A 128,828-nucleotide genomic window follows, 5' to 3' on the forward strand; every position below is an offset into this window, starting at 1 on the left:
TATCGAATTCAATTTTCCAAAATATTGTTGAGGGTTTTTACATATATATACAACATGAGCGATACTGGTCTGTAGCTTTATTTTTATTTTTGTTTTCTTTTTAATACCTTTGTCTGGTTTTGCTATTAAAGTAATGCTTGGTAATGCTCATAGAATGAATTGGAAAGTGTGCCATCTCTTCTGTTTTCTAGAACAGTTTGTGTAGAATTAGTATCGTTTCTTTCTCTTTGGTAGAATTCTCCAATGAAGACTTCTAGGAGTTTCCTTCATGACTACAAATTCAGTTTCTTTAATAGATATAGGTGATTTCGGGTTAGCTCCAACACGTAAAGAGCTTGGAAGCTGTCACTCCCATCCTTACAAGAAAACGCTAAACAAACTAAAAATCAATAATGTCTTTGTACCTGTTAAAGAACTGATGTCTCAGGATGAGCCATCACCCTGAAATCTGAAGACAAAGGTGAATTCAAAGATTGCTGGAGTCTGAGTATGGAATAGTAGAACAGTGAGAAATTCCTAAGACTAACACACAATCTTAGGAGGCTCACGTTTTTGTAGGTTTTATCTCCAGGAACACTACCAGAATCTCATGGTCGGTCTTCCATGGCTCTGGCAGGGAAAGGGTAAGAGCAATCATTGTAAAATATGTCCAGTATTCTCCATAACAAAGACCTAAAAAGACCTTAAAACAGACTTATCCTTAGGGAAAAGGGCATTTCTCCTACTCTAACCCACTTTGTTTTTCATGTCTTACCTATGGGGACAAAAAAGCTAAGAGACACTTAGTCGAAGGATGCAGGCCCACTAAAAAAAAATGAAAAAAATTTTTTTATAGTGAGCAAGCATCAGAGTGCAGGGACCAGAGAAGGGAATGGGGCACAGAGGGAGAGGGAGAGAGAGAATCCCAAGCAGGCTTCACGCTCAGCACAGAGCCCAACATGGGGCTCGATCTCATGACCCTAAGATCATGACCTGAGCTAAAATCAAGATTTGGACTCCCAAAGTAATGAGCCACCTAGGTATCCCTAAAAAATTAAAATTTAATCTTGAGATTATAGGCCACATTCTTTCTCATCCATCTTACTGCCACACCAAAAGGTTTCCAATATAATAGCAGTGGATTATAGCTGAGAGAGCTGTAAGACGTAGACTTTCTTCAATGAAGAGCATACAGGGAAGCTCAATGTCAAGGGGACAGACAAAAACAAGAACACAAGGAAATTTGAAGCCTCTGCAACAAACCCCAATTACAGTCCAACTCTTGCCCAGATCAACATAAAACACTAGATCCTATTACTCAATATATGATGCCCAGTTTCTAGTAAGTAATTATAAAGCATGTTAACAAGAAAAAACACAGTCTGAAGCGATAGAGTTTCAATTTCTTCTTGAGTGAGCTTTGTTTTTTAAAGGGATTTGTCCATTTCATCTAAGTTTTAAATTTATTGGCATTGTTTATAATATTCCATTTTTATTTAATAAGTATAGGATCTATAATACTATTCAAAATTTATGCATTTTTTCCTTATCTGGCCAGAGCTTTATCAATTTTATTGATTTTTCTTAAAAAAAAACCCAGATTTTTGTTTTACTAAAATTCTCCAATTGTTCTTCTGCTTTTTGATTTTTGCTATTCTCTTCCTTACTTCCTTTCTTCTACTTATTTTAGCTTCAGTTTGCTCTTTTTCTAATTTCTTAAGTAGAAGCTTAGAAGTCATTGATTTTAAACATTTTGTCTTATATAAGCATTTAATGCTAAAAATTTCATTCTATTCCTTCTTCAGGTACTTTGCTTTGGCAACTATCTCCCCATCTCCTGCATCATCAATTTTTCCCTTGCCACTGAATGAGTCCCATCTTCATACAAACATGCTGTTATGATTGATTATTGGGGGGCAGTGTGGAGAAAAAACTCTGTTTCTCCCTCATCTTCCTCGGGTTATCATCCCATTTCCCTACTGTAATTATAATGGTTATCTGTACTTGATATACTGTGTCAATGTCCTTAACACCCAATATCTATAATCCACCTCACTTAGGTATTCATCCCTACATTGAAATTCCATCTCTCCATATGTAATGATTAATTCTTACTCCTCATTTTACTCATTATTCAACAGCATTGACATACCTTCCCCTCTCAGGCCATCACACTCTCCTGATTTTCCTTCTTTCCTCAGTGGACAACTCCATTTCCTCTTTCCAACCTCTCAACTGGAGTGCCCCAGGGTTCAGTCCTCAGTCCTACCTTTTCCTCTGGATCTACATACATTACCCATTGCCCTTCATCTACTGCTATCCATCCATTGCCTTTTATCTACTACTAAAATTTCAAGTATCATGCACTCAACCTATTCTATGTTATTTCATAATTGGTAGTACACATTTTTTAGTTGCTGTAAAGTAATATTTGTGTGTTTTAATCTAGGCAGTTAGGTTATATGTTCCCAGAGGACAAAAATCTGCACCATTTTGTTCTTTTCCATCCTTTTAAAGTATTTAATACAGTGTTTTGTACATGGAAGGCCCTGATTAAACACTACAAACCCCACCTCTGATTTTGCTCAAGCACTGAAAAATGAATGGTTTTACTACTAGGTAGAAGGATTTACAGTGATCTACATGTATACAAGTACTTCCTATTATTGAGTCTTAAAGCCAAGACCTGCTCAGGGATCATCATCTATTACGGTCACCTTAGAATGTGTCAAATCCTTAAAAATTCTTTTACTGAGACTGAATCCATAAGCCAGTTGAGTGGTTCCATCTATTCAGTATTTTCAATGAGGTGAAGATAAAATAGATACTTCTTTCCATTGGAGATTTCTCATGTGTTGAGGCTGGTCACAGGGAAGTCCTTATTCCAGCTAAATACCAAACAAACAACAATTAAACTAGAGCCACAGTTTCAGTGGGGAAGGGCCAAAAAAATTGTATACAAATCTGGGCTATTACCTAAGAAACGCACACCTCTTCCACTGGCTTACAAGTGAGGACTAAAAAGCTCTTGGTCTCTGAGGATATTTCATCTAATAACACAACATAAACCTGGAGGAGCCTCATTTCCAACCAGAGTGAACAAGCATCACATGGTTTGAGTTTCAGGCCATAATGATTTTCTATATAGTCTGCCTGATGTGTGAAAGCCAAGCTCCTCCCCTTAGCTGTACTGTCTCCATACCAAGGGGAGAAAAAAACAAAAGGACTCTATAGGCTGCTCAGGGTTACTGGATAAAAAGCAAACTCTACTCTCCTTGTCAACCAATTGCCATCTTTAGCCAATATTATTTGATGTTTTATAAATTCACTATTTTACAATTACTTAGAACAGAGTTTTCAAGGTGAGTTTCCAAGATCTTTGAAACAATCTTTCACTTGGTTTGATACACCTCAAAGAATACCTCTGCACTAAACTGTTTCTAAACACACAGAAATGAAATAGGCCTTATGAATTTTAAGATAACAAAGATTTTTCTTTAAAAAGTGTCAGAGTTGACCAGTCACAAACAGAATATACAGCCAAGTTTTATAAAAGACAAAAACTGTAACACAGATACTGAAGAATATACTGCTCCAAAGAAGAGGACACAGGAAATGAGTAGTGCCAAACAATATTTTTATTGTTCACAGAAAAATACAGGTCTGGAAAGAGTCTATTGCATTGTGTATTGAATGCAAGGCCTGATATTACAAGTATATACACATAACAGCATAACTGATATAAAATGATACATATTGTATACTTATATAAAATGATACAGCAGCTACCTCTCTAAATGCTAGAATTTAATAGAAGTAACACCTTTTATTAAATCACAACTGTAAACAATGCAATCATAAACAAAAAGCTCTAAGCAATGCACTTTAAAATTGTTTTGTTGTGATATCTACTTTGTCCACCTGGAGTTAGGAACAGTAGGACCCAAGAAAAACTAATGAAAGCTAGCACTTTCAAGGAGCTCTTCTCAGGGTGCAAGCTGCTGCTGGCCAAGACAGGCGGCCACCCTGGCCTCCCTGAGGCCCTCAGGCCCACAATAACTGCCAATCCCTGCCTTGGGGTTAGTCTGAGGTGACTGCAAAGTGGAAGGAGCACAGGTAGTAGGAAGCTTCTGTCACAACTGCTTGTCCTGACCCTACTCTATGGATAAGAACACCCAGTATGTTTTATGTGGATCTGCCACTCTCAGCAAACACTGAAATGTGCTTTAAGAAAAAAAAAATTAACAATGAGAACAAAAGCTATTTTCTATGCAATCTGCAGTTATCATTTCTTCTTTTCAGCCACTTTTTCATTAGATGCTCTAAAGAGGCTGCTACTACAATATTACCAGCCAGGCTGGCCAGGATTGAGGTAACAAAACTTCTCCAGTTACAACTACTAACTTAGACAAATAAAACATAAATATAAACTCATTAGAGAGCAACAAAATCAAACTGTATTAATCACATGGCAAAATAGTCAAGCACTGCAACAATATTCACATTCCAAGTTCAACTTTATAACCACATTTCCTTCCAAACTGAGAAAACTTTGTGGGGAGGAGAACATAAAATATCAACACCACCTCCTCCTCTCCAAATACTGTCAGGGATCAGAAGGCTCATCATTAATAACAAATGCAGGGAGGAAAAAAAAAAAGGCATCTCAATATATACACAGCCACAGAGGAAAACTGTACTCTCCCTCTGGGCGCCCTTGGCATTAGGCAAAGCAGAGTTTTGTAAAAATAGTGCCTAAGCTGACTATGGCAATGCTAACATTTTAAGACAAATCAGGATTACAAAGTTCCTTTATTCACAGCAAATCAAATATTATTAATTTCCTCAGACAAGAGTCTCACCATCAAAGATTTTCCTCTTGCCTGACAAGTTTTTATAAATGAGATTTTACAATAGCCAACTTCTTTACTTAATATTAAACTATTAATGCACAGAGGACATCCTCAGGGTGCAATGAGTAATATTAATATTCTCATATTTTTCAATACTTTACAGATCAAACATTTTATCAGACTACCCATTTAGGAGATTTGTAGGTCAACAGTGATAACCAACTATGTATGTTTCTTATTCTGTTCATCAAAGAATGCCACGTTCCAGTAGGAATAAAGCCCAGTTCAATGAGTATTTCATTCCCTTCAACTCTGCACAGTAAATTTCATTGTTCTGTCTCTATGTCCATGACTCTTCCTATGACTCTTCTAGTCTAAGGAAAATCTTGTATAATGGTGGAAAACTGCAAACTCTAGTGGAAGTATTGGTATTAATTAGTGTTTCAAAGTACACTTTAGGGGAATAACTGTAACTGCTATGGGACTGTTTACAGCCTTGCTGGAAATCCTATTTCTTCTGAATCCCTAGATTGACAAATTCTAGTTATTTAGCCATGAGAGGGGATTTCACTGATAAAGGTCTAGTTCACGTGAGAAGTTCTGGCCCCAGAAATGATGTGTGGCTAGCCCAAAATACTGGCCACATTTTCATTTAAAACATGTCCATTATTCTCCCCCCCCCCACAGTACTGTCAAATTCTTCCATCTGTCATGGAACACTCTCATTGCTTCACCCATTTCTTTTGGATGTTTTACTGTATATGTGGGATCCACTGAGCTTATTACTTTAATGTATAGGGAATTTTCATTGCACACCATCCACTCTCTGAAAGCCATCAAATGGGAACACTTTTTAGTTAAAGGCACAATTCACTGGCATTTCCTCTTTATAAAGGAAATCAAAAGGGTTGCTAGAAGCTGAACAAATACCTTGGGTATTCCTATAAAGGCAAGGTTATGTCTGCTACTAAAACCCAGAGACATTCGCTAGATCCAAAGATTATATGGATTTTATAAAAGCATGAATTTGGCAGTTTAAGACATTTCCAATTTTACACTATATCACTTGGTGGGGAAGTGCTGGTTAGTATCACAGGAGCAAATTTAAAGTGTCAACATCACACTATTGGCTTTTATTAACTTTCACCAGCTCTAGTGAAGCCTGTCCAAGGTACATCACTCAGCAACCAGCAGAATTGCTCAGAGCTAGAAAAATGGGTTTCACCCCAGCCAGCCCAGGTACCAGCACTCAGCTGGTAAACACTGCCTTGGGGGTAGAACTCATAAAAAGCCTTAAGCCCAGAAAAGACAGAAGTTGCACAAAAATTCTTGGTTTATTAATACCTTCCCAGAAATCAGAAAATAATTAGTTTTAAAGAAACTGAATCTATGCTCACAAACAATGTAAGGCCTCAAAAAGCAAAAAGAATGTAAAAACTACAGGAAAAAATACAGCTTGTTAATAAATAGCTTACTTTGGCTAAAGTATCATAGTAAGTCGTGCAATTTACTATTGCGTGTAGGAGCACAACCTACCATGTCCTCATAAAATAGGGTATGAGTAAGGAGCATGAAAACAGTTCTTAGGGATGAGAGCCCTTTAGCCTTTTGTGACCTAACTTTAAAAGACAAAGGCCGAGCAGGATTGGACATTCACAGATCTACCTGCTCAGCACTAGCTGAGTTGAGAGACAGCTAAACATCTGACATTTATTCATTTATGGTGTTCTCAGGAAGTTCCCATTTGGACACCAATGAGTCTCAACCTGGCTGCATATCAGAGTCATCTGGGAAGCTTTTAAAAATTACCAAATGCCCAGAGGCACCTGGGTGGCTCAGTCGGCTGGGCATCTTGATGCTTGGTTTTGGCTCAGGTCATGATCTCAGGGTACTGAGACTGAGCCTCAAATCAGGCTCCAGGCTCAGCACAGTCTGCTTGTCCCTCTTCCTTGGCTCCTCCCCAACTCACATAAATAAGTAAAATCCTAAAAGTTACCAAATGCCCGGGCCAATTAAATGTGGAGGGTGGAACCCAGGGAACATTCTTTCTGCTTCTTCAGGTGACATTCTAATGTGCAGCCAGGACATATACATCCACTAATGTATCCCTTTCAGAGAGCCGTTGCATGAAAGTCATATTTTACCTAGATGGTTTTGTTTTTTTCTAGATTCCACCAGGAAAAGGAATTTTTAGAAAAAGGCACAGTTGTGCTTCCTCTAAAGATGCAGCTTACTGTTTGGCAGGTGCTGGTTCTTGGGGGTTATCTGGAGCGCTGGTTGAAAAGGAGGAAGTCCTTGTCTTGACATAGTAGGCAGAGCTTCAGATTTCGGCAGCTGCCTCCAGCAACAAAGAACGCCCAGATGCCCATGAGTAGCATGATCATATATGTTGACACCAGATTTATTCCATAATGAGGACTTATGAAGGTCTGCAAAAGAAAAATAAATCAGCTTGCATAATGACAGCAGGCTTATTAAACATGTAGAGTCACTAAAGATAAAGGAAAACATAAGACACTTTCTTTTTTTAATATATAAATTTATTTTTTATTGGTGTTCAATTTGCCAACATATAGAATAACACCCAGTGCTCATCCCGTCAAGTGCCCCCCCTCAGTGCCCGTCACTCAGTCACCCCCACCCCCCGCCCACCTCCCCTTCCACCACCCCTAGTTCGTTTCCCAGAGTTAGGAGTCTTTCATGTTCTGCATAAGACACTTTCAACAGCTGGGGTGCTTCACCAAACATATATGATGTATGTCACATACTGAGTACCACAAAGACACACAGAGCTAACTGAGTCAACAGACACTAGCCCATAGATGTGTGCTTTACTATATTCAAATGGCAAACCTAGAGGGTAATTACAAGTCAGAATACCCAATAGGAGATACATGCTATACAACCGTTTAAAATAATTTGTGTTAATCAGCTCTTACAACGTGCCAAAAAGTAAGACAAGTCCAAGTTACATTAGGATGAATCCTTAGTATTCAAGGAACACGAGGGAACAGCATCTCTTTTTCAGTGGAACAATTGTTGAGGGTTTGAAAAGTTCACTTAAAAAATACTGATGAAATGCCAAGAGGTATGGTGTTACACAACACTGAACACTTCATTATGATCTCTCCTAATGAAGCTTATATGCTAGTAAGAGAGACAAGTAATGAATGAAGAAACAAATAAAGGAATCAAATAATTACATATTATGATGAATGCTAGGTAGAATAATCGTAATTGTGATGATGCTAGCTAAGTAAGAACAAGGTGGTCTATTTAGATTGCTCAGGGGAAGTCCTGAGGAAGTGGCATTGAAAATGACACATATAGTTGGAGGAGAAAACGAGTTTTGTGCAGACTGAGGGAGGGAACCATAGGACAGCAGAGAACTTGGTGCAGCTGAGAACCTGAGAAGAGTGATATTAATATGTGTGTAGGGATGGGGGGGGTGCATGAGATAAGGTCAGAGAGGAAGGTAGGAAACAGTTAATGCAGCAAGTTGATACGGAGAATGGACCTCATCCCCAGTGTAATGGAAGGCCACAGAAGGGGTCAAGGTAAGGGAGCTGAATAACTTGATTTCTATATTTAAAACTGCACAGAACGGATGAAAGGAGGCAATGATGAAAGCAAGGAGACCTGTTACAAGCACTGGCTGAGGAGTACAGGATGGTGACTGAGACCAGGGTGGCAGCAGTAGAGATGAGTGAGTGGGGAATATGAATGGAGAGGACTTGCTGATGGATGGAATATGAGGGAAAATGGGAGGCTAAAATGACTTCCATGTTTCTGGTTTTGGTAAATGGTGGTGCTTTTTATTTAGCTAGATGACAAAGACTTGGAGAAAGATTACGCTCAGAGTGATGGGTGAGAATCAAGTTCAATGAAGACAAGCTAAGTAAGAGTAGCGTGCCTGTGAGATTTCAAAGGACAGATGTCCTTTGGCATTAGGTATATGGCTATGGGGCTCAGAACAAAGGCTTGGACTAGAAAAAGGAATACAGAAGCACCGTTATAGACAGTATTTAAAGCCATGGCTCTGAATGCAGTTACCCAGGGAGCTATTGTAGAGCGAAGGTAAAGGAGAAGCCAAGACTAAGCCCCTAAATTTTTTGTGCTGTTTAGTATCACAGAAGCAAATTAAAAGTGTCAACACCATTCTATCAGCTTGACTCTTATTGAAAAAGAGTCAGTAAAGGGGTCTGAGAAGAGCAAACAGTGAAGTAAGAGGAAAATCAGGACAGTGTGACGTTGAAGTCAAAAGATGAAAATGTTTCACAGAGAGTGGTAGTCAATTCTTTTAAAAGTGCTGAGATGAAAACAAAAACACCAATGTCCATTCGATTTGGAGAAATGGTCTTTTTTTTTTTTTTTTTAATCTTGACAAGTGCAACTTTAGAAGGGTAGCTGAGTAGAAACCAGATTGGAACTACAACTATGAGAGGTGAATAAGTGCAAACAAAATTAGTGGAGATAACTGAAAAATTCTGCCATGATGAGGAACAGGAAAAAAAAAAGGAGTGATGGCTAGAAGGGGAAAAAGGCAAGAGTGGAAAGTTTTATTTAAGATATGTCTATATGCTGACAAAGAGAGGGAAAAGCTGGTGATGTGGGATGAAGGGCACAATCAGAGGAGTGAAGTCCTCATTGGAGAGAACTGGATCTAGAGCCCAGGTGGAGGGATTGGCCTTTGAGAGAAGGAGGGATACATCCTTTACCTAGAGTAAGGTGGGGAGATGGGTTCCCAACTAGCCCAGTCCTTATACTTAACAAAGAGGAGGATTCAATTGGGGCAACCTATCCACCATTCACCTCCATGGCTCCTCACTGTCCTTACTCTCATCCTATCTGCACATGCCCCTGGTTAAGACACCAATCCTGACTATTAGCTCTGGCCAGGAAAATGGGCTGATTCTGTAGTACAGTGGCACCTTCTGCAGAAAAATGCTTTTCTCAAGAGGCATCTGTGGGCATGGGAGGTATTGAGCATATTCTGGATTCTCCAGAAATCCACTGAATTTTAATATACTTCACAGAGTGCTAAGCTCTTTAAATTTTCTTCTCCTTTAAACAATTACAGAATCAATATGTGATTGTTGTAGAAAATTAAAATGTACAAATGAGTAAAATAAGCATTTTAACATCTGAAATTCAGATAAATTAATATTTATTGAACAGAAAATAAAAACTGCAAGTGATAAAGCAAAATTGATTAAACTACATTTAAATGAAGAACTTTTGCTCATATAAAAGACAACACAAAGAGGATGTCAAGATAAACCACAATATAGGAGAAACTATTTACTATATGTACATCTAACAAAGGCTTTTTTTTTTTAGAGAATACAGAAAGAATTCCTAAAAATAAAAAAGACAACCCAATAGGATTATAGGAAAAAGGTTTAAACAGGCACTTCACAAAAGAATTATCCAAATGGCCAATAAATATATGAAGATATGCTTAATCTCGTTAATCATTAGGGAAATGCAAACAAAAACCATAATGTGATACTACAATATACTTAGTGGGATGAGTAACAAGAGTGTGACATACTACCTGTTGGTGAAGAAATGGAGGAACTGCCACTCACAAATTAATGATGGGGATGTAAGCTGATACAACTACTCTAAAAACTGAGTAGTATACATAGTTGACATTTGTACACCACATGACCAGCAATTCCACTCCTAGGCATATATCCAAAAGAAATGTGTACATATTTCAAAAGAGGCATATACTAGAATGCTCAAAGCATTACTGTTCACAACAGAAGCTGGAGATACCATTTCTGCTGGATAATGGATAGATAAAACAAGGTATAGTCATAAAGTAGAATATTACACTGCAAAAAATGAACTAATAACTATACATACAAATGAATCTCACAAATATGCTGTTGAGTGAAACTGGAGTCAGACAAAAGAGCAAATACTATGTGGTTCTGTTTACATAAAATACCAAAAGGCAGGCAAGCTACAGTGTTAGAAGTCAGGACTAAGGTAGAAGGCTCATGGAAACTGATAATGTTTTAGTTTACATTTGGGTTCAAGTTACATAGGTTATATTCATCAGGATGTACACTTCTGATCAGTATGCTTTTCTGTATGTGTATTTTAATATGACAATCACTTAAACATTTCTGAAATCTACTATTCAGAGATAACTACTGTTAACATTTTGGCATATAATCTTTCAAATTTCCGGGTTCTTTTAAATTTATTTTCCTGGGTTCTTTTTTTTTTTTTTTATAAATTAATTTTTATTGGTGTTCAATTTACCAACATACAGAATAACACCCAGTGCTCATCCCGTCAAGTGTCCCCCTCCGTGCCCGTCACCCATTCACCCCCACCCCCCGCCCTCCTCCCCTTCCACCACCCCTAGTTCATTTCTCCTGGGTTCTTTTTAATCATTAAAGAGAATATCAACTATTCAATAATTAACATTTATTGGATTGAGGATACAAAGATTGATAAAATATAGTCCCATCTTGATGACCAAACTCTAGATAGATATAAGAACTATATTAAATAAAACAATGCTGGGATCCCTGGGTGGCGCAGCGGTTTGGCGCCTGCCTTTGGCCCAGGGCGCGATCCTGGAGACCCGGGATCGAATCCCACATCGGGCTTCCGGTGCATGGAGCCTGCTTCTCCCTCTGCCTGTGTCTCTGCCTCTCTCTCTCTCTGTGACTATCATAAATAAATAAAAAATTAAAAAAAAAAGAAAATCCTTTAAAAAAATAAATAAAACAATGCTTTCTGAGGATAAGTGTTATAACAGCTATGAATTAAGAGCTAGCCATTGTGCTGAGTCTGGAATATACACCTTTTCCAGGGATGTTTCACACTGAATCAGTACTTTTCCAAATTGACTTAGGTTAGAGAGAATGGAGTCACTGCAAATAAAACAGCATGGACAGGCATGCCTGTTGAGTAGCCATAATGGATCAATTTAGATGGAGTACATGATGTAAACTGTGGGAAGCAGCAAGAAGGTAAATTTTACACCCAGTAAGGTTGATAAAAGGCTTAGGTCAAAGAAGTCTGGGTATCTGCTACAGCTGATCATTTTCTCAAATACTTGGCTTCCAGAATACCTGTCTCTTGGTTTTTCTCCAATCTCAGTAGTGGCTCCTTCTCAATCTCCTTTGCTGTCTCCTCTTTCCCCAGCCTCAATGTGGGAGTATGCCAGGGCTCAGTCCCTGGGCCTCTTCTCTTGTCTGTTTAAACTTATTCCTTGTAATCACCATTTTCTGGCCTGGATTTCTCTCCCAAACTCCAGACTTCTTCATCCAACTGCCTAACAGACATTTTCACTTGGACATCCAACAGGTACCACTATTTACATTTATAATGTGCCCAGATAAACTCTTGATCTCCCTCACCAGCTTCCCTATCCCAGCTGATGGCAACTCCATCCTTCTAATTGTCCAGGCCAAAATCCTGGAAACATCCTTTGGCTCTTCTTCTTTCTCTCCAATGCCTTAGCCTGTCAGGAAATACTGTTTGCTCTACTTTCAAAAATATGTTCTCAATCTCATTTCTCATTTTATCCATTGCTATTTCATCCAAATTATCACCATCCTCCTCTTGATGACTATAATCTCTTTCCCTGACACAGATTACCCTTAAAACAGCAAAGTGATCCTTTTAAAATGTTAGATCATGTCCCTCTCTTTAACACCCTACAATGACTCCCCTTTCACCGAGAGTAAATGTCAAAGTTCTGCATTATCCAGATGTGGTTCTCACTTCCAACCTCTACTTCCCTCCCACCTTCAACTCTGTAACAGTTTCTCCTACTAACTTTCCCCCTAGCTCATTCTGTTTTGGCCACCCTCACTTCCAAAAAAATGCCAAACAAGTTCTTTGATCTTAGGACTTTGCCACTGGCTGTGCAGTCCAGGATGCTCTTTGTCCAGACAGCCACATGATCAATCTAATTCACTTCTTTGCTCAAGTATCACCTTCACAATGAAGCCTACACTGACCACCTAATTCAAAAATTTGACATCTCCTGCCTCCCTATATTCTGGATTCCTTTTACCCTGCTTTACTATCCACAGCACCTATCACTATAAAATTTATTATTTATTATATCTACTGTTTAATACTGAACTGTAAAAACAGATCTTTATTTTGTTCACTAAACTGTTTTGTTTACCTAGAGCAGTGTCTGGAACACAGAAGGCACTTAGTAAATATTTGAATAAATTAATAACCAATTGGATCCATAAAAAGGACATTTGCTTTTTCATGTAATTTCCTTTCTGATTATAAAAGTGTACATTGTAGGGACACCTGGGTGGCTTAGCAGTTGAGCATCTGCCTTTGGCTCAGGGCGTGATTCCAGAGTCCTGGGATCCAGTCCCACATCAGGCTCCCTGCATGGAACATGCTTCTCCCTCTGCCTGTGTCTCTGCCTCTGTCTCTCATGAATAAATAAATAAAATCTTAAAAAAAAAATAAAAGTGTGCATTGCAGAAAATCTGGAACATGCCAAAAACTATGAAGAAAAAAAGAAGCCACTCAGAATAAATGCTGTTAATATTTTAATGTAGTCTCTTTCCAGTCTTTTTTCCATGAAGATTTGGCTTCACATAGTTGCCATCATATTAAAGGTAACTTTAGTATCCTGCACCACTGAAAGGTTTAAGGTAGGGGAAACAATAAGATTGTATTTTTATCTATCTATCTATCTATCTATCTATCTATCTATCTATCTATCTATCTTTTAAGTAATCTCTATGCCCAGCCTGAGACTCAAACTCATGATCTTGAGATCAAGAGCCACATGGTCTACCAACTAAGCCAGCCAGGCACCCTTGTAAAACTGCATTTTAGATGGATCAAAGGTCAAGGAATCCAGTATGAGAACTTGATATAAATTTTAAATGACGGGGATCCCTGGGTGGCGCAGCGGTTTAGCGCCTGCCTTTGGCCCAGGGCGCGATCCTGGAGACCCGGGATCGAATCCCACGTCGGGCTCCCGGTGCATGGAGCCTGCTTCTCCCTCTGCCTGTGTCTCTGCCTCTCTCTCTCTCTCTCTCTCTCTCTCTCTGTGTGTGACTATCATAAATAAATAACAAAATTAAAAAAAAATAAATTTTAAATGATGGAGAAGAGAGAAGCGTGAGGAACCTTTTCAATACTTTGAAGTGAAAAATTACAAGGGTCTGGACAAGGTAGTGGTGGGGATAATTCCAATGTAAATATATGACAAATTAAAATGAAAGTCAGACCCAAAGCATTAAATAGTTCTTTAAAAATATATCTAGTCAAATTTTATTTTTAAATTTTATTTATTTTGAAAACTGGCATACTTATCATTTCAGTGTGGAAAGAGTAAACTGGGCACTCTTGTTATTGATCAGAATGAGCAAAAATGATACAACTTTTGTGGAGAGTATTAAAAATATTTATACTATTTAACTTCATATTTTCATTCCTTGGAATCTAAATATCATATTGAAAAACTTTCATGTACAAAGATGTTCAAGACAGCATTGTAAGAAGCAAAAGTAGAAAAAGATGTGATCAATCAGTTAAGCAAACGGTAATATAATTTTTATGTAATAAGATTATTAAAATTTATATATTAAAAGGATTTGTAATATCATGGAAATTGTTTAAAATATAGTACATAACATAAAAATAATACAAAACTACTTCAGATTTAACTCTACCCCGAAAAGAAAGATGGAGAAAAATCTTTAATGAAATCAACCAACAAATAGTTATTTTCTATAAGAAGACTTAGATGATTTATTTATCTACCATTCACTCAATAACTTTTCTAAATTTCTTCATTTTACTATGAGCATGTATTTCATTTATAGTGGAATTTACCATTTTAGATATGGGGACCTGAGTTCCAAAAAACAATGTGAGCATGGTGGCAATACTCACCAGGGCAGACACCAGCAGATGGGTCAAAAGAACTATAAGAAGGGCAGACCACTTTTTCTTCTCACAGCCATCAAAAAATATAATGCCCCAGAACACATGCAGCAATATGATAACCAGCGTCATGAAAGCTGAAAGACAGTCATCCATTAGCGTCCAGTCATACAGACAACAGATGCCAAAACCTACTGACCACCTGCTCATGACACAAGCTCTTGGGATACACCACACCACTGAGAGTAAACACCACCTGTCAGAACTAGGACATACATTTGCTCAACTGGTACCTTGGGAAGCAATATTTCTTAACAAGGGGTCAGCTCTGCAGCACCTTCTCATCTAAATGTGAACTTGTTAAATCTAAAGTCAGTTTGGACCTGGCTTTCAAAAAGTTTGAGGAAGGAAATACAACTAGTGTGGTATCTAATCAGATCTTTCCAAATTAGCCTTCTGCACTTTCCTCAATTAAATGGACTACCTTCAATTTAAACCAGTCTGCTCACTAAAGTGGAATTTCTCCTGTATTCTCTCCTTTTCTTAAAAAAAAATGCCAATGGAAGAATAAAAATATTAAGAATTGCAATAATTCTCTCAGATTCTTCTTAAGCAACTGAAACTGAATTTGATCAGCACACTCAGGTTTTTCTGTGGAATAGTGTGTGTGTGTGTGTGTGTGTGTGTGTGTGTCTGTCTGTCTCCTGTGCCCTGGAAACATTTAAAAAGGGCAAGTTCCACATATTCTGAAAGTTTTAAGGTGAAAAAAAAGGCAAATCACTTTTCCTTTTCAGCCACAAAATAAAATACAATTAACACCCACCAATCTGACAAAAATTCAAGTCTGATAATTCTCTTTCACATTGCAGATAGAAAATTCAGCATTACCTAGCAAGTTGAAAATATGTATTTCACTCCAACAATTCCACAGCTAGATCTATATTTTGAAGCAGTTAGTTCCTGGATTAATAGATCACTAGTACCTGAGAACTTGTTAGGAATGCAAATTCTTGGGACCCTCCCTAGACCTCTTGAATCAGAAAATGAGCCTAGCAACCTGTGTTTAAATAGCCCTGCAGGATGGGCAGCCCTGATGGCTCAGTGGTTTAGCGCCGCCTGGAGCCCAGGGTGTGATCCTGGAGACCCAGGATGGAGTCCCCACGTCACGCTCCCTGCATGGAGCCTGCTTCTCCCTCTGCCTGTGTCTCTGCCTCTCTCTCTCTCTCTCTCTCTCTCTCTCCTCTCTGTGTATTCTCATGAATAAATAAATAAAATCTAAAAAATATATAGCCCTGCAGGGGATTCTGATGTATGGTCAAATTTGAGAACCACTGCTGAAACAAATAATTTCCATCATTACCAGAATGGCTAACTTGTGGTGTATTCATACAATGGTACACTGTATGAACTTTAATATAAATGATCTCAAGAATATAATGCTGAGTAGGTAAGAAAGCATACTGTGGGAAAATCCCTATTTATACAAAATCCAAAAAATCTGAAAACAATATTAAAAGGACATAACTACTGTGGTTGGAGCAAAGCAAGTTTTTCTATCTAGTGACAGCGTGCCATCATTTCAGTAAATGATGGTAAATACCTTAAATAGAGGAGGAATTTTAAAATATATATTTGGGATGACAGTAGACTAAAACTCAAATGACGTAAGGTACTTTCCTGCTAAAAAAAAACATCTTTGAAGGACTGATATTGTATCCAAAGTCTAAATATCTGATTACCACACAAGGCCCTCTACATCCTAGACCCATATTATCATCCTTTACTAATCTTCAAATATAGCCTATACAGCAGAAAACCAGAACTCCTATATCCTATGTCTGTTTTTACTTTTTTAACTGATTGTCCCTTTTTCCTGAATACACAGCACTTCCCTGCCGTTTCACCACATCCAAATCTTACTTTAATATCTAGCTTAATGCCATCTCCTTGGTGAATTCTGACACCTACTCTTCATTTTTTAAAAACACTCAGCACACATTTACTGAGCACCTGGATAGACTGGCCTGAAGACTCTGTACAGGAGCTCAGGAGTCACACAGTCCCGAGATGGAATGCCAGCTCCACGGTGTGTCTGTGGTCAAACTATTTAACCTCCTTTGCCTTCTGTTTCCTTTATTTCTAAAATAGGGACAATAATATCTCATAGGGCTGTTGCAGTGAAGAACAGTGTTTTGTAAGCCACAGCTTTTCAATAAATGATACTATTATGTGCTATAGTCTCCTGATTCAAAGATGACTACAGCAAGGCCTTCAGTGACTTATACGGTCAGGCAGGAAAGCAAGGCAAAGCAGCAAGCAATATCACATTTATCCCAGCTTCCTGGGTAGTATGCTTTTTAAAATGCACTCTTCTTCACTCTTACAGATTATTTCTTCCTCTGACCTGTATTACCTTTTACATTTATTTTCTTCCTCCCCTCTTTCCTTAATCCATACAACAAGTACTTATTCGATGTCCTTCATGGGCAGGTACTGTTCCTGGCACTGGGGCTACCACAGTGGATAAAATACAATCTCAAGGAACTTCGCCTCATCCTTTCAGTTTACTGTTTTATTAACAGCATCCAAAAGGGATCTCTCAGACATTCGTTAAAACACTCTATGTGCGGGATCCCTGGGTGGCGCAGCGGTTTGGCGCCTGCCTTTGGCCCAGGGTGCGATTCTGGAGACCCGGGATCGAATCCTATGTCAGGCTCCAGGTGCATGGAGCCTGCTTCTCCCTCTGCCTATATCTCTGCCCCCCTCTCTCTCTCTCTCTCTCTCTCTCTGCCTATCATAAATAAATAAAATTAAAAAAATAAAAATAAAAAAACCACTCTACGTGCTTACTTGACTGCTTATTTATTCAGCTGGCATTAGTTTCTGGCTGCCTTCCATGTCATCATAAGCCTTTATTATTACAATGTGCTATTTAGGATACTGGAATTCATTGTTTATTCCGTCTGCAACTGGTCAGAGGTCCAAGAGAAACTGAGACCAGAATATCTATTGGGCCACATACAGGTAGCTAGAGATACATGCATACTATTTTGATACTTTTCTCTAGTAAATAGAATTAATTTCCACTAGAAATGAAGATTCGCTAATAGTACCTCTAGGATACTATCTTTTAATGACTAAAACTTTCTCATTTCGTGTTCCTAACTATAAAATTCTAAAAGTCCTTCAGTAAATCTAACTCTGAAATTTGCTTTGTTCTAATATTTATAAAAGTAGAAAAATCTCTCTGAACTAATAAAAATATCATGATTCATTTATAATCCAGATTTTTAAAGGAGCTTCCATAATTTTTAGTGATTTGGAACACTTATCAGAAATCTGAACAATTCAGATTGAGGACCTGGGTGGCTCAAACGTTTGACTCTTGATTTCAGCTCAGGTCATGATCTCAGGGTCATGGGATCAAGCCCCAAAACAGGCTTATGGAGCCTGCTCATGATTCTCTCTCTCTCCTTCTGCCCCCAGCCCCCATGTGTGCGCGCTTCTCTCTCTCTCTCCCTCCGGACAGGAAAGGGAAAAATAATTCTAACAAGTATTGTATATATGTTTATGAATTTGCAGCTGCCAGTTTGATAACTGATGTCCAACAATCTTTTAAGTCAAATTCTCTTGGTAAAGAACATTTTGTTTCAACCTATTTCTAAGCAAAATGTTTCAGAGTTATCTTTAAGAGGTTACATTTAGAGGCACCTGGGTGGCTCAGTCAGTTGAGCAAGCATCCAACTCTTGATTTTTGGCTCAGTTCATGATCCCCGAGTCCTGGGATGGAGCCCCACATTGGGCTCCACACTCAGCAGGGAGTCTGCAGTTGGGATTCTCTCTTTCTCTCTCTCTCCTGCCCCTCTTGCTATGCTCTCTCCCTCAAATCAATAAAAAAGTCTTAAAAAAAAAAAAAGAAGAGGCAATATTTACTATTTGGTTCTTTTCTCCTTCTTGAATATACTCCAAATGTTCTAGTACACAGATTCATAAACATCCTCAATTTCACACTCGTCCCTCTCTCCTTTATTCCTGATATTTACTTTTCTGTCAATGGCCTAAAATAGCAACTGATTCTAACACTGGATCCTACCAGTACAGAAACTGCTAACATCTGGCTTTTTCTGACAACTTCAAAGAATCTCTAACTATACCAGAGAGCGCCAGTGACTGCTGCCGGGTGGTAGTAGCGACAGGCAGAGGAGGACTTTGCAAAGCCAAGGGTTAGCCTCAACTGCCTAGAGACAGATGTGATTACTAATGAGCTTCTCGCCTTTTTCCAAGTAAGAAGATAGTCTGGGGTATCAAGGTTCTGTGAAGTAAGGGACTCTTCTCCGTCCCTCTTTGCTGCAGAAATTCTCTGGATTCTTAAGAGATCTCCAATGACCTAGTTCAAGTAGAAGTCAAGCAACAGAACTAAATATTTTTGAAAATTCCTTTCCTATAATAGGGATTTAACTTAAAAATCTTGCTTTAGGGATGCCTGGGTGGCTCAGTGGTTGAGCCTTGTGCCTTTGGTTCAGGTTGTGATGCTGAGGTCCTGGGATCAAGTCCTGTATCAGGCTCCCTATAGGGAGCCTGCTTCTCCCTCTGCCTATGTCTCTGCCTCTGTGTGTCTCTCATGAATAAATTAATAATTTTTTTTTTTAAAGAGACAGGCAGAGGGAGAAGCAGGTTCCATGCAGGGAGCCCGGGATCAATGCCCTAAACCAAAGGCAGATGCTCAACTACTGAGCCACCCAGGCATAAATAAAATCTTAAAAAAAAAAAATCTTGCCTTAAAAAACATGACAATTCTGTGACCTAGTTATTATAATACAGAAGTATATATATTCCTAATCAAATAACATTCTCCAAGATTTAAAAGAGGCATTTTGAAAACCATCTCATATACATACATACACGTACATAGCAATAAGAAAGATGTAGTACTGTCCTTTAATACCAGCCAGATCATAAAGGAGGTGTTCTGAAAGTAATCTGAATGACTACTGGTGTTTAAATAGCATTTATCACTTCATATTTATGGAAATGCTTCTAAAGTATGTTCAAGAGCCAGTATCCAAGATATGTAAATAATTTATCAAACTCAACACCCAAAAACAATCCAGTCAAGACATGGGCAGAAGACATAAACAGACATTTCTCCAAAGACAACCCACACATGGTCAACAAGCACATGAAAAAATGTTCCACATCACTCGTCATAGGGGAAATACAAATCAAAACCACAATGAGATACCATTTTACACTGGTGAGAATGGCTATTAACAAGACAGAAAATAACAAATATTGGCAAGGATGTGGAGAAAGGGGAACCTCTTACACTGTTGGTAGGAATGCAAACTGGTGCAGCCACTCTGGAAAACAGTGAGGAGGTTCCTCAAGAAGTTAAAAATAGAGCTACCCTATGACTCAGCAATTGAACTACTGGGTATCTGTCCCAAAGATATAGATGTAGTGAAATGATGGGACACCTGTACCCCAATGTTATAGCAGCAATGTCCATGATACCCAAACTGTAGAAAGAGTGGAGATGTCCTTTGACAAATGAATGGATAAAGAAAAAATACACAATGGAATATTACTCAGCCATCAGAAAGGATGAATATCTATCAATTACATTGATGTGGATGGAACTAGAGGATATTATGCTGAGTGAAATAAGTCATAAATAGGAGAAAGACCATTATCATAGGGTTTCACTCATATGTGGAATATAATAAATAGCGAAAGGGACCATAAGGGAAGGGGCGAAACTGAGTGGGGAAAATTTAGAGAGGAAGACAAACCATGAGAGACTTCTGATTCTGGGAAACAAAGGATTACAGAAGGGGAGGTGGCTGGGGGGATAGGGTAACGGGTGACAGGCATTAAGGAGGGCACATGATGTGATGAGTACTGGGTGTTATACTATATGTTGGCAAATTGAACTTAAAGAAAAATTAACATTAACATTAAAAAGAAGTATGTTATGATTTTGTTTAAAGTCTGCCGAAAATATGATTTTGTTTAAAGTCTCCCTAGCAAATGTTAAAGAATGATGAAATACCCTCTTCAGATTTTCATCATTCTGGAGAGTCAGCATTGGGAGGCCTCTTAGATGTTTTTTAATCTAATCCTTATGCAATGAAAAAGTATATTCCACAGGTTCCACTTCAAATTCAGATTAGAAGCTTGCTTCATTAAAACAGTCACTGTTGGGGGGGGGGGGGGTCCCTGGGTGGCTCAGTGGTTTAGTGCCTGCCTTTGGCCCTGAGCATGATCCTGGAGTCTCGGGATTGAGTCCCACATCAGGCTCCCTGCATGGAGCCTGCTTCTCCCTCTGCCTGTGTCTCTAGCTCTCACATGAATAAATACAAAAAAATCTTAAAAAGAAAAAAAAAAAAACAGTCACTGTGGGAAAGTTCCTTCTCAAACTCAACCAAAATCTTCCTTCTAACTCCGTGATTCACAAGTGAGGCAATTTTGCCCCCAGGGAGCATTTGTCAATATCTGTAGACATTTTTGGTTGCCATAACTGGGGGTAGGGTACTTCTGGCATCTAGGAGAAGCCAGAGATGCTTTCTAACACCCTACAATACATACAAGACATTCTTCTATCTCCTGCCAACAAAGAATTATCTGATCCCAAATGTCAACAGTGCCATTGAGAGACCCTATTCCAACTCCTGATTGTTGATCCTAGGAAGACTTTTGAAGAAGCACAAGTCAACTATTTTGTCCCCATATGTGGCACATTTTTTAAAAATGTAATTCTCGGGATCCCTGGGTGGCGCAGCGGTTTGGCGCCTGCCTTTGGCCCAGGGCGCGATCCTGGAGACCCGGGATCGAATCCCACGTCGGGCTCCCGGTGCATGGAGTCTGCTTCTCCCTCTGCCTGTGTCTCTGCCTCTCTCTCTCTCTCTGTGACTATCAGAAATAAATTTTAAAAAATGCAAAAAAAAAGAATACTTAAAAATGTAATTCTCTGTATTACTCAGATATTGCCACAAAAATGGTATGTAACAAATGACGCCAAAAGTTTTTTTTTTTTAGATTTTATTTATTCATGAGAGACAGAGACAGAGAGAGAGAGAGAGAGAGAGAGGCAGAGACACAGGCAGAGGGAGAAGCAGGCTCCATGCAGGGAGCCCGATGCAGGGCTCGATCCTGGGACCCCAGGATCAGGCCCTGGGCCGAAGGCGGTGCTAAGCCACTGAGCCACCTGAGCTGCCCTGCTCATCGTTATGAAAAATATCTCTGGGAGTTTTTCTAGGAAAAAAAAAAAAAGAAACACAAAAAACACCAAAAGTAGTTTTTTTTTAAGATTTTATTTATTTATTCATGAGAGAGAGACACACACACAGAGAGGCAGAGACACAGGAAGAGGGAGAAGCAGGCTCCATTCAGGAAGCCCGATGTGAGACTCAATCCCGGGTCTCTGGAATCATGCTCTGAGCCAAAGGCAGACGCTCAACCACTGAGCCACCCAGGCATCCCCAAAAATACCAAAAATTAAAGGCAGCAGTGGATTAAGAAAATAAGGACTGACTCATACGTGAAGAAGAAACAAGGCCTGAAGAGAAATGAGAAGCAGAAGGCATCAGCCTGCCTGAGCCATGCAGGGGTCAGCAGGCACTGGCCATTTGGCTGTGTGGCAAAGGAGATAGCAGGGTCTCAGAATGTGGCCTGGAACATATCGGAAGGAGCCACTAAGTCCTAGAGCCACAAACTGAATCATTCTTTCAGCCAAACTCAGTGAAGCAATCCACTGAGCTGCCTGTTTGCACGCTATGTGAAGATGGCTACCTGTGCTTTGCATAAGAGGTAACATATCCCAGGCTACTTAGTCTCTAACTGGCCAAGATTTAATGAAAGGACAATCCAACATAATTTTCCATTCTCAGTTACTTGAGCAGCTTGAAGGAAAGACCATTACACTACTGATATAATGAAAATACAAAATGGAAAAAATATTTGATGACAACACTGATGACATACTACAGCATATGGAATACCCCTGTGTCATAAGCAGTGGCAGTTATAATTTATTATAAGAAATTAAGATTCTAATACATTCAGAAAAGAATAAGAATTGCATATTAAGCTCTATTGTTAAAAGTTTTTTTGTATCATTAATAGATGTTATATTTTTTCTTTTTTTTTTTTAAAAAAGATTTTATTTATTTATTCATGAGAGACACAGAGAGAGAGGCAGAGACATAGGCAGAGAAAGAAGCAGGCTCCTCACAGGGAGCCTGATGTGGGACTCGATCCCCGGATTGGGATCACACCTTGAGCCAAAGGCAAATGCTCAACCACTGACCCCCCCAGGAATCCCGATGTTATATTTTTTCTACCACTTTGGAATTAGTAATGTAGTTAATCAAGATAATCCTGCCTACAAAGAGCTTTCATTTAGAAGTCTAAACATGTAACAGACTTGACATATTATAAAGATTATACTTAAAATATCGTGGCAAAAAAATGAATGAATGAAAAAAAACCTCACTGGGTTACAATACCAAGGATTTATTCTCATGCTCATTGGTCTAAAGGCTGACTGTGCTTTGGCTGATTAAGGCTGGGCTCAGCCTGGGCAGCACTGCTGTAGGCTACTGGTACAGGTGGGTTTGACTCCTCACTGCAGCTGCAACACAGGTGTGCTCTATACATGTTCATTCTGAGGTCGAGGTCAAGTGGGCATTAACTATGTAGGACATGTTCTCATGGCACATGACCAGAGTTCAAAAGCACAGACCCAACCATGCAAGTGGTATTTTAGCTTCTGATTTACCTTACATTCACCAATTAACCAACTGAAGCCACATAACTGAGTTCAATCTTGGGGCAGAGAAGTACATCCAGGCCACCATGAAGCCATATAAGAATGTGGATGTATAATTCTATAAAAGGGAATGACAAATTGGGACAAAAATGTAATATCCTATATTCCTCTTACTCCTATTTTCCTTCAAGTTCAACATTCCTTTTCCTTCAATCAGTCCTCTTAAGACATGGTTTCTAGATCTTTCATCATACTCACAAGTTCTTTTGTACCAATTTTAGTTCCACAGTATTCCTGTCAAATTACAATGCTCCGAACTGAACATGATACTCCACATGGGGTCTGACCGGTACTGATTTCTCCTAGTGAGTGGCTAAAAAGCTTACCATACCTAGACAGGAACACTGCCAAGAAAATGTAAATGAAATGATTTGGGGAAGTTTTTTTTAAGATTTGAGAAAGAGAAAGCGTGAGCACACATGCATACATGAACAGGGGGAGGGGCAAAAGGAGAGGGAGAGAGTCTCAAGCAGACTTCCTGCTCAGCAGGGAGTCCCACAACTACTACTATGATGGCAACAACATGATGCTTGAGCTCAGGACCCTAAGATCATGACCTGAGCTGAAATCAAGGGTCAGTCAATCCACTGAGCCACCCAGGTGCCCCTGATTTAGGGAAGTTTTAAAAATAAAATATTAGCTACCTTTCTAATTGAGTACTAAAGATATTTTTCTTCTAAAGCATAAGAGAGACAATTCAGAGTGATAAATCCAGATTCCACATAAAGAAATTATCCTCTAAATTCTGTTTTTTAATTTCAAGAACCGAATTCTCTACCCCGATAAGAACAAATTCTCTTTAGGCCATTTTACAGTTTATTAGATCACTTAAATATATACTCTCTAAATTAATTTCATTTAATTCATTACAACTCTGAGCTAGGCATTACTTTTGTTCTTCCTGAAAGATAAGGAAATTGAGGGGTAGACAGAAGTCCAGTACTTCCTTTGTTCAGGGAACAATGTCTTTCTTACCTCTAGGCCAGAAGGGAAACACCTCTTCCCTCCACCTGGAACATTCCTCCCTGACAACCTCCTTCTTTTGCCTGCCTTACTATTATTCATCCTTTCAGTTTCTACTCAAATAACACTTCCTCCACAAGCTGTGCAGAGTTTTCATTTTTTCAATCGATATTTGAGACCATGTAGTGTTAAAGGACTCCAAAAGGTGCTGGAGTGAACAAAACACAGTTCTTGCATTTAAAAGGCTTAGCATCCAGCTTGGAGAGACAGACATAAATAACTACACAGTTGACCAATTAATTACAAGTGCAGAAAGTACTACAAAAAGAGAAGCACCATATCATCTGAGTGTGAGTTAGAGCTTGACTTTTGTGAGCTCATGGCTCTTCCTCATCATAGCATTTATCACACTGTATAATAATTAGCTTTGTCTTTATTCCCCACTATGAGTGGAAAATACAGGCATTAACTAAACTGTATTGTCATAGCTTGGTATAACTTCTGTTTACTAAAAACACTAATACTCATGTGTAGAATGAGTGATTAAATGATCAAATGGACCTGCCCAAAATACTAAATTAATGAACCAGAATAAGACTTGAACTTAGGACTCCAATTTCCATATTTTGCCTTTATATAGCATTAATAATAAATGGGAATGATTCTAAGAAAAGGTAATGCCAGCCTGCTATGCAACTACAAATAATAATTAACTTATACATACATATTTATAAACTATGCCTACCTGTAACAAAAAAACCTATGTACACACAGGTATCACAGTGAATCTCTGATACTAACATAAATATACTAATTAGTGACCCCATAGGCCTATTTATTCTGATTACTATTTAGGCATTTGTAATGAAATATGTTAAACCAACATATAAACTTACAGATTTAACTGACAAATTAAAAATGAGCTCATGCCTAAATAAGTGGTAACAATAGCAGTTATAAATAATACATATAACAAACACATATATATATATATTTATATATATATAAATTTGGGGTTATTTTAAAATGCAATGAAAAGTAATTTCTTAAACTTAGAATTCAAAGTTTATGCTCCAAAGAATGATGCTACAACAAATAAGAAACTCTTGCATATGGTAAAGTAACTATTTTTTTAACTATAAAGTAACTGTATACATATATATTCACAGCATGGTCAGCCTGCCATCTTAACAGCTAAAGACATTAGAATACTTTATTTTCTTTTGAATAATGAATTTTCTCTTGAATTTAAAGAAACTGCAAACACAACCCTCAAACTGCTAGCACCCTGTCCTTTCACTTTCTTCCAAAAGAATCATTTTAAGCTAGTCTTATGAAAGGGAATTAGCACCATCTAGTGAAAGAAGCTAGCCAAAAAATAAATTCCATTAGGGGAATGCTACTTGAACCAAAAGAAAATTGCTCATGTAGCAGTATAATAGACCACTTCCAGAAAATATAGAAAACTATAGCAGTAGTACCCTTCTGATTATGTTTCGTTCATTTATATTGGACTCTCATAGATGTTAACTATTAACATTACATTTATTATAAAAACCTAATATTCAGGATGCCTGGGTAGTTTAGCAGTTGAGCATCTGCCTTCTGCTCAGGGTGTAATCCTGGGGTCCAGGGATCAAGTTCCGCAGAAGGCCCACTGCGGGGAGCCTGCTTCTCCCTCTGCCTATGTCTCTGCCTCTCTGTGTGTCTCTCATGAATAAATAAATACACTCTTTAAAAAAAAAACCCTAATACTTATTATAATCCATCTAAAAACTGTCAGAAATGTACTAATTATGGAATGCTTAAAATGAAAAAAATTTGCTTTGTTGGAGGAACCACTAAATAATTCCAATCTATGAACTTGTAGCCAGATGTAATGAGCCCTGACTTAGTTCTTAGAAAGGAGAAACCTTTAAAAGTCATTACACATTTTTGTACAGGGAAGATCATTTTGGAGACTCCATACAGGATAGACTCATACGAAAAGTGTGTTGAGGAAAGACTAACCAGTTGAGGGTTGGTGGAAGTCATCTAGACAGGAGATTCCAAGGCCTGGACTAAAATAAGGAGCAAGAGTCTACTGGGTTTAAGGATCACTATAATAAGAAGGATGATTAAACTATTATAGCAGTTTTTAAAATCTGACTTACCTTCCTATATCTGGTTCTATTATTACCTTAAACTGTAATAAAATACTCACTTTTTTTTGGTCTTATTTTCTCTACTAGAGGGTAAGCTCCTTGAGGACAGAAATTCCTTCAGTATATGTGTTAAATAAATAATATTTAATTAATAGAATATGCACATGGGGTGAATTAATTTAATAATATAGCTTGTGGAGATAAAAAATACAGTGGCATTTTCTTAATACTATTTTTAAAGATTCCTCTTGAAAATTTAAGAGAAATTTTACATTAATTATGTACACTACCAACTCTCATGATCACTGCATCATGATGACAATTTTTACTTGGTGAATGAAAAAGCAGTTTGAAATGAGTTGGTCCTTTTATACTGCATCTTTGTATAAAAAGGGCAACTCATCTATTTTATCATTTTTTCCTCTCAACTTCTTTCTTTGAAGAATATAGCATGATTTATTTTTAAATATTCAAAAGCAGGAAACCATTAATTTTTTTCAGATACATTCATGAGAATAAAAGTCTCGTGTTTTACCTTCAAAACAAAACATGTATACATGTTAAAAACTTAGTTTTCAAACCTGGTTAACCTAGGGAATTAATAACACAAGATCAGAGCATTAGTTACCTGTGGAGGAAAAACAAAGAAACAAGGGACTCTAAGTTCTCTGTTAATGTTCTAGTTTTTAAGAAAAAGAGAAGATGGGTTGTTATTATTTAAATGATATATTTAAATATACATTTTAGATGCATAACATTATATTAAACTAGAAAGCATTTTTTTCTCCTCTCAATTTCAAAATTCAGTTATACTGCCTATCCCAAAAAGGGGCCAAAATGACTAATTAAACACTAGGGCTCATACTGAAGATAAATACAAACTAATACAAATCAAAAAGCATACAGCCTATAAAAATTCACATATAACACATCAACTACACAACACTATTAATATAGTAAAATAAAAAATTATATATGCTAAATTCCACCCTAAAATTATAAAATACTGTCACCAAAATTTTTATTTTCCTATGCCCTTTACTTCTGATGTCTAATAGTATTTTGCCTTTAGAAGGTATCACATAAATTTATATTCACTCAAATTCCTAAGCCAGAGACCTCCTATACAGATGATCATCGAGACTAGAAGACTGAACCTTCACAACTAGTAGGCACATACCTGAATTTAGGAAGAACTGGGGAGAGTCTCCATGAATGCCTACTGTGCCTGGTCCCAAGGAGTCGGAAAGGGTATTTACAAAAGCAAATACTCCACTCATGATTCCAAAGCCCAAGCCAGAAACTAAAAAGGAAGAAACACATTGTTAGACCCTTTTCATGCTATGATTTCTCTTCAAATCAAGTTTCCAAGGACTAGAGAATACTATTTTGAAGGGGAAAAGGCACAGAGACTGTTGGAGAAGTAGTGGAAGGCTGGCTCAGGAAAGTTAAGTGCTTAGCTAAATGATAAACAGGGGATAGTGCAAAAGTAAGGGAAATGAACAGTGGAATATAGCAAAGAAATGAAAAAAGAAAATTATTAGAAAGGCACAGAAACAATATGTGAGACCGAGGACACAATGCTGAAGTTTTGGCTTTGGTTTATGATAACAGTCTGTAGAATTAAGTTTGAGGGCTTAAAAGTAGAACTGAAAGGGATGACTGTGTATCACAGAAAGTAATCCCTGGGTCAAACTAGGGTGATTCAATTTAGGGATCTAGATCTAATATTTAAAACATAATATTGAAAGAAAAACCTGCAGAGGTATTAACTGTATTAATATGAAAAGTTGTCCTACTACAGCCAAAGTTATGGTAACCACCCAGAGAATATAACAGTAACATCACTCAAAAACTATTAACTAGAGTATATGCATATTAAAAACTCAACTTTCAAACCTGGTTAATATTTAATGGACATACAGATCACCTATAATTACTTCCCTTTACATAATGGTCCTGGAAAGCTAGAAATAAACAACACACACCAAAAGGCAAAGGCAAAAATAAAATACTATTTAAAATCTACAAAGATGAGGCACCTAGGTGCCTCAGTCTGTTAAGTCTCTAACTTTTGATTTCAGCTCAGGTCATAATCTCAGGGTCCATGGGATCAAGCCCCATGTTGAGCTCAGTGCTCTGCCAAGGAGTCTGCTGGAGCTTCTCTTTCTCTTCCTATCCCTCTGCTCCTCCCCTCAACCTCCACTCCTGCCCACAGATGCATGTGTGCACCTGTACACTGTCTCTCTCTCTCTCTCTCTCTCTCTCTCTCTCAAATGGGTAAATCTATTTTTTAAAATAATCTACAAAGATATAAAAAATAAAAATGGTTTTTATGTCAAGTCTGGTTTTTTTCTCTTAATGACACCATGCAGTTCCAACTTACCATAGGCTAGCAATCGCATAGAAGGTGCTGTCTCATCTGGGTTTATACTCTTCAAACCCTCACTGGCTTTTCTAAAATAAAACCATAGAGGTTTTTTTAGAGAGAAAGCAGTATATCAGGAAAATATGCAAGATATTTCAAAATCTAGACACTTACTAAGGCTCCTGATCAGGTTATACTTTACATCTAAAATATATTTAAATACCTTTAACTATAGGGAGTGGATGGTTACCCCAGGAGAGCTGGCTGGGGAGATGGGTTAAATAGGTGATGGGGTGCACTTGTGATGAGAACTGGGTGATGTATGGAAGTGTTGAATCACTGTATTATAGAAATGAAACTAGTATTACCTTATATGATAACTGGAATAAAAGTAAAACCTAAAAGAATAAATCAAATTGAATCCATTTAAACAAAACCCAGCAATTTTTCAATTAACTAAAATCAACTAAAATTTTCACACAACTCTTGCCTTTTATCTGACTTTTGACATAGAAGAGAAAAAATAAGAAAAACATAAGTAAACAAGCCACCAGGGATTGAATTAGTAAGAAAAAAAGCAATGGTTCTGACTACTTTCTGAGCTCGATAAATATTTAATTCAATATCCTATGGCCTCTTATCACTTCAAATTTTTCTCTCCAGAGTACTATATCTTCAATCCCAGTTTGTTGGTACTTTGTATTACCTTCCACATAGGCTATAGCTATTTTGCTACTCTCTCTTTTACCTTCCACTGCATAGAACTTAAGTTATACTCATTCTCCAAAGTCTCATTGAGTCAGCAGCTTCTCAAAGAATTCACCTCTACCAATGATTGGTAATCGCTAATCTCTCCTTACTCTTAAATCCTAGAATGCCCATCGTCTGAGCCCTCATATGGGTAATCATATGGTCTTCAGATGATAAAATATTCTACAGATTTGTTTCATATTCCAATCAGGCTTCAGGGGAGAATTAATCAGAGGAGAATAAAATGCTACCCTCAGAAAAGGAGATAAATGAGTATCTATATTAAACGTTAAAATACTGCTCAATAAGAAATGATCTTCAGAGTGATATTTGTACTTCTGTTGTGAACAATTCATAAACTTGAGTCCATGCTCCCATGCAGATGTGTTAGGTAGGAATGCAAAGTGTGGCTGTCAGTTCTACTATTGTCACTATTTGTTGGTTAGAAACTCTGCAACAGTGATCCTGACTCAAAGGATATTTACATTTACAAGAGGGTATATTTGTTAAAGCAATAAAGAAACCAAATACTTTAGATTGAGTTTTCACTAAGTGCTGAAACAAAATGAGCTAGGTTAACTCTAACAGTAGAAAATTAACCAGAACATATTTACATTCTGAGTATTGTGTTAATTTAAATTTCAAGGTATGAATATTCAGTATAGTTGGTCTATTAATTACATAAATATATAAATATCATTGATTACTTTAAATAAAAGCAATGCAGAATTCACTCAAAATAATAAATATAATGAAAAAGGCCTTTTGCTTTTCTAGACTCGAAAGAAACAACCTGCCACTTCAGAGCTCTCCATTTAGAAGTATTATTTGGTAGGAAGGACATTAATCAAAACTTAAGTGGCTATATCATCTTTCTCTGGAGCAGTAACCAACTAAAATGTTTCATTTTCCTAAATAAAATAAAATAACCTGTCACAGGAATGCTGTTAAAGACTAAAGCTTAAAAAAAAATAAAAAAAAAAAAAGACTAAAGCTTAGAGACATATATGGCAGTAATAATCTCTATCAACAAATGGACATAATGGTACAACAAAATCAAATTTAGGGGGATTTGTTTTATATAAGCTGCTCAATAATGATTAAAAGCAAAGTACTGCTATCACAAATGTATGAAATACATAAATTCAAAAGTTTAATAAACTTCTTCATTCTGTGTTGCAAGTTTGTGAGAGCGAAGGTCTATAGCATTAACAGTTCTCAATGCTAACATTAGGATGAAAAAGTAGAAAACACCATTAGTTTCCATGTTCCTGATGGATAGAACACATGATTGATGATGACAGTGTTTTTAATTTGACCATTTTACTGAAGTGGAAAATTCTCTGTTTGCATTTGTTACTCTTTCCAAGAACAAAGAAGAAAAAGTCCAATTTTTAAAATATAAATTTTGTGGGGCACCTGGGTGACTTAATAGGTTAAGCATCTGCCTTTGGCTCAGTTTGTGATCTCAGGGTCCTGGGATGGAGCCCTGTGTCAGGCTCCCTGCTCAGCAGGGAGTCTGCTTCTCCCACCACCTCTGCACCCCACCCTTGCTCATGCTCTCTAATAAATAAATAAAATCTAAAAAAAAAAATTTGTAGTAATGATTACCTTAACACTTTTCTATAAATGGAAGATTTTCTAAAATAAGGAAACATGGTATCGGCATTATAAGACAAACCTGGATTAAATTACAAAAGTTTCAATTCAAGCCAAAAAAAATTTTTTTTAAAGATTATTTATTTATTCATGAGAGACACACAGAGAGAGAAAGGCAGAGACACAGGCAGAGGGAAAAGCAAGCTCCATGCAAGGAGCCTGATGTGGGACTGGATCTCAGGTCTCCGGAATCACGCCCTGGACTGAAGGCGGCGCTAAACCTTTGAGCCACCCAGGCTGCCCCAAAAAAGATTTTTTTAGAAGATTTTATTTATTTGAGACAGAGAGAGTGTAAGCACAAGCAGGGTGAGGGACAGAGAGAGAAGCAGACTCCCTGCTAAGCAGGGAGCCTGATATGGAGCTTGATCTTAGGACTCTGGGATCATGACCCGAGCTGAAAGCAGACGGTTAACCAACTGAGCCACCCAGGTGCCCCAAGGCAAAAAATGTTTAATGTATGTTTTAGGCAATGTATGCAACCATAATTTGGATTTTTAAAGAAATTACTATAGGAACGCCTATCGCTTATGGCTACATGCCAGTTTCTTACAGTACAACTCTTTGCTAGACAGAAAGTTACAATTTGTTTATTCGTTCTTCAAGATGAAGTACTGTTCCCAAGGCCTGACCCATGAAATAAATCTATATTAGATTGCAGTGATATTTTGATTAAATTCCATGTGTGTAAAAAAAGTGCTACAAATTGTCCACATTTAATCTTGGCACCAAATTCAGATAGCAAAAAATATGACTGCAGCAGTACTTTAAAGAAAACCTACTTTGGAAGTGGAGAGTTAAAATATTAATTAAACCAAAGTTTCTATATTTGAATGTAGTGCAGCATATGAGAGCAACTTAAACGTATTTATGTCATGAATAAGGTATCTTAATAATTCACAAACTTATTTTAACATATAACTACAGGACAGCCAACATGTCTGAAATCTGCTAGAAAAATACTGTACAATAATCCTAAGGCCTGGTGAAGATACATTTTGCAATGGCAAGTAGACACCTGTTAACAAAGGTTTGTCCTATTATCTGATTGCTAATTTCCAAAGGCCCGTTCAGAGGAATAAACATGGTTTCCCTAGAAGGCCAAAGAGGCTTCTTTGAACTTACTGGGCCTTGATTGACCTGTAATTCCCTCCCCATATGTCCCCAATCCCCCACTACCTTCATTAAAAATGGCAACCTATGTTCAGCTTGTAGTCCTTTAGAACTATAGGACAGTACCAATAAAAGGATCTATTCAAATTCTAGATAGAATACACACACACACGAAAAAAAACAGATGGTAAAGAACGGCAGATTTAGTCGTTCCACGTAAGTTGGATTTTAGAACCTAAAGTCCTAAGGGGTTATTTTTAAGATTTTATTTATTTGAGAGACAGAGATAGTGACAGAGAAGGCAAGAGAAAACATGAGCGGGGAGGAGGGGGAGAAGCAGACTCCCAGCTGAGCAAGGAGCCTGACACCAGGCTCAATCCCAGGACCCTGAAATCATGATCTGAGCAGAAGGCAGATGCTTAGCCGACTGAACCACCCACGTGCCCCCTAAGGGGTTATTAAACCCATGTCCCTAAACTGTAAAAATCTATTCAAAATTGGGCCTCTCAAAATTAGAACCAACATATGTGAAAATGCAAAAACAACATGAGCCAGAGATATTGCCGATAGGAAAAAACCAGTGCAACCTGAGCCTAAATAAGAGTACAGTGCCCAGGGGCACCTGGGTGGCTCAGTGGTTGAGCATCTGCCTTCAACTCAGGTAGTGATCCTGGGGTCCTGGGATCAAGTCCTGCATTGGGCTCCCCACAGGGAGCCTGCTTCGCCCTCCGCCTCTGTCTCTCATGAATAAATAAAATCTTAAAAAAAAAAAAAAGTACAGTGCCCAAGCAAGGGTGGGAAGGGCCACTGCTCTCTGTACTGCTTCGACCACAGCAGGTTACCGTGGGGCATCCTAAGCCCAGGGAAACTCCAGTTAATAACAAAAAGCGGCATGTTGACTGAGGAACAGAGAGGGAAAAAGTTTAGAAGCCACATCAATGTCTTCTGAGGGCCAGGTGAAGAAATGAGGTATGTGTAGCCTTGAAAGACACAAGATGACAACCACGTAATAGAGATTTCTTTTGGCTATGTGGGGCACAGGACAGAAAGAGGAAGATTTTGATTACCTTAATATCTTCTACAGTTAAAATTTTGGAATGAAAGTAACTGCTGCATACCAGAAACATTCAACCACAGCTGAGTAGATGGTCCATCTGTTAAGGATTGTATTCCTGTGGAAACTTAAATTAACTGTTCATATTTGGTTGTTGCTCTTTAACGTTTCCAGAAATTGATGGGAATTTCATTTTTAAACCTTTCCTAAGACTTTTGCTTCTAAGCACTGGCTTCCTGATTTGCTATTTGTAATTAAAATTACTTCATTATTAAATTTCAATGCCTGTTATTAAAAGCAACAAGTAAGGGGGTGCCTGGGTGGCTCAGTCAGTCAAACATCCAACTCTTGGTTTTGGCTCAGGTCATGATCTCAAGGTCATGAGATCTACACTCAGCATGGAGTCTGCTTGTGATTCTCTCCCCCTCTGCCCCTTACCCCCTCTCTCTAAAACAAATCTTTTAAAGAAGAAAAAAGCGCTAAGTAGGGGCATCTGGGTGGCCCAGTCGATTAAGCCTGACTCTTGATTTTGGCTCAGATCATGACCTCAGGGTACTGAGACGGAGCCCCAAGGTGGGATCCACTAACTGGGAGCCTGCTTAAGAATCCTTCTTTCTGCCCCTCCCTTCTTCGTGAAATAAGTAAATAAAATCTTTAAACACAGCAAGTAAATAATATAGAAGGCCCTGCATACTGGCAAGAACAAATTATCAGAAGCCTATTACAAGAGATGTTATTGAAGTTTTCTCTTGGCAAAATGTATGAAATTTGTGGTATGCCTTAATTATCTCATTTGCAGAATTACAAAAGGACACTTATCACTTTATTAAGCCTTACTACGTACTCAAAGCCAACCTCATGACTGCCTGAAAGAAAATAGTTCCAAGTTCAAACTGTGTTTCAAATCTGTGGTTTCATGTGAGGTCCTCAAGGATCCTACAGGTGACCTACTTCCTGGCCTGAAAAGGGAACCATGGTTTCTTTTTAAATATATTTTTCTATTGTAGATATGAAATATCACAAAATAAACTCCTGCTTTTCCCTAATGCAGTCAAAATAATGGCAGGCATAATCTCCATAAGAATTATTTATTTAGAGTGATGGCAAAGAGAAGCACACATAAATTCTAAGCTAGAATCGTTTTTTCTTGTTTCAGTGACTATTTCTCTAGCTTATTTTTCCGCAGGGCACATATTATCTTCTAGCATATAACGTATTTTTTTATTCATCCAGTGTTGTCTCTTTCCACTCTAATATAATCTCCATGAAGACAGATTATCTTTTAATCATCATGTATCCCCAGTGCCTAGGATAGTGCCTGACACTGAGTAAATTCTCAAGAATATTTTTTGAATGAGTAAAGAAATGTCCATAAGCTAAAATACTCAATATTTGCAAGGCACCTGGGTGGTTCAGTTGGTTGAGCCCCCAACTCTTGATTTCAGCTCAGGTTATGATCTCAGCATTGTGGGATCAAGTTCCATTCCCTTGGCAGGGAATCTGGTTCAGGTTCTCTCTCTCTCCCCCTGACCACCCTCCCCCATCACGCACACAGTCTCTCTAAAATAAATAAACTTAAGAAAAATACTTGTATTTTCAGGCTGGAAATATACAATCCCTTGACTTTCAACTCTGTATGAAGGCACAGACTCTCAAATGCCACACTATATTAATGTTTCAAACTACTAAATCTAAATCAAGTATAAATGGAAAAAAGGTAAAGCAAACGTTTAACTTACTTTAAAAGTTTATAATACACAAACCGAAACAGTTCTTGGATAAGGACTGAGACTAACACTCCCAAGATCAGCAGATATTTCTGTATTGGTCCATCTTTGTTGGCAGTAATGGTTCTTGCCACGAACCAAAAAAGGGAGGAAAACAGCAGAGACACCAACCAGAAAAAAGCTCTGAAAATTAGAGGGGGTAAAAAGCATAATGAATAGGATTAATAATGATTTAAAAGTGAAAAAAAAAAAAACAAATAAACCTTACTTGAGAAGGAAGAGATTTCCTGACTCTTTAATAAAGCAGAGGGGGTGGGGAGAGTCCTCATAAGTGATCCCCTGGATTAATTGTTCTTAATGGTTCATTTTCCCTGGTGAGATGAACATGCAGTCCAAAAGCAATGTGAGGTTTTTCCTATCATTTTTTTTTTTTTTTCCAGCGGCCCTGCTGCTTCTAAGTACACCTACAGACTATCTGCCAAGGACTGTCTGGCTAGAAACTTGGTTATTTGCTGCTACTCTCCCTATTTAATGCTTTGTCCATCCATATATAAATATCTCTCCCCCCCCCACAAACATCCACATCTCTATTAACACAGTGATTAGCATAAAATTCAGAGGTTGAACACCTGTTGAAATCTAAGCGAGCTTTCCAGGCCTGGCTTGTACAACATACCTGTGGATTTTAATGATTGTTAACAACAAGCTTTGCAAACCTTTTGCCCAAATCTCCATTTGTTTTCAAATGACACCTGTGATGCAGCACTTTCAGTACAGCAGCAGCTCAGAAAAGGTGGTTATCACCGGCCTACCACGGCTGGGCTGTTTCTCCTCGTACTAAGACTCAAAGGTGGAGGGGGCCGTGGGAAGCCCCGGAAACGCTGCCAGACGGGTGAAAACCGGGATTATGACCACAGTCGCCGCCAGAGTTCACTATTTACCAAGCTCCTGCAGAGATGCACTGACAGGTGCTTCCGTTTTCACGGGTTTCCACCCTCTGGGTGTACACCTGGATCACCTGGGGAGCTTTAAAAGAAAAAAATCCGTAGCCCGAATCCCACCCCCTGGCCGTGGCGATGCGGCTGGTCTCGGCAGGGCCGGGCAGGGGCGTTGTTACGGCCCCAAGCCCCAGGTGCTAACGTGCTCGCAACCCCTTTGGGACTGATTACAGATGCCTGCGACAGTCTGAGGGAAACTAGGGACCCCCTCCGTAAAATAAAACACGAATATTTAAGTTCACCCACGATTTTTGATACGATTTTAATGGCTTCACAACTCGGGCCCACCCGCAGACCCTCGGCGCACGGTCCGGCGCCCCGCAGCCCGCCCCGTGGGGTCCCGCCGACCTCGGAGGACCGGGGGCGCCGGGGGCGGGCTCGCGGCTCTCCCCGCCCGACCCTCCTCGCGTCCACAGCCGACAAGGTCGAGCCGCTGCGGGGGGGGGGGGGGGCCCGGGTCCGGGGTTTCCCGGAGCAACCGCCTCACCCGATGATGAGGAAGATGACGCGCAACGGCTCGGTGGCGATGGTGAAGATGTAAAGCGCCAGCGCGGGCCCGAAGGCAATGAAGGCGCAGCCGAAGAACACAGCCGCCGTCATGGCGACCGCGGGAGCCGGCCCGGAGGCCTGGCGAGGACGCGAGCTGCGCCGGGCGCCCACGGAGCCGAGCGGGGCGCGGGGCCGCCGGCGGGGAGCGGCGGAGGGGCGGGAGGAGGGGGCTGGGGGGGCTGGGGACGGCTGGGGGGCGAGGCGGGGCGCCGCGGAGACTGGGGGGACGGGGCGGAGCGCGGCGGAGGGAGCGGGAGGCGGTGGGGGCGCTGCGGGGCGGGGCGCCGCGGAGACGGCGGGAACGGGGCGGAGCGCGGCGGAGGGGGCTGGAGGGGGCAGGAGGAGGGGCTGGAGGAGGGGCTGGAGGAGGGGCTGGAGGAGGGGCTGGAGGAGGGGCTGGAGGAGGGGCTGGAGGAGGGGCTGGAGGAGGGGCTGGAGGAGGGGAGGGGGGCGCTGCGGGGCGGGGCGCCGCGGGGACGGCAGGAGCGGGGCGGAGCGCGCGGGGCGGAGCGCAGCGGGGAAGGCGGGGCTTTGAGGCGGGACGGACCGCGGGGAGGGCGCCGGAGCGGAAGGGGCGGAGCCTGCGGGGTGTGGAAGAGGAGTGGAGGGGCGCGGCGGAGGGGGCCGAGGTGCCCGGGCGGAGGAGGCTGGAGACGAGATTGGGCGGGGCGGGGCGGGGCGGGGTACGGCCGGGGGTGGGGGACTGGATGCTGGAGGCGGGGCTGAGCGGGCTGAGCGGGCGGGGCGGGGCGGAGGAGGCTGGAGGCAGGGGCCGGGGGCGAGGCGGGGGCGGGGGCGGGGGCGGGGGCGGGCGTGGCGGGGCCGAGGATGCTGGAGGCTGGAGGCGGGGGCGGAGACGGGTCGCGGCGGAGAACGCGGGGGCGGGAGGCGGGAGGCGGGAGGCGGGAGGCGGGGCGGGGCCGGCGGGGTGTGGAGAGAGAGGCGGGGCGGGGCCTCATCGCCAGGCTCTCCGCCCACTTGGCGCGTGGGGCGGCCCAGAGGCCGAGGCCGCGTTCGGCGGCGGCTCTGGGGGAGGCCCGGACCCTCTGCAACTAGCGTCGCCCCTCGCTGGTGCGCTTTGGTCAGGCCGGCGGTGCCTGCAGGGAGAGGACCTGGGAGAGGCGAGGTTCCTCAGCCCTCTTTGGAACCAGAACAGGTAAAAGAGTCCAGATCAACTAAAGAAAAACAGCTCTGGACAGAAGGACTACACATCTAAATAAAGTTGTCTTTTGTATTTTTAAATTTTTTTTCTAGATAAACTTGTCTTTTTTAGAGCACATTTTGCCATTTGCACAGTTGCAGGAACTTCGTGCTTTGTCATATACAGCACCCATATAGCGGTAACGCAGGCGACAACTCACAACAGTGCAAGTATGAAAGAGTAAAGGAGGAGGTTGTCCTTCTCTGGGTTGTTTTGTGTGTCCTCCCCACACCCCCAAGTCTTCAGAAAAGGGGTTTTGTTTTGTTTTGTTTTGTTTTGTTTAGGGAGGGGATAAGGGGTAGAGGAAGAGGCCTTAAGCAGGCTCCTGGGCCTGGTGTGAACCCCACAACTCAGATCCTGAGCTGAAATCAAGAGTCAAACCCCCTTAACTGACTGAACCACCCAGGCGCCTCCCGAAAAGTTAGTTTTGGAGGCATTCTCTGATCACCCATCCTATAGTAACAGTAAAATCTCCCTTTTGTTTTCACTTGTTCATCTATGTCGCCAATTAAAATCTAAGCTTTTGGAAGGCAGGAGTTTTGTTTTGTTTCTCTGTTTCCACAGCACCTAAAAGCTGCTCACTAAATATCTGTTCAGCTAAAAAAATTTAATTTAAAAAATGGAACTTACAAATATTTGCTATTCTATATTAATTTAACAATCTCTGAGAGGTTTAAAAATTAAAATCAAGAGATCCCTGGGTGGCTCAGCGGTTTAGCGCCTGCCTTTGGCCCAGGGTGTGATCCTGGGGTCCCTGGGATCAAGTCCCACCTTGGGCTCCCTGCATGGAGCCTGCTTCTCCCTCTGCCTGTGTCTCTGCCTCTCTGTTGCTCTCTGTGTCTCATGAATAAATAAATAATTTTTTTAAAAAAATAAATAAAAATTAAAATCAGAAAGTTACCCTGATCATTCACCTCTAAGACTTTTCTCCACCTTTAGCAGGAATGATGATAGTATCTCATGGGTTATTTTGAAGATTGTGCCTGCACAGTAAGTACTGTTTAAGTGTTAGCCATTCCTATTCATTCTTTAATGTCTATCATGAATAAAACTCTTGGAAGTCAACACTGAAAAGACAAACACCAGGAGACAAAAGTTGGGACCTGACTGAAGAGGTTTTTCATCTCATCTCTGAAAATGGGCCTTCAAATAATACAAGCATTTAATTCTTATGGTAAAATGTCATCTTCACCCATTGAAAACAGACATATATATTTTCTATTTACTTCACAAAATATTTCATTTTGAAATGTCTTATATAAGCACCTACTGAAACTTAGGTTGAGACAACAGTTCAAAATGATAGAGTGACTCACCCCTACATAGATTCTTTTGGTTCTGTCCTGAATCAAAGTTATCAAATGCAATTCCATTACTTCAGCTCCAAGCAGAAATGCCTTCACAGAAGCATAATGTACTCAGGTCCTTAGCATAAATTAAGATTTTATACAACAATGGCCATCTACATTTTTTCCTCCATATTTTATAAAACTTTAATTACCACTGTTCAATATCTTTCACAGATCCATGCTTTACTATTTGAGTTCAGGGCTAGAAAACATTTTTGTTTCTCCTGACAAATGCATATATTTAGCTCTGAGTGCCAACTCGTCGTATTCAGGCTTTATCTTGACTCCCAAGAAGCTCAGAGATAAATTTAATAGTCAATTGTAGCAACTATTCTTCTGGGTTTTTGTTATTATAATTACTGCCATGACTTCAGAAAATGACTTATTCTTTGATCCCTATTTATTTAAGTTTTTTTTTTTTTTTTAATTTATTCATGAGAGAGGCAGAGACACAGGCAGAGGGAGAAGCAGGCTCCATGCAGGGAGCCCGATGTGGGACTCAATCCCAGGACTCTGGGATCATGCCATGAGCCAAAGGCAGATGCTTGGCAGATGCTTAACTGTTGAGCCACGCAGGCGTCCCTTTGATCCCTATTTTAATGATTTGATTACCCTAATTGTAACTAGATCTATCTGTCTTGGTTAAAGTTGCCTCAAATATTTTGGAAGTAGGCAACTCAACATGCAAAACTAGAAGTTGGGAGAATTTGTATTCATAGTATCTTGACCATGTTTCAGTTCACTCTTAGTCTTCAAATCTAGTTAAAAAATGGAAAGGTAGTAAAAAAAATGTAATGAGTTTGTCTCCCATGTCAGTAAAGACATCTTTAACCGATATCTTTTGGAATAGAAAAGAAGAAAGCAGCTAGATCAAATGGACAAATTCACCAATAAAATAATCATCAGCATTCATGGTTATTTACCAAAAAACTAATTTCAAATTGCCTTACATTTATACAATGCATTGCATACAATGCATTTCCTTACATTTATACAATGCAGTGTTTAAAAAGCACTTTTAGGGCAGCCCTGGTGGTGCAGCGGTTTAGCACCGCCTGCAGCCAAGGGAGTGATCCTGGAGACCGGGGATCGAGTCCCACATCTGGCTCTCTGCATGGATTCTGTTTCTCCCTCTGCCTGTGTCTCTGCCTCTCTCTCTCTCTGCATCTCTATGAATAAATAAATAAGATCTTTAAAATAAAAAGCACTTTTACACAGACTTCAACAATTCTGTTTACAAGAGAGGAGTTTAAAGCTAAGTAGCAGTGCTATTGACTCCAAGTTTTTATGTACTTACTATTAGCTTCCCTCCAAGATTTGAAAACATAAGGTACTAAGTGATGAAGTTAAATCCCTAAGAGGTAGGGCACCTGGGTGGCTCAGTCGGTTAAGCATTGACTTGATTTTGGCTTAGGTCATGATCTCAGGGTCTTGAGATCAAGCCCCACATCGGGCTCCATGCTAAGCTTAAGATTCTCCCTCTCCCTCTGTCCCTCCCCCTGCTCATGTGCGCGCTCTCTCTCAAATAAATAAATAAATAAATAATCCCCAAGAGGTGAGGGGCAGAGGAGGCTGGCATATGCAATAGATCTGGATATAGATCTCTGAGAATTCCTCAGAATTGGGTGCATATGGGGAGCTGGGAGGAGGGGGGTCAGGAGGCGGGGTGTGTAGACAAAAGCAATATCATATTTTAGCAATTGATCAAATAAGGCTTTTTTTTTAATATTTTTTTTGAATTTTTATTTATTTACGATAGGCACACAGTGAGAGAGAGAGAGAGGTAGAGACACAGGCAGAGGGAGAAGCAGGCTCCACGCACCGGGAGCCCGACGTGGGACTCGATCCTGGGTCTCCAGGATCGCGCCCTGGGCCAAAGGCAGGCGCCAAACCGCTGCGCCACCCAGGGATCCCCTCAAATAAGGCTTTGACAGACCCCCAAGTAATTCACAAGACATGAATGAATTCACTTGAGCTTTGTATTCTGGTAGTGCTGATAGGTTTATTTTTTTTATTTTTTATTTTTTAAAAGATATTATTTATTTATTCATGAGAGACACAGAGAGCGAGAGTGAGAGAGGCAGAGACACAGGCAAAGGGAGGAGCAGGCTCCAAGCAGGGAGCCTGATGTGGGACTCAATCCCGGGTCTCTAGGATCACACCCTGGGCTGAAGGCGGCGCTAAACCACTGAGCCACCCAGGGATCCCCCTAGGTTTATATTTACTCAACCATTTATTCACTCATTCAAAATGCATGCTGAATGCTTACAAAATATCAGGCACAGTGCTAGGCACTGGGAATGCACAAGAAACAGATGTGCTCCTGTCTCCGTGGAGCTTATGGTCTAGCGGGAAGCCAGACAGGCGGATACAGGATGCCATGAGAATATACAGCAAGGGCGAAGGGCATCCAGTCCAGATATGTGAGAATTTGTTAAGGAGAATACTCATTCATTCAGGTCTCTGCTTAGGGGTTGGCAAAAATGGGACTCCTGGGTGGTTCAGCAGTTGAGCATCTGCCTTTGGCTCAGGGCCTGATCCCAGGGTCCAGGATTGAATCCCACATCGAATCCTACATCGAGTCCCACATCGGGCTCCCTGCAAGGACCCTGCTTCTCCCTTTGCCTCGGTCTCTGCCTTCTCTCTTGTCTCTAATAAATAAATAAATAAAATCTTAAAAAAAAAAAAAGGAGTTGGCAAAAATAAAATAGGGAAGAAATGGAGGAACAGTGGAAAGGCCTCAAAGTGAAAGAAAGCAAGGGATTTCTAAGGGACAGAAATTAACTTTATTTGCTATGGGGGCATCCTCATATATTCCTGCAACTAATATGGGAAAACCTAAATTTTGAGGGTAGGATGCATGAAGAAAAGGGAAAATAAAGGTTAACAATTTATCAATACGTAAGTAGCATTCTGGGTGATTTATTATAAGGAAATCCTTCTGTATTTAATAAAGTTTAAAATAATGTAAGGTAAGGGCCAGAATAAAAAACAAATAATGGGGGCACCGGGTGGCTCAGTGTGTTGAGCATCTGCCTTCCACTCAGGTCATGATCCCAGGGTCCTGGTCCTGGGATCGTCCTCAACATGGGTATCCCCAGCATCAGGAGCCTGCTTCTCCCTCTCCCTCTGCCTGCTTCCATACCTCGCAACCCCCCCCCCCACCCAGGTCTGTCCTCTTTCTCAAATAAATAAAAAAATCTTAACAAAAACAAACAGATATTGAGGCTCCTCTTTTTACTGCTGTACTTACTGAGGCATGGATGAATTTAAATTTTTATTTAAATTAAGAAGTAAATGGAAAACAGCTCCAAAGTTATCTTTCTTCAACATGTTCACTTTGATGATTCCTGAAGCTCACTGATTTTCTTCTGACCCTTAATAAACACCTACTATGTTCCAGGCTCCTTATTGGAGACCATGGATACAAAAGCTGAAGACCCGGTCCCCACGCTTACAGGAGCTTAGAGTCTGGTGGGAAGCGAATAAGGAGACAGTTCAAATCTGGTGCAGTGACACTGTGGGCATACACAAGAGGGGGCTCCTAACCTGGATGGGTTATGCCCTAAGTCTTCCCAGAGAAACCTTTCCTGAGTCTTGAAAGATAAGAAAGAGCCAGAAAGAGGATGTCAGTAAAAGGAGCAGCATAAGCAAAGGAATGACAAAGCATGGTGTGTTCGGGGAAACTGCTATTACTGGTGATTTCAAAATAGATATGAATTAAGGTATGACAAGATCCAAGGCTGGAGAGAAAGATGTAGAGCTAGCAAAGCTCTTTGTTTGCCAGGCTAAAGAGGTTAGTTTCTACCCCAAGGTTATGAGGTACCACTGAAGGATTAAATTTGGCAGTGATAGATTCCTGTTGGCACTGTGAAAACTGGCTTGGCGGAAAATAAGATTAGAGCTGGGCAGCTGGTTAGGAGAGGCAATAGAGATCTAGGCAAAAGATGAGGCCGGAACACAGGGGCAGAAATAATGGACAAGTGGATGGATTCGAAAGAGGTTAAGGGAAAAAAAAAAAAAGAAAAAAGAAAAGAAAGAGGTTTAGGTGGCTTGATCTTTAAGACTTGGAGGCTGGTAAACTGTGTGTGGATCTAGGCAGATGATCATGCTATCATGAGGGAGAAAAGAGGAGAGAGAACAACTTTCTCCTCCGGGTTTAAGGGTTGTTGGTGGGAAGTGCTGGGGAGGGGAAGGATGGAGAGTGGAGTTTGAGTTTAGACATGTTTGATGTACCTGTAGCAGATCCCAGGGGAGATGTCTAATAGGCAGATCAACTTGGAAGTCTGCCTGTCTGCAGAGGCTGGGGCTAGAGATACAAACTTGAAAGCCCTATTAGTTTCCTATTGTTGCTGTAACAAATAATCACAAATTTAGTGGCCTAAAGCAACACAAATTTAAGTTCTTAGAGTTCTGGAGGGCAGAATTATGAAATGAGTTTTACAGTCTAAAGCGAAGGTGTCAAAGTCAGGCTGGTTCCTTCTGGAGACTTTAGGAAAGAATTTCTTACCTTCCTTTCTCCAGATCCCAGAGGCTATCCACATTCCTTGGCTCACCCGCCTACATGATCACACCTTTTCTCCCTCTTTGTCACCACAGTTTCCTTCTGATTCCAATACGTCCTGTTTCTCTCCCATAAACCCTTGGGATTACATGTCCTCTGCTGGGATAATCCAGGACAATCCTCCACTTCAAGGGCCTTAATTATTAGACCAAATCTGTAAAGTCCCTTTTGCTATGCAGAGTAACATTCATGGCTTCCAGGGATTAGGGCATGAACATCCTTGGGGCCACTATTCAGCCGATCACAGAAGTTAAGAGCATTTCAGAGCCATTAAAAAGGATGAAATTATTTTTGGAAAAGTGGAGAATCAGGAGAATACTGTCACAGAAGCTAAGAGAACATTTCTGGGAAGAAGAGATACCCGGTCAAATGCCGCCAAGAGGTTAACCAAGAGATAAGAACTGAAAATTGCCACTTTAGCCACTAGGCCACAGTAAGGCCAATGTCAGTGAAGTGACCCAGGTGCAAATTAAACTGGATTAGGCTGAGGAATAAATGAAAAATGAAAAAGTGAAGATGGTAACTGTAGGCAACTCTTTGGAGAAGCTTAGCTACAACAAGAATAGGAAAAAGGGCAATGGGTGAGAGAGACACAAGGCCAACAGCTGGAGGGTTACTGCTGCTTAGATGCAGAGCGAACAGGAGTAACACATAACACATGGTAAGAGTGTGAAGGTGGAAGAGAAAGCTGCGAGTCCTCTGATGGGCAGAGGTGGGAGGATGAGTCCAGAGAAGAGGGAGTGGTGGGAAAGGCACAGAAGAGAAGGGATGCTTCTGCTCCAAAAGGAAGGAGTGAAGATGAATGAGGCATTGGGCGCCAACCCATGGTAGGCAGTAGGTGAGGGAGAAAGAGGTGGCTAAGGACCTTTGTTTTGACTGATGCTTTTCTCTGAGAGGCAGGAGGTGAAAGACCTGTCTACCAAGAGTAAAGGGAGAGAAGTGGGAAGCTTAAGAACAGTGAGGTTCAAAATGGCAGTGGGGATGAATGCAGAAGGCTAGGATTGGGAATGTGCATAGTGTTAGAACAGTGACAGGGCGAGAGGCAGAGACACAAGGAGACGGAGAAGCAGGCTCCTGCATGTGTCTCTAATAAATAAATAACATCTTCAAAAAAAAAAAAAAAAAAACAGTGACAGGGCTGGGGCCTCAGTCTGTGGCATCTGAAAGTCAAAACCAAGCAACAGAAACTAAACTTGCAAGGACTAAGAAGGGAAGGATGATTACTTTAAGGATGCAGCTCTGTAACAGAATCACCTCTGTGTATTTGCAGGAGATCTGGCCATTTTTCTGAGTCTTTAAACAACTCAGGTAAGTTTGCTAAAATATCTCAAGCCTACCAGGGTTTGAATCACACAGAGCAAATTTGAAGATACATTTTTAAAATGTGGAATCCATTTCAGAGTCATGAGTATTTTCATTACGTAGTTTTTATTTTAGACGAACATTATTGTAAAAAAAAGTTCACCTGGAATAAAATCCATTAAAAAAAAAAACAAAACCACAGCATCAGTATCAGTATACAGTTAATGAATTGGCTTAAACAAGATTAACCACATGACAGGTTCACTTTATCTGCAGGAGCTTTTCACATTAAGCTGTTGAAGCAAAAATAAAATATGCTGAAACATACACAGAAGGATAATCTATGGAAAAACTAGGTATTTCTCATTAGGGGCATGATTTTAGTCAAATAGTTTATGGCATGTTGCACTAAAGGAACTTCAGTGTCAGCTGCAAACAAACAAAATAAAACCCATCTGTAAGGCCATAGGAATGAATTATAATAAATTCACATTTTTAAAAAGGTAAGAAAATGAAACAAGAAGTTCTATTAGTTCTTGGCAATAAGAAATGTAACTGCATATGGCACAAGCATTTCAAAAAATGAAGTAAAATTTGAAAACACCCCTAAACTAATGGGGATGTTTAAACTAGTTTAAACTAATTTGCTAATTTTCACTTCTGTAAAGTTCAGTCATTTAGAATTTTTTCATCCTAAACAGGACTCCCATTAATTTTATTAGTCTAAAAAAAAGACTGATTCTCTGTAAAATTGTGCCGGGATTTAAAATTTTATTAGCATATCCTATCCCTCTAGGTCCCTCTAGGACAAGGAACTTCATTTTTAGACATTCCATTTCCCTCCCTTCTTTGGATATAACAAGAAGGGAAAAAGGAATGTCCTTTCTGTTAAAAGAAAAATTCTAAAAACCCTGACAGCAGAAATGAGTGCTTAAAATCTGAGATAAGTAAACCAACATAATGAAATGCTGTTTTAAAATTTGAAGCTTAGAAGCTCATCTTTAAAGATTAAGTACTAAATTTATAAAGAAATCTAAGTCATGAATTAGAAAAAAAAAGTCTGCTTAAATGCATCACTTACTGTTCACAGGAAAAAGTTTATAAGTCTTAATACAGATTCTCAGCATTCAGAATCTGTAAAATGGAGTTATAATCTCTTACTTAGAAATTTCTGCAAATGTTCATCTATATTGCACAGCTAAATTTCTTAATGGAGACAGGGAGATCATACCTTTTTTTGCACTAGTGGATATGACATGTATGTTCTATTCTAGAGTAAACTATCTCCTACCTTTTCCAATGATGTCTTTAGTCCAAAACAAAACATGTAATCTAAACGGTGTTGGATGCTTAAAGGCTGGCTCACCAGTTTTCTACCAGGTATTAGAATACTAGTTAGCTAAATGAGGTATAATTAAAAAATAGTCCTTCAAAGTAAAGAGTATAGTCTTCTGAACATTTATAACAAAGACTGCACAAAATGTTCATGTAAATAGTAAGAAACCCTGTGGCATCTCCTAACCAATGCACAGGTGGATTATTTTCTCATAATCTGTATGAAGTAAAACATAGCTAAAATAAATTCCCAGTGAAACGTTTTACAGTCAACTGGTTTACATGCTACTGAGTTACAGCACATTTTCAGTGTCTGATATCCTCAGACTCTATTTGAAAAGGTCTAGTCCAATCATTGTCAAAAATTAGCACACTGATAATAAAGTGCAGCCACCGAACCACTAATACTGCTGCAAAAGTCTTCATGTACCTTATCCATTAGACCACAAACATGTTCACACAAAACTAGATTTCTTCAGTTTCAGCAGGGAACAGACAGTTATCTGTCACTAAATTCATCTACCAATAGAAAAAATAATGCACTCTATGTACATTATTAAGCAAAGTGGAATATTTATTGGGTCATTTTACCATGCAGAAAGTGAATTTCCTATGGTCTTAGCTCAAATTATATACAATTTAGCAAAGCTAAATGTAAGAAAATAGCAAGGACGATTTATTTCTATATAACAGAGCTTATCCCCCCAAGTTGCTGCTACTTCAAAGAGCACTTTTAGACTCTTCTAACTTTTACAGGCTCTTTCAAAGGGAATTTCATGGAGACTAATTATTAACCCACGTAAGACAAAAGAAGAGAGAAGGAATGAAACAAAAGCAAAGCACTGTGTTTAACAAAAAAGAAAGAAAGAAAGAAAAAAAGCTAACCACAGAATATGTCAGTTTTGGTTTGCAGACAACCCCTGAGATATAAATCAAAGTGTTAAGACACCAAATAGTCAGAGGTAAATTACTAGGAGGATTACATTCATTCATGGTGTCCTAGCACTTGCCTTTTACAAAGTACTTCGTTACCGTTCAGAAAGCTCAACTGCTTGGATCTTTTTCAGAAAATTAGTAAATACAAGATGTTTCTAAGATTACTTTTCCTTTCTAAAAATGCATCTAATTTTAAAATGGTAGATGTACAATCAACTTCCAACCAAGCAACTACTGATTATACTGTGATACCAACAGGTGCCTTTAAGCCTATAGGTAAATAGAAAAAACAAAACAAAAGAATCAAGAAGGCTGAAATTTGTCAACATTAAGTTTAGTGTATCCATCAAAACTAGCTCTGGTCTATCTGCCGCCGCTAAGCTGTACAGAAGTTTTCAAACAAGTAGTAAAGGTTTGACTGGTCCAAGCATTCTAATGCTACGTCTTAATCTGAAGCACGATGCTCTGTGGTAACAAACAATCCATTTCCATTTTCATCTCCCCTCTAAACTATCAAGCATGATGGTATGATAGTAACCTTCATGAAACACAAAAGGCCTAGAGGAAGAGTAATTATTGACAGGATTCATTTCCCTAATCACCTATTCATCACTCCCTTCTGTATTAAGACGCTGAAAGGCTAGAATAACAACAACGACAAGATGATCTGAATTTGGCACACAAGTTAACACTAAATACCATTTTTTTCCTTATGTGAAGGTTTCATCTACAAAAGGTATACTAGTACCAGTGTCGGGCGAGAAAGGCAGCTAAGCTTTTGGTTGGCTTTGGCCCAAATGACTGGACCGAGTTCTATAACAATGAACCTGAACAGATGGAACTGGGTTCTACACATTCAAAAACAGCTGTTTTAAAATGGAAACCTTGCTCATATTTTCTCTAACGAAAAGGCAAGACTTTTCCTAGAGGCTGCACTAGGTCTAATTACCTTTGTTTAAAAAAAAAAAAAAAAGCCCAAATAAAAACAATAAAAAATCATTCTGTTCACCATTACTAAGAGTTATCTCTATTAAATTTATATCAACAAGTTAGTCTCTCTCTCCCTATAGGTTAAATTTTCTACAAAAAAAGTCTAAATCTAATACTTAACTTTTGCAGATAGGGATCACAGTAGGAATTGGGTATTACAAATGAAACCGGCAAGCTAAAGAGTGAACTTAAGAAAAAATATATTGCATATATTACGATGCCCATATAACAGAACCACAATAAGATGCTAAAATAAAACCTAAATAGTACATCTCTCTGCCTATGTAAAATATCAGCACAAGAAGTTCACAATCAGAAACGGACAACAATGTTCAAATACATTATGTTTTTGATAACTGAGTGGTTACAATTGGTCAAACAGAGGAAAAAATAGTAAATACCCCAGGAAAAGTGAGATTAAGGTAATTTCCAAATGTAGCTTCTATTGATTAGATAGAGGTAGCCAATGAAAAAGTGACTTAGTCAGCTACCCAAACTCTCTGGCAAAAAGGTCAGGAATGAAGCAAAACTCTAAACTACCTGAAGAAATAAAGGAATTGTGGCCTCTGATGAATAGATGGACATTTTTAAGATCAATTTGATCAGAATTCAATGATTCTTATTTAAGGAAATCACAAATTAGAGCCCTTAAAAAATTCTGTCAATGCAATAACATTTGGCCACATGAACCAGACCAAACATCTTTTAATTTTAGTAAATTAACCTCTGCTTTAAATGTTTTACTTTTTTCAAACATTCCCAAGTGCACAAATTTGTCTGGAACTTCAGGAGGCAAAAGTGTGCAAATCCAAGTCTGAGACTGTGCTGTAGCAGGGACAGACTAACACTGATGTGCAAAGTGAAAAAGAAAAGATAGCAGCTTTCTGGGACAAACCAAAGAAGAAACAAGTTAAGTCCTGCGCATGTCTCCACTTCATTGCTTCCATGTTTGAAAAAAGGAGCCTGTTATCTTGATAGACCTTCTAGAAGGCTGGAAACCATGTGGCATTCTGTGTCGGGAAGTCTAGGTTCAGTGGTGCTCTCAGCAGCAGCCAGGTGGTGTGATTCTGAGGCTGGCTGACCTGTGCTTTCAGAGAAGCAGGAAAGGGTCCTTTAGGTGTGCTGCAGTCTCTCAGAAAGAGTTCATCAAAGTAGTGAACAACGGAAGAAACTGGTCTTCTTTGATCGGTTCTCTGTTATTTTCACTGGTCCACCTGAACCTGATGAATTGCTGTCATTCTAAAAAAAGGGAACATAAAGTTACCAAGGAAATAAAAGTTTCGTGGTTTGATTTCAATTATTTAAAACATACAAGCATCAAACCACACCACAAATGTGTATTCCAGAGTATTTTATTAGAAAGGGAACTCATCAGGCTTTGATGTTGTCAGTATCTTTGGAAGTGGATTAAGATGAGAAAAATATTTTTAGGATAGCATCTTTTATATTAATAATACATTAGATGGGAAGCTCCTATTTCCAGTTCAGAGAAATTACAGCCAATGGAGTGTTAAGTTTCAAGGCTAATGATGGAAACAATGTTAAGATACAGATATAGGCAAAACTCTTGCCAGAGGTAAAAAGAGTTGCTAATGTAAGGTATACAATTATATTCAGGATTCTGATGAAAACAAACTTTCAAGGTGGTCCTAATGATTCGTCACTGACATCATTTCTAATTTAAGTGAACTTTAGCAACTTTAAGATCATATTCATATATAGATACAAATATCTGTCACATGAAAACCAAGCTAGATCATTTCATGTCATTATTAATTTAATTACTCTGCTCAAAATTCTATTAAAGACCACCTAAAGAGTCAGATGAAAAAACAGAAGCAGCTGCAGTTTAAAAGAAACTTGAAGAAATAGAAATAAGAATCAAGCTTCAACCAGGTGAATATGGGTCAGGAAAGAAATGAGTCAGTGTGAATATATTATCATCAGGCCTATCCTATTGATCAAATAAATAAACAGCAAAAATAAGAGAACAAATTTAACAAATAGCATAATGCAAATAAAAATTATAAGTGATACAAACCATTTTTCTGTTGAGTTTTGTCATTATATCTCGTGCAAGTGTAAAAAATGCCTAAAGGTAAACCAAAAATTGTATTAATAAATATTTATAATATAGTCTTAAGTAGAAATGTAGAATTTTTTCATTATTTCATTATAAGACATTTGATACCTTTTTTTAAAATTTTATTTATTTATTCATGAGAGACCCAGAGAGAAAGAGAGAGAGGCAGAGACACAGGCAGAGGGAGAAGCAGGCTCCATGAAGGAGCCCAACGCGGGACTCGATCCAGGGTCTCTAGGATCACCCCCTATGTCAAAGGCAGTGCAAAACCACTGAGCCACCCGGGCTGCCCACATTTGATACTTTTTAATTAAGAAAGAACAGAACATTAATCACAGTACACATGTGAATACTGTATCTTATTTTTCAATGATATCACAAAACTGTCAGTCATGGGGCGTCTGGGTGGCTCAGTCAGTTGAGCATCTGATCCTTGGTTTCAGATCAGGCCTTGATCTTGGGATTGTGGGACTGAGCCCAGAGTCAGGCTCTGGAGTCTGCTGGAGATTATCTCCCTCTCCCTCTCTTCCCTCTGCTCCTCCCCCTGCTCATACATCCGTGCTCTTTCTTTCTCTAAAATAAATAAACTAAAAATTAAAAAAAAAAAAACTGACATTCATTCAGTCATCAAATATTTTCTGCACATTATATATAGCACAGGTTCCTAATGTGATATTTGTTGAGTCATAGGTGGCTTCCTCAGTACACCAAAAGCACCAGGGTTGAGGGTAGGGGGGCAGAGGCTCTCAGTCACCCCAGGTCCTCAAAGCAGGGCACAGTGCCTTGTTTTCGAGATGCTGAATATCTCTGTTCAATAATTGAATGAATAATTATATACTACTCTAGAGTTTTAGAATCCATTTTCACAAAAATCTCTTTTATCCCCAATCTCCTCTCTTTCAAATTGTTTTCATTCTTGTATCTGAGAATTATATCATCTTCTGTCTTAGCTCAGCTAAATTCCTCACTGTGGAAATCAGTTCAAATAGGACAAATCTGATTAATCTCAGTGACATTTTGTGCCTAGTGCCTCTTGACCCAGACCAAACATTTTTTTAAACCTACCATCTCTACTTTGTTTCTACAGAGCCAAGACATTTTTAAAAAAGATTTTATTTTTAAGTAATCTCTACACCCAGTGTGGGGCTTGAACTCACAACCCCAAGATCAAGAGTTGCATGCTCCACTGAGTGTGCCAGGCAAGCGACCTCTACAGAGCCAAGACTCTTAAAGAATCTTCAGTTGTCCCCATGCTAAACCCATAACTGTCAGTCTCTTTGTCCCCAACCACTCCTGATGCCCCCAAAGATGTTCAGCAGAAAGATTATGTCCAATCAAGTCGAACAGAAACAATGATAACCACTATTATCACTTATTATCAATGTTCTACTGTCACACTGGTCACCTCTGATTCTAAATTTCTAAAGAAGCTGATCCCAGTTTTTATGAAAAGCTAACTACACTAAAATAAAGCTCTGGGAAAAGTCCTAATTTCTGTCGAATACCTGGTCAAAATAAGCAGCTTGGGCACCTCCCCGCTCTGTACTTCCATAACTCAAAGCTCTCTGTAAGCCACAGATTGTGATCAGGGTACAGCCACAGAGACTAAGCCTGCTCCATCAAGCCAGGGTATGGAGTTCACTTTGTGAGAACAACCTGATCTAGGCCATCTCAGTGAAAAAATTTTCTCCTACTTCTACTTAAGAGGCTCCCCTCTTTCTGACGGAAGGAAATCCTTTTGTGGTAAGCAGGAGGAAGTATTTTTCTGCTTATCTATGCTTGTGTAAATAAATCAACAGAAGCTTCCTGTTTCCTAACATCCATTAGCCAACCTGAAAAATTAGTATTAGTTACTGAAAACAAAGAAAAAGTTCGGATCAGTGTGCCCTAGCCAATAAAGTAATTTAAATCTCGATTTTTTAGCCATAATGTTATGGTAAATGGTGAGTAACCTAAGAAATTGAATGTCTACAAAACCATTAATATTACAGTTTATTGAATTATATGTATTAACACACATGTATCATTTTTACGACCAGTTTAAAATATATTTTTTAAGATTTTATTTGATAGAAAGAGAGCATGTGTGTGCACAAGCAGGGTGAGCAGCAGGCAGAGGGAGAGGGAGAAGCAGGCTCTCCCCTGAGCAGAGAGCCTGATACAGGGCTCGATCCCAGTATCCTGGGGTCATGACCTGAGCCAAAGGCAGACGCTTAACTGACTGAGCTACACAGGCACCCCTATAAAATGTTTTAAAGAAAGAAAATATTATCAACAATTCTGCCCTTTGTAAAGAAAATCTATTCTTAGAAGACTCTGTATGATTTGGTTGTCTTTAACAGTTCACTTACTGAAAATGTATTAAAACTAATCTCTGATAGGGATGCCTGAGTGGCTCAGCGGTTGAGCTCTTGCCTTCGGCTCAGGGATCCTAGTCCTGGGATCGAGTCCCACATCGGGCTCCCTGTGGGGAGCCTGCTTCTCCCTCTGCCTATGTTTCTGCCTCTCTCTCTGTCTTTCATGAATAAATGAATAAAATCTTTAAAAAAAAAAACTAATCTCTGATAAACATGCTTATTTCTACTAACGGCTGTTGTGTTACAATTTGTCATGCTTAATCTAAGGGAATCTGTTAAATAATCAGTTTCTCTCCTGAGAGAGTACAGACATGAAAGTAATTAAGATTCTCCTGCTATAGGTTACTAAAGGATGACATGAACCATGATAAATAAGCAGAACACAGTGCTTGGTCGGCAAGTACAGGATTTCTGGCTTCCCCAACAAAGGTCAAAGCTGAACTTGAAGGACCTTCTACCTTCTGTTCAGTGAATCTTAACTGAGCAAACTCCTATAGCCCATGTGGGAGCTGGGTGCTAGAAATTCAACAACCTGGGTCCACAATAAAAGTCAGAAGCATAAAAGTTCACAAAATGGAGGTGGAGCTCACAGAAGGCATTCACTAAGAAAATGACAAGTCTTGGAGAACCACTTGAACACAGAGACCTAAGCTCTAATGCTACCACATAATAAATCATGGAAAGTTTCCTTCTTACCTCTTCTACGTTTGTACTGGATTTTGCACTTGTCTCCAAGAATTTAATCCCATAGTCAATTGCTAACTGAAAGGCAAACAGACATTTAAATTCCATTCAAGTTACTTCAGTATATAAAAAGCATTTCCATCTTCTAGGTTGTTCAAAGTCTCAAAGGTAGAGGATCTAGTGTAGAACTCTTGTGGTCCACAATTTCTTTGCTTTCTATGTTTGAAATGTAGACATCTCACTTAATCATCATAAATAAAATGGCAGCACTTCAACTCAAAACATAACTTAAGTAATTCTTTTTTTCTATTATACTTTAGCTCTCTAATATATTTACAAGAAAAACCATGAGACACATACCCGCTCTTATCATTAATTGGGGATTTCACTGATCCCTTTTACCTGGACCCAAAGTACAACTCTCCAGTGGTTACTATACTGACTTATTATTTTTTAATAAATTGGTACATAAAAGAATGAAAGCTTTAAATACTGAGCACGCACTGCTTTTTGTTTTTATTTAGTTTCTATTTCTATCTACTCCAAAAAGCTCCCAGTTCATTTAAAATAACAAGATTAAATGAATGTTCTTAAAGGAAAAAACTTTGCAGACAGATTTAAAAACAAAATATATATTGCATGTATCACTAAAAAAAGGCTAAAGCAAAATTCCAAGATTTAAAAACTGAAGCCTCTAAGCTAATTTAGAAAAATGTCATGGAAGTAAATATGTACATGTAATACACTCTTGCTATTTTTCAGGATAACAAAATAGAGAAATGCCTATAAATGACACCCACAGTTTGGTAACTTAAAGTAGTTTATCCATAATGACCTAAATCTAATATGGAGTAAAATATTCTTAGGAAAAAAATAATGAATTGGAAATGATTACTGTTTAAATTTCTCCTATCTTATTACTTTTATTTGAAGAGAATGATTTACTTGATCTTTAAAACTGGACATTTTCACACAGATGTGGAAGAAAAGAGCCTGAACTCTAAAGCTGCAGGAATTTGAAAAAGGAGCAGTTTGTATCTCCCAGAAAACAGCAAATTCTTCAGGAATGAGTCATGACTACACAGTATATGGAGCTGGATCTTGAATACTAATTCATACCATTCAAGTATGGATTACATCTCTTTGTTGTTTTTTTAAAGGATTAAAATACAGATAATTTTCACACTGAAATCAATAATTAAGTAATACTAAGGAAATAAATGCTTCGTGTGAATAGATTCCAATCTTCATGCATTCGGTTCAAATTTACCTTCTCTCCTCTTTCTTTTGACACTTGTCTTTTGTCATTCATATCACATTTGTTACCCAGGATCATTCTTTCAACATCTGAAGAGGCATGCTGCAAGGAGAAAATCGTATGTTATAAAAACAGCCTGAGCAAAACACAGTTATTCAATAAACAAATCCTAACCTGTCAGAAACATCCATAAATTTAATAATAAGACAAATAATCTTTTGCTCAACACAAGGCCTGATGCAGAGAAAAATTTAAAAGATGGGAGGAGGGAAAAGCTACAGCAAAGAGCCTATGCAAACTTTTCCCCCAAAGGCTTGCAGCCATTTTCAGGCCTTTTTTTTGTACATGAACAAACAGAAATAAAATCTATGGTTATCCAACAACAAAACTTCCAAATATTAGTTTGGGACAAAGAAGAAAAGAAAATAGTACTGAGTGAGCCAATGGAGAAAGTATTCTGGATTCTGAACTACACAAAATATTAAATCATGTAAGTTAATATAAATGTGTACAAAATGACTTTAAAGTCAGATTTCTTTCTGTAATGTCAAAGACATAAAAAAAAAATCTTAATACCAATCAACCTGGAATTAAAACAAATTTCAAATATCTACGATGGAGAAAATTTTAGAAAGGAAAAATGATAAGTTGCTAGAATAAAGAGATATTTTTCTGGGAGTCAGATGCTAAAGCTATAGGAGCACAAGTCCCTTCTTTCTGGCCTCAGTTTTCTCATGTGTAACCTAGGGACTTGTATTAAAGTATTTTCAAGATCTGGCCCAAGTTTAAAATTCTGTGAAACTGCTCCTCTCTCTGTACCTCCCCGTCTGACAGTGGTCGGACTGGCAGCACCAGAGATCACTTTGTTTGTGGTGCTCCTCAGAACATGAGGGCCTGACCTGCCCATGCCCTACTTCTCAGCAGCTCAGCTGCCGCTTCCAGAGACAGAAGGAGCCCTTAGCAAGCACCCAGCAGGACTCCTCTCTACTATCATCATTCTCCTCCCATACATACCTCTTCAATGTTTCTTATCCAATTTTTAATATTGTCAAAGGACTTTTCATTTGTGATGTCATAGACCAGCATAATTCCCTGTAAGGAAAAAAAAATTTATTTACTATTTCATATATCTTAAAGTTATAGAATATAATGTCGGTGTACTCCTACCCTCCAGAAACCTTTTGTTTGTCCTTTATTTTATCTTTTTAATTAAAAGCGATTTGTAATAAAAATTTTAAAGTACAAAGAAGGAAAAATAAATAAATAAATTCTTCCACTATCACACCATGTAAATAAATAGTCTGTAAACATTTCTACTGTTAACCTTTAATGAATTAGTGATTATGGTAAAGGTGATACACCTTTTATATCTGACTGCATGTGATAAGAATCAGCACCAACTAGAGTTGAAGGAGTGTTTAAGTTAAAACAGAGATAGTGATGAGAGAAAGAGATAATCACTTCTGTTGTGTACCTGTTTATTGCAAGTAGAAATGTCTTGTTTCTTACTCCTGTACTAAGATCAGATCCATACTGCTTTAAAATTATTTCTTTTTTTACTTAAAAAAATTATTTCTTATATGGGCTGTTCAAAGTGTCACTGTCTACATAAATCATAGACACTTAAAATATAATACTTTTTTTATAATACATTTGTTATACAGGTTTAAGGAAAGGCATTGTCATCATATTTTTAAAGGCCATCATATCTTCTATTTCTAAAAGGTTTATCTTCTAAATATATCAACTGACACTTGTATGCTAACTATTCCAAAATCTGTTATCACTAGACCACACTCCTGTGTTAAGTACTAGATGTACCTGTCTATCCACTCAACAAGTATTTAGTGAGCACGTACTATGTGCCTTATACTATACGTTGTGCTACTCGCAGTGAAGAAGACAGACAAAGCCCCTTCCTCTCTCATAGACGGCTAGCAAAGAAAACAATAAACCAATAATTATTCAATTTGTTATAACATTGACAACTACTATAAAGAAGTATAGGGAGTTCTGAGTACAAATGCCGATCTAATCTGGTTGAGGGGATGGGGTGGTCAGGGAAGCCTTCCCTGAGAAAATGACAGTAAAGCCAAGACCTGAGGTCTGAGCAGACTTGAACTGGGCAATGGAATTGAGGCTGGGGTGAAAGGGAAAGCCACCGTACCAACACACAACAGAAATGTGAGTATCCTGCTGACCAGAATGGCCCAGAACTCACTGGACTGAGTGAAAGAAAGTCAGCTTGGTAAGAGTGCACAGATCCGACGGAGAAGGGCACATGATGAAATGAAAGAGATAGACAGGGTCAGATGTGCTTTGAAGACCAATGACCGGATAGCAGCCCCCAAATGTCCCGTGTGGTCACCAAAATTCAACTGAGTAAAACACAAGCTTGTCTTTGTCCCCTCTAAGTCTTGTCTTCCTCTTTGTATTCTTGTTTTGTTAAAGGGCAATAGAACCCTGCCAGCCAGACCAAGCAGACCCCTGGGAGTTACCTCCTCATAGCCAGGGAGTCACTAAGTCCTGTAGGCCTGACAACCACAATATCGCCCGATTCTGACCCTCCAACTCTCATGCATGGCCTTATTCATATTCTCATCTATTAGCCTTTACCTGAATTACTGTCATTGTCTTTAACTGGTCTCCCAGCTTTCGCAAAAATATACAATCGCTCAGAACATATGCAGGAGTTCCAAAACATCTACAAGTTAATTACCTGATTAATATTATGAAGACCAATGGCAAAACATGCAGTTACTAAACAAAGAACATTAAAAAAAAAAAAAAAAAGCCTTTAAATGTCTTGTTTCCATATCCCAAAACCTATCTCCCCCATTGTACCAGACTCTAGCTTGGATCATATGAACTTGACAAATGAATATTCATGTTTTACTTTCACTTGAAGAGTTATAAAACCCTTAAACACACTCACCATGGCTCCTCTATAGTATGCTGTTGTAATGGTTCGAAATCTTTCCTGACCTGCTGTGTCCCTAAAATTTGAAACAAAGGAGAGAGTGGTTTTAAAAGTTATCACCAGCATCACTGAAGAGAAATCTTAAGCTGTGGATAAAATTCTGGTCTGCTCACAAAAGCAGTGGTTTCAAGGGAAAGGGGAATGGGACACCAGGAGAGCCTGCTGTGTATCTGTGAGCTGGAGGCGGAGGTGGCCACAGGGGCCTGTCAGGAGCTCACAATGACTCTGGTGGGAAACCTGGACCTTCATGATAAAAGCAGCAACAGGAAAATACATGGCCCTGCTAGGAATTGGCATGTTCTATTAGTCAAACACACGTGGGAGAGAATAGAGAATAGTTCTAAATTCTTGGATCCCTGTAGGTAGTTATAATTCTTTTTATAAATGCCTAATGATTAAAGCATTTTGCTCTCTTGACTGAAAGTCTGATTTTTGTACAAAGCAAGCATTTGGGCTGGACTTACTACTGTGTAAATTCTGCTCAGCAGAGCACACTCAAATGGATCTCCTCAAGAACTTTTTCAGTTATAGAGCCTGGGATTAAATGGGAGCCTGGAGTTTCACACATAATGGTTGACAATGTTTCCAAAGATTTTAAAATATGAATACCACCTCAAAATTACATAAGCTTTCATGTATTCTTGCTTTTTGGCTGATGGCATTCTCTTAAAATACATTCGGAAAAATTCAGAAATTTCTCATTACGTTGATTGAAACAATCCCTCTAAAGGGAGTCAAATTTCTTTGGTATCTGGGAAAATCAGTATTTCTAAATTTGCCACGCACAACCACTCCCTGTGCTACTAAGGCAAACTAAATTGTACAATTTAATTGCAGGGGAGAGAGAGGCATTTGTGGAAATATACTATAATTCTGATGCATACCAACCCAAACAAGAGATGGAGGCCCAAGGGAAATATAACAAATCAAAAACATTAATAAATACCTTAACATTCATCTATACCTCACAAAATACTTTCATCTGTGCTCACGTGATGCCCATCACAGCCCAGTATAGTGGTAGGACCCCCATCCTCATTCTGCAGAAGAGGTAACAGGCTCAGGTGGGCTATGGCCTACCACTAAACCACTAAATAGCTCAGAACCTTGAATACCCTCAAGCATCTTAGGTCTCAGCTGCTTAGGACAGGGCCAGGCTTCCCACCACAGACAGTATTCATCTTATCTTGTCATTCTCTCACTGGTCAGGATTAGATACCCAGGGCACCGGAGTTTGGTATATGGCAAACAACATCATGGGGAAAACAGAAGCCAAGTAACTTTGAGCCAACCAACTATTTTGGTCTAACATACTACTTGATTTAGAACCAGCTCTGCAGTAAGGATGGAGGAAAAACCCTGCCATACTAAATGTAGGCCGTGAAAACTGAATGGAGTCTATTGCTGTTGAGAGTGTTGATAAATAGTGCTATGATGTTATATTAAGTTCTAATTAGCTGACTGCTAGCTGACTGCCCACAGGCTCCTAGAAATGCTTCTTGGTGCTATGCTCAGGACTGTTCAGCACAGTCAGAAATTCTCTTTGGTTCTCCTTAAAAAATTTTTTTAGTATCTTTAAAGTATCTGGCCTCTTACTGAATATCAATAGATGCAAAGGGAAACCTATGGTAACCTTCACCATGTTTTCCAACTAATATACTGGGAACCACTATACGAGGCTAATATATGAAGCTGACACAATGCTCCATATTTGGGTCATTATCCCAGCTTTATCATTGATCCAGACAGATGCTCTCCGATGGACTTAACCACTCTAAGTCCTAAGTTCTTCCTCTGTAAAAGAAGGACTAGTGGATTTCAATATCATGCTCTAGTTCTAGCCTAGTTCTGAGATTCAAAGAAGAAAGAGAGCCTAAGGAAAAAGCTGATATAAATTACTTTACTATTTTGCCCTGTCTGCTTCTTAATCTATGCTGCTCTAAATTTCTAAGCTTTGTCTATTGCTGTCATCATTACACACTGGATCAGTTCAGTGGTCCTCATTTTTTATTTTATTTTATTTATTTGTTCATGAGAGACAGACAGAGAGAGAGGCAGAGACACAGACAGAGGGAGAAGCAGGCTCCATACAGGGAGTCTGTTGTGGGACTCGATCCCAGGACCCCAGGATCACACCCCGGGCTGAAGGCAGGCGCTAAACCGCTGAGCTACTCAGGGACCCCCATTTTTTTATTTAAAGAGAAGAAACATGAAAATATAAAGTGTCAGATGTGGAGGGGAACTTAGATGTCTTCAGGCTAACCAACCAATTTACCAATGAGGAAAAACAGGCCCTAAGAAGGGAAGCAATTGGCCCAAGCCCTCAGTTCAGGGGTAGAACCTAGAACCTAGATTTGTACTTCCATAGAAGAACCCATTCAGGGTTCCTACCACTTGACTACTCTTGCCTTATCTGATTTCAAAGCTGCAACAACTACAATGAAAAAGTGCATGCACTCTTGAGATTTTGGTTTCCTTCCCTACAAAATTAGGGTTTGGGAAGAATGAGGTCTCAGATCTCTCTCAGCTGTAAGATCATTCCTTACCTTCCCGTTCTTGGTGGAGATACCTTTGAATAGTTACCCACTTCCCCTTGGTTCGGATAAGGAATAGATGTTTTATTTATCATAAGTTACCTCTAACTCACCACAATTCACATTTTAATTCCCACTTTCAATTCCTGATTAAGGTAGAAACTTTGTATATAATTTTTTATTTTTATTTTTTACTTACCATATCTGAAGCTTAATTTTCTTTCCATCTAGTTCTATCGTCCTGATTTTAAAATCAATTCCTGCCAGAAGAAGAAAGAAAGAAATACTAAATTTCTCCAAATATAATCCAAGTCTTATTAGGAAAAGGACAAAGATTTCTATTGAAAAAAAAAGCTCTCCAACGCACTGGAAAATGTGAACACAGAGAGGGTGTGAATGGTATGTTTCCTCTGAATACAGGCTGAAGAAAGGAATGCTAATTACTCTGCAAAGAATTCCCACACATGTTAAATGCAATGTATTATATGCTTCATTATTTTGATACAAATGGATCACATCCCTCAAAGTTACATAATTTAGATAGACTGAGAACATGCCATATTTTCTGCTTCCTGAAATACATATAAACAATGATTCCTACCCCCTTTCCTGCCCCATCCTTCCCTAAAAATCGCCGTGGGACCTCTTTACAATGTCTTCCTGCATCTCCTTCCATGTGTTCTTTAGGATCTGCAACTGGCTAAGGAAAAAAACAAACCTCAAGCCCCCAAACCTGCCTATTTCAGCTCAAGAATGGGAAAATCTACGTATTTATTTTATACAGCCAGCAAGTATCTTTTGTACATTTATTTTTTTAAACATATTTTTTAAGATTTTATTTATTTATTCATGAGAGACCCAGAGAGAGGCAAAGACAAAGGCAGAGGGAGAAGCAGACTCCTTGCAGGAGCCCGATGTGGGACTAAATCCCAGAACTCCAGGATCACGCCCTGGGCCTAAGGCAGACGCTCAACCACTGAGCCACCCAGGCGTCCCTCTTTTGTACATTTTAATAAACGTTTCTTGCATCTGACTGGCTGGAGCTGAAATAGCTAGAATAGTTTTTAGCCATGGCTGAACTTTAAAATTATCTGGAGAACTTTAAAAAACTACTTATGACTAGGTCTGCTCCTTTCCCCAATTTCGGAGATTCTAACTTAGTTGGTCAAGGGTGGGACCTGTGCACTGCTAATTTTAAAATAGGTGATTCTAACTTGTAAGTAGCACACAAGCAGGCCTGCCAGGAACCATGTGAAAGTCATTTGGGGGTCAAAAGTCCAACCCTCCCTCACTTGCTTTCCCCCAACTATGGTAGTTCAAAACTCGCTTAGCAATTTCAATACAAAGAATCACAAAATCCTTGACAAACATCAGAACGCTCTATCACTTATCAACAATAAGCTGCTACTCTCTGAAGAGACAAGTTAATGAATACAACTGGACGCAATTTGCTAAATCCTTATCATCTGGCTATTCAGCTTTTAGATTTTTTTTTTCTATTCTTTTGTATTCTGTCCAGAGCCCCTTAAAAGTGGTTTCCAGGACATTTCAAGAAAATATGTCAATTACATATCCGCTAAACTGACTTAAACAACACTAAATGCAGTTCTTGGGGGGCTGGGGTGGGGGAGAAAAGCCTTCAACAGCTATGTTACTACAAGGTTTCCACATATAAATATTGATATCACCCATAAAAGCTGCCACTTGGAGGCTCCCTAAAGTCTCAGACACTCTTCATTCATTTAAAAACATTTAGGAAATTTTCTACGGACCCAGCCTCTTGTTTTTTTGTATTTGTTAGAAGGGTTACCTTTCTGTAATTTGAGGAAGTTCTACCATTATCTGTGATACTTAACCATCTTTTCACTATTCAGAGGTTTTCAATGTTTAGAAGAGTTGGGAGCTGTGGTATTTAGCTTTTGTTTACACTGCTGTCAGGAGCCAGCTGATAGACAAAACAGTACAACCTAAATTTCATAAAAATGGAAAATGGGGGGATCCCTGGGTGGCCCAACGGTTTAGCGCCTGCCTTCAGTCCAGGGCGTGATCCTGGGGTCCCAGGATCGAGTCCTGCATCGGGCTCCCTGCATGGAGCCTACTTCTCCCTCTGCCTGTGTGTGTGTGTGTGTGTGTGTGTCTCTCATGAATAAATATATAAAATATTTTTAAAAAATAAAAAATAAAAATGAAAGATGCCATTTATATTATTATCAAAAAGCACTGGACCTGAAACTCAAAAGACCTAGACTGTAGATTGGGTTCTGTCATTGACAACTTTTGGGAGGTTGCTTAACTGCACTGAACCTCTGTATCCTCATCCATTAAAAAAAAAGGAGGGGGACCTAATTAGATAAATTAAATAACGTGTTTAAACGTGGTTTGGGAACTCTGAAATTCCACATAAATGTAAGATATTACATATTCAGATGCTATTATCCTGCAGCTCTTAATCACTTGATGCATGAATTGTGGTAACAGCTTCCCAGGACTCTGTGCCAACATCTTTCCCTGGTCTAACTTCCCTGCACGCCACTGCCAGAATAACTGTTCACAATCTCTGTGGTAATGGCACCGGGATACTTAAGAAGCTGTGGGTCCAACTTCCTTTGCCTGGCAATACAGCCTCTCAGAGGCACTGCTCTCCTGACAGTCACCCTCAGGGCCTCTCTCCAAGGGCCACCACACACCTCCCTGCTTGGCCCCACACCTCCTCCTCTCTGCATGTGCATGGCCTCCTGGCTCACCTGGCTCTGCCAGCTTCCCTGAGGACTTCACTCTACCCATGGGTCCTCCCCAGGCCTCTCTCTCAGCTCTCAACTTGGCTATGTCCATCCCTGACATGGCAAGTCCTGGTTTCTTCCTGTGCTATTTGGTTTTGTTAACATATTACTCTGAATTGCTCTCAAATTAAGTAAGGGGTCCGTCCATCCTCTCTTTGCTAGTTAGACTGCATAGAGAAACACGTATACGGTAGATAATAAAAAGTTAAATACTCTTAGGTAAGTAAGTAAAGGTTACATTCTACTAGGTGTGGGGAGAACTAAGAACACCTTTTAAGTTCAAAGTGTTTTTAGTATACTATAGTGACAATAGTAAGCCTGCTAAGAAATCTACTACAATACGAAAATCAAGATCTTTACATTAATTAGTTTAACAATAACATCAGTAGACCACATGGTGGATTAACATTCACTTAAAAAAAAACCAAAACTATTTATTTATTTGACAGAGAGAGCGAGTGAGCAAGCAGGGGGAGTGCCAGGTCAGGGATAGGGAGAAGCAGGCTCCCTGCTGAGCAAGGAGCCTGCTGCCCAATCAATGTGGGGCTCAATTCCAGGACCCCGGGATCATGACCTGAGAAGTAGACGCTTAACCGACTGAGCCACCCAGGCGCCTTGGATTAAAATTTACTTTAAAATTTAAAGAAAAGATAACTTCCTGAGACTACTCCAGAATTAGAACAACAGTTATAATATAGTAATGTAATTATATCAATTAGGATGCTTTCTGCTGCAAATAATAGAAACTTCAAATCAAACTAGCTTACGGTAATTTGTTGACTCATAGAATAGGCCCAGTGGTGAGCTGAGGTTCAGGGATGGCTCAATCCAGTAGTTCCGGCTCATTTCTCTGTACCTCCTTTGGCTCTGCCCTTTTGGGACTATCAAATTCATCCCCTGACCGATAACGGTTCCTGACCACAACAACAATACTGAGAAGAAAAGATATCATCTTCCTGCACCTCTCACTTCAAAGTGAGGAAATGTTTCCCCAGGGCCTCCAGCAACCTTTCCTTCATGTTTCATTTCTAGAATTGTAACTATGAGAATGTCATGTCCTAGGACCTAATGCTGAGTTTTGGAACCAATCACAGCCATGGGCAGTCACCAAGATTGGATTAATCTAAACTCATCCCTAAATTTAGATTAATCAAGACCCATCCCTTGAGCTGGGTCACTTCCCTGACCCATAGGACTGCTAAAAATAGGAGAGAGTAGAAAAGCTGTTGAATCAGTCATAGAGTCTGTTGGAAAAATACTCCAATCTATCAATTAGTAAAATTTTATATTCATAGCTATATGAAATGGACAAATCATAACAGCTATCACTACTACCCTAACATGTATGTTACTAGGTTGGTGATAACTCTACTACTTCATCTAGTGGTTAGCCACAAACAGAAAGTATGAAGTAAAAAATAAATAAATAAATAAATAAATAAATAAATAAATAAATAATAAAAATAATGAGCAACCCAGGTAGTTGCCACAATATCTTTGCACTAAACCACGAACTTCACTGCCTAAGAGTCCCTGAGACTATAGCTCCAAAGCTCTGGCCTGTGCCCTAGCCTCAGATGATCAGAGATTGCAAAGAAGGAGGGGGCTATCATATCAACAGCAACAAGAACCACAGCTCATTCTGGCAAGAAGGGAGGAACTTTTTTTTTTTTTAATTTAAAAGGACTAAACAATCTCAAAAACACAGCTTCTGAAGGGCATTATGCTTGGGGTTAAAAAAAAAAAAGCTCTTCATATTTCAATAGTCGTTTAGAAAGCATCATTTCTTGGCAGCACATAATACCTCATGTTCAAAATGACGACCCTGAGTCATCCCAACTCATGAGCAATCCATCAGCCACCAGGCTTCATGCAGCCTGCCCAGCTGGCAACACAGCCCAACATCTATGCTCAGGAGAGAAGACTCCATCACTGCTTCCATGTTTACTGGAATATGCCCCAATATTAACATTTTAAGGGCTTTAAAGTAGAGCCAGTTTTGTCATTAATATTTATCTAGTCAATAAAATAGGAAACCTACATTGTAAGAAAACATTCCCAAGGGACTCCAAGTCATTTTCATTTTGAATTTAAATACACACACACACACACACACACACACACACTCTTTTTCCGAACTGATTCTCACGCTAAACAGTAGCTCATAACCAATATACATTATGCACTATAAGGAGGCAGAGAAGCAAGCTGGAAAGCAATCACAGAATTCTACGCTTGGAAAGAACCTCAGAGAAGGTTTATTAGTTCGGTCCTCCCTGTGTGCCTAAGAAAACTGAGGCCCAGGCTGATACAGCAACTTAACCAGTTTCACAAAGACTCAAAGGGGGTCAAAAATCAAACCTGGCATTTAAAGATCAGGCCTTCCAAAGAGGCGTGTACAGATGTCCATGTCTCCCTGGGAGAGGCCTGCTCTTTAAGAGTCCACAGCAAATCACTAGCAACAAAGGGAACATCCCTGAGTCGGAGAGTACCTTGGTACACAGGGGATTCCAGGAGCAGTGAACAGGAGTCACATTTATCAACATGCGGGCATCTAAGAACATAATATGAACTGAAAAAAGCCAACTGCAGAAATTTCTCAGACTCAAACCATTCCTATAGAATTTCAAAAATACCAAAAACCATGGTATGTATCATTTACATATACATCCATGTGAAATTAAAGTATAAAAACATCCAGGAGGACTATTAACAAAATCAGTACAGGGACACCTGCGTGGCTCAATGGTTGAGCGTCTGTCTGCCTTTGGCCCAGGGCATGATCCTGGAGTTCCGGGATCGAGTCCCACATTGGGCTCCCCATGAGGGAGCCTGCTTCTCCCTCTGCCTGTGTCTCTGCCTTCTCTCTGTGTCTCTCATGAATAAATAAATAAAATCTTAAGAAAAAACAACAAACAACCCCCCCCCAAAAAAAAAAAAAAACAAAATCAGTATAGCTGCTACCTCTGAAAAGAAATAGAAGAGGTGATTAACGAGAGGTTCAGGGGGACTTCAATTCTATCATATATTATTTCTAAAACTGAGTGGTGGTACCTGGATGTGAGACTGTTTTATATTAGGTACACTTTTGTATGCCTGAAACTTTTCCTAATTTTTAAGAAGCAATAAGTAGTTATTTGAAAGAAATGACATCTGAAGACACTCATGACAGTAGAAAAACGAAACCAGATTTAGAGGAAAGGCAATTTAAAACATTTAGTGGGAGTGAGTCAAGGGCAGGGTGGGGGGAGAAAGCAGACACTACCTCACTCCCACGTAGTTCAATATACAGAGGGCCTGTGAGCCCCTGGTGACTGGGTGTGGGTGATAGCAAGATTAGATCAAGTTCAGAAAGTGAGGGCTTAGGGTAGCAAGGAGTGCCGGCCATTTAGATTTCAAGCAGGGAGTTCAGGGGGATTTCCTGGAGGAAAAAGAAGGTTCTATCTGGGCTAAGAATAATGAAAGAATACACATTTGGTCACTTGGGAGTGGCACTCTAGGAGAGGAACTAAGGAGTTCTGATTTTCCACTCCAGTGGGTGAAGGAAGAGGATATCCTCCCTCCCCCTCAGGATGGGGGTGGGGAACTGTGCCCTGCACCTTTCAGGAGAAGGTAAAGTTGTACTTGAGGCCTCTGCATTGTCTGGGGCGCCCCAAGTTAACAAGAACAGGCAAAGACCTGGCAGTGAGGCTCTGGGGAGGAACCTGGCGTGAGCAGTTGCCTAAAGCACTGCTTATCAGCTATTTCTCAGAAACCAGCAGTGTGGTTGGAAGCAGCTGAAGAGAGGGCCTGGCCAGTAGAACAGAGGGAAGGAATCTTTGAACTTGACCTAAGTCTATAGTTAACAGATCTTGGAGTGAGCAGTACTGGGCCACCTGTCATTCCACAAATTAGATATAATTTAACACAGAGAGGGAACAGATTGACAAAATTATTTTACACTGATGTCAAATTAGTCAGCCAACAGATGTTTATTTACTAACAATCTTTTCTGTTTCAAGAGCACAGGGAGGTTGCCCTGATTTTGTGCTGCAGTGTGGAAAAAGTATGAAGAAGGACCACTCCTGGCCTTCACAACTCTGGAACAAGCCAGTTGTCCCGACCTTCAGACTCGCTGTGATCTGGGTGCATTTTTGCCCTGTAGGTACTGTAGCTTAGAACACACAGAGCTCTCTCTTCTACCTTAGAACTATGCTGGGTTACTTGGGGAAGGAAGCTGACCCAGGAAAATTGAGGGGTGGGGAAACAATAGGGACCTTCAACTGACATGATCCATACCTGGTTCCCACTCAAGTGCTTTTATAAAAAGTCCACTTGGCTGCAGTCAAGAGATCCATGAAAAAAAATAATAACTCAAGTTTCTGGGACATTTAGCCTTTCGATGAATGAGAACAATGAAAGATTCTAATGCTGGGTTTACTCATGGTGCCATACATCAACAAGAAAAAAACACAGGGTATCTATCTATCCCCTCTGACCCACTTTAAGAAGGAGAAGTCCAAAAATGCACTTTCACAATTAAAAGGGGAAAAATGTACTTGGTTTCAAAAGTACATTTAGAAACATCTGTGATCCCAAGCTATCAGAATATGGGTTATGTGGCTGGTCTATTTACATTTCAGAGATACTCCAGAAATAGAAAAAAGTGTCCCAAATATTGAAATCCACTTTAAAGAAATGGCTACATTCACTTCCTTTCTTGAGATTTTTATTATTAATGATGAAGATGTAGGGTAGATGGATATTGCCAGTTTTGCAACTTTGACAGCCTCATTTTGCTTAGGCTTTTTTGGTGAACTTTTCAACATGGAGACTAATGAGATTTTAGAGTAGCTGACTTTAGGACAATTAGCTAAAATCTCTAATTACAAAAACAAATTACTGAAATGGAAAACATAAGAATCACAGTTTGAAGCTTTAAAATATTTTTTTTTTTCCAAAATAAAGGACTTGAGAAAATGTGTAAAAGTAGAAATAAAGAATGTTACTTAGATTGAGGCCCCTAGATGACTCAGCTGGTTAAGTGTCTGACTCTTGATTTCAGCTCTGGTCATGATCTCAGGGTTGTGAGATTAATTAAGCTCCACTGTGGCCTCAGTGCTCAGGGTGGAAAGTGCTTACTTAAGATTCTCTCTCCCTCTCTCTGCCCCTCCTCACTCTAAAAAAAAAAAAAAAAAGAATGTTACTTAGATTGAAAGAGAGGAGTTCAAGGCATTGTTCTTCTGTGAATACACATTCTGTAAGTTCATAAAAGCATGTTCACCAAGTACCAATTTTGTTGCATATATTTAGAACCACTCAATTTTTCAGTTTGCTTATTATTCAAGTTTACAATATGGTTTCCTTTTTGAAAACCAGAAAGTCTAAAGTTTAGCAGCAAAAAAAAAAAAAAAAAGTAAGCTTAGAAAGTATTTAACAACAGTTTATAATGATCACAGTGGTCTGTGAATATAGTCTGCCCTTAAAAAAGACATGTACCATACCAAAAAGACAGAGGTTTTCAGATTTCTTTGGTTCCTCTATTCTATGAATAGGAAGCATTAAATTAAACCTCATTTATGGTGTAAATCAATAGTGACACATATTACTCCTTCCTGCTGAAATAGCTGCACATCTTTACACTGTTTTAAAAGTCTGTACTTGTTACTGAATCAAATTCAAGTTTTGGCATTTTTGGTGAAGACATTTGTACCCATACAATCTAATCCTACCAACAAAAGATAAACTCATAAACTAATTCTAGAAATTAGGAAGAATTACATACATAAATATATGTATGACAGATATAAAAACAGTACAGATAAAAATAGTTTTAAGTAAGGTCTATATTTGAGAGTCTTAAAGGGCTTTATAGATTAAATTATGAAGATCTAATTAATCCTTAAAATGTCTTTGGGAAATAAAAGGGCAAAATAACAACTCACTATATACCAAATGATAATTTATGCTAAAATAATCTATGTGTTGAATGACAAACAAAAGGTTTTAATGCTAGAACTACAAAAATGTCAAGAGAAAACACACACACACACACACACCAGAAATAGCAAATGTGCAAGAACACAACTACAACTCAGATAAAGTATGCAGAAACACCTAGGAAGGATTGAAAAATTTAAATCTGATTAAGGGGCCAGCAGAGATTATCCAACATTCAGTTCACCATTTGAGAATGGCCACATGAATGCATGACAAGTTTCTTTTGCAAATCTTGCATTTTCAAAAGGAAATATGTTTTAAGTGTTACTCAATCTGGAAGTAGTAATATGCTTGAAGTTGTTAAAATGTGGATGTTAGAAGTTTTCAATGAACAGATGTATTACATTCAATAAAATCTCTTTTCATAAAGAGCCTAATATATGAATTAAGCTTTCCTGAAAAATAAAAGTTCAGAATGTCTGATATTTCTATCCCTTTCCCCATTATTAATTCATAACCATCTCAAGAACCAAACTGCTCCAAATGAAATCAGCTGCATCTCTTCTGCTCCAGCCACTGTTTCTGAGAAAGTGTACCTTTGTAGCAGGCAAACCTCTCCAGTATGAGTCACTATCAGTTTCCTAAACCTGGAATTTTGTTTGTCTTTGACAGCTCGGGGTCAGGTTGGTTTCATTTAAGGGTGAGGGAATACTGTGGTTATTCAAAAAATGAAAATAGAAAAGCAAATCTCTGATTTGACACACTGTTGCTGTGGGAAAACCATACTGCCAAATCACTGGAATTATCACTGGAAAAAATTACAACTACATTCCAATGATGTTGCACCAAAAATGCAGTAAAACTGATCCTTTAGATCTTTCCAAGTATTGACTATGTATCATATTTTCCATTCATTTGGAGGCAAAAGAAAGCTAAGAAGAAAAAAAATACATATAAAATAAGTAACAACATTACGTGATACAACTAACTAAAAACAAATTATGTATTTTTCCCTTCAAGAATGAGTTCTTAAAAGAGGAAAAACAAGATTTTATCGATGTAATATATCAGCACCAAGGCTGAAATAAACTTTAGCTACAATTTTATTATTTTTCAGGAAATTTTCCAAATCACTTGTTTAAGAAAGATTTCAGCTTATATTGGTACAAAATGCAAAATTTAGTAATTTTCCTCACCAAGTAAATACAAATCATTTTTTTTAAATGGCGGGGGGGGGGGGAAGCAAAGGGTAGTGTCCGTACCCAATTACCGCAGGCTAATGAACTATCAAGTCATAATCTCTTTCCTGCAACACCTACCTCATCCCCTCCCACCTTCTTTTCCCACTGATTTTTCTTTAGATAAAAGGAAAGTGATCAGAGAGTATAAAATGAACAAACATAACTGCAAACTCGCAGTGCTTGGAATCTAGTTAGCAAAAAAGCCTGTTCTTGATCAAAAGCAATATTAGTGCCACAAAAGTATAGTAAAATTAAGCAGCACTTACAGCTCACGGTAGCCAGGGTGACAGATGGGTAATTATAATAAGGTATTCCTAATGAATAAGGTTAAAACAAACAGATGGAGTATATGCAAGTAAAAGGATGATACAAAGATCAACAAAAATGGCACGAACAGAATATAGTTTTTCCCAATCAAAAATGAAAAACTTTTACAAATGATTATATCATCCTGATTTGTAAACGCACTCCCTCGTGATACAAAAGTTTAAAGTTAACAGCAGTATAACCTTACATGCATATGAAGTAAACACTTCCATGAACCCATTACATATAGTTTTTTATATATATATATATATATATATATATATATATATATATATATATATAGTTTGGCCTTTTGCCTATATATATAAACTATATATGGTATATATTATATATATACTCTATAGTATATATAGTGTGCGTATGTGTGTGTGTGTGTATATATATATATATACACACACACATATATAAAACTCTGCACTTCTATATACTTAAGACATTTTATTTACTTTAGAGGGTGACAGAGGCTGCTGCCACCCATTATTTCTTTGGCTTGGCTTTTAACTGAATACAATGATACCAAAACCCAGTACTAACTGGGTTGGTAAATCCAAGATCTTCTCTCACTCACATTTCAGATCTACAGGATGCAGTGTGGACTAATGAAGGGCTAGAATACATCATATTTCGTTTCCCTTTATTCCCAGCTAATTGCCACTTTAACCCTTCAAATACAAAGAATGAGGTATCTGGGTGGCTCAGTTGGTTAAGCATATGACTCTTGGTTTTGACTCAGGTCATCTCACAGCTGTGGGATCGAGCCCTACATTGGGGTCTGCACTCAGCACAGAGTCTGCTTCAGATTCTCTCTCTTGTTCACACAATCTCTTTCAAATAACTAAATAAATAATCTTTAAAAAATGAGTAATTCTATCAAAGCATAAAATGAGTGAGCTATCAAAAAATGCTACCCTCAGACTTCCCATTTGATCATTATGCTCCTTGTTTCCAAATCCTGTGTTTGGGGTTAGAAGGAAAGAAAATCTAAACAATATTAATAAGAGATCATTTCTAGAAAGATGTCCTGATTTGTGAATGGCTCAGAGAATCATCCAGTACCACATAAAATAATTTTTCTAAAATTGACAAAAGACATTTCTTTTTTTTTTTTTTTGAGATTTTATTTATTTATTCACGAGAGACACAGAGAAAGAAAGACAAAGACATAGGCACAGGAAGAAGCAGGCTCCATACAGGGAGTATATGCAAGTAAAAGGATGGGACCCCAGGATCACACCCTGAGCTGAAGGCAGGCGCTTAACCACTGAACCACCTAGGCGTCCTAACAAAAAACATTTCAAATTATATTTTATCAGCTTGTTTTTATTAAACCAACTTCAAAGCAGAACACCACTCAAGGCTTTCCATCCCCACACCCAATAACTATAGAAGAAGACCTGGGCATCAGAGCAAGAAAACTAACTGCAGTTTCCACTCTGGCCCTCAATCTTGGATAAAAGAAATTATTCACTTTACGTTTCCCTTTACCCATTTCTTTCAAAATAGACTATTCTTTCCAACCCCTGGAGAAATGCATTAAGGATCACTGAATGTTAGCACCTGTCTTTCTTCTCAGGCAAGTTTTTCAAAGTTACAAACACAAAATATGTTTTTTAAACAGGTCATAAGCAGGAGGTTGCTCCAAATGACATGCATGTAAGTAAGATACAGAAGACTCATTTGAAGGTCTCCAGTCTGACCTTGGGTCCTGGAGGACAATGTCCTTTATTGCCTACCACAAAATACCAAAGAGTGAGTGAGATCTTTTTTTTTTTTTTAATTAGGCTCCATACCCAGCATGGAGCCCAATGTGGGGCTAAAACACAACTGTGAGATCAAAACCCAAGCCCAGATCAAGAGTTGCATGGAGGCTCAACCCCCTGAGCCACCCAGGTACCCCTGAGTGACATCTTCTTTTAGGGAGGTAGAGACACACTTCTTTGTTTTGTTTTGTTTTTTAAGATTTTATTTATTTATTTATTCATGAAAGACACACAGAGAGAGAGAGAGGCAGAGACACAGGCAGAAGGAGAAGCAGGCCCCATGCAGGGAGCCCGATGTGGGACTCGATCCCAGGACTCCAGTATCATGCCCTGGGCCAAAGGCAGGGTGCTAAACCACTGAGCCACCCAGGGCTTCCCCCATACTTCTTTGAAAATAACACACACACCTCCCACATCCCCCCTTTTACTTCTCAATGCTGGAATAGCCACTGAAGACTTTGCGTCTTTTTCACCATGAAGGAATGTTTTTAAAGTATTATATTGTAATATATTAAAAGTATTCCTTGGTCATTATCAAGATTATACAGAAACTTGCAAGGCGTTTATATTATAATATTATAATAGGAACAAAATATAAATACGTATGTCTATAACATTAAGTGATTTTGGAAAAAAAGGTCACACATACTATAGCTGAAGTAGTACTCACTACAACTATACTTCAAATTCTAGATTAAAGTAAAATGAATATAATGCCATATCGTTGGGGGGAAAAGCTATTTTAAAAAAGCACACCAAAAAATAAAAATAAAAAATAAAAAAAATAAAAAAAATAAAAAAGCACACCAAATAACTAATTAATGTACTCCATTTAAAAGAGTCCTAACTGAAGACTGCAACCATTATCTCCCAAATAGACTGAACAAATTTGCCCCTCTTTCCCTAATTCCTCCAGTTCCAGTTTATTTGCTGTCACCTGAAAAAGAATGTATGGAAAAACAAAGAAAGGGATAAGGAAATGTGAGCTTGCTTTCACATGACGTGTCTTTGTGGCAACTGCAGAGACAAAGCCAAGAGGAGAGACAACATCTGACGATTTCATTTTTCCATGCTATTCCTGTCCCTAATTAACACAGATAATTCTGAGTTTGCCATACTATAATTTATTAATCATATTCAATTAATCTAATCAGCTTAAAACAGGAGAGGGCAAGAGAGCAAGCTTTCATAAAGTGAGTTCACTGGACTTTAAAAGCTGCTCAGCTGAGGCTCATGGGGAATCCCACCCCCCACACACACACACACAAACAACACGAGCAAAAGTGGTCTTCGTAAATAATCTGCTTTGTATATTTTTAACTCATCTTTCTACTCATAAGGCCCCATACTATGATACGATTTGGAAGAAAGAAACAGCAGGTGCGGGGATCCCTGGGTGGCGCAGCGGTTTGGCGCCTGCCTTTGGCCCAGGGCGCGATCCTGGAGACCAGGGATCGAATCCCATGTTGGGCTCCCGGTGCATGGAGCCTGCTTCTCCCTCTGCCTGTGTCTCTGCCTCTCTCTCTCTCTCTCTGTGACTATCATAAATAAATAAAAAAAAAGAAAAAAGAAAAAAAGAAACAGCAGGTGTAGACAGACTATTTCAAGGTAAATTCAGGGACACAGAGGGTAGAGAACTCTGGCCTTTGGGTGTGTAGCGGATGGCTTGAGCCGGAGTCTTGCCATATATATAGAATTGAGAAAAAGCTAAACAAAACACACTTGGCTGCTGAGGTGAAAATTGTACCTCTGTCACTGAAAAGGTGGCATTTCACAACATTAAATTCATCTACCCAGATTTTGACTGACCCAAAAGTGCCCCGGCAGCACCTTAACTGTAACCCTCAGTAATTAATATGAAAAACAAAAACAGAATTATTCACTCACATGATTACTTTACAGACACACTTGTCATTTTAAGGATGTCCTCAGGCAAGCCTGGGGCAGGATTTCCACATCTGGTGGTCACAACGATAGCACTCCCAGTTTGGGCAGTGTTGCCATTAGGTCAGGAAATGCATATGACAAAGGACTTAAGAAACGTGATCCACAATGACTGTGTATTTCTGACCCTAAATGGTCTGTCAGCAGAATGAGGTACATGAAGGAAGATGTCACTGGGCATTTTGGGGAAACAAAAGAGTTTAGCCATTGGATAGCAATTATTTGCGTGAATTTCTGAAAGTAACAGAAGAAAGCAAAAAAACTGTACATTCAGAAAAATGGATAGTCTACTTCAGGTAAGTCTTTGTGGGCCTCAAGGTTGAAGTCCACGTTCCCGAGATTACGATCTCTTCCGAGGCAGAGAAGTGTCAGATTTGGGCCTCTGTCAACTCTGCAATCAACTCCTCAGTCTCTGTGTGACTATAGTCTATTACTCAAATTATAAAACAGAAAACTGACTGCTTGGCTACACAAAGGATCCACTAAGGAGTGGCTGAGCACCTATAACAGATATAGTGAGGTGTAGCTTAGATGTAAATCAAGTCAAGTAATGAAAGGTCAAATTTCAATATGCATTTTTAAAAAGATTTTATCTATTTATTCATGAGACACACAGAGAGAGAGAGAGAGGTAGAGACACAGGCAGAGGGAGAAGCAGGCTCCATGTAGGAGCCCAATGTGGAAACTGATCCCGGGACTCCAGGATCACGCCCTGAGCCAAAGGCAGACACTCAACCGCTGAGCCACCCAGGTGCCCCAATATGTATTTTTTAAAAAATATTTTATTTATTTATTCATGACAGACACACAGAGAGAGGCAGAGATATAGGCAGAGGGAGAAGCAGGCTCCCGGTGGGAAGCCCGATGCGGTACTCGACCCCAGGACCCCAGGATCATGACCTGAGCAGAAGGCACTCAACTGCTGAGCCACCTGGGTGCCCCTCAATATGTAATTTGATAAGAAGTCTTGAGCCTGACATGAGCCTGACTCTATGCTAGGCACTAAGGAACACAGAGATGAAGGTATGGGCCTGAAAGAGCTCCTGGGCTATGATTGGTCATTACAATCTCCTACCATGAAAATCCTATGCCTCACTTGTGTCTATTATTAAAGGTAATATTCTAAGGTCTGCTCCTCAGAAGAAGGAACTAATGACAGATGAATGAACCAACAGAAAACATGATTTCCTAGGATATGAAACTGCCTGCTTTAGTTCTGGCATTTCCACAGGCAAGTGTAGAATTATCTCCCCAAAGGCTGAGAGTAAACAAGTGGCATTTGTCTATCACAAATAGCAAACACGGTAAGAGCAGTTTTTTTTTTTAATATTTTTTTTAATTTTTATTTATTTATGATAGTCACACACACACACAGAGAGAGAGAGAGAGAGAGGCAGAGACACAGGCAGAGGGAGAAGCAGGCTCCATGCACCAGGAGCCCGATGTGGGATTCGATCCCCGGTCTCCAGGATCGTGCCCTGGGCCAAAGGCAGGCGCCAAACCACTGCGCCACCCAGGGATCCCCAAGAGCAGTTTTTCACTGCTGTTTAGGAACCAATTTGAATTAAGGTTTAAGACAGTTTTAAAAAAAAAAAAAAAAAAGGAGGGGGGACACCTGGCTGGCTCAGTCAGAAGAACATGCAGCTCTTGATCTCAGGGTCATGAATTTGAGCCCCACCACGGATATAGAGATTAAATAAATGAATGAATGAATGAATGAATGAATGAATGAACAAACTCTAAAAGAAAAAAAAGGGCACTCACTATACTATCACTTTCACATTCCCTGCCAGCACTCCAGTATATAGACTATTGTCTTGGTCAAGTTTGAAATTTTCTCTGAACTCTAAGAACTTTAATGATTAACTGAAAATCAATATGAGCAAACGTAACATTCACAGGGAATAAGAATGTCAAAAACTCTGTCAATTTTAACTTATATTGGCGAAGGCCGGGGGCTCAGCAAACCTCTGCAGCTCAGCTGTAATCCTGAGTTCCTGACTCCAGGTCCTTTATCTGATAAGCACGATGAAATTATGTTAAAGAGCAACCATTTACTATGAACTTGCTATGTGCCAAGTGTAACTCTAGGAAATAGCTATCATTACCCTCCATTACATTCACCAAGAAAGAAGCTGAGGCTCAAAGAGGTGAAGTAACTTGTCTAAGATGACAAGCTAGTGAGTGGCAAAGAAGATGGGATATTTACCCAGGTCTGCCTATCTCCCTTTACTGGGCCATTCACTATGCTAAGGATGAGAATTCTGTGACTCAAAGGGTATGAACAAGGGGATGACGTTCCAGAGCCCCTCCCCGCCATGTACTACTAACTCAGATTACAAAGGACTGGGGAGGAACCAGTTTCCAACAGAGGACTGAAAGCTGAATCTAGTTCCAGGTCATCTCTATATCATGGAAGAAGAACAGGTCCACTCTTAGGGGACTTGAATGTTAGGTATTCCCTCTTTGAGTCCTTTTAGTATGCTTAGTATAGTCATTACATTAAGAATTCTTTTTCTGGGGGGCACTTGGGTGTCTCAGTCAGTTAAGCCTCTGCCTTCCTTCCGCTCAGGTCCTGGGGTCCTGGGATCCAGCCCCGCACAGGGCTCCCTGCTCAGTGGGGAGTTTGCTTCTCCTTCCTCCTCTGCCTCTTCCCCAGCTTGTCCACTTGCTTGTGTTATTCTCTCTCTCTCTCTCTCTCAAATAAATAAATAAATAAATAAATAAATAAATAAATAAATAAATAAATAAATAAATTTCTTTTAAAAAATTCTTATTCTGGATTAATCTGAAATAGATCTGATCATCCTGGCACCTTTCAAACTGGAAAAGACTCCATCATTGCAAGTCTATTTGAATCTTTCCCCCAAGGCAAGCCCCAAAATAAGGAGATTTCAGGAGAAGGAGAAGAAGCAATTGTTTGCTTTTATGACTGAAATCCATCCCATGTTAGTCTATAAGACAGGAACTATGACATTTATATGCTGCCCTAGGGAATCTGCTCTTGGTTCTGTAGGAAAGCTAGGAAGAATCGAAGAAGTATGGGATGCCTAGAGTATTATCACTGGTCAAATATGCTTCCTGGCCACTTGGAGGATAACTTACATGCACATTAACGTCTTCTGAAATGAGATAAATGCTTACATAACTTGTTTCTATCTAATGGTGGTTGCATCTTCCAATTCTGAGTTTATAATGAGAAAGAAACTATGTTGGAAATAAGAACAAATGCTCATAAAAATTTTTAAAGAGGACCAGCTGGTAGACTGTCCTGTGCTATCACTGAAGCTCCAAACCCAGTGCTCTTTTCACTACATCACACTGTTTCATTAGGAGACATTCAGTTAGATAAATGAAATAGGTTATTTTATACCTATTTCTGAGGCTGCAACCATAGGGGGAAAAAAAAAACAGCATAAAAGACAAAAGAAAAACTTCTTTTTTTTCTGGAGCAGTGTATCAGAGTCTAATCAGGAAAAAGAATCCACTTCAAGTGTTTACCACAGAAGGAACTTAATGCAGGGAATTGATTACATCAGCCATGACATTGCTGGGAGCCAAAGAGCAGAGAGAAGGTAAAAGGTTTAGCAAGAGCACGGAGCCACTACCACCCCTAAAGCTAGAGACAAAAGGAGATGGTGTTGCCCAATAAGGCGGTGGCCCTGTCCACTAAAACTTGGAGCCCCACAGCAACAGCTTCTGCTGAAGAAGCTCCCCAAGGCACAAAGGCAAAAGGAGAAATACCCTGGTGTCTCCTTTATCTCCTCTCCTCCCATCTCCTGCCAGTGTCTCTGTCTGAACCCAGTCTGAAGCCAGGAAACCCAGGAGCTTCGGCAGGACAAGAGGGAGGAATATAGCCGAGGGAAACCTAACCAAGCATATGGTTAACGCTTAGCAGCAAGAATGAAATGTGCGTTAGTATTACAAGCCAGAGATCGGACGTGTAACTGCGAAAGCTGAACACTAGTCAAACACGATTCTCCATTAACATGAAATATTAATAATGATTTTCAACAATCGCTTTAAAGAAAACATTTCCACCATTAATTTGTGAGCCTAGGGCAGAGGGCAGGTACCTGAGCAGATCTCTACCCATGCCCTGGTACCGAAGGAGAAGCTCCTGGGGAACCGGTCTAGGAATGCAGCAGGATCCCCATCCAGACATGGGAAGCAGCCCTGGCTATTTTGATCTTGCAGCTTCACAATCAACTGGGCAGTTTGGAACAGGATGACCTGGTGAACTGGGAGTGTCATATGCTGGCAAGTCAGGAGCCAGGCCTGTTCCAAAAAGGAAGTCTTTCACTGAGTCAGCGATGTTGCCAGTCCCCAAGCCCAAGCAGTCCCAATATAGCTCAAGGGTGGCCACCAACATGGTGACTCCAAGGTTTTGCTTATAATACTTCCATCACAGTACTGGCTTCTAGCACAGTACTTATAGGACAGCCTCATAGTTATTTATAATCCCTTCCTACTTCCGAAGTAGATTACAAGCACCCACAGGATGTGGGGTACCTTTTCAGCTTATGAAACTCCACAATTATCCCTCCACCTTAAAATACACGTCCCTAGGGATCCCTGGGTGGCTCAGTGGTTTAGTGCCTGCCTTCAGCCCAGGGTGTGATCTTGGAGTCCCGGAATCAAGTCCCGTATCAGGCTCCCTGCATGGAGCCTGCTTCTCCCTCTGCCTGTGTCTCTGCCTCTCTTTCTCTCTGTGTTTCTCATGAATAAATAAATAAAATCATAAAAAAAAGAAAATGTCCCCACCCACCAAACATACCCAGCCTTATTTTCCACAATTCCTCAGAACATACCCTCAGAAATGCCTCCTTCATGCTGTACTCTAATGTTCTCTGCCTCTAAACATTTGTCTAGATTCCCCCACTGTCTATAATATTCTCCATCCTTCCCATTGGAATGCTGACAATGGCTCAAGACTCAGTAACTCCACTTCCTCTGTCGTCCAGTTACCCTAGCCAATTCTGCTCACTCTCTACCCCAAAATCCTGGAGGATTTAGAATCGGTATCATTAGAGATGGCACTTCATTATTCTTTTTGTTTCATATAACAAGTTTTGGCTTCGCAATTAGATTTAGGCAGGCAACTGAGCATAGTGATGCACCTGAGCAGGTGCTCAATAGATGTTTACAGGGATGAATGAGAGGGAAGTCCTTAGGAGGCAGGAGCCTCATCTTTTACCTACCACAATTCTTTTAGGAAGAATTGCTCTTGTTTGCTAAGCACATCACAGGCACTCAAAAAATTACTACTTGACATTGATTAATTACTTCTGAATACAATCAGGTTCACATATCTCCAAACTGATCCTACTGGAATGCCATCTTAATGACTGACAAGTTATATAATATTTGGATAATTTTAAATGATCAAAAGAAAGACATAGACAGGGGGATCCCTCAGTGGCTCAGCAGTTTGGCGCCTGCCTTTGGCCCAGGGTGCGATCCTGGAGTCCCAGGATCGAGTCCCACGTTGGGCTCCCTGCATGGAGCCTGCTTCTCCCTCTTCCTGTGTCTCTGCCTCTCTCTCTCTCTTTCTATCATAAATAAATAAATCTTAAAATAAAAGACATACACATATACACACAAACACTAAAATTTTTAACTTACTGAGAAAATAACAAAACACAGTATTAAGCACACATAAAATAGATGTCTTTTCATTGTAGAATGGGGAAAAAAAACACAACAATGCAGTCTCTTCTAGAGATATGGATTGAAGTAAAGGTTGTTACCATTGTCTCAACTCTAATCCTTCAAGTAACATGTTAATTTAGACAGGCGTAGGAATGTAAGTGCTTTTTAAAAATCCACACACAAGTAAATAAAAACCAATTTTGTAATCACATCAGGAAGGATAATAATACGTGTGCTACCACCAGGGGGAAAGAAAGAATTAGATAGTTCATGTTGGTTAAAGAGTTTTACTTTCTCCCCAAACCACAATGTTCTTAAAACTCTGGCACAAAAAAAAAAAAAAAAAAAAAACAAAAAACTCTGGCACCAATCACAAAACCGTATGTTGCAGATGTCTCTGCTGTCTAAAAACTTCTGCCATTGCTCCAACAGCCAGAATGGCTTCCAGGGTCCACTTAGAGAAAAGAAAGCAGGAAACCAGAAAAGGAGAGAGACAAAACAGAGAAACAGAGCAAGTCAAACCAGCATCAAGCCCTCCATCAATAAAAAGCTTGAGAGTTAAAAGGCCCAGTTTTCTTTCATGGGAAAAAATGGGTTTTATCTGATTAAATACAGCCTCCAGATACTTGCTTTTTAAAAAAAAAAAAATTGTTTTTTAACTCTTCAGTGACAAATGCAACCATAGCAGGAGCTTCCTAGCTTTTTGGAGAGTGGGGGGAACAGAGGGAGAGAGCAAAGAGAGAATCTCAAGCCCATTCCATGCTGAGCCCAGAGCTGATATGGGGCTCGATGTCACAACCATGAGCTCACCACCTAAGGTGAAATCCAGAGTTGGATGCTCAACTGACTGTGCCACCCAGGCGCCCTGGATTCCTAGCTTTTTTGACCCACAGTTAAGAAATACTTTTTAATATCACAGCACATGTGATATATGTTTGTGTGCCTGTTTATACACTATATAACTGAAACAGAGGTTTCACAAAGTAGCAGTCGACTTATCCCTTGTTACTTTAGTACATGCTATGGACTCCTGTATTTTCTTTTCTGTTCTCTAATATTCTGGTCTATTCTCTTCCCAACATTAAAAAAAAAAAAAAAAGTTGATCTGGACACACTACACTGACTTCATGACCCAATATTAGGTTGCATCCCATACTGAAAAACGTTGGCCTAAGGAACATTCTGGAAGTCAACCAAGGGTCACATGTTTTCTTTCTTTTTAAAAAATCTATTGCTGATAAGGAGAGGCCACTCTAGCTTCACTTTTTAATGACAGAAAAAAACAAAGACATCTAACTACAGGACCTAGTAAAAACTAAAATATTTGTTAAATTTAAGAAGCCATTAAAAAGTGAGTGTATGTGTATTGTTACCATTGTTCTTTCTCTTTTGTGGTTAAAGAAACATAGAAAGGAGCAAGGAGCTAACCCTTAAAGGAGAGAAAGGAGAATTCTAATAAAGGAAATACTGACTGGGCAGCATGCCCAATTTTTTTAGCATAACATTACCAGAGGTTTTGCTTCCTTCATCACCTGAGATGCTTTGATCCACTGGCCTAAGGCCAAGAAGCAAAAGAGACAAAGGCCCATCACAAAAAGGCAGAAGAGTTCAACAGGGTTTGGTGATTGACCTCATTCTAAATGAATGAAATGGGATGTACCCTTTATTTTATTTTATTTATTTTTTTAAAGATTTTATTTATTCATGAGAGAGAGAGACAGAGACAGAGACACAGGCAGAGGGAGAAGCAGGCTCCATGCAGGGAGCCCGACATGGGACTCGATCCCAGGGTTCCAGGATCACATCCTGGGCTGAAGGCAGTGCTAAACCGCTGAGCCACCGGGGCTGCCTGGGACTATACCTTTTGAATGACGAAATTTGCCTGCAAAATCAAGGATTCCTGTTTAAATCAGCACAGAATGGCTACAGCATGAATTGTACCAAAGAACAAAATGTAGGGATCCCTGGGTGGCGCAGCGGTTTAGCGCCTGCCTTTGGCCCAGGGCGCGATCCTGGAGACCCGGGATCGAATCCCACATCAGGCTCCCGGTGGATGGAGCCTGCTTCTCCATCTGCCTATGTCTCTGCCTCTCTCTCTGTGACTATCATAAATAAATAAAAATTAAAAAAAAAGAAAAATAAATAAATAAAATCTTTAAAAAAAAAGAACAAAATGTAGTCAAGCAAAATGAGCATCAGATTAGATAACTCTGTATAACAGAATCAAATAATACCCCTCAAGATACTCTTCTAAGACCCCTCACCTCCTCAACAGATAATGATGTTGATAGCTATAATGATAGCTATAGGTCATTATTAATAAAAATAGCTATCACTTCTCAAGAGCCCACTTAGCACCAGGCACTGTGCTAGGTACTTAGTATACTTTATCACTACTCTCATCAACAAGCCTATATGGGGGTTAATACGCCCATTTTATACAAGAGGAAACAGGTCTGGGTGAAGGAAGGTAAATGTCCAAATCAAGGCATGGAGGAGGGCTGTGTACGCACAATGATGGAACCCTAGAACCAAATTATGCAGACACCAGACTTCAACTTCCAGATTCCCCAGGACCCAGCTGGTGGTTTGTGGCAAACATGGTATTTGGTCATAAACAGTAACAGTAGGTATCTGCCCTGTTTAGAATGGGGAAGCAGCTCCGAATCCTGTAGAGAATGCAGACACCTAACTCTGTGATAATGAGACACAAGTTATGAGGAGAGAAGAGCTTTAGATGCCCTGTTCAATTTGAAAGACCTTAATTATTAAACAAGAAAAATAAATATAAATACTATATATGTATTTTATAGAAAATATTTTTTCAGGCAGCCCCGCTGGCTCAGCGGTTTAGCGCCGCCTTCAGCCCAGGGTGTGATCCTGGAGACCCAGGATCAAGTCCCATGTCAGGCTCCCTGCACAGGGTCTGCTTCTCTCTCTCTCTCTCTGTCTCTCATGAATAAATAAATAAAATCTTTAAAAAAATATATTTTTTCGTTAGGAAAAAAAAAAACCCCAACAGCAACCCACCACTTAACAACATGCAGTTGTTAAGTTAGGAGGGGAAAACCCAGAAATGTGAACTCTCAAGAGCAGAAACTCGCATCACAAAGGTTATACAAGAAAAGAGAAATGAACTGCTGAACTGAAATTGGAGGCAGGAGATCCCGCCCTGGTCACATCCATTGTCAGATGCACAAGCTTTGGAAAGAGTTAGAAACTGAGCACACCCATTTCTAAGGAATTCAACACCACTGCAGAATTCTTTTTTTCAAACTGAAATTAAGCTCTTGGATAGTTACACTGGACAAACCCTTTATTTCCCAAGCCGTAATATCTTAAAAAGAATGACCAGTTTGAATTTTTAAGCACTGGAAATTTCTTAAAACAACATTTTACAAAGTTGGTGCAGAAAAGGAAGCCACTTTTATTTTGTTCTTAAGAGCAGATGTGACACAGAGATAAGAATAAATGACAAGTGTAGAAAGTTACTTGGAAGACAAAATTTACTCATTTTAACTTTTAATATTCATAAACAAAGCCGTTAAGAAGTCATGTAAGAACTGCCCTTAACCAGAGGAAGATTGTTCTATTTTTTCACAGTTTTTTTTTGTGTGTGTGTCCATTTTACAATTTAAATTTACAACTTAAGCTTTTTGTCATTATTTTTTAAATGAAAGCTGCATCATCTAAAGTCATAAATTCACAGCCCACTGGAATTTAAAAGAGGCATACATTACAATTTTAAGCATAAATTGAGTGACTAAATGAACAAGAAATTCCTTAGGCAGTACAGTGGCTTTTCTGGGCATTTGGCACTATTTAGTAAATGATGATTTACTAAACACCAATCCACTGAACTAAGTCATATTATGATAGCTCCCCTAACCTAACCTCTGCCTCCCTTCCCACGTGCTACCTCCCTACATATCCACTTATTTTAGGTAGTAAAATAGTGCCTAGAAGACATTTTATCCTCATCGGATTTTACTTGAAGAAAGAAGTCAGCAATTATCTAGAATAACTTAGTTACAATTGCTGGTACCAGCTAGGAAGCAGAAAAATGAAAATTATTTTAATCTGTGTCTTAAAGGTTAAATGATCCCTAATTTTGAAGAGATAATAGTGAGTTTCCTTTTGATTTCAAAGGGTTGAGAAAGGAAAGAAAAAGGAGGAAGGGAGGCGGGCAGGGTGGGGAGGGTGGGTGGAGGCAAGAGGGAAGACTCATACTAAAACATGCTTTAGGTTTCTGTCAGAGTCTTACAAAAACCTAACACAAACCTCATAGTTGACTACTGACAGTGGCATGTGCTTTTAATTATATTCTGAAAATGTGCAAGCAAGCAAGGCAAAATTATATCATGGTCCTCATTTACATTTATCATTCCCTCTCTACGGGAATATATAATCACATACAGACATCTGTGGATGATTATATGTGAAGATGGGCCTTTCAAGATCAAGTTTAAGAGTTCTAGTGTCTTTCTTCCTATTCATATACCAATCGGGAGGCAATTCACTAGAGTTGTGTTAGTGAATAGGGAAACGTGAGGAAGTCCAGAGGCTATCTCCCCACCACGCAGGAAAATTTTGTAGTAATTTCCCTGATCCCCACCCACCCCCTCCTTCCCACAGAAAAGCTCAGAGATGACATTTCTTTGCCCTATTTATGAAAATCACTCTGTACTTGACAACACTTCTCTTTGTAAGGATTCCCTATTTTTTTCTTGAGTCAAAAGTGAGGCCAAATCGTTGCCACAATATCCTGACTCTTCTGAGGCTCAAGCAGAATTTCCCCTCCCCTACTTGAAAGTAATATTTTCTAATACAAAAACTTTCCAAGCAAAGTGAGGTTAGACTGGAATAAATATGAGTCACGGGTGAACATGAACAGAAACAGAAAAGGTGCTGGTGAAATCCCTTCCTCCGAACCCGGAGGCCTAAAAATGACAAACACGGTGCCCCATCCAACATTAACCTGGGGATCAAGTTGTTCTTTTTTAATATTTTGGTTTATTTCTTTATTTTTTAAAAAATATTTTATTCATGAGAGACACACAGAGAGAGGCAGAGACACAGGCAGAGGGAGAAGCAGGCTCCAGGCAGGGAGCCCGACGTGGGACTCGATCACGGGTCTCCAAGATCACACCCTGGGCCGAAGGCAAACACTTAACCACTGAGCCACCCAAGGGTCCCTTGGGGATCAAGTTTTCGTTGCTGTTTTGTTTTCTGCTGTGAACTACTTCTGCACGCTCCGCTCGGTATGCACCAAGGCACCAACTCAGGCAGGACCACGATGCATTGTCCTGGGAAGACAGAGCTCCTAGTGATGCTGAACAGCTAAGTAGGGGCATTTCACCTTTAGAGAGGATATATATGAGGGCTATAGTCAGTCACTATGAGGCAATACAAGGAAAATGTGGCTCTTGGCAAAAAAAATCCACCAAAACTATAACTGGATTTAATTGGAGGTTAATTTTGAACTCTACCACACTCACTTTTACTTTTAACAGGATATATTTGGGACACCTGGGTGGCACAGTCTGTTGAGCATCTGACTCTTGGTTTCGGCTCAGGTCATGATCTCAGGGTGTTGGGATTGAGCCCCACATCAGACTCCATGCTCAGCGGGGGGTCTGCTTGAGATCCTCTCTCCCTCTCCCTCTGCCCCTCCCTGAGCACCCTCTTTCTCTCAAATAAATAAATCTTTTAAAAACAGATATACTTAAAGGAAATATTTGCTAAACACAGTACCAAAAAGTTTTACAAAGAAAATCTCAAATTAAGGCTCTCCCTAAGGTCTTATATATTCCTTTCTGTTCAAATGGCCAACACAGTTAAGATACAGCAGGGCAAAATAAGCCTGTCAATGAGAGATGGCGTGAGTGTATACAGCCTGGAACAGAGCACAGTTATAATATCCCAGTAAGTGAGACAATAATCTCCCAACACGTAACAGAGCAAGAATTTCACTGTAGTGACAGAAACATCTGTTCTTGAATTTCTCCCAAGATCTCAGCAATTGCTGTATTTCTAAAATACAAAGGATATTCTATTATTCATCCCCCTGTCAAAACAGAAAAGGTAGGCCAGAGAAGCCAAAGAGATTTTAATGCAAAACACTGAAACCAGTGAAAGCAGAGTTGATCATTCACTTTTACTTGGGCTTTTGCAGACAAGACACATATCTCAAAGAAACCCTAGAATCCTCTCCCAAACTTATCCTTGCTTTTGTCCTTTGATACTGCAAGGGCTCCAGGGGGGTCACCTGGAGTAGCAGTATCTTTTGGCAAAAGAACTTTCCTTAGATTGAGTTAAGGCCTGGCTCTTCGGAGTTAATTAGAACCATACCACATTGTATTGTTAGTATGCTGCTAGAAAATGCTTGTGGTATAATGTTAAGCTTTCATTTTCCCCAAGAGACAATTCAATTTCTCATCTTTTATTTACATACCAGTCGCTCATAAGAGAAAACCAGCCTACAGTTTAAAAAAAGAAGGCTACAAACTGGTCCACTGGTCAATGCCCACAAGCCGTGGCTGCCACCACTGCCAGCACCACTCACCACCCTCCCCCATCCTCTTTTCAGAAGAGGCAAGACTGAACAGGCAGTGGCACAATCTTCCTTCTCCTGCCAAGGTCTTCTATGTCAGAAACCCTGTCATTTTTCCCAGTCGAAAATGATCTCAGTACCTCAGTGGGAAATGATGAAACATGACCTACCACAGAAGGTCAAGAACCCAAAGGTATAAACTATTTTGCACTGAAGGTTGCCTCAAACTTACACTAGGAGACCCAGCTGTTATATTACCTATTTCTCATCCAGCTGTGCTTTTGCATTATTCAAACTCAGTAACCAAAGATTCTCGGTGGGTGGGGGCAGGGGTGGAAAGCAGGGCAGAAGTAGAAGAAGTGGAAAAAAAATTAATTCACTTATAAAAATGTTTCTTTTTTTTTTAAATTTTATTTATTCATTCATGAGATACACGGAGAGAGAAAGAGGCAGAGACACAGGCAGAGGGAGAAGCAGGCTCCATGCAGGGAGCCTGACGCGGGACTCAATCCCAGGTCTCGGGATCCCTGGGTGGCGCAGTGGTTTGGCGCCTGCCTTTGGCCCAGGGCACGATCCTGGGGACCCGGGATCGAATCCCACATTGGGCTCCCGGTGCATGGAGCCTGCCTCTCCCTCTGCCTATGTCTGCCTCTCTCTCTCTCTGTGTGTGACTATCATAAGTAAATAAAAATTAAAAAAAAAAAAAAGAAAGAAATCTCAATCCCAGGTCTCCAGGATCACACCCTGGGCCAAAGGCAGCGCAAAACTGCTGAGCCACCCGGGCTGCCCATAAAAATGTTTCTTAAAGAAAAATGAAAGTGACAGGCTTTTATATAGCTCATAGATGGCTTGCTCATACACATAGAGAAAGCCTCATTATCTAGATCAGGCCAAAGTTTACGGGGTGTTGACAATTCTAGAGAAAGCCAGAGGCACAGAAATGTTTGCCTATCACCTGGGTGAAAGAAAATTTGCAGGGCCCCTCTGTCAAAATGAAATCAAAATCAATGTTCCAACAAAGATTTCACAGGTTTCACAAAAGATGTTAAATGAGGTGTGTAATTTCTCCACCACCACAACCACTGCAGACCTTACCCCAGTGCTGAGATAGCTAGAGCTACAGTCTAAGATGATTTTGTATTTAAAAGATAACTGGGGGTGAGGGGGATCCCTGGGTGGCTCAGTGGTTTGGTGCCTGCCTTCGGCCCAGGGCATGATCCTGGGATCCCAGGATCAAGTCCCACATCAGGCTCCCTGCAAGGAGCCTGCTTCTCCCTCTGCCTGTCTCTGCCTGTTTCTGCCTGTCTCTCTTTCTCTCTCTCTCTGTCTCTCATAAATAAATAAATAAAATCTTAAAAAAAAAAAAAAGATAATTGGGCAGAGGTGCTGGGTGGCTCAGTCAGTTGAGCATCCAACTCTTGATCTCAGCTCAGGTCTTGATCTCAGGGTCGTGAGTTCAAGCCTCGTGTTGGTAAAGATAAATGGGCAATTATTCTCAACATGCTTTAGTAAGCAAATGTAATTTTAATTTCAGAATAATAAAAAAAAATCCTGAACTAACACTTTTAAAGACCTTTTCCCCAAAGATGTGAGCTTTACCGAATTACTTTATCAGTATCATCCTCAGAGTTCAGTTCCATGACAATTTTTTTGAGCACCAATTATGTGCCAACTACAATGTCTAGCAATGCAAAGAACACAAAGAAAGAACACAAAGAACACAAAGAAAAAACACAAAGAACACAAAGAAAGCTTCTGCCCTAAAGAAAGTTATCATGGGAGTGGGGAGATGGGGCTGCAGAGAAAGAAGCCAGTTCCACCTGAACACAGGAAGAACATGGGAGGTATGCAAAAGTCCAAAGTACTACAGCGTACAAAGTACCATTGAGGAAAGAGGATGTATCTTCCAGTGGTATGAGGGCAGGGAAAAAGCTCTGACATGGTACCACAAGAAAGGAACATCCTGAGGAGCATCAGGAAGGAAAGGCAGGATGTTAACAGGTAGATATGAAGTGTGTTCATGAAACATCCCATTCTGGGTAGAGTCATTCCTAGACTTTTTAACTTCGTGAATTGGTAAAATTTCAAGGGGGAAAAAAAAGATGGTGGTGGTAGGGAGAATGGAAGAAGCTGAAAGAAGGAATATACTAAGCTAGGAACTGTTATCCCATAAAATTTGCTTCGGGAGAAAACTGGGCTAGAAATTGCCTTTTCTCCCTTAGGGAGAAAATAGCAATAAAATAGCAAGAATTCTATTACAAATGATAGTGAGATAAATAATGACCATCTATTATCACCAGCATTTTATAAGTAACAGAGCATCTGAATTCTAAAAATGTAGGAAGCACATAATCTTGGGAACTTAAAAGTGGCATTCCTTCTCACAAAAGGGTAGCTAGAAACCTTACACTGGTCAGGTGAAAACTTGGCCACAACCTGCTGGGTACCAAGTCAGGAGGCCCTGGGTTTAAGTGTAGGATTCCTGTAAGAAACAGAAGGAAATACAACTGAAGCCTCACCGTATGGAAGGAGGGACTGAGAAAGACATATTCAATAGGCAAAGTGAAAAATAAGACCTTCAAGGATAGGAGTTAGGGATTAGTATGATTAATATTTAGAGCTGTGCTCTACGATGAATCTGATTAAAGTGTACAGGATAGAATGGGGAGCAGGGGTGTTGCCCAAGTAAAGCTGGAAGTGTCCAGGAAACCAAGGGGACACTGCAAAATCCAGGTGAGATGTGTGGAGGGGTATACAAGGGTGGTAGAAAAAAGAATGGAAAGGAGTTGACAACAAATTATATGCAGGGTTTGAGGAAAAGGAAAGAGCCAGAGAGGACTTCCAGGTCTTGAGCCTAGATAAATGAAAAACAAAACAAACAAAACTGATGGTAGTGTTAAAAGATACATGAAAATTCATGAAAGGGTACAAGATAAGAGGAGGAAATGAACTCATTTTGAGGTGGGATATACAGGGCAGGAGTTTGGGAAAGGCTGGGGATATAACGAAATAGAAGTTGTTGAGGGGGCACCTGGGTGGCTCAGTGGTTGAGCCTCTGCCTTTGGCTCAGGTCGTGATCCCGGGACCTGCATCACACCCCCTGCAGGACCCAAGTCCTGCATCACACTCCCTGCAGGGAGCCTGCTTCTCTCTCTGCCTGTGTCTCTACCTCTCTCTGTGTGTCTGTCATGAATAAATAAATAAAATCTTAAAAAAAAGAAGTTGGGGAGTCCTTCATGGAAGACTTGGAGGGGGCAAGCCTACCTCCTTTATCACTTGGAGATTATTTAACTGTACTAGGTGCTAGTGTACACATGAAGAACAGAGCTGGTACCTGCATTCACAGAGGGTCAATCTGGCAGGAAGACAGAACTTCATGCAGTAATCACACAGACGAGTGTGATGACAAATTGTATTAAAGTGCCTAATTTCCAAAAGAGGAAAAAAAAAAGGAAAAAAAAAACCCCAGGATACTTGGACAATGACTTCAATTAAAAGGCAAAATGAGGGACGCCTTGATGGCTCAGGGGTTGAGCATCTGCCTTCCACTCAGGGCGTTGTCCTGGAGTCCCAGGATTGAGTCTGGCATCGGGCTCCCAGCATGGAGCCTGCTTCTCCCTCTGCCTGTGTCTCTGTGTCTCTCCTGAATAAATAAAATCTTTAAAATAAGTAAGTAAGTAAGTAAATAAATAAATAAAATAAAATCTTTTTTTTTTTAAGATTTTATTTATTTATAAGAGAGACACAGAAACAGAGAGAGAGAGAGACAGAGAGACAGGCAAAGGGAGAAGCAGGCTCCATGCAGGGAACCTGACGTGGGACTCGATCCCAGGTCTCCAGGATCATGCCCCGGCTGAAGGTGGCGCTAAACTGCTGAGCCACCGGGGCTGCCCAATAAAATCTTTAAAAAAAAAAAAAAAAAAAAAAAAGGGATCCCTGGGTGGCGCAGCGGTTTGGCGCCTGCCTTTGGCCCAGGGCACGATCCTGGAGACCCGGGATCGAATCCCACATCAGGCTCCCGGTGCATGGAGCCTGCTTCTCCCTCTGCCTGTGTCTCTGCCTCTCTCTCTCTCTCTCTCTCTCTGTGACTATCATAAATAATAAAATAAAAATTAAAAAAAATTTAAAAAAAAAGGCGAAATCATGCTACCAATGGAAACAGAGGCACAGTTAGAAGAGTAGGAAGCAAATTGGAGCAGACAATTCTGGAAGCTGGTAGAAGAATGAGTTTCAAGGAGCAAGTAATAAAACAGTGCCAAAGGCTACTGAGAGGCCAAGAGGGACAAGCATAGAGAAAGGGCCACTGGCCTGGATATATGAAGAGGACAGGGTGACCTGGATGCAGTGTTGAAGCCTGTGAAGCAGGATTTCAAGGGGTTAATGCATGGGGACATACAGAAAAGTGTAGGTGACAAGACTTCTCTTTTACGGAGTCAAACAACAAAGGAAAAGGAGATGGGTAACTTGAGGAAGTAATGCATTTATCAGGTCTTCCTATTAAAATGGGGACAATTTCAACAGGATTGAAAGCATGGCAGAAAGGGCAAGCAGAGAAAGAGAAAGAAAAAAAACAGAAGATGTAAGAGAGAAGATGACAACTGCCAGGGCCTGGTCACAAGAGAGAAGGAAGGTATTTCATGAAATCAACAGATCACCACTGCCTCCTTGGAGAGAAGGGAAAAGGAAACGAGGGAAGGTGAAAGTACCCAGAAATTAGAGATGGCAAGAAAAAAGGTCGAGGAAGCTCCTGTTAGGGTGCAGTGGGGTCTTTTCCAAAAACTATGGGAAGAGACACGAGTGAGCCATGTACGGCTGGGACTTGAGGAGACGGCATCAGCCATCAACTGTACACTCACTCAACAAACATTCCGAGGTCCTCCCATGCGCCAGAAAGTGTGCATGTGTGCCTGAGCATAAATGAAGTTAGCAGGCATTGGTTCTCTGGGTAAAAGAGAAAACAGGCTGATTTTATCATTCTTGCATCTAGAAAAAGCCATAAGCAGTAGCAGGTGATAATTACACATCCTTTGAAGCTAACGTATGTGCTCATGGATGAGATGTCACTATTGCAGGAGCCCAAGATCCAGTCCTCAGAAGGAAATGGATGGTGTTAGTTTACTTTTTCTACAAACACTGTGTGCCTGAGCATCAGATAAACAAGCTCTGAAGAGGCAAGTCATGGTTCCCGTCCTCTAGAGGGCCAGAATCAGAAGTGATATTCTGAATGCTTCTGCTCTTTCCCCCATTTGGGCACATTTCATTGCTTGGAGCATTAACTGAACTCACCATCACAATCTTTATACTTTATTAGAAGGTAAGACTCTGACCATCTGAAGACTATTAGTAAGTATTAGTAAGGTAAGATACTCTCCTGGATACGTCATCACCTGACAGAATGAACTAGACCAGAGAGTTCCAGAATATGGTTTCTCAATACTATTAAGCCTCAAAATAAACTTATATATTTTTTAAAGATTTTTCTTTTTCTTTTTCTTTTTTAAGATTTTATTTATTCATGAGAGACAGAGAGAGAAAGAGGCAGAGACACAGGCAGAGGGAGAAGCAGGCTCCATGCAGGGAGCCCGATGCAGGACTCGATCCCGGGACTCCAGGATCACGCCCTGGGCCGAAGGGAGGTGCTCAACCGCTGAGCCACCCAGGCATCCCTTTAAAGAATTTTCTTTTTAAGTAATCTCTATACCCAATGAGGAGCTCGAACTTACAACCCCGAGATCAAGACTCACATGAGCTCCAATGAGTGAGCCAGCCAGGTGCCTTTAAAATGAACTTTCTTAAAACCACTGCAGCTTTTAAAATTACAAATCATAGGGGCGCCTGGGTGCCTCAGTCGGTTAAGCATCTGCCTTCGGCTCAGGTCATGATCCCAGGGTCCTGGGATTGAGCCCCATGTCAGGCTTCCTGCTTAGCAGGAAGGAGCCTGCTTTTTCCTCTCCCTGCCTGCTCTCTACTCATACTCTCTATCACTATCTCTCTCTCTCTCTAATAAATAAAATCTTAAAAAAATTAAATTACAAATTATATGCACATAACCCTGCATATGTTCTTTCAACTAGAGTCAAAATAAAATCTGTGCTCTTTATGATGGCCCTCGAGGCCCTTCAAGACATGGCCTCCGCCAACCTCTTATACCAGCTTTGTATATATGTTTTTAATATTTAAAAATACTTTTAAAAGCTAGGGAAGAGTATCTCACCTCACCTTCGTGGTCCAGAGCAAGTACTATACGAAACCAAACCCAATATCAGCTCTATGTCTACCATGTTCATGTAATCACTCATTAAGTACAAAATATCATGAGAGGGGGAAATCATGCTTTACACTCATACTGACACATTTATTCCCCTAATTCTCTTGATGAGACAGTTTAATGATTAAAAAGAAATTAATAGCATATATCGATATTGTAAGTTCATGATTAATGACTTTTTTTTTTTGAGAGTAAAGCATCATCATCTTGATTATTTGGTAAAGAAAAGCCTATCAACTAACTTTCAAGTTGGGTGATTTACTCCATTAAAATCAGCTACGGTGTTTCAAGATTTAATGTATTGTTCAAATTCATGTATGCAAACAAATTCATTAAAATTCAGGAGACTTCACTCAGAAAGTCGCTGCACTTAAAATTCAGGACCCTAACAGAGGACACTGAGCTGGAATATTTAAATTGAAACATTTGTCCCTCCTAGACAGGGTACTTTGCACTGTTTTTTGTTTTTGTTTTTGTTCTCAACCACAGGAAGAATTCAAGATGCCCCAGGCGTCTGCAGCAGCCAGAAGGCTGTGGAGAATTCCTTCCTTACATTATACTGACATGCTGGCCCTGAGGTCAAGGACTGCTCTTGGACACCTTCTTAAGGCCAGCCAAGGCCAGGGACAATCACCTTCACTCTGAGAATGAGGCTAAAGACAAATATTTCTAATTCTGGCTTTGTAAAATGCATATTGCCTTAACTTTCAGAACAAATTTTCTAGAAAACTGAAACATACCCCATTAAGTAATCAAAATGTTCCCATAGTTTTTATGGAACTCATTCTAACAAGGGCTTCTTAAATTACCTGGAAAAAACAAAACCCCTCACCAATTACTGAGCCTGGCTGCACACTAGCCCCTGTGCTAAATGCTTTAGTACAGTACCGTCATTAAAGCACCTCACAACAATCCTCTGCATAAAAGGAAAACTGATACCAAAGAGGTCAAAAGACTTGGTGACATCACCCAGCTGGTCAGGACACCTGGCACCACACTGCCTCCGTGAAGATAACTAATTTTCTTCTTCTTCTTCTTCTTCTTTTTTTTTTTTTTTTTTTTTAATATTTCTGAGTCCCTGATGGTGTAGAAAGGCACAGTGTAGTTAAAAGCAGACTCTGGAATGAGAATGCCTGAATTCAGATCTGGTTGGTTTCACTACTTATCAGCTATGTGCCCTTGAGAAGTTATTTTACCATTCTGTGCCTCCATTACCTCTTTTGGAAAATGGGAATAACAGCAGAATGCACCTAAGAGGTTATTTTGAGAATTACATGGATTGATCCCTGAGAAATGTTAGATCATGTAAAACGCCCAGACCTGTACCTAGCATATAGTAGGCACTCGATAAATGCTAGCTTTTACTAAAAGTAAGTGCTTGAACAGTGAAGGCCTGAGGATTGCCAAGGTCCTCCCTCACAGCCTTGGTAGGACTGGGACTGAGTTTGCTCACACACAGACCTTTCTTTTTTTCTTTCTTTTTTTTTTTTCCAGAGACCTTTCTTATGTGTGTCCCACGTATTGAAGATAATATACACACGATGATGCATTTCATTCTCAAAATAAAATGAAGCAAAAAGCCTGAAAGGGAGTTACTATCCTTTCTTTATTGATAAAGAAAATGCTTAAATCATTTGCCCAAGACTCTCGAACAATACTTGACCTTGAGTTTGTCTCAGCAGCCCAAGTTCTTTTATCTACACATTATTTTGTGTTCCTAAATCTATTTTTTTCCATTTTGTCAGTGAATCCTTTGGTGATCACTTAGGATGAGAGTTTTGGAAGGGTCTTTTTTTTTTTTAAGATTTTATTTATTGGGGATCCCTGGGTGGCGCAGCGGTTTGGCGCCTGCCTTTGGCCCAGGGCGCGATCCTGGAGACCCAGGATCGAATCCCACATCGGGCTCCCGGTGCATGGAGCCTGCTTCTCCCTCTGCCTATGTCTCTGCCTCTCTCTCTCTCTCTCTCTCTCTCTCTCTGTGACTATCATAAATAAATAATAAAACATTAAAAAAAAGATTTTATTTATTTATTCATGAGAGACACAGAGAGAGAGAGACAGAGACACAGGCAGAGGGAGAAGCAGGCTCCATGCAGGGAACCCAACGTGGGACTCGATCCTGGGACTCCAGGATCACACCCTGGGCTGAAGGCGGCGCTAAACCACAGAGTCACGGGGGCTGCCCCTGGAAGGGTCTTTAGAGTGTATCGCACAGGGACATTCCCTTTTGGCTTCTGAAGAAATGGAAGTCCTAGGAGCTTACTACTGAGCTGCCCACAGTCCTATGACAACTGCCCCTGCTGCAGTGGCACACTGCCACTTTTTCCTCTCAGAAGCCAGTGGCCTACCTCAGCTCTGCTCCTAATCCTCCAGGGGCTCAGAGAAACAAATGACCATTGCAAAACTCCAGAAGGCAGAGGCTAAATAAGAGACCCAGGGGCTCCCCTAGCAGGCAACATCCTGAGTTTTAGCAAATGGGACTTTGTTTTATCAAGTTTAGCTGCTCCGGCCTTTCTGCTTTTCTGGCTCACAGCAGCATTCTGGAGACTTGGGGCTAGCAAACAAGTCAGGTGTGAGTCTAGTCTACAATGTCCCTGTGATTCTGAGGTAAACTGTTAAACTGGACTTTCAAAGAAAACCTGAAATGGAGGCAGTTTCGCCCTGAAAAAAAGAATAGGACAGGCTAGTACAAAGTTGAAACTTAATTTGTCAAAGGAAAGCAGCTTACAATTAAAGCAGCTGTTCCTAACGCATTACAATCTCAGGCCCCAACAGTACAAGCCTAACAACCAAAAGGCCCTGGGCAAAGGCAGTCCCAAGATGCCATTATAATTAGGTCCCTTTTCACCAGAGAGTTGGGTTCATAATTAAACTCTGTCCCTTCCTGCCCCCGTATCTGACTGCTTCCAAAGGGACAGGGTTAGAGGCCAGGAGACAACCCCAAACCACAAGTTCACTGACCTCCCAGGGCCAAAGGGCAAGGCGACACATGTTTGCATTAGCTGTACAGGAGACTGTCTGGGGAGAGGTTGATTTCATCTTTCCGTGTGACACGCTTCTCAAGTCACTTTACACAGTTGTTACTGACCCCTGAGGGGGAACTGCTACCACAGCCTCGGGGCCAATACAGTCAGTCCCCGGAGAAGGCAGGGACCCGCTCTGAGAGAGGGGCCTGCTGTAGACAGAGTGTGGTTGGGGTTTCCTCTGGCTTGTACTTGATGGGTCAAGTCAATGACTCTCCCAGAATGGCAGCTTCCAGAACTGGGAGGTAGCAACCTCTATCCATAGACATGATGATGGAGGAGTTTAAATACACATATAAGTGAAAGCCCTTCGGAAACACAGGGGTCCAAATGAGGGAAGAGGCCACGGATACTGTCTGCTAACCTACCCGGCCCCAGCATAAAACCCTCAGTGACTCCCACTGTTCTCAGGACAAAGTCCAGACCCAGACCTTGAGCAGGTTAAAAGCCCATCACAGCCTGCCCGCTGATTTCTTTCAACTTCACCTCCCACCTCACTGAGACTTTGGCCAAGCAGGGTGACCTGAGTTCCTCCAGAGGGCTATGCTGACTGGTGCACCTGCCGCGGGGAGCCCTCCCTCCCTGTGCTCTCCCATTCTGCCCAACTGAGTCCTCCTTTGGGTTCTGATTTTAGCTTAGATGCCATTCCCTCCTAGAAACTTTCCTCTACCTCTCTTCCACGCTTTCACAACCTCTTCTGTTTACCCCTTTGGAGCCCTCTTGATCATCCTGTTAAATTGCTGGCAATCCTCCTCCTGTTACTCTTTCCTCTCTCAAAATTTTGTGAATGAAACAATGTTGCTGAATAAGTAAAGTTAGTGAAAAGAAGAATAACTTAGTGTCTGACATTAGTAAAGAACTTAGAAAATCTCTGCAGTTCCCACCCTAAACTTAAACTTCATAAGCAACCTCACCCCACTGCCAGCCTCTCCTTTTAACTGGTAAGAAAGCAAAGATCAAAAATAAATAAATAAATAAATTAATTAATTAATTAATTAATTTAAAAATAATTAAAACAAAAAGAAAGCAAGCAAGCAAGCAAGCAAAGATCACTGGAAGAAGCTAAAAGCCTTGACTAAAAGTAAATGGCTCATCAAGGGCAGAGATGGGTTTGGACTCTCCATCTCCTGGTTCAATCCCTGAATTTTCTCCAACAGAATGTTGGCTATGCCCAGATTGTTTGCTATACCACTACTGTCTTCTCATAGCAAGAGAAGTGAAGTCAGAGGAGGTGCAAGAGAAAAGAGACTTAAAATCCAAACACTGCTGCTCAAGGCCTAGCTCTGTGGGACCTGGAGCCATCTCCATGCCTCGGGCCCCTCATCTGTCAAAGGGAAGGTTAGCACTAGTAAACGTAAGCAGCAAAAAAACCTTCTTAATCTTTTAAGATTATTTTTCACCTACCTCACTCACCACGTTTTATGTAAAGAAAACAAGATAACTTTAAAATACTTTATGCTTTTCTTCTCAAAGAAATATTTTTCCAACTTTCATGTGGATATTTTTCTGGTGACATTTAGCTTTATTATTCGAACCAAAGCATTTTTTTAGGTGGGGGAGGAGCAGAGGAAGACAGAGACAGAATCTTTCTTTTTTTTTTTTTTTTTAAGATTTTGTTTATTTATTCATGAGGGACACACACACACACACAGAGAGAGAGAGAGAGAGAGAGAGAGAGAGAGGCAGAGACACAAGCGGAGGGAGAAGCAGGCTCCATGCAGGGAGCCCAACGTGGGACTCTATCCCAGGACCCCAGGATCACGCCCTAGGCAGGCGCCAAATCGTTGAGCCACCCAGGGATCTCCAGGAGACAGAATCTTAAGCAGGTTCCATGCCTAGCACAGAGCTGGACATGGGGCTTGATCTCACAACCCTGAGATCATGACCTGGGTTGAAACAAAGAGTTGGAAGCTTAACCAACTGAGCCACCCAGGCACCTTGAAGCAAAGCATTTTTTTAAGGACAGGTTTCAAATTCATTAAGCAATCTCTTTAGAACTACAAAAAATTTAACCAATTTACAAGATCAACACAGGCTTTGCTGAAATTAACTAGTGTTACTATTTCTTCCTTCTGTCTTCATGTCATCAAGACAGTAGTGTCCACCAGCAAAAAAGAACCCTTGCCCATAGCCATTAACTGAAGAACGGACAAACCCTTTTTTCTTTACAGACACTACTTGATTTCATAGAATGCCGCAGCCAGAAGAGACTATGAAAACCATCGAAGCCTGTATCTGCCTTTCACAATGAGAAAAGAGGCCCAATCTAACTGTCCTTGGGAGGGGCTTAAGCAGGGCTGATTGCAAACATGCACCAATTGTTTTTCAGGGTATTATATATTTTGCAATAATAGATGATTGCAACAAAAAATGTGCTAAATTGTATACTGAGATCACAACACAAATTTCAAATGTAATGTTATTTGTCAAGGTTGAAGGCTGAAGGGCCAAGAGAGAGACACATCTGATATTAAGTACGCATGTTTTAAAATTTGATTATAAGTGGAATTTTCTGGGCAGCCCCAGTGGCCCAGCAGTTTAGCGCCGCCTTCAGCCCAGAGTGTGATCCTGGAGACCTGGGATCAAGCCCCACGTCAGGCTCCCTGCATGGAGCCTGCTTCTCTCTCTGCCTGTGTTTCTGCTCCTCTCTGTGTGTGTCTGTCATGAATAAATAAATTAAATAAACAAACAAACAAATAAATAAATAAATGGAATTTTCTGGAAGTGAAAGGAATTATTTTGCTTGTCCCACCAATTTGTCATGCTTCTGTAGGACTGGAAATTTTCAAAATAATAGTAAATAGACAAAATGGGAAATGTACCCAGTCAAATTTTTTTTTCGACAACTTAACCTGTCACTGTTCATTGTTGGCTGTAACTGAGACAAGCACCAATTCTTTACCAACAAGTTCTAAACAATATAAGTCAGCAATGAATTCAAAGTCACCATTAATCCTCACACCCTTTTATGTATTCCTTTTCTTAACGATTTTATTTTTAAGTAATCTCTATACCCAATGTGGGGCTCCAACTCACAACTCCAAGATTAGGAGTCACACACTTTTCAGGCTGAGCCAGCTAGATGCCCCAATGCTCACACTCTTAAGAGGCAGAAGTTTCTAATTCCTTACCTAATAGTTTCTTCAGCGACTAACAAAAACAAAAGAGACTGAAAGAGTAGCCAAAGAAATGGACAGGGGCAAAGGGCAGAATGTTGTTCTCATTCTTTTCCTCTTCCCGATCCAACAACCCCTTTCCCCAAGCCCTGGTAGGGGTGAAGTGTTCGTGAACTGAAGTCTGAACTGAGACAGTGGTCTGAATCATTCCAAAACTGAATGAGTTAAGTCCCAACAAAAAATTGTTTCCCATGCTATCTCAAGATTTTATTCAGAGACCTTTAGAAAAGAAAAAGTGAAAAGTTCCTTGTTGAAAGCCATGAACAGTTACCCCATCCAAATTCAGAGGCAACAAACAAATTATAGTAGGGTTAGTCACTGCTCACAAAGCAAACTTTCATTTATTTACTCTTTGTTTTTTTTTTTTAATTTTTTTTTTATTTATTTATGATAGTCACAGAGAGAGGGGGGGGGCAGAGACATAGGCAGAGGGAGAAGCAGGCTCCATGCACCAGGAGCCCGACATGGGATTCGATCCCGGGTCTCCAGGATCGTGCCCTGGGCCAAAGGCAGGCGCTAAACCACTGCGCCACCCAGGGATCCCTTATTTACTCTTTGTGACGGACCTTGTGTATTTGTGTGTATGAGATTAGAATATTTTGTGATACCTATTCCAGATAAATTCTGCATAGGGCCATAAGAAACACACTCTTACAATTCAACTTTTAAATAGATCACCCTATGTTTCATGTCAAAACTCGACTGTATATTTTAGAGACTATCCCTCCACTTCCTGTAACAGGAAAACATCTATAAGTTATTAAAATAACCACCGCCAAGTTCTTTGCCAAAATATGCAAAATTACAATGTGATGTGGGGAAGTCATGCCAGTCCCAGCTCTGCCAGCAGAAAGCTATGCAACACTACACATAGCTTAGCCGCCTTGTGTTTGGTTTTTTATGATGAGGTGGGATTCCATACCTAACCTAGCTTTTGCAAAGTGCTCTGAAGTTCTGCAGTGCCGTCACAAGGCTGCCACTAGCACTGTCCCAGCCTCTCTCTTAGTGACAGCAAGCCTAAATTTGATGAACATGAGGGCACAGAGAGCTTTAGCATCTATTCCTAGGAACCAAGAATGAACATTCTGGGCTGAGGAATGTGAGAGCTTTGGAAAATGTCCAAAGGTTCAGCAACAGGTAAATGGTAAATACCAAAGCGCCCAATCAAACTGATGCAGAATGCTGCAGGTAAGACAGAGGAAAAAAAGGTATTTCACCACAGTCAAGTAACAGGTCTGCTGCAGAGAACAGCTTCCATCCAATTGCCTCCACCACTTTATGTGGCTTTCCAAAAGAAGTCCAGAGTTACTCACGCAGTAACTTAAAAAAAATAAAAATAAGAAAATAAAAAGGCAGACGTTTCTTCCTCTAAAGACAATCAGGTACCCAATTCCTTTAAGGTTCTCATTAATTTGACTCAAAATAAGAAAAATCTCTAAACACAAAACAAGCAGAGGAAAAGGACACATTTCCAGATAATACGTATCCAATTATCATTCCTGGATAATATTTGTAATACTAAAATTTAGCACGAAGATGATGTACAGCAAACCTATACACTTCAGGAAAGAGATGGCAAATGTGTAGGGCGATGCCACCCACCTTCTCCCTCCATCACCGAGGCAGAGGTCAGGAATTCGTCACAGCCCTTGGTCTCTCAGGATGCCACCAGGCAGCGCTGCGGGTGGCCGCCACCCAGCCGCCAGAGCTGGCACTCATGCTCAAGTCTACTGGATCCCAGCTTTGCATATTCCTCAACATACTATGCCAAAATATTGAAATGGGTCTCCAAAGAAAGCCACTTCATGACAGTAAAGCCCTTCATTTAAGCCATGAAATGGTAATTTTTTTCTACCTTAGGTAATTTTAGAGCAGTAAGAAGAGCAGAGAACATAACTGTAAACATTAGTTTTACTCTAGACACCATGCCATTCCAGTGAGATACACAAGAAGTTCTATACAATAAATGTTTATATTCATCTTTTTCAAAACAGAATTTGGCTTTATTCAACCCACATGCCCAGCCCAGTTCCAATCCACTCACTACCCTGTCACTCAAAGAAGCACTGGGCAGAGTACAGACACAAACAGAGCTCCATCTGCTAATTAAAACTGGGCACGAAACTGTTAACAGGCATCTGTTGCATTGTTTGAAGCTAATGGGCAGAGACAAAGCTGAAATGGCTCTTCTAAAGCAAACCCAGTGATTTCACTCATTTTCTATTTGGTATTTATGTCAGTGGGGGACTGGAAGCGGGGTGTTAAACAGCTTATTATGGAGACGGAAAGATATGTGATATCTTACCTAGTCTAAAACATCCCTTTAAAACCGGTAATAGAAAGATATGTAACAATTTTTTACTGGGGAAAATACCATTCTTGTGTTAAGGATTCCAATTAAGCACTTCTGATCTTATCTCAGACATAATATAATTATAATACTATGAAAGAGAATAATAACCAAAATTCAAGCAGTGCTTTATAGCTCATGCAGTGCTTTCACAATTCATCCATCCAGCCATTCATTCATCCAGTTGATGAGTCATTTAATACAGGCCTCGGAGATTTAGAAGGTGAATAAGGCTTGATTCCTGCTCTAGGGAATTTGCAGCAACCCTGAGAAGTTGGTTTAATATTATTAGAGCTCCATTCTAGATAAAGGAACTAAGGCCCTAGAAGGACAAGTAACTTACGAAGGCCAGAAAACTAGGAATGGCAGAGGTTAGGATGTGAACTGACTGCAGACCCACTGCTCCTCTACCTTCGCCATGCTCTCTAACACCCAACATGGAACAGTCCACTTCATCTGCTACTTAGATTTCAGAAGCTCCCTAATTATGTTATGTTCCATAATATTACTCACTAGCTAAAATCTACTTCTCCATCCCCACTCCAACCCTCTCTGCATCCTGTGTGAAATCTCTTCCCTGCAAAATATCCCCTAATTCTAATACACCCAAGAGAGCTGGTCCCCAGAAGGGCCCCGTTTGCAGGCAGGCAGACCTAAACCAGATCCAGCCTCCAGGCCATGCCAGCAGCTCTTCAGTCTTCCACTTCTGGTTCCATGGTTCTTTTCAGATTCAGTTATCAGATTTAATTCAAAAATCAACTGCTAAATTTTTCCTGGTCTTCAAAGGCTAGACTTTTTTCCCTCTAAGACAATATCCGAACCCATTTCCCTCCAGCTTTCTCAGGAGGTCCAAACAATCTTGGTGCTGTTGCCCAGAGAACCTCCTCCCTGATTTGCTGCCATGTAGAACAGCTGGCAAAACTTTTTTTTTTTTTAAGTACACTTAGTCTTTTTTTTTTTTTTAAGATTTTATTTATTTTATAGGGCTCGATCCCAGGACTGGGATCATGACCTGAGCTGACTGAGCCACCCAGGCGCCCCTCAAGTATGCTTAGTCTTAAAACACATCCATATTGTATCCAAGACTCAGTTTCCCCACACCCATTCTTAATTTGCTGAATGGTTTTCCCATTCACTAGAACATGAATTGAGAAGGTTACGTTCAACCCTTTATTATCAAGCATTAAGTTCTACTCTTCCTGAAAGAGTATTGTTATGAAAGCTATCAGAGGGAAGAATCTGACAGCTTCGAGAGAAGACAACTGACATTAAAGTAAGACTTTATGTACAAAATGTTCAATTTGAAGTTGCATGTTCCTTGCATATTTTTGCTTGAGAGGCTGAAACTAAGGAAAACAACTATGAAAATTAAAATCAACTTGCTCTACATATCTGGATTATGCTCAGCCAAATGTTGATAACATCTTGGATAAAAATGTAAATATGACAAAGTTTGTTTTTCAGTCAATAAGTCTTGATAAAAGCCTTGAATTGCTACCAACCAAAAACAGCTTTTAATTTTAAGCTGGGGTCGACAAACTTTTTCTATAAAGGAACAGTCAGTAAATATTTTAAGCTCTGTGGAACACAGATGGTCCCTGTTGCGTATTGGTCTTTGTTTTCTATTTTAATAACCCTTTAGAAACGTTACCAAGCATTCTTTGCTTGTCAATGACACAAAACCTGCAGGCCACATCTGGCCCCGTGGTCATAGTCTGCCAACCCCTGATTTTAGGAAAAGTGAATCCAAGAAAAAAAAAATGCAACATTACAAAATAAAACATCTAAAAGTGCTCTGATGAGACCAGGCTGCAACAATTAACCAGCATGCTGCTATTAACATGATTTCATTAGCGATTTTGCACGTGGAAGGAATTTTAATGACAGGATGCACTTTGATCTTCCAACTTGTAACTAGGGACAGAAAAGAAAGGGCAAAGGACAGCCATAATATGCTGAGTTATGCCTAGGAGAAATTCCTCACAGAAAAGCATATGTGCAAAATCTAATTCCTCCCTGGAAAAGGTGGTAACTTAGATTTATGGAGATGATGATCAGACTGATCAGAAATAGCAGCAGCTCAACTGTAGAAGTCACACAAACTTGAACCAGGGGGCTCATGAGAAGTTCTATGACAACCAGCTGTGTGATCTTGACTTTGTCAACTTAACCTTAGTTTTCCTACTGACACAATTGGGGCAGGGGCAGAAAGGCGATAATCTCCAACTCTTTCTGCTGTCAAACTATGACTATACTAAATAATGAAACCACTCAGGAAATACCCTAACAGGAAAGGGGATGCGGTGGGGAGGGGAGAGACAGCAAAGGGAAGACGCTCACATTGTCCAGCTAGAGGTGAAAGGACAGGGCTGGGTTTTCTCTTTCTGTTCTATCAGCAGCCCCTTGCTCAGGACAGGCCATTTCAAGGTGTTGGTACAGCCTCATATCAATAGTAAACTGCATCCACATCCCACAGGAAATATAATGCAGAGCTGACTGTATTACTATTTCCTACTTGTCTTAACATCACATCTTGCAGACATTTAAAACATTAGTTATGATTACGTGGGAGGTTTGGGGGAGCTCATTGAGAAACTTTTTTCAGGAGTATCTGGGTGGCTCAGTTGGTTGGGTGTCTGTCTGCCTTCAGCTCGGGTCATGATCCCGGGGTCCTAGGATCCAGCCCCACATCGGACTCTCTGATCTGCAGGGAGTCTGCTTCTCCCTCTGCCCCCTCCATGCTCTCTCTACTCTGTTGTCTCTCTCTCAAGTAAATAACTTTTTTTTTTTTTTTTAAAGATGAAGAAGAAGAAAAAAACTTTTTTTCAATTCTCAAACATTTGAACTGAAAGGCTGGCTGGTCCTAGGAACTGGGCCTATAATTTCAAATGGATAAAACATCCCTACTCAATAGTTAAGGAATATTATCTGACTGATACAGTGAAAGATTCTCCATGGGTCAGGTGAAAGATAATGCATCCTCCACCATCCCCAAGGGCAGAAAGGAAATGAGAGGAACTGGAATATCAGAGAAGGTAGCAGAATCTTAGAGAAATAAGAAGAGGGCAGCCCGGGTGGCTCAGTGGTTTAGTGCCACCTTCAGTTCAGGGCCTGATCCTGGAGACCTGGGATCGAGTCCCACGTCAGGTTCCCTGCATGGAGCCTGCTTCTCCCTCTGCCTGTGTCTCTGCCTCTCTCTCTCATGAATACATAAATAAAATCTTAAATTAAAAAAAAAAGAAATGAGAAGAAAGTACTCGAGAGACGGCCTTATCTGTAATCAAAATGACTGTTTCCTTCCTTTCATGACAGCAAAACCACTGTCAAACAGAGTCTAAAGATGGCAGATGCCTTTTTTAAAAATGACTTAGGGGCACTTGGGTAGCTCAGTGGTTGAGCGTCTGCCTTCGGCTCAGGTCATGATCCCCGGGGTCCTGGGATCGAATCCCACATCAGGCTCCCCAAGGGAAGCCTGCTTCTTCCTCTGCCTATATCTCTGCCTCTGTGAGTCTCCCATGAATAAATAAATAAATTCTTAAAAAAAAAAAAGACTTAAAACTTTGACAAAGCAACATTAAACTAAGTATGTATCTGCACGGAAGAAATGAGCACACATACACACCTACCAAAGCGCACACACAAACCTCAGCCGTTAAGAAATAGCTTTTTCCTGTGATGTTGACCTTATCAAGTTTCATCAGCAAGGCTGATGACAGGCAGACCCTGTCAAAACCCAGTCAGAAAAGCCCAAGAACTTACACACCCAGGTACCTCAAAAAATAATTAGGACTGGAAGGAGATGAACCACCAACTCCGCATCTTCAGATCACCAGCTGATGGGGGAGAGGTCGGGGGTGGGGGGGAGAGTGCTATTGCTGCTAGAGATGTGGACACCCCAAGCTGATGTTTGTGGTTAGGGAAGAATGCATGGAACCTTTTCCACTAGAATGGTGGTAATACTCACCTTCTTTTCCCAGCTTCATTTCAAATGCAAAGCATGAGGTTTCAGGTATATAAATTTTTCTACTGTTTGAAGGCAGTGCGATACCACTTCCTGTTGGGCTCTGGGGCTACATAAGAGGCATGGATTTCCCCTCCTCCAAGTCAACTGAAGACACAGATATAGCCTCTTTTAACCACATCCACCCCACAGAAAATATAAAGACCAAGATCACATATGAAACTCATCCCATTTAACGTCTACCTTCCGTTCCACACAGTTTCGGGACACTGGTTTTCCTGCCTTCATAGCTGCAACCTTTCACAGAACCAATTTCAATTAAAAAAAAAAAATCCATACAAGAAAGATTCTAAGTCATCAGCATAAAGAGTAATTTTTAAAAGCGACTATCACAAAAGGAAGCAGATACCCTTACAGGAAATGTGGGTCAAAAATTAAGGGGAAACTAACAAAGCTATTTCAAATGAGCAAAAGTCATGCAAGGAGCTTAACAGAAACAGCATCAGCAAGGCTCACTCACTTTCGACACAGGAGAATGCTTCTGGGAGGGTCACACAGAGAATGGACAAAAGGCTACCCACTCAACTTGTTAGAAACTGTCCTTTACCATCTGGATTGCACTATACAATCAACAATGCAAAAGGTTTATTCAGGGGTTTTGAAATTAGTACCAGCATCCAAAACTAACGTCCTTTAATTGCTGCGACAGCTCCCACCAAGTCTCTTAGGAATATACTTGAGACATGACATTTAAAATCTGCTTCCTCAGAAAAGAAAAAGTCCCACTCAATAATGACTGCCAAGAACTTGCAACTCAAACTTCCCTAAGCCCAGACATCATAACACCAGGGAGGTTTCAGAGCACTCAATCCATATGAAAGAGGCCAGAACAAACAAACAAACCATAGACTTTCCTAGTTCTCAATTTTAAGAGCACTCTACGCCCAAACATTCTTTAAAAAAAAAAAAAAGGCAAATTATCCTTAAAACATACAATATTCAAATGCGATTGGTACCATAGCACTAGCCCCATAATAATCCCAGAAATTCAGAGTGAAATATGCCAAAAGAACCATGTGAAAGGTGCTTAAGTGAGCTACTAGTAGAAACCACAAGCATCACCCAGACAACCAAACGCTAATATTCTTAAGGTACTTAATTAACTGCAGCTATTTATTTAACAAAGGGAATGATGTTAAGGTCACTTGTATAGGCAGCTTAAAACCAGCTTTGATTTGCTCTTCGGTTTATGGTAAGTTATAAATTTTGATACCTGAGCACAAAGGCCGCCAGTACAAAGGTAGAAAGGACAGCTCCCAGCCAAGACCAGGAAAAACAATTAATTCAAAGTAATTGGGGGGTACACTTGTGTGTTGTGATTCATTTAGCAAGTGATAATTAAAAACCAAGGCAAAATGCACAGGGAGGCAAGGCAGGCAGGATGTAAGATCAGTTCCTCCGCTGAGAAGTCCCTAAACATCCAGGCCCAAGAATTCAAAAAGTTGAGAAATGTTGTTTGTCAGGAGATGGTGGTGAAGGGGTGAACCCCGTCTTCCCTGACCACGCCATTCCCAAGAGCCACCAATTCTCCTAACACCGGTTAACGCGCACAGCACAACCCAACACTCTGTGTACTGTGCCACCATTAGTCACATTTCGCTCTTTCTCCTGCAGCTGAGCAGCAAAAGCAAAGGGAGACAGAAAATGGTAACCAGGGTTCCCAGTGGCTGGAGAAAGTCCTGCGCCCCAAGCTTTCCACTTGTTCTCCCTTTCCCATCCTCTCCCTCTTCTCTGCGCGACCTCTGGGCTGCACGCTCTGCTTCTCCTTTTCCTCTCCATCTCACACCCAGAGTTCCTCCACTTTCTCCACCACCTGTCCTCACTCCGCCCTCTGGTCCCCTGAACTCTTTCTTCTCCCCATCCTGCAATTTTGTAGAGTGACCTCCCCCCCCCCCGACCAGAGATCCAGCCCTCCCGTGGCCAGGGGCCCCCACCCCTCGCCTCCTGATCACTCGTTCCCCCGAATTTCCTACTGATGGTTGGGTTCTCACCTCTCCTGTCCCTCGTCTCCTCTGTTCTCTTACTTCAGGTCCCTCCCATTCCCCCAAAGCTTCATTTCCCCCTTTGCATTTCCTTCCTCTTTCCTGTCTTTTAATCCATTTCACACCCACTATCCCCTTCTCTTTCTCCATGAGATTTCGTGTCTCCCCCCCCACACACACACACACACTTTGTCCCGCTAAGACCCTTGTCTGTCACTCGCCCAACCCTCTCGTGCCCCCCATCACCCCAGGTCCCTCTCGCTCTGCTCCCCCTTCCCCTTCCTTTGCCCCCAAGTTCCCCGTTCGCCCCCCGGCCTCACGTCCCCGCCCGCCCCTCGCCCCCACTCCCGCACCCCCCCGCCCCTGCCGCCCTGCAGCCCCCGGGGTCCCCTCGCTGGGGCTCCCAGCCCTCCTGCAGCCTTCCCCTCGGGCCCCTGGCACCCGCCCCCCACCTCCCTCCCACTCCGCGTCCCGGCCGCGGCCCCTCCCTCACCGATGGTGGAGATGAAGGTGGTGTTGAAGGCGTCCTCGGAGAAGCGGAACAGGAGGCAAGTCTTGCCCACCCCCGAGTCGCCGATCAGCAGCAGCTTGAACAGATAATCGTACGTCTTCGCCATCTTCTCGCTCCGGCCCTCTGACCGGGGAGCGAGAGAAGCGGCGGAGAGAGGCGGGGAGGGGGCCGCGGGCGAGGGGGCGTGTCCGCCGAGCCGCCGCCGCTCGCCCCGCCCCGCAGCCCGCCCCTTCCCCTGGAGAAGCCCTGCGCGCCCCGCCCCGAGCGGCCAATCCGCGGGCGCTTCGTCATCACAGCCCGCGCGTCCCGGGGCTTGCTGGGACTTGTAGTTGCTTGCGGGAGCCTCGGGCGTGCCCGGCGCCCGCGGTCGGAGCGGCCCCGGGGATAAAGGAAGGTGCGCTGCGTGCGGGGCGAGCGGGTGGACGAGGCGTTCCCACCGCTGCTGGGAAAGAAGGCTCCGTGTCGAGCTCCGCGCGTCGTGCGGCCGGAACTCAACGTGACGGTTTCTTTGTGTGCGGGCGCCTTGCAAACCCAGACCTCGGAACCCGAGTCCCACGACTGGCCCGGACTGGCCTCTCTTCCGCCCGGACCCGGAGCGGGGATGCTTTCTTTGCTGCCCGCCGCGGGGGCGCAGCCTGTGGGTTATCTGCGGGGCGCCTCGGCTTCTCCGTCCGTTCCTGCCCTGCACCGCCTCGGTGCCCCCTCCCGCAGCCCCTCGGTTGCAGAGCTCCGCGAGAATGATTGCGGTTCTAACTTGAGCCCCAGTCATGTTCTCCTCGCACAGACCAGAGCCAGATGCCAGGGGTATTTCAGAGGATCTGCTCTGCAGACCACCCCCGCGCCCCCTACAAGGCGATGGGCTCAATCTGGGAACTGAAAATATTAAGGCTTGTGCTACAGGTCTGCGCCCTATAAAGTGGCAAAGCAGGAACTATGACCCTTGGAATCTAGGGAATAAGATTTGGATTTTACTGAGTGTTGGCTCAGCGGCTTAATTGCTCCGTCTCTGCGCCCCAGTTTTCTCGCCTGCAAAATGGGCATGAAACAAACTTTTTTCATAAGGTTGGAGAGAAAAATTAAGAGACAACTTAATATGAAAGCACTTTGAAATCCACAGGCGTTGTAGAAATGTTTGTGGTGATGGTTACTTTTTAAGCCCTCAGTAAGTTCTCAGTGGATGACAAATGAAGGGGGGGCAGCATTCTGTTATACTCACTTTAATCCTTTACTTACTAATTTAGACTATACTTTAAATGTTTTGTGGATATATTGTTCAGGCCTCTTCCATTTGCTAGTGGCAGAAATCCCACCAGCTCTCCTGGAAGGGAGGTTTCCTGGCTCAAGTAAAGCCAAAGGGCAAGGAAAGGCTAAGGAGGTCTAGGATGAGAAACTCTATCCAGTCTGGGCTCCCTCTCTCATCTCTGCTCCCTTCTTAGTTTTAATTTCTAATAGTCGGGGCGCCTGGGTGGCTCAGTGGTTGGGCGTCTGCCTTTGGCTCAGGTTGTGATCCCAGGTTCCTGGGATCCAGTCCCACATCAGGCTCCCCGCAGGGAGCCTGCTTCTCCCTCTGCCTGTGTCTCTGCCTCTCTCTCTGTGTCTCTCATGAATAAATAAATAAAATCTTAAAAAAAATAATTTCTAGTATGTCAAATACTGATTGATAAGACCCTCATGAACAAAAGCTCTTCAGAGAGGATCAAGAGGTCCTGAGGTCAAAATAATAGAGAACCATGGGCCTAGGCATTTACTTTAGATCTAAGGAAATACCTTCCAGAAGGTTGGAGGAGGTTATTAAGGGAGCCAATGGATTCAACCATTAGAGTAAGGAAAAAACTTGGGACAGTTAGTTAAACAAGACAGCAGGCTTTTCTAAAACACATCTCGAGTACCTTGTGACTTCACAAAAAGTGCCAGTGATTCGCTATTCCTAGTCTTGCTATGGCAAAAGATTCGCTTGGCCTTAGTGTTGACCTTCACCTTCTATGTGGAAAGAAGATGAAAGGAGTAACTCACACTTATTGATAACAGTACCCAGAGAGTTGTTACCAATCTGACGTCTAATTCCTAGAGCCCACTTGATGGGAACAAAGCTCTAAGGAGGTCAATGTCAGTTTCTGTCCCCTCAAGAGAAGGGCCCAGCCCTCTGGCACAGGCTAAGCCTCCCTGCCCCCCGCCAATACTTGGGCAAATCTGTGAATTTGAACTCAACTAGGACTGAACAAGCATGAACAGCTCAATTCTATATCCTCACCTTCATTCTGGAAAAGAAGGGGGGAAAAAAAACTTCAAAAACCAGTGAAATCTTTCTTTTATCAAATGTGTACTGATTAAAATAAACTTCAGCCCCACTGTCTGCATGCTACTGTTGGCATTCATTTTTCTGTATGAGTAAGAACATACTGATGTGGCACTGAACTTAAGTTCAGAAAAGAAGTCAGAGTTAGGAATTTTAAAGTCCCTAAATTTCCTTAGGGGAATTTTGTTAACTGATGGGAATTAAAAAAAAAAAAAAAAAACTTTGTCTTATTTTCACTTCCCTGGTTTTTCTCTACCACCACGTGTATATAATATTGGGACTTTCTAGGTGGTAGGTAAGCCTATGCATCACTGCTGAACTATTCAAGAATTTTGATATGTGGACACTATTTCAGGAAGACTCCAAATGTTTTCTTTATGCATTATTAACTTTTACATTTATACAATATGTTGCTTAGTAACATATTGTAGTAACAGTACTATTAAATCAAGGTACTTTGCTCAAAAGACTGGACAATGAGTATATTTGTAGAGCTGAGGGTACCATGTGGAACAGGATGCTCATTGCCACCTTCCTTTCTTTCTCCAGGTGGCATCAGTGGACCCCCTTCTAAAAATCCATGCTACTGTGCTCTGAGGAAACCACATCAATATTTTTTGCCAGTTGCCCAGACCCATCTTTGAAATACTACATCACTGTAGAGCACTAGCAAGACCAGCATCTGTAAATGCTGTAAATGTTTCTGATTCTGTAAATGTTTATCGAAGCCTGTGGTAAGGTTAATGTGTACACAGCAGCTTGACTTACAGAAATCTAGATGTCCAAGGAGTTTACTTCTGTGGTTTTTGTCAGGCCGGCACTCTTTCTGCCTGCTTTTGGGAAGCTGCTCTCCTCCCAGTCATGGCTGTGAGTCATGGTTCTTTACTCCTCCAGCCATAGAGGTGGACATGACCAGGCTGGGTCAATCTGAGCTTTTCCCTGCTAATTTCCTAATGAGGCGGGGTAATGATGCTGAAAGGAGGTCTGAATGGTGGGAGGTCTGGGTGAGCTTCAGGCTGGTTTGGATCAGAACTTTAGTTCATTTTCCTGTAATCTCTTTTGCTGCCCTCCTCTACATGTTTATTTTGTCCTCAAGCTGGCTTTCCTCTGCCATGTTGCACAATGCCAAGTGCAATATTCACTTCTTACAGTTTATTCATTTGGGGCTCAAAGACCCCCAAGAATCTACACATATTCTTGAGGGTCTGTGTGTTCTCTAGGCAAATCTTCAAACTCGTGCAAGCATTTTTCAGCTGTTTTAAATTGCTCTATAAAACTTGAGTGTAAGAAAAGTCACCTTTCTTAACTGCTTGAATGAAATTAAATTCAGTTGAGATCCCTACTTGTCAAAGGCTGGCAAACTGGTATCTACCATCAGTGGGGCTTTTCCTCCTCTTAACTGCACCCTAGAAGAATCCGGGAGCTTACGTGGTCCTGAAAAATTAGGGGGAAAAGCAGCTTCTTATCATTAGTCTGCACCCATCAGTGTTGACGCTTCTGTCCAAACACTCTTGGGTTCTGGTCCTCTGCCATCTGTTGAGCACAGCTGTCCCGGTGGGCTACAAAGATGTCCTTCATGGTGATTATTTTCACTGACTGATGACTCAGCCATCGAATAAGTTCTCTCTCTGTTATCTAATAGTTTCTGTACTTCTTTGTCTTCTCCCTTAAAACTTGAGCTCTTGGGAGGCTTGGGTGGCTCTGTGGTTGAGTGTCTGCCTTAGGCTCAGGTCATGATCCCAGGGTCCTGGGATCAAGTCCCACATCAGGCTCCCTCCGGGGAGCCTGCTGCTCCCTCTGCCTCTCTCTCTCTGTCTCTCTCTGTCATAAATAAATAAATAAATAAATAAATAAATAAATAAATAAATAAATTCTTTAAAATGAAAACAAGGGCAGCCCGGGTGGCTCAGCAGTTTAGCACCACCTTCAGCCCAGGGTGTGATCCTGGAGATCTGGGATCGAGTCCCACGTCAGGCTCCCTGCATGGAGCCTGCTTCTCCCTCTGCCTGTGTCTCTGCTTCTCTCTCTCTCTCTCTCTCTGTGTGTGTGTGTTTCTCATAAATAAATAAAATCTTTAAAAATAAATAAAAATAAAACAAAAACAAAACTTGAGGTCTTTGAGGAAAAGGACATTGCTAATTTCTCACCCCAGCATGCCTACCATGATGCCTTAAGTAGGTACTCAATTAAGTTATCAAATAAGTGAATGAACATCTGACTATCATGCCCGTTTTCTATTTTTTAATCAGCTGGGACCTTCAGTTTATTATTTGCTGTAAGACCTAGGTATTTTTGGCCTCACAAATACCTTTCTGGTTGTATACTATCTTGTATTTATAAGTCATTTATTCTGTAAGTATACTATTCATTGTTGTGTTTAAGAAACCAGTGTGATTATATCTTATTTCTCCATCATGTCAAGATCATATTGAATGATAAGCCCTCAAAAATACCAATTTCTCTTATCACTTGTGTGTCATCCAAAAACATGCTATTTGTTTAGTGATATTCCAGTGGGATAAATCTATAATTATCTTCATCCAAGAGGGACAAACTGTACTCTTTCCACCCACTGATGTTTCCTGAGTAATCATGGGATGAATAACGTCCATTCAAACAAATATCCATTAGGCTCACACTATGAAACCAGCTCAGCAAGGCCATTTGGAGAATACAAAGAGATCTATCACGAGGTCCCTGCCCTCAGTTTGCTTCCCAGTTAATTATGAGGAGAATCCACAAGTGAAAAGTTCAGTGCTAAATGGGAGACGGGTATTTGGCTGTACACACTTCATTTATTCTGATGGGTCAGGTGTTCATTCTGAGTGGTTGGCTTTTAATTCAGATTTGTCAGGCGTCCCTTTTGATTGGTTGGGTGTCCATTTTAATTATTTGGACATACATTCTTCTTGGTCAGGCTTCCAATCTGCTTGATCAAATGCTCATGCCAAACAGACTGTTAAATATTTTGCATATCAGGCAGGGTTTAACGCCGCCTTCAGCCCAGGGTGTGATCCTGGGGACCCAGGATCGAGTCCCACGTCAGGCTCCCTTCATGCCTGTGTCTCTGCCTCTCTCTGTCTCTGTCTCTGTCTCTCTCTCTCTCTCTGTCTCTCATGAATAAATAAATAAAATCTTAAAAAAAAAGTGTAGAGGGACATGTGGACATTCTGCATCCTTCAGGCCTGGGTTAAAGAACGTGACTGAATGGGAGCCTATCTATAGCATAGGCCCTTAGAATATGGGCAAGGACTATGGCCAATGCCCAGATGAAAGCAAAACTCTTTCTTGGTATCAGGAGGGAATACCTAATCATCTAGAATGCAAAGGAAGCCACCCAAGTTGCAACAATTCTGAGTGTTTCCTTTTCTGGGCAGAGTCTAGCCAGCAGAAAGAGGAGGTCAAGCTTAGCCTGCACAGAGAGTTGGGATCAATATTTTACTCTACTAGAGGGTGGACCGGAAGGAATCCATTCAAATACCTCATATTTCTTTCTCTGACATAAAATTTCTTTCTTTTCTTAACATAAAATTTCTGACAAAATATTTTATAAAAAATAATAAAAATATTTTAATAAAATCCACTCCTTTCATTAACCTAGACATTGCTATGTAGGATTTTGTTTCAAATAAGGCATATGTAGTAAATACTATGCATTTTGGGTAGAGTTTCTTATAAACTTGAAGGATTAAAGAAAGCCTTTTGGAACTATAAAATGGATTCCGATCCAATGGCAAAGTGAACATATCGGGGATCCCCAGGTGGCTCAGTGGTTTAGCGCCTGCCTTCGGCCCAGGGTGTGATCCTGGAGACCCAGGATTGAGTACCATGTCAGGCTCCCTGAATGGAGCCTGCTTCTCCCTCTGCCTGTGTCTCTGCCTCTCTCTCTCTCTCTCTCTCTGTATCTCATGAATAAATAAATAAAATCTTTAAAAAAAACACACAAAGTGAACATATCCTGAAAGTATCAGCATCATAACAGGTTTGAGATGCTTCTGACAGTAAATAATAGAACACTAGATGGCTTAAGTAATGAAAATATTTATTTAATCATGTACTAAAATAATCAGATATAAAACTAATGACAGGTGAGTAATCTAGCAGCTCAAATGACATGCCTGGGACCTGGGTTTTCTTTCTTTCATTTTCTTAGCAATGCTTCCTCAAAGCAACACTTATTTCAAAAGGCCAGCCCAATGTGGTCACAAAATGTCTTCCTGAAACTCCCCAAACTCCTTGCTTCCAGGTTCAGCAAAGCAGAATGTAGAGGATCCTCTTTCTCAAAAGTTTAAGTAAATACCCTAAAGTTGAGTTACACAGGGATTGACTGTCCAGCATGAAGCAATCCTAGGATCCAAGAGACTGGCCTAGACCAACTGGGGTAGAGCTGAGTAGAGAGTCAAGCTCAACCTAAACCATAGGGTTCATTAGAAACAGAGAAAAGAAGAGACAGGCTATAGAACCAACAAGTGAATACTACCACCTGTTTCAGTGTCACGTGCATATTGATATTTGTATGGAGTACTGCTAAGTGGTTGGTTCTTTTTTTTTTTTTTAGATTTTATTTATTTATTCATGTGAGACACAGAGAAAGAGGCAGAAACATAGGCAAGAGGCAGAAGCAGGCTCTCTTTGAGGAGCCCAGTGCGGGACTCAATCCCAGGACCCTGGGATCACAACCCAAGCCAAAGGCAGACGCTCAACCACTGAGCCATCCAGGTGCCCCTAAATGGTTGGTTCTGTTGGAATTTTTGAAGAAATCATGGAGCTGAATCCAGAAAAACTCTGACTTGTTCTCTTAAACAGATGGATTTATGTTGAATTGGGAAGAAGAGGCAAGGAAGGGATGGGTGGTCCAAAGCCAGAATTAACATCGGCACTTACACACTTGGCTACTTTCTACTCAGCTTCAGCAAGAAGCTAAGGTTAAACATTTTAGGGGATCCCTGGGTGGCTCAACGGTTTGGTGCCTACCTTCGTCCCAGGGCATGATCCTGGAGACCTGGGATCGAGCCCCACGTTGGGCTCCATGCCTGAGGCCTGCTTCTCCCTCTGCCTGTGTTTCTGCCTCTCTCTCTATGTCTCTCATGAATGAATAAATAAAATCTTTAAAAAAAACAAAAACAAAAACAACATTTCAGCAGCCTTGAACTTTTTCTTCTTTTTAAAAAAGATTTATTTATTTATTTGAGAGAGAGAATGGTGGCGGGGGGAGGCAGAGAGAATCTCAAGCAGACTCTCCAATAAGCAAGGAGCCCAATAGGAGTTCATCCTCAGGACCCTGAGGTCATGACATGAGCTGAAATCAAGAATCGGATGCTCAACCAACTGAGCCACCCAGGCATCCCAGACTTGAACTTTCTACATTTTGGGGTTTTATAATAGAAAGAGGATTGGACGGAACACCAGGTAACCTGGGTTCTGTTCCCAGCTCTGCCACTAACTATCTCTGTGACTTTAAACAAGGAGAACAACTTTTCTATGCCTCAGTTTCCTCATCTGTAAAATGAGGGGAGCCAGATTAGATAATCTCTTTCTGTCTAGAGAAGCCTTTGGATCTTGGGATGCCTGGGTGGCTCAGTGGTTGAGCATCTGTCTTTGGCTCAGGTCACAATCCTGGGGTCCTGGGATTGAGTCCTGCATCGAGGTCCTGACAAGGACCCTACTCCTCCCTCTGCCTATGCCTCTGCCTCTCTCTGTCTCTCATGAATAAATAAATAAAATCGTTAAAAAAAATCCTTTGGCTCTTGAATCCAAACCCCCATAACAGACCTGTCTTGGGGGTTCTGGTTTTACAGACATTGGTCTCCCAGGTGAACCAAACACCCTGGTGAACAGAAGGGATTTATCAACAGCCTCAAAGCCTAGTGGGTCTCTTGGAGGCCAGGCAGGGTGTGGTGTTGGGAACGGAGCCCAAGACACCTAGTTCCTTGTTTCAAACAGCACTCAATTCACCTTATGACTCAGTTATCTGTACTTCTCTCTTTCCAAGGAGTGCAAAGTTTCAGTCTTCCCTGGAGTGGCAACAACAATTTATTAGGTTGCCAATCTCGAAGGTTAAGAGAAAAACAAGACTTGGCTTTGTATTTTGAGCCATATCCAGTCATATCCCTGCCTCCAATTCCTACTTAACATGGATAATCATTTCCTGAATAACCTTAAATGCAGACTTTTTTTGGGTCTTGTTTAATAGCAGCAAGGCTTATTAAAATGGAGTTAATCAGGGAGCATGCTGAATGCTCCAGAACCTATGATAAAACACCCTATCTCTCTTGAAATTCCTTGCTCTGACTGTTCAGACAGAACTGAAACAGTTAATATGAAATCAAGCAGAACTCTTTGATTACTCATTTTTAAGATTTACAATTATAAGTGATGGTGACAACATAACAATGCTAAAAAAAATAAGACTCAGTAGGTGATTCTTTGGGGCCAGGATGAATATTCAGATTAAGAAAAACTGCTAATGAAATCCCAATCACATAGTAATTTCCCACGTATTACTCTCTGAAACTCAAGTAGCTATATGGCCTAATTAGGTCTGTTTGGGAGATTATCACAACATCTTATTTCTGCAATGAATGGCATCATTCAGCGTTTAATATTCATTGAGGCTTTTATGAAACAGAGAGGTTTCCATATGTCTCTAGAGCAAAACATTTGTGTTTGCCATCTGCTACTCAAGAGTAGTTTTGTAGAAAAGAATGCAAATTGCTTGGTTTTTTAATTACTTTGGGGTTAGGCGACACTATACTTGGGGCTGTGGGACAGCCAATTCACTGCTAGGAGCAATGTTTGTTTACTCAGTCACCGATTTACAGAATTCTTAACATGCAAACGGAATGAAAAAGAAATTGAAGCCTAAAACTATCTTTATCCTTTAAACTCAAGGCAAAGTCCACTGTGAAGTGATGTGTGAGACTTTAAGTTAGCCTTAAGGAGATACTATCTAGGACACTGGACTTTGAGGTTGGTATAGCAGACATCAGTTTTCTTTTTTTAATCCTGATACCAAAGGAATATATGACTCAATACTTAAAAAAAAAAAAAATCAAAGGATCTCCTTGAACTCAGTATCAAAAAAAATAAAAAATAAAAAATAAAAAGGAATTTACTCTTAGTCACCCAGGAGATAATTACTTGGGCTTTGGACTCGGTGCTGTTTATTTCGCCTTTCCCCCTTCTCATTAGTTTCTTGAATTGTGGATAATTCTCTGCTCAGTAACATCTCCCTAGCCTATGGATATGCACCATTAGTTTTGCTTAATCAGGAGTAACTTCAATCAAGAATTTAACCCAAAGGGGAAACCCTGGGGCTTAGAGAAAATCTGTAGATTTCAATTACTGATGCTCTTCGGAGCTCTCCCCAGAGTAAAATTTCATTCACCGGGGTTAATGGCATATGGAATATAAGAAAATGACAAATGAAAGGGACCTAGTTTGGCCACTGACTATCTATGAGATCCTAACCTTATGGACCTCTGTTTCCTAAAATACTTTTCTGCTTTAGGATGCTATAAAACCAATGAGTATAGAGATTGTTTATTGTTTCCAAAGTTTGTACCTTAAAACATTAAATAAAACAGTAGGTGAAACCCGAAGAATGGGTTTCATGGCCAAACCCTTTTGAAAAATGCCCCTCTTACAGTGTTTTGATGATATGGCTTCTCTGAACCCTTAATATGCTGAAGTGCTTTGTAACTCTTCACAATTGGGTGCAGAGTGCAGCTTTCCCCACACTTGTGCTCTGAGACACCTTTTGATGGAGCACCTGTGTTCAGCACAATAAATTTTGGGAAAACGATGGCATCTAAACCCTTAGTTTTAGGGAAGCCTAGTGGTTCAGCAGTTTAGCGCTGCCTTCAGCCTAGGGCCTGATCCTGGAGACCCAGGATGGAGTCCCACGTTGGGCTCCCTGCCTGGAGCCTGCTTCTCCCTCTGCCTGTGTCTCTGCCTCTCTGTGTGTCTCTCATGAATAAGTAAATAAAATATTTTTAAATAAATAAATAAACCCTTAGTTTTAGATATGAAGATTGAATTATAGAGTCCTACTGTCCTGATGAAAATTAGCGTGTTTACAGGAAGCTGTCTGGAAGGGAGGCAACATCCATTACTAGAGTTCCTGACAAACTGGACTGAGAACACCTGTCCCTGCCTCCCCAGGTTTCTCCTGAATCCCAGGGCATGGCTCCCTCATGCTGTCTCTCTCACGATTGCACCCACCCACAGAAAGACTGGCCGGGGGGGATGGGTGCTTTGATGGAGGCTTCCTCCCCACCTGGGGCAGCTGTCGTGCCCCCAAGTCCTGGGGAACAGACATTGTATTGAACTGAAATGAAAATCACCGTATGTCCAGAAGCAAATTTACCCAGCATTTGAAAAGTGCAAAAAACTAGATTCTTAAATGAACGTTCTGGAGGTTGAGTTTTTCAGGAAAAAAAAAAAAAAAAAAAAGACTAATGCTGAGCAATTAAGCTAACATTTGTGGTTTTTTTTTCTTGCATTATCTGTATTTTGAATGAGTTATAGGACATGTTACAGGGTCAAATCACACCCAGGCTTGTTTTCTACAGTGACATCTAAAGTTCTGTAAAATGATCCGTATAATAAAATGCTCTTAAAGATAAATTATTTAAATTTCTTGAGGGCATGAATTATATTCATATTGTATCCCTATTGACTAACACAAAACTTGGCATATATTAGGCACATAGTGATAAATATGTTTGCATTCATTAGTAAATTATAATCTGATGATTATACTTTAATAAAATAATCGTTATATTAACGGTACTCATAACATCCTACCTTCTCAAAAATCTCAAAGATAAGTTCCTTGACCTGGTTACAGTTTAAAAGCAGAAGCTAGTTAAAAACACTCTTTATTTGTAATCTTCTATGTGATGCGGTATTTCTTTCAGGGAATGATAAGTGGGATCACTTCTGTGTGTGACTTTTGAATACATGCACATAGATTTAGAAGTGGAAGGAGTTAGTAGATACCAAGTCCTATCTTCCATCACTATAGAATTCCCCTGTCAGCCACTTGGCCTGTATTAAATATCCCCCGAGATAACACACATAATAATAAGCCTGAAGAAATGTGTGACCGTGGAGAGCCTGAGTCATCAAAAAAAGATTAAGTCAATACTGGAAAATTATAGTTTGTGTTCTATATTTTCATTCATTTAATAAAAACTTTTTTTTTTTAGCACCTACAATATATGAAGCAACCCACTAGGTACACTAAGGGGAATAAAGATGAAACTGATCCAGACCATCCCTCAAGAAGCCTGTGCTCTTGCAGGAGAGGTGGGACACACACATAAGTAATTACAGTGCTGAGTAAAACCATGATGTGCTAGTCATACACTGTTGTGTTAACTTAGAGTTCTTTCCAAATTAGTTTACTTTTCTTTCAAAATTGGTCATCTATAGGTAAACAGATTCCCTAGTGTATTAGAATGCCCCCATCTTCTGATTATTCTGGATAAACAGCATCTGTGATGTCAAGTTCTATTAACAGTCATTAGCATCACGTGAGAGCCATGCTTCTTATTGGATAATAGGACAGGGCCATCCCAGCAAGGTCTGATTGGCTGGCACCAAGTCACCTACGTGGACACACAAGTCACTTCAACTGGGTGGGTGAAGAGGATGAATCACGGGAGCCTGAACTGGTGGGGAGGCTGAGGACACACAACAGGATGGTGGGTACTTTGAGTGGCAACGTAGTAATAGATGGATCAAACTAGCAAGGGACAACCAGAAATGGTGTCAACATAGGCTCACAAGTTGTCCCTGGCTCATGGAGTGGCTCTGTCTGAACAGAGAGTGGATCTGTGAGGGGAGAAGGCTGTGGGAGAGATAGGAGGAAGACCGGTCTGTCCACACCCCCAGAACTGACCACGACCTGATGGTATGAATTGACTTTTTGTTCTGATTTGGACTGCATTTTCATCTCCATTTTAAAAGCAAAAACAAAACAAAACAAAAAAACCAAAAAACCCAAAATTAAAGAATTCATCTATATAACCAACATCCAAAGATCATTAAGGAAATAGGTCTTTCATACATTAGGAATGATGGTGCCAGAGAAGGCTGGACTAAAAAGCCTTTGTTTGAGTCAAGAATCCAGAACTCAATGCTCTTATTACTGAAATACAAAACAGGGGTGCCTGGGTGGCTCAGTGGTTGAGCATCTGCCTTTGGCTCAGGGCGTGATCCCAGGCCTGGGATGGAGCCCTGCATGGGGCTCCCTGCAGGGAGCCTGCTTCTCCCTCTGCCTGTGTCTCTTCCTCTCCCTCTCTCTGTGTCTCTTATGAATAAATAAATAAAATCTTTTAAAAATAAATAATGAAAAAAGATATATACAACAACAAATTAACATCAAACTATACATCTTACACATTTCCCTATTTACATCTTTTGTCTGATGATTAAAAATACTTTTTATGCGTGGACATAGTTTTTCTTAAATTGAATGTTGTAGGGGCACCTGGGGGTTCAGTCAGTTAAGCATCTGCCTTCACCTCAGGTCATGATCCCAGGGTCCTGGGATCGAGCCCCACATCAGGCTCCCTGCTCAGCAGAGAGCCTGCTTCTCCCCCAACTCATGTTCTCTCTCATTCTCTCTCAAATAAATAAATAAAATCTTTTAAAAAATTAAATATTGTAAATCGTTAAATGAAATGGGGACATGAGTTAACAAAGCAGCTCATAATTTTAACTTTTTTGTATGTTAAGCCAGGACTCCAATCCTGAAGGGAATCATTGGACAGAAGGATTGGTTTTGTCCCATAGCTCCTTGCAACTTTGGCTGACCCAAGGACTGCTCTACAAAGAGCAGGGCAGCACATGCTCAGGGCCCCAGGGAATCACACTTGTCTTCATCCTAACTGGTCCATTTTGGGGAGGCAACGAAAAGGTCACCCATGCCAGGATCACTCCCTACAGCTTTGGTATGGGGGTTTTCGTGGGAGCTCAGCCTTTCGGTAAAATATTTAATTATGGAGTTTATTCATTTGATTTCTGGCCCTTATAACTGCTGAAGACCACGTCTACTGTCCAGAGTAAGTTCCTTGGGGGAGGCAAGCAGGCAAAACACTTGAAACAGCTCGTGCCTTTGTGTTTCACAGCTGAGGTAGCAATTACTTATGGTATCCAGATTTGTGCAGACTCCAGTATTAACTCACACTTCTGGCTTATAATTTAGCCAGATATCATTTGCTCTTATGTCTTAGCAAGAGGGGCCCCTCCCTTGGGCCCATTCTTTAAAGAGCCCTACCCTTGCCCTCTTCTGGTCACCACTCCCTATTAGGCAAGGAATCCACAGGCCTGGTGGATGTATTCACTTAGAGCCATCCTCTCCTTTTAGAACACACTCTAGGTACCCAGACCCCAGAATTCCCTGCCAAAGACCCTGCTTCCAGGAATGGAATGGGCCTCTTCTCCTGATCTATCCTTCTGAGGGCACACTGTGCCATGGCTGTGGCACTCTTGGCATAAGCAATGGCCAAAAGGGGGGCTAACGTGGCCAGAGCTTGTACACATGGTCTGACATCCTCATCACCAGTGTATGAGGCCCTTCATGATGTGGGCCCTTCCTGAGGGTGGGAAAGCAGGCCAGGACTGCTCTCCCTGAATCATCACATTCTGGTATGGAGCTCCGTGAAGCCAAAATATCCTAAATTTCATATCATTTTTTAGGTCGTTATAAATGTATATATGTCAAGGTAGGAAACTTGCTTGTTATCTTTCCTACTATTTCTAAATATTTAGATACAAGATATGTGGGCTTGTTTTCGTTCATCTATTTGTTTTTGTTTTTTGTTGTTTTCACTTTTTTTTTTTCACCCTAGCCCCACAAATTATGTGACTAGGCCTGCTCACGGAATAGGTTTGATTTTGAGTTTGTTTAAAATCTTAATACAAAGGATCTGGTAACAGAGGGTTGAAATGTGGGTGGCGGGTGGGCTGCTTTGTCACCAGGTCAAACGTAGCATTGTTCATAATCAATGTTCCAACTATGTCCCAATGTCCTGGCCCTGCTCCCTGGCCTGACAGGAGAAATCGTGTGTGTGTGTGTGTGTGTGTGTGTGTGTGTGTGTGTGTGTGTGTGTGTGTTTAACATCCACTGAGAACCAGAAGAATATGACTTGGCTGTTTTGAAAGAATTCAAGCCCCACACTGCTGCTCTGCTCTAGATTACTGCCGGTTCCCTGCCAAGGAGCTCTTCCCAGTTGACTTGCTTAAGCTGCTTGGAGTTAAGAGCTGGGCACCGTGAAGGCCTCTTCCAGGCGAAAAAGAATGAACTAGAAAAAAGAACTGGGCCAAGCTTCCTTGATTGAACCACTTCACTTCAGCAAATCCCTAAGCCTTTCTATCTGTTTTGTCAGGAGTAAAATGAGCAGACTAATTCAGTCCTACCTCAGAGGGCAATGAGTGGCAGGTTTAATTAATGATGATTGTAATGGGCTTTGTAATGTAAAGTCGTATATAAATGAAAAGGAGCACTAGAGCTATTTTTTCCAAAGTCTGGAGTGCATCCTGCTTTGCACTGCCATGGTTGAGCCTCTCCGAACTGCTCACAGACTGCTGCAGACTTCAGGGGTATGGAAAAGCAGAGCTGGGTTTGCATCCCTGAACAGAAAGCAGGGTTGGTAGTGGGAGTGGAACACAGTGCAAGGAATCCGTGCACATCTCGAATTCTTGGATGGCAGGTGGCACCAAGATCTACCGGGTCCGGCTGGAGGCAGGTGATAGACCGGTTTCTGTGCTCCAAGTACAAAGAACAGGTAAATCCATGGATTTCTGGGACTGTTCTGGGAAGATTCTTGAGACCTAAAGCATCAAATTGAGTGGGGAGCTCTTTCCCAACATCTCCCCTGCACTTCTTCCTAGTGTCTTTGCCTTGGTTTGCTGGCCGACAGCTCACATTAGAGGTGTTTTCGTCACGGAGAGCGTTTACTGAAAATATGCAACAAGCATCAGGCCTGCCGAGGACGCATTTCTTCTTATCAAGTCATGTCTTTTTTATAGGGGTCACATTCCATGGTTCACTTAAAGACAGAGCTACATGATTTACCAGGAGTCATACTAGTCTTTTTAAGCATCACACTACAGAATGGTTGATTACTTTGGTTAACATGGGATTTCTGCCTCTCTTCTACAATTCACCTAACAATATTCATATGCAACAAATTGTAACTTTTATATAGTAAGTGAACATGATGGCTCCTTCCCTTAATCTCCTGTAGACTTTAAGGTTCTAGGATGGTGTATCATACGTAATTATGTTTATATAACCACTTGCTTATTGTTAGATGATTTTGAGCTCCTTGAAAACTGCAAGAGGGGGACACCTGGGTACCTCAGTGGTTGAGCATCTATCTGCCTTCGGCCCAGGGTGTGATCCTGGAGTCCCGGCATCGAGTCCTACATCGGGCTTCCTGCATGGAGCCTGCATTTCCCTCTGCCTATGTCTCCATGTCTCTCTCTCTCTCTGTGTCTCTTATGAATAAATAAATAAAATCTTAAAAAAACCCACAGGGGGTCTGAATCATTTTTACATCCTCCTTGACAGCAGTGGCTTCTTTATAGGAGACACAAAAATACACTTAATCAAATACATTGAAAGTGGTAAGACCTAATGAATGATGAAAATGCTACGAAGGCCTAATATTCATTGAGGGGCTCCCCTCTTTTTCTTCCTTTCTCTCAGAGCTTCATTTTCAAATAATTTTTTTAAAGTAAGCACCACGCACTGCATGGAAGCCCAGTGTGGGGCTTGAACTCATGACTCTTAGATCAAGATCTGAGCTGAGATCAAGAGTCAGATGCTTAATGATTGAGCCAGGCAGATATGCTTTAATGTTTTTTTTTATTTTTTATGTTTTTAGAAAAAGAGAGAGAGAGAGAGAGAGAGGTGAGGAGGGGCAAAGGGAGAAGGAGGTGAATCCCAAATTCTGGGACAGGGCTCCATCTCACAACTCTGAGATCATGACCTAAGCCACCTATGTAATTCACCCCTCAAATAAATTTTTTTAGGGGCAGGGGAGGGAGAGGGAAAGGCAAAGGGGGAGGGAGAGGGAAAGGCAAAGGGAAAGGGAGAGAGAATCATAAGCAGGCTCCACACCCAGCATGTGAGCCCAACTCGGGCCTCAATCCCATGACCCCGAGACCATGACTTGAACCAAACTCAAGAGTTGGATTCTTAAGCAACTGAGCCACGCAGGCACCCCACTTGCAAATAATTTTTTTTAATTTCTTGTTCAAATCTCTAAGTATGTTATATTGTTTAAGATCAAAATTCTTGAACTTTAGCCAAAACTAGGCTTACATCTTAGTTTTGCAAGTTACCATTCATGAGGTCTTGGGAATGGTACTTAACAACCTCTGTGCCTTAGTTTCCTCATCTGTTAAATGGAAATAATACTACTATTTACCTTATAGAGATGTTGTAAAGATTAAATGAGATAATCTATGTAAAGTGCTTAGCAGAGTGCCTGACATGAAATAAGCGTTCAGATGATATCATTGTCATCACCATGAGAGATTATAGGGTAAGAAGAAATGGTTGCTTGCAGAGCCTTAGAGTACAGCCTTTAGATTTAACTGCCTACCCCATAGTTCCCTCAATGCTGCCTAATAAATATGAAGCAGGAAACTGCTTAGGTTAGAGACTCAAAATTTTCTGCTTCTAGCCCCTGATTGCAGGTTTTATTCTTTAGAACTTGAAGTACGAGTAAGATAGTTCTCATTCAGACACAATATAAGGACTGTTTAAAAAGCACCTCGTTGGGATGCCTGGATGGCTCAGCTGTTGAGCATCCACCTTTGGCTTGGGATGTGATTCTGGAGGCCTGGGATCGAGTCCTGCATCAGGCTCCTCACAAGGAGCCTGCTTCTCCCTCTGTCTATGACTCTGCCTCTCTCTGTGTTTCTCACGAATAAATAAATAAAATCTTAAAAAAAAAAGCACCTGTTAGTTGGAAAATATATTGCTAGGCAGTGTGGATCATCGTAAATGGGCTCATTTGGTACTTGGTATGTCTTCAGTTTAAAATGGTATCTCTTGGAGAGCCTGAGTGGCTCATTCAGTTAAGCTGGGGGTGGAGCCTGCCTAAGAGCCTCTCCTTCTCCCTCTCCCTCTCTCTCTCTTTCTCCCTCTGCCCCTACCCTGTACGCTCTTTCTCTCTCTCTCTCTCTCTCAAAAAAAAAAAAAAAAAAAAGGGAGGGTGCCTGGGTGGCTCAGTTCGTTGGGCATCTGACTCTTGATTTTGGCTTGGATCATGATCTCAGGGTCATGGGACTGAGCCCTGCATCGAGCTCCCGGCTTCAGCATGGAGTCTGCTTGTCCTTCTTCCTCCTGTTCTTCCCTACATTTTCGCTCTCTATCTCTAAAATAAGTAAGTAGTAAGTAAATAAATAATATCTCTTTAAAAATGGTATCTTGGGGCACCTGGTTGGCTCAGTGGTTAAGCAACTGCCTTTGGCTCAGGTCGTGGTCCCAGGGTCCTGGGATCAAGTCCTGCATTGGGCTCCCCACAGGGAGCCTGCTTCTCCCTCTGCCTATATCTTTGCCTCTCTCTGTGTGTGTCTCTCAATAAATAAATAAAATCTTTTAAAAAATAGAATTTAAAAAATAGTATCTTTCCTCAAACATGGTCCCCAGATTTGATTATTCTACATGAAAAAAAAATGTTGCATGCATTCATCACCAACTTGCTGAAGTTTGTGGAGAAGATGTTTTTAGTCAACAAACCATGTCCAGCAAACATGATGCTTCAGGAAGACAGAGCAATAGAGAGGCAGCCTGAGGGGAGGACTTAGACGGCCAGCTGCCTAGCCAAAGGCAGTAGTGACAATAGTTTGGAGGGAGTAGGCACCTTATAGGGTCTCTGTCCAATGTATGCCTCCTTCCTCCTTTTCTAAGAGCTTCCCCCACCCTCTTCCACAGGTGTGGGGGGACAGTAGTCACTATCATTCATCCCAAGTGCCCACAGACTACTGGTGTACACGCTCCTGACCCAAGCTGAGACAATCCGATTCTCTCACCAGGGCATCTGGAATCGGGACACAGGCCTTCTGGTCAGTCACTGTTGGCCCAGGAACTAGGACAGCATATAATAAGGGGCTGGCATGGCCACTGTCACTACACGCCCTGAGAAGCAGAAAAACTGAGATGTAGTGAGAGGAGGTTGAAGGAGTGTCAGGGACAAGTAGAGATGTGAAACCAGGTTGCACCGGAGAGAAAAAGGGAGGTGGCAAGAGAAGAGGTGTCTCCATTCCCAGGGCCTCTCAGGGCTTTGTTCTGACCCCCCTGAGGCCCAGCTGCCCTTCCTGCCCTGGCCTGTGTCCAGCACACTCTCCATTTTAGCTCAGGCCAGCTTAAGATGTATCTGTTACATGAAACCCAAGGAGTCTTGGCTGAGTGAGTGGGTTGGCAGAGAGAGAGAGGCCGCGCCCAGGGTTCTGGAAGCGCAGGCAGGGTCTGCCTGAGGATGCCCACCAGGTGATCCCATCGCACCGGCCTGCCACTATCAGACATGCACATGAGGAAGGTTTGCTGATGATAAAACTGAATGGAACAGATTCACAGTCACCCCTGAAATAATGTTCTTAGTCACTTCCTGATATACTTTGTTGTGCAGTAGGGAAGACTGCGGCATTACAGACGGCATACCCGGAACTTTGACTGACCCTGACTATTTCTACAGGAGTATGTGTAACTGCAGCTGTCAAGGGTTCAAGAAGCCCTGTCTCAGGAGTTCAGGGAACTGTTAGGTTACCCTGTGATTTGTTCTGCTCTCATCAAATGCTCTGGTTCTGGCCTCTGGGCTTCAGCCTCATCCTGGGATTGAGTCAGTTTGACTGTGTCACAGGACCTGACTCCTAGATTCCTCAGGCTTTAACCCCTGCCTCCATAACCCAGCCAGGACCCGGGCCCCTTCCAAATCAGCATTCCAGTCTGCATGCATCTATTCTTCCTAAGTAACACAGCTGGAAACAGACCAAGCAGAGACCCTGCTATCTGCACTTAGTCCTGTGTGACCCACACTGCCACTGTGGGTCACTCACACTGTTATTTCCAACACCCCCAACCAATTCTATCACCCCCTTTCACCACTGCCAATAATCGTATTTGTTTCATTTATGGGACCCCTTCCTTTTCATACCTGAATCTCTCTAAATCGCCATATCACCTGCTAGTGTTCTGAGGGTTCACAGGGTCCCACAGCTCTGCTCACCTGGAAAGCCTCCTCCCTCTAACTTCAGCTGGGCACCAATCATGACGCCTAGCATGTAGCAGGGTGACAAAGAAACAGTGTGGTGGAAGGAGTATGGGCATCCTGAGCAGACCTAGGTTCAAATCCCTGCTCTTTCACTTACATAAGGTTCTTAATTCCCCTAGAACACAAAACGATTGTTGAAAGGATTATGTGAGATCACGTATCTGGCAAGATTTAATAGTTATTTGATGAAATACATCTGCTTTTCTTTCCTGCACTTATATTTCTAACAGCTTTATTGATATTCACATATATACAACCCACTGGCAAAGGACAAATCAATGGTTTTAAGAATATTCAGTAGACTTAGATTTCTTAAAATACAATTAGAGCATGAGAAATATGAGGTTTAGTAACACTTGAAAAGACAGAGGATGTTAGTCAGCTACAAGGTTATGTAAATCAACAGTGTGATGCCATTGCATTGCCAAAAAAGCATATGTGTAATCGGGCTGGACTGGTACACATGTGATGATCAGAACAAGACAAGTAACAGTTCCCTGTGATTCAGAGCTGGCAATGTGTTCAGTCATTGGGCCTATTTTAAGAGAGATGTGGGGAAATTGGAGCACGTCCAAAGAAATGTATAAAGGGTGATGAGAAACAGCAAATACTACGATATTCATCCTGGAGAAGTGAATTCTAAGAAGAGGTGAAACCCTGTCTGTCCTCAATTAGCCCAGGGCTGTCAACTGGAAAATGAATGACATGGGGTTTCTGTTTCCTTCCTAGGCCAGAAATTCAAGAGGGGAATTTAAAAGCAAGCTGACTTCGATATGATAGAAGGAACAATTAGAGCTGTTGGAAATAGGAATGGATTGTCCCTTTCTAACTTGAAATTCCATATTTAATATATTACTACATTATTAGCAAGTCTGAGAACAAAGGCTTGTAGAGCTCTTATTCTGTGCAATGTGCTGTGCTCAGGTGGATAAAATGACCCAGGATCTCTTTTTTATTCGAGACCAACTGCCCAGTTTGTGGGTTAGTCTAGTAGGCCATACTTTCTTCCATCTTTAAAAAATATTTATTTATTTAAGAGAGAGAGAGAGAGAAAGGGTGCAGAGGAGAGGGGCAGAGGGAGAGAGAAACTCAACCATGATGCAGGGCTCAATCCCACAACCCTGAGATCATGACCTCAGTCAAAACCAAGAGTTGGCCACTCAACCAACTGCACTACACGGGCACCCCTCCCATTTTTCCTTCCTGCTTTTGACGTAAGAGGAAAGAATGCCCCAAGGTGTCAATCTGGGTATTTTACTAGCAGTTTT

The 128,828-nt window shown here is 40.8% G+C and overlaps 2 protein-coding genes across 3 annotated transcripts; both read right to left on the reverse strand.

Moving 5' to 3' along the window:
- Window positions 1–1,539: 1,539 nt before the first annotated feature.
- Window positions 1,540–37,056, reverse strand: APH1B (aph-1 homolog B, gamma-secretase subunit). 2 transcript variants are annotated; one of them, XM_055319943.1, is made up of 7 exons: window positions 36,826–37,056; window positions 35,353–35,523; window positions 29,059–29,129; window positions 27,853–27,975; window positions 14,745–14,872; window positions 7,067–7,261; window positions 1,540–2,867 (listed from the first exon to the last, which is right to left on the reverse strand). In XM_055319943.1, exons 1-6 carry the CDS (start codon window positions 36,936–36,938, stop codon window positions 7,094–7,096), a joined length of 774 nt encoding a protein of 257 aa, XP_055175918.1. In that variant the 5' UTR covers window positions 36,939–37,056; the 3' UTR covers window positions 1,540–2,867; window positions 7,067–7,093. The 2 variants fall into 2 exon arrangements, with proteins under 2 accessions (XP_055175918.1, XP_055175917.1); XM_055319942.1 differs by lacking the exon at window positions 1,540–2,867 and having other exon boundaries at window positions 3,596–7,261.
- An 8,354-nt stretch (window positions 37,057–45,410) lies between these two features.
- RAB8B (RAB8B, member RAS oncogene family) lies at window positions 45,411–108,141 on the reverse strand. The gene is made up of 8 exons (XM_055320133.1): window positions 107,950–108,141; window positions 60,660–60,720; window positions 57,882–57,942; window positions 55,961–56,038; window positions 54,959–55,048; window positions 53,701–53,766; window positions 50,606–50,656; window positions 45,411–49,803 (listed from the first exon to the last, which is right to left on the reverse strand). The coding sequence occupies exons 1-8, from the start codon at window positions 108,071–108,073 to the stop codon at window positions 49,711–49,713; spliced, it is 624 nt and encodes a 207-aa protein (XP_055176108.1). The 5' UTR covers window positions 108,074–108,141; the 3' UTR covers window positions 45,411–49,710.
- Between the last annotated feature and the right edge of the window lie 20,687 nt (window positions 108,142–128,828).

Source organism: Nyctereutes procyonoides, unplaced genomic scaffold (genome assembly GCF_905146905.1).
Source record: "Nyctereutes procyonoides isolate TBG_1078 unplaced genomic scaffold, NYPRO_anot_genome, whole genome shotgun sequence".
Classification (NCBI taxonomy): Eukaryota; Metazoa; Chordata; class Mammalia; order Carnivora; family Canidae; genus Nyctereutes; species Nyctereutes procyonoides.

Bases quoted from the DNA above. Each gene is read 5' to 3' on its own strand.
- APH1B (XM_055319943.1), bottom strand. From the start codon at position 36,938: ATGACGGCGGCTGTGTTCTTCGGCTGCGCCTTCATTGCCTTCGGGCCC. The intron at 27,976-29,058 runs GTAAGTTGGAAC...CTTCCTTTTTAG, and splicing joins TATGCGATTGCTAGCCTATG to TTTCTGGCTTGGGCTTTGGA. The intron at 14,873-27,852 runs GTATGTGCCTAC...ACTGTCTTTCAG, and splicing joins CCAGTTCTTCCTAAATTCAG to CTTTCATGACGCTGGTTATC.
- RAB8B (XM_055320133.1), bottom strand. From the start codon at position 108,073: ATGGCGAAGACGTACGATTATCTGTTCAAGCTGCTGCTGATCGGCGAC. The intron at 56,039-57,881 runs GTGAGTGTGTTT...TTTTCCTTACAG, and splicing joins CATACTATAGAGGAGCCATG to GGAATTATGCTGGTCTATGA. The intron at 50,657-53,700 runs GTAAGAAGGAAA...GTTTACCTTTAG, and splicing joins CCAGTACAAACGTAGAAGAG to GCATTTTTTACACTTGCACG.